At 48.4% G+C, this 140,911-nt stretch overlaps 6 protein-coding genes and 1 pseudogene across 7 annotated transcripts in view; 4 read left to right on the top strand and 3 right to left on the bottom strand.

Moving 5' to 3' along the window:
• Positions 1–3,839, bottom strand: part of LOC146354644 (ADP-ribosylation factor-like protein 3) — a 4,823-nt pseudogene extending 984 nt beyond the window's left edge.
• Positions 3,840–8,285: 4,446 nt separating this feature from the next.
• Positions 8,286–29,053, bottom strand: LOC146354643 (uncharacterized). Its single transcript, XM_084839445.1, has 18 exons — positions 28,953–29,053; positions 26,376–26,754; positions 24,787–24,965; positions 23,734–23,939; positions 22,803–22,940; positions 21,437–21,620; positions 18,788–18,881; positions 17,344–17,442; positions 17,026–17,116; positions 15,628–15,834; positions 14,756–14,864; positions 13,877–13,973; positions 12,847–12,941; positions 12,153–12,277; positions 11,514–11,697; positions 10,916–11,028; positions 10,730–10,823; positions 8,286–9,049 (listed from the first exon to the last, which is right to left on the bottom strand). Exons 2-18 carry the CDS (start codon positions 26,476–26,478, stop codon positions 8,996–8,998), a joined length of 2,172 nt encoding a protein of 723 aa, XP_084695571.1. The 5' UTR covers positions 26,479–26,754; positions 28,953–29,053; the 3' UTR covers positions 8,286–8,995.
• Positions 29,054–34,578: 5,525 nt separating this feature from the next.
• RGS14 (regulator of G protein signaling 14) lies at positions 34,579–54,077 on the top strand. 2 transcript variants are annotated; one of them, XM_084839443.1, is made up of 15 exons: positions 34,579–35,109; positions 37,686–37,707; positions 38,407–38,561; positions 38,992–39,084; positions 41,543–41,686; positions 42,141–42,290; positions 42,441–42,561; positions 42,704–42,825; positions 44,775–44,978; positions 46,856–46,932; positions 48,107–48,233; positions 48,732–48,813; positions 49,647–49,765; positions 50,488–50,599; positions 53,276–54,077. In XM_084839443.1, exons 1-15 carry the CDS (start codon positions 35,065–35,067, stop codon positions 53,602–53,604), a joined length of 1,902 nt encoding a protein of 633 aa, XP_084695569.1. In that variant the 5' UTR covers positions 34,579–35,064; the 3' UTR covers positions 53,605–54,077. The 2 variants fall into 2 exon arrangements, with proteins under 2 accessions (XP_084695569.1, XP_084695570.1); XM_084839444.1 differs by having other exon boundaries at positions 34,738–35,109; positions 49,647–49,705; positions 53,276–54,073.
• A 598-nt stretch (positions 54,078–54,675) lies between these two features.
• Positions 54,676–64,679, top strand: LOC146354641 (uncharacterized). The gene is made up of 6 exons (XM_084829815.1): positions 54,676–54,789; positions 55,217–55,457; positions 60,291–60,361; positions 61,794–61,933; positions 63,544–63,600; positions 64,427–64,679. Exons 1-6 carry the CDS (start codon positions 54,676–54,678, stop codon positions 64,578–64,580), a joined length of 777 nt encoding a protein of 258 aa, XP_084685941.1. The 3' UTR covers positions 64,581–64,679.
• Positions 64,680–76,651: 11,972 nt separating this feature from the next.
• On the top strand, positions 76,652–103,839 carry SLC34A1 (solute carrier family 34 member 1). The gene is made up of 13 exons (XM_084829814.1): positions 76,652–76,779; positions 77,712–77,746; positions 80,896–81,090; positions 90,221–90,349; positions 92,711–92,854; positions 93,780–93,891; positions 94,636–94,831; positions 97,502–97,597; positions 99,291–99,393; positions 99,579–99,746; positions 99,931–100,047; positions 101,056–101,180; positions 101,630–103,839. The coding sequence occupies exons 1-13, from the start codon at positions 76,652–76,654 to the stop codon at positions 102,182–102,184; spliced, it is 2,103 nt and encodes a 700-aa protein (XP_084685940.1). The 3' UTR covers positions 102,185–103,839.
• A 7,547-nt stretch (positions 103,840–111,386) lies between these two features.
• Positions 111,387–116,436, top strand: LOC146354639 (alpha-2Da adrenergic receptor-like). The gene has a single exon (XM_084839442.1). It carries the CDS (start codon positions 111,948–111,950, stop codon positions 113,157–113,159), a length of 1,212 nt encoding a protein of 403 aa, XP_084695568.1. The 5' UTR covers positions 111,387–111,947; the 3' UTR covers positions 113,160–116,436.
• Positions 116,437–129,303: 12,867 nt separating this feature from the next.
• F12 (coagulation factor XII) overlaps positions 129,304–140,911 on the bottom strand; it is a 19,242-nt gene continuing 7,634 nt past the window's right edge. The window contains exons 7-14 of the mRNA XM_084839441.1: positions 137,926–138,030; positions 134,596–134,767; positions 134,262–134,362; positions 133,857–134,178; positions 133,582–133,718; positions 133,033–133,179; positions 131,968–132,116; positions 129,304–129,695 (exon numbers count right to left, since the gene is read on the bottom strand). Coding sequence (XP_084695567.1) covers positions 129,540–129,695; positions 131,968–132,116; positions 133,033–133,179; positions 133,582–133,718; positions 133,857–134,178; positions 134,262–134,362; positions 134,596–134,767; positions 137,926–138,030 — 1,289 coding nt within the window. The 3' untranslated portion in view covers positions 129,304–129,539. The remainder of the gene's footprint in view (positions 129,696–131,967; positions 132,117–133,032; positions 133,180–133,581; positions 133,719–133,856; positions 134,179–134,261; positions 134,363–134,595; positions 134,768–137,925; positions 138,031–140,911) is intronic.

Genomic DNA, 140,911 nt, shown 5'->3' with positions numbered 1-140,911 from the left:
GGCAGTGGTATTTCAATTGGATGTCTGAGAAAAAATGCTGGGGTGTTAAAATCTTTTTCACCCACCCACCCACTCACTCAAACACAAACATTTCAGGTTTTCAAAATAGGATACTCTATGGTAGCTTCACCCTCTCAACTCAGCCCTCATGGAACAGATCCCTTCTAATTTAAACAGCCCCCCTGTACACTCCCTTAGCGCCCAACATTACCCATTAGCCTTCCCTAAGCTCCTTCATTCTTTCTCCCCCTCCCACTCCAGCAGAAACATCCACACACCCAGCTGGATTGAACTACACACACACACACACACACACACACACACACACAGTGGTGTAGTGGTAAATTTGGAAATGCAGGAGCTTATTGTGACAATCTCCAAGGGCAGTCCAAAAAATTTCAGGCAGCTCTGTCGATCCATATCAACAAACTAGTTATAGGAGTTTTCATCTCCACCAGGAGCACATCTTTGGTAAAGTGAATAGGTCTTAATTGCCCATTCCAGACCAAGTCATCCCAAATACTTTGCATTCCAACATGGAACAATATATTGCTGCTTGGAAAATTCATTCCCCCCACAGTTACAGTGAGGATCGCAGCTAAGCTCAGAGGGAACAGGGAATTCTGCGGGGCGGGGTGGCAGATGACATCAGAGTCCCTGCTAGTGAAAAGTGCTGGGGCTACATCCCTGCGAGCCCTGCCTACACTACACCACTGCCCACCACTATCCCTTTGGATCTCAACTCCTCTTACCAGCTCGTGTTGATAGGCAACCAATATTACTGAAGGCTAAAGCTCTTTGGTCTCCGTAAGATATGGTTCCTTTAAGGCAGTCCAAGACAATTTAGTTTCTGAAACAGAAAATCTAAATCCCGCCCCAACACACACACACACAGGGCTGTAGAAATATAATAAAATAAATATCATAATTTGCTGTCCTTCAATGGTACCCTCTTATCTACCATCTGAGACAGATCAGCGTAAACTGCCTAATATTAGGGCTGTCCTTACACTAAATTTTCCTTGTAGCCCACTTATTCCTGCAGGCATAGTACTGCAAAGACAGTTTGGGGGGCTGGGCCCTCTACTCACCAGCATGTCCGAGCTGCCCAGATACCTTTTCCAGTAGGCCCTGATGGCTTGCTGTCCTCCTATGTCCCATACATTAACCTTGAAGCCATAAGAACGGACACTCTTGATGTTGAATCTCTTGAAAGAGAAGCAGAATAGTTTGGTAGGGGAGAGACAGAAGAGCTACCTCATGATCATATCAGGTTGTTTGTAATGTGGAGATCTGCCGAAGGGGAGAGGTGAAACCACAAACAACCTACAGGGAAGCTCAAGATCTTATCAGTTTTGTGGAAGCTACCACTTGTGACAAACATTCTCGGTTCAGGTAACAGTGAGAAACTCTCCACCTTTTTGCCAGTGAGTAGGGGTTACAGGTTCTTGGCTTCTTTGTGTCTGTGGCATGGATGTGTTCCACAGGCCTGGAGTCTCCCTCCTAGGCTGAGATTCCAAATACCTTTCTGAAGGTTTTCAAACGGAAATCTCTTACAGCTAGGGTCACATGGCAACAAGCAATATAGGAGGAGGATTTGCAGTGCAATCCAATGCATATTTACTCAGACATATATGCCACTAATTTCATTGGGCTTACAGTGCAATCCTATGCATGTCCGCTCAGGAGAAAGTCTTATTGAGTTCTATGCAGCCTAAATGGCTTAGGCCCACATTGTATGTTGTATGGAAACTAATAGTTGCTTCCCATGGGGGCAAATGAGAGCAGAGAAGTGGCAGGGGAGAGGCCTTCTTGATATATACACATGTGCAAACACTACTTTTCTGTCCCCGGCCACCCCAATCAGCAGCAGCTTTTCCTGAGTTAAACAGACCATCAAGATACTGTTTACAGTTACATTTGTCTGTTACATGGCGTTTGACCTTAGTTTGAGCACTCAGGACTTGAACTATATGTTATGTGCAAATCTGTGTAATAAAGCCCCTGGCAGCTGCTGCTTCTCAGCAAACAATTTCAGGATGGGACAGTGATTTGCAGTGGCGAAGTGGCGGCGTGGTGCGTATACGCCCCACCCCCTGCACTGCAAATTATAGTGAGCTTGCATGTAATGTAGCTTGACCCTATTGTAGCTTCAGAGCTGGGCCTGCTATAAGGCAAAGTGAGGCAGTTGCCTCAGGCAGCACATTTTGGGTGTCATAAAAGGGCAGCAAATCATTAGTTACCTACTTTGTTATTATTGTATTTCTACTGCCAGGGATGGGGAGAGATGCTTATGGGATTTAATGCCTCATGTACCAAAATAACTTGGCTGGGTTTGGGTACTACGCACCTTGATTTGTGTAGGTGGACAATAAAATGTCTTGGGCTTGATGCTGAGAACTCAGAGGAGCAACAGTTTAATCAAAAAGGTCAGGTTACTAGGTAACTATATTCTCCACCTCTCCCATACCAATGTTCTAGCTACAAGCCTGCCACATTTGCTGCTGACACAAGTGAATGATACTGCTGGCATATTCTGAAGGGTTGTCTCTGTTCTGCATAGTAGGGATGTGAGGAGCAGCTGCAGAAAGCTGCAGGTTTGGATCCAGCTTGCCCATCTGCTTCTTTAAGACTGTATGTATCTAGTTATCCAGTTCAACCTCGTTGCATGCCCCATCCCTGTCCCTCCACACTGACTTTCTTTGCTGCAGTGCTTACCTGTGTGGGGGAGATGGTGCTGACCTCTTCTGACACCAGATGCTTGAGCAAAGTGGTCTTTCCAGCGTTGTCCAGGCCTAGAGGACAATCCGCAACTCCTGCTCTTCAGAGCCTTTAAGCTTTTGGATGACTGAGAGGAGCCCCTGTGGTGCACAAAGGGAGGCATAATGGCTGGGAGCCTTATTCTCGAAAACACAAAAAAGAAGTGGCATGGCTAGGCTTAGTGTCCTGTGGAAGCACTGTGGGATGCTTCTGTGTTTTCTGTAGGGATGGGGTCCTAGTCGCTGTCTCCTAGAGAGGGCCCAACCTGTTCTTTGAGCCTTCTCCTTACACTGTTGTTTGGTTCCTCCTCCCAGTCTTCAGAGTTGACCTTGGTGCCAGGCCCAAGCCTTTACCATCTCCAAGGCTGGACTGAAATGTCTCACATTTTATCCCTCTGAATTATTGTGGGTACACCAATTTTGACCATCTGTCTTTCCCTCTCAGGGAAATTACTCTACCAGCCTGCATCACTGGCACCATAGTTCTTTTTTGCGGCTTTCGTTTATAATTCCCTCTATTTCTGATGTTCAGGTGTGAGTGCCGTTGCTTATGTAGCTAAAATAGCACCACCCATGCACAAGAGGGAGGTACCAACTGGCTTGGGGGAACCCCAATATTTGGGGTACATCTATCAATAACATAGATGTACGTTGAACCTTTGGTGGGAGAGAAACCAATGGGGGAACTCCAAAAACAGCCCAATGTGGACTCTGCATGTTTAGCCAGCACAAAATGGGGGAGGGGAAATGGCGGGGGAGGGGAAACCAGGTGGGAGGGAGAATGGAATGGAGTATTGTGGAGGAGGGTATGGCTGACAGAAGAGCAAACAGGAATATTCCTTTCTGCGACATTTTGTTACAAATACTAAGTGCGACCCTGTCATGCTGTCAAGTCTTGTCTCTGAAACAATGTTTGGGGAGTAGTTTGGCAGCAGATCTTGCCACAGAGTGCCCACAAAGCATCACTCTGTGAACGAAGCCCCTTCTCATCCCAAGCTGTTTGCTACAGGGTCAGCATTTACTCACCTTCTGCACTTCACCCACGGTCAGGCTCTCTGCATCTTCTGCAGAGCCAGGCATGAAAGCTGCTCTTGCTGGTGGCTAGGTCCCCGCTGCATGACTGACACGCCTGGCTCCAGCAGGCAGGAGGAAGATTATGGCTCCAGAATTAGCTTGTGTTTCTCCATTCACCCAGGGTGTTCAGTAATGCCCTAGGTAAATCCTGCCTCCCTTGCCAGCTGTCACCCTGGCCTGACCCAGTCTAGTCCTCCCTGCTGAAGCTACAGGCGAAAGATGCCATGGGCATCTCTACACCAGCCTAAAATCCTTCATTTAAAACGGGGCCTTCTGCTGCCAAATGCAGGATCACAAGGACTCCCTTTTTCACGTGCTTCCTTTCCCCCCTCCCCTTTCCCCCGTAACTTCAGCATTGTGGACAGCACAATGAAAACACTGACTTAATAGGTAGCAACAGTGAAAAAAGGCAAATTCTATGCTGGGGATGATTAGGAAAGGGACTGAAAATAAGATGTCCAGTCTCATAATGTCTTCCGTGATCTTTCATTGATCTCGCTCCTCTTCTTGCCGCTTTCCCTCTTTTCACAGAGAGAACTCAAGCGGAACACAACAGGGTTATTTCATGGCTCATTATCTTCCATCTATTTAAAAATGGAGCAAAGGGCATTTAGTGCAGGAGACGCCTTGGAGGTTCGTGGTGTCCTATAAAGAGCCTGCAAACTTTTGTGAAAGAGCAAGCTCAATCGCAGGATAAAAGCTCTGTGTGAATAAAACACCTATCTGCTTAACCCAAGTTAAACACATCCCTGGGTTAGCTTCTCCCATCTTGCGCAGTTCAGGGGAAAATTGTGTCCATCCAGGTGACTCAATGGGATAGTCTGACCAGGTTGGTTGTGGTTCCTACAAAGAAGGGATGGAAAGTCCAGCCGCAGAAGGAAACAGTTTGGGTGGAATCTAGGTTCAGTAACCATGCAGGATTTTTTGCCAGTGGGTTCAGTCCCAGCAATTTTGTAGGTGTTTTTCTAATACTAATTAAGGCCATTTTAAGGCTTTATGGGGCTCCCTTGTTTGGAAGGAGCACCCCTCATATCTTGTTTTACTAATCTATTGAGGGGTTCCTTGGCAGAGTGAAAAACCAAGGTGTGAGTGTAGTGTAGGTCTAATTGTAGAAAATGAATGGTGTTTCATATTTTCTCAAAACATGTTTTCCAGGGCACACATATTGCATGTCCAGCCTCTCACATCCAGCCTCTCTCCATGCATGTCTGAATTCATATAACTTTAGGAAATGCAGCTTGATTCAAAATATATTTTAACAAATGTACTGGGTGCCCTGAGGTTGCAGGCCCATTCTCTATTCTGAGCAAGTCTGGAACACTGCAGCTCAAGAGGATGCAGTGGCTAGAAAGGCAGAGGGAACCTAGTTTGCAAATGAAACCAAATTATTCAGAATAGCACTTAAGCGGATTGTGAAGAATGCCGAAAGGATCTCTCCACACACTGGCTGAATGGGGAACAAAATGGCAAATTACTTTCAGTATAAATGTAAAGTGATGCACACTGGGGTAATTAAAAAGAAATCCTAATTTCACACATCCACAGACAGGATCTGTACTGCCTGTGACTGTCCAGGAAAGATACCTTATTTCTAATTATCATCTGGGGTCATCACATATTAACGTGCATTGCACAAAAATAAGAGTTTTGCTTGGGGAGAATTATTGTTTACATAAAAGGGGCAGTCCCCTAATCATGGAGATATATATGTTATGGGGTAATCCAAAGCTTGCTTTGGTCTGCAAGAAGATAGACATTTTAGGTCCTGATTCAGTTTACTGACTGAGCTCTGTTTTGAATTTCTGCGCAAATAAGGAACTGGGAACTAGTAAGCAACTTCAGCATTGTGGACAGCACAATGAAAACACTGACTTAATAGGTAGCAACAGTGAAAAAAGGCAAATTCTATGCTGGGGATGATTAGGAAAGGGACTGAAAATAAGATGTCCAGTCTCATAATGTCTTTATATAACTCTGTGGTACAGCCTTATTTGGAATACTGTTCTGGTTTCTCCTTCTCAAAAAGGATATTGCGGAGCTGGGAAAGGTGCAAAAAAAGCATCCCAGAAGATTAAGGGCCTGCAGTACTTTTTGTACAAGGAAAGTCTAAAGGGTTTGATGTGCTTTAGTTTAAAACAGCAACAACTACTGAGGGAAAACATGACAGAAGTTTATAAAAGTGTGCATGGCTTGGAAAAGTCATGTTTCTCCCTCATAATACCAAGGGTGGAATAGATTTCCCCTTCTCCCCTACAGCCCCCCAAACCTGCTCTGGAGAGCTGGGAAACCCTTTGGAGCAGATCTGAGGCATGCTTGGGGGGGGGGGGCTGCAAGGGGGAGGAGATGATGGGGAAGTCCCAGCATGTGAGTGGACGTCCTGTTGCGCAAGTGTACTTCCACTCATGCAAGGTCTGGATCCAACCCATTGACTATGTGACTGAGCTGTGGAGATGAGGATGGGGATGTAAATATAACCTTATGATTGGTGGGACCAACATTTGATGACCACTATGAATGTGATTAGAACAAGAGGACCAAAACGTGATGCACATGTTACCCTAAGGGACAAATGAGCCATTGTGCTGAATCCCAGAAGGGACATGGCAAAGCAATTCTCTACAGTAGTTTTGTTTTATCAGATCGTCAACTAGGGGGGAAGTGAGGAAGGGTGCACAACTAGGGATGTACAGCAGAGCAATCTGGAAAGTACACAACATGAAACAAGGCTATCCCAAGGCCGTCAGCTACTGGCTACCTAAGAGGAACGTTTGTCTTTAAAAACATTGTAAGGAAAGTCCTGATGCCAGCTGGATCCATTTCTATCTGGCTTTAGGCCTGCTGTTTGCACAGGAACTGCCTTGGCCGCCCTGATGGATGACAGATGCCCCAAGAGAAACTGGGGAGTGTAACCTTACTGATTCTCCTGGACCTCTCAGTAGCTTTCTGTGCTATATTTGACATGGTATCCATCTGGATTGTGGTTGATTCCAGGAAGCAGTGTTGAAGGGGATCACTATTCCACTCCTTGAGCATTTATGCAATTAGGTCTCATGGGGTCAGTCTGGTCCCCTATGCTTTTTAATAGCTACATGAAACCACTGAGTGAGGTGCCATTCAGAGATTCGGGGTGAGGCGCCATCAGTATGTAGACACGCCTGCGCCATTTCTTTGTTTCATCTAATTCAGATGAAGCAGGTAGTCTAATTCATCTCTTTCACCTAATTCAGGAAATGCTAAACCAGTCTTCGAGCACAGTTTTGGACTGGGTGACAGCTAACAACCTGAGGCTCAATACAGATAACACGGAGGAGCTGTTGGCGGGTGGTTCGGCTTTCCCTGACCAGTTGGTTACATAGGCTTGTAATGTTTCTCAAAACATTGTGTTACTCCACAATCAGCTCTGTTCTCAAAATAATAATGGAAACTCCCTGATAAGGCCATGGCCCTGAAAGCCAGAACATAGCCCTGAAGAGTAATAAATGGTTCCCAAAACAGGAATGTAAAGATCTTGATGGAGAGCAGGGCTGATGTCGGGGGAAAAACACTTGCTTCTTTGGCTTGTCAGGCCCATGTGCCTGCAAATGCCAGCTTGACATACCCAGGCTCACATGGGTCACACCATTCCAGCACAAGAGGCTGTTTCCTCCTTCTTATACCACTGCCTGGCAACCAGGAGAGAGCTAAAATAGGCTTCGCAGAGAGAGCTGCACTCCATTGCCTTACAGCTTTTTCTGCTGCAGCACAGTTTTAGCTGTGGTCATAAAGCTTTCCATGCTGTCTAACTGAAGACGGTGCATTCAGTTCTCCATACCAGGCATTCATGGCAGCACCTTTGTTGCTGCCAGTGTGCAGAGTTGATCCATGTGCTGAGTGGATGTTTGCAAATAGGTATGTCATGAAATAGAATAAACTGAAAAGCCACAAAATGGGTCAGAAATCGAAGTGGTAGAGGAGTTACGTCACTCATCCCCATCCCAGGTAGGTGCCAGTGACGCTTGAATAATCACATTCACTAATATAATTTAGTATAGTTATTCACTTGCCTAACAACTAGTAATTACAATAGGAATGGATGTGCTATCTGGAGGAAGAATTTGATTTTCTTAATGTACCCAGCATGCACAGCACATCCAGAACGGGGCATGTGATATCACTGCCACCAAAGCACATTATACTGGAGGGATAATTGCCTGGATTCTGTGTAGCAAATGGGTCATCGTGTTGTGTCCAGACCAAACTCCGCTCCGCCAAAATGTAGCCACTGCCACATCACTGAGCTGCGGTTCGATCAGGTGGTAGAAGGATTAGCCGGTGCAATGCACCATTACCAGGGTACGCCCACCCGACTGTACAACAATCTTTGAGGAGGCTCCTTCCGTGGACCCCAGCAAATGGGTAACAACTGTACACTTACTGCACTAAAAACTCTGATCATACATCTGGAAAGACATTCAGCTCAAATGCATAGCCATTTAATAGTGGGTGTTTTTTTTAACCCTCTCCCAGCTGAGCCCCACTATTTCTGAGGGCATGAATATGCATAGCTTATCCAGAGATGACTCAGCAATGTGAATACATTTGGCAAAGCTCCAGGCTAGCTGAGGAAACCTGATCACTGGCTGTGCTTGGGCATCTGAAGTTCTTGCATTCCCCACCCCCACCCCGGATGTGCGAATTGTTCATCTCCTTGAAGCTAGAATCTAATTTAGTGCAGCAGGACATGGCCCCGGGCAGGGCTCACAATTAATTATCCCCAATATTCATGTTGGCTTTTAAGTACTTAGCTGGCACAGTTTATTCTCCTGGCACATGTTAGATTTTCACAGACCATCAATTCTTATTTTGTGCATGGACCGTGAAGGCAGGGTGGGGAAACAGGAAGGAGATGCGTAGGGGACAGAGAGTAGGGCGCAGAAGGGGAGGAACAGGAATCATCACATCACAGCGGCCTCATCCTTGACCACTGAAAGCCCCATCCAGATGTTTTCTATTTTCTGAGCATCTCACAGTCACGGCTTGGGTGTTTTCACACTTTCCTTTGTGATCACAGCAAGTGGAAATGCAGTCTTCGTTAAAACGGAAGTAGACGTTCCCCTCCAGTTCTGGGGAGCATGCGGCACAAAAACAAAGTCACTGACTGACCGGGGCCTCAGGCTGTTCCCCTAGCGACAGGCCTTCCACATGCACACTGTGCCATCCAGCGAGACTGACACATACTGCAGGGAAGCAAAGAGGGGAGCAACAAATCAGGGGCCCAGCAGCACCAACACCCACCCTGCACTGGGCTTTCATCACAGATTGGATGTCTTCATGTTGCACAGTGTTTACCCACAATCCTCTCCCCCTCCAGTCTTTGGCCTTTGTGGGTCTCCCATCCAGCTGCATGGCAGGGTGGAAGGAGGGACATCAGCACAAGCCAAGTGCAGCCTTCTTGGTAAGTGGCTGGACGTCTCCAGAACATGCAAATTTGCATTAAAGCAGTGAACTAGGAAGCTGCCTTGCAGGATGCTCTCTAGGCTGCTCAGTCACCCGGGCAGGAAATCAGCCTGACCAAAAGAGTCTGGTCAGACACCTGGAGGCAGCATGGCACAAGGGACTGGGACCATGCTAGAGACAGTGCATGTCTCTGTGTGCGTCCTGGCTCTTGCACTACGCTTCTGGTGTGGCTGAATGCCTGTGCAACTTGAGGGTGTGCCCCAGAATCCTTAGCAACATCTCCAGGACTCTGACCCCCTTGGTGTAAGCAGTGAGCCAACCCTCCCAACATGCACCCTTGCATTCTCATGGTCACTTCTCACGTGAACTGAGCAGGCACCCCAGAATCCTTTGTGATACTGCAGAACAGCCTCCCTCAAGCTGGGGTCCTCCCGATGTGTTGAACTACAACTCCCATGGATTAAACATCTGGGGGGCATCAAGGGGAAGGCTGCTACAGAAGCTTCTGAGGCATATTCCTAGACTGGAGGGGCAACTCTTGCCTGCCCCATGAAGAAGGAAGAAAAGCCTCGGACCAGCCATTGCCAGCTTAGATACAGGCTGCGATGGGAAGTGGCACATCTCTCCTCTCAGCAGGATCCGACTTGCTCCCAGCTGTTGTTAGTGGAACCAGACAGATTTTTAAAAGACCAGGAAATCGTCTGTTCAGTCTGCCCTTGCTCTACTGCACTGTCCTAGGTGATCACATTTATGTGTTTATCTCCGTTTATGCTGCTGTGTATGTCTGGGTCATTTTTTACGTTATGGTTTGATGTTTCTTGTTTTAGGGCACAATCCTGTACTGAAGATATGCTAGTTAGGGGGCTATACAGGATATGGTGGAAGCCCCGCTAAACCAGCACAATGCAAGATACACCACGGAAGAATCGCTGGCACCATTGCTGGGATACACCAGTGGAACGCTCCTGTGGGTATCTGCTATGCTGGTGAAGATGCACCAGTACAATGGCAGCGCGTCTCTCTCCCCACCATGTTTTGTGTTATAGGTTTGCTCAGCTAATGACCGTGTTGTGAGTGGCTTTGAATTACTTGTAAGATAAAGCAGGCATATTTTGTTAAAGTTCACATATACATACATACACACCAGTTTGGTTGTGGGGGGAGTGCCAACTCAGCACAATGTACTTATTCATACAGGAAAGAACAATCCTTTGCCAGTGCCACTCTGCTCAGTAAAGTGAACATGACCCCACCAAAGAGTAACACTCCATCAAAATGCACCTGGCCCTCTGAACAGGATGTTGATAGATACATATTGGGCACGGGGCCACATGGCTTGGAAATGCATCATTGGCGCATATCCATTGCCTTGTGCTGTTTCAACCATTAGAGTTAAGAGAGGGGAAAGCTCCCAGCTCCCCATACCTGTTCACTGACAGGGTGGCCCCAGTCCCTCATACCTGCTCCATTTCTGGGACATGGATGAGACCCCTGATGGTATCTTGATGCCCTGTGTAACTTTGCACCTGCACGCCAGAGTTTGGGTCATAAACCCTGCAAGGGAAAAGAGGCAGAGCCACAAACACATTCAAAACTGGCCTGTCATCTCATCCCTCCCTCCAGCATCTGCATCACCCCATGGCTACCTGATGGTATCATGGACCCCTGCAATGATGCAGCCATTGACCTGGTCGATGCAAAGGCAAGTGATCCCCCCGGGGGCTCTCAGGTCCTGTACACAGCATCCACCATCTTCCTTCTGTGTGAACCATATAAACAGCTTGTACCATTCATGCCACTACCAACGAAGACTCGCCAGCGGAGGAACAGAGGAAGCGGCTTTATACAGAGTCAGTCCATCTAGCCCAATATTGTCAACACTGACTGGCACCAGCTCTCCAGGGTCTCAGGCAAGATCTAGGGGATTGAACCTGGGACCTTCTCATGCAACGCATGTGCTCTCCCACTGAGCTAAGGGCCATCCCAGCACCACATTCTGCCTGAGCATTAGAACCCACTCTGCAAAGGTACCTTGTAAAATATCTGCTCTGGCCATTGGTTTTCTAATAATTCTAAGACATGACTGTTTATTGTATCCCAGACAATGAATGACTCCTCGGAACATTTATTGGTCATATATTCACCCCAGCTCTCCAGCAGCTCAATGATTTTCCTTCCTCCTTGCCATCAATATACTCAACCTATGAAAGATGGGCTGAAGTCACCATCTGATGAAGTGCTTACCCAGAGCCGAATGGAGCCATCTTCAGCACCACTGACCCACACGTCTTCTAGTGGGTGCCAGACCAAGGCAATGACAGCAGCTTTGTGTCCACAAAGCTCAGCCAGGAGCACCAGGTCAGCACAGTGAGGATTAAAAGCACAGATGAAAACTCCGCCAGTGCTAGAAGAGAAGGCAAATTTCCTCCTGCCAGGACCAGGAGGGTGTGGGCTGTGGATGCAGGGATGACACAAGCCTGAGCAAAATCAAATGATCAGCCATGAGCCCAAACCCAGTGATGGAGTCCCTGCAGGAGGGAGTGCATCTGCCCCTGCTGCCAAGAGGGAGACATGTCAGGGCTATATTCTTCCTCCCAACTGGGGCTCTCAAGGGATAAAACTGCTGTTTGAAAGCATTCCATGGCTGCCCCGTTTTCTCAGAGACACAGGAAGCTGCCTTATACTGAGCCAGACCATGGGTCCATCTAGCCCACTATTGCTGACACTGACTGGCAACAGCTCTCTGGGGCTGCAGGCAGGATTCATTCCTAACCCTACCTAGAGAATACTGAGGATTGAACCCGGGACCTTCTGGGTGCAAATCAGGTGCTCTCCCACTGAGCCACAGTTCCTCCCTAAGGAAAGACAAACAGACTCACCCACCTCTGCTGGCAGTAGGCCACATCCAGGATGGCCCCACTGTTCCCCAGCAGGCAGGAAAAGGCGTTTTGCAAGGAGTGGTTCTGCAGGTTCCAAAGACACAGCCGTCCATCCCATCCCCCACTGAGCTGCAATGAAATGATGCCGCGAGAGGCCCTGCTCCACAGTTCTGCTCCGTCCCCTCCAGTGCACTCTCCCTCCCCCACTCCCCGCTCTGTGGCACTCTCACCCACCCACCGCCCCTCTATGCACAGTAAGTACCATGAGAGCTCTTCCTGCACCCAGGCCTGTTCCCGCTCTAGCCCTTTCGGCCACCGACAGAGAAGGGGCTGTCTATATAATCTCAGGGTGGCCATGTCTCCTACTTTACAGGGAGCATTCTATTTGAAGGGCTGTCCAGTTCAAGGCCAGTTTAAAGACCCACAAAAAAAGAGAGAGAGAGAGAGAGAGAGTGCCCCTGGAATGAGCACCTAGACAGCAAACAGGCACACAGGTCACCGGGCCACAGTCTTCCTACTATGGTGGGTGGAATTGAATTTCAGTCAAAATTATCACAATGATTTCTACATTTGCATCTATGCCCATAAGTAATCATATGCCAATTTAATGCAAATCAGTGTCCTTTTTGGTCTCCTTTTTGGGTGATTTGTAAGATCCCTATATGATCTCTCCCAAGCCCATTCTCTTGTTCACTTACCAGGTAGGGGAAGAAGGTGCTGGTGTCGTTGCCTGCCAAGGTAAGTGCTGTCACCATGCCTGTATGCCCGCACAGCACTGTTCTGCAGGTGAAGCCTATTTAAGGTAATACTAGCATGAGAGGCAGTAGCAGGACAGAAAAATGAAAAGGGGGGCTGGGATCTCTCTAAACACCCAGGAGGCTCCACCAGGATGTATCTGGAATTATTTTTTTTTATCACAGTAGAGCATGCTTGACTACACCAGCCTGCTTGGTACTAAACAGGGAGGGAAGGCACCAATACCAGAGCAGGGGGAGGAAAGATGGAGTCTCAAAGGTGCACATGAAGAAACATTTAATGGCCCAAGACATTTTGAAGGTATTTTTCAGAGGCACTTGGATGGACAAAACACTGTGGCCTACAGCACACTCTGGTTCATTTGGTCACAGGGCATGGTGGCATAGGAGAGCTACCCAGATCTGTGCTCAACTGCCCCATGTGGTGAGCCACTGAACTGCAGGTGGAATCTTCTCAGTAGGGTATGTTCAGGCCCTAGACTGACTGCCCACCCAGCTTGGCCACCACATCCTTTTGGACAGGAGTATTGTGGCTGCTTTTATTTTTGTTTTTAAGTGATGTCATTGGTTTTATTATGGATGTCACCCTGAGAGCTTCAAGAATAGGGCAGTTCATCAATCAATCAATCAATCAGAAAGAGGGCTTCCTGTTCCAGCTGAGCCATGCTAGAACAAAATTGGTCTTCTTGAGCTCTGGCACATTCAAATATGTTTGGTTGTTCTTTGGTTCTTTGGCCGGGTTTGCCCTTTGGTTCTGCTTTCCTCTTTGGCCCTGACTACTGGCTTGTCCCATGGCTCCTAGGTCACCTCAGTCAGCTGTCCTCAGTCCTGACAAGGACACAAGGTGTCCACCTAAGTGCCTCTGAGGAAGGATATCTTTGAAAAGTGTCAGACCATTAATTTCTGTGCACCTCTGAGACGCCATCTCTACTGCCCTCCCTCATCAAATCGTACTCCAACCCCCTTTCTTCACCTGGTACAGAACAGTCCAAGGGGTCCGGGGCCTTCTCATTTTGGACACAGGTGGGCGCTAGTGTTCTAGAGTCTTGGTCCAATGGAGGCGGGCGTTGCTACAGCATGGGAGAAGAACTGTTATCAACAGTTAAGGGAGCCTCCTGAGCCTCCTGCAATAAGCCTGGTATCTGTAGAAATTGTTCATTATGCACCACCCTTCCCCAACCTGGTGCCCTCCAGGCTATAACTCCCATCATGTGTGCCTTCCTGTAAGATAAATATCAGCCACTGCATTTCTCTTGTAATACAAAGTAATCGGCGGTGGAATGGAGATATTATCTGAAGTGGCAGCTGGTGGCTCCAATGTCAGTGGGGCAGTGAACCTGATCTAGGTTTCATCAGTACTCTACAGGAGCTATCTAAGGCACTGAACCCTATCCCCAAACTAGGTTCAGCACCTTGGATAGCTCCTGGAAAGTTCTGGCTGGGTCAGATTGAAACACAACGCGGATTCATTACCCCAGTAACATTGGAGCCACCAGGTCCCACTGATTCTGTGCCCAAACCTGAACCCTGGGCCGAAAATGGGCCAGGCAATCATGCTGTTCTGCTCACTAAACCATAGTTCGGAGTGGGCTACTGCTTTCTTAGTTGCTTCAGTTAAAGATATGTGCTTGGCTGATGTAGCTTTCCTGCCTTGGCGGGCAGAGGCCATTGCTCCCTGCAGATTACCTACAACAAGCATGTGATTTCTGCCTTCCTTCTTCCAACCATGGCAGTTAAACTAGTTTCACTGTAGTGTACTATTTAGTTCACTTGTGCCTCGCACAGAGCTGACAGTCTACCTGTCCTAGGTGACTGGGATGGGAAGGAGGCTGGGGTAGGGGCTTGCTCTCACCTGGGCAGGGGCTTCAGTGCCTGAAGCCAAGTTCTCGAACTCCCAGAGATAAATGTTCCCGTCAGTTGCAGACAGCACCAAAATATCCAGCTGTTCAGCAAAAAGGGCCCTGCCAAAGGCCCGGGGTTCTGTTACCAAGGCAGTCACCCTCCTTGCAGCTTCACAACAAACACAATACAGCAAAAGCTGAGTCTTCCCTGCTCTGTTCTGGCCAGCTTAGAGAGCGCTGGCACTGGACTCCGTGCCATGTCAGCCCTCTTGGCAAATGCCACCTGGCAGTCCTGAGTTCCAAGCCCAGGGTGGAGTCTGCATGCACGGCCTGGTGCAGAACCTCAGCCCTCTGGGCCCAATCCAGCCCTCTGGGATTCCCCAGATGGCTGTCTTCCTTCCCCTAGGCCCCCCCATTTCCCCTGACCATTGGTCATTTGGTGCTCTCCTGGCTTTTGCACCTTTTCCCCCATTCTAAAAGGTTGAAGTGCCTCTCCTAAGGCTGAGTTACTGGCAGGAAAAGCATTACACTAAAACATGCTGGTACGTTTGGTATTCTAGTCCCACCCTCTTTGGCCTTTAGCTCCACCCACCCCTGGAATGCGGCCCCTGAGAGCTTCTCCAAAATGGAATTTAGCCCTCAGACTGCAAGAGCTCAAAGCCCCCGGTCTAGTGCACATGCCTGCATTGCACACGAATTGCTGTCCCTTTGAGGATCCATGTGGCACGCGGAATGGAAAAATGGCCCCAAGGAGTACCAACCTGTGAAGCAATCGGACCCCGGAGGAAGAAACAGAAGTGACTTGTTCCCTTCAAGGTTACTTACGCAGCAGCCTGTCTGCTACAGTAGCACATACTGCTGGAGAGCGCACTTTGGCCGTTACCTTGTGAAGCCTATGCTTTTCTTCGGTGTGACTTTGGCTGTGCGCTGCAGCCTTGCGTAGCCACTTGGGTGCCCACTAGAGGCCTTTCCCCATTTCCGGGGGGAATCTGGGCGAGGTTGTAGCTCCTCCCCGCAGCCCTTCTCCACCGGCTGTGCCAAGGGGCCTCGCCGCTCCAGATGGCCTTCGCTCATGTGGAAGGACTCCCTGCTAAATGAAACAGAGGCACAGGGGAGAGGGTGTGGAGCCATTGCTGTGGGCAGGGTGAGGCGGGGGGTTGGTCGGCCATGGAGGTTAGGGCGGATGGCCGCATGACCAGAAGAAGCAGAGGACTGTGGGAGGATAGCAAAGGCCACCAGGACAGGCAGAGAGCGCTGCTTGTCTGCAAGCACCCAGTGTTTTTCTAGAACAACAGGGCGGGCAGGGCCAGCCATACCATATGGTGGTATGTTTGGTGTAAAACCCAAGCATGCCGTCATATTTTGCTGCCTGAGACGAAAGACAAGATGGCACCCTCTCCCAGTCCATGTTCAAAGCCACCTGGACTGGCAGATGGATCTGTCTTCAGCACTCATGATGAAGCAGCATCCTCCACTGCCCCTGAAGGCAGCAGGCTAACTTAGGGGGCACAGAGCAGGCCACATGGCCCACAGGTCTCTCCTTCAACCCCTTGCTGCCACCTCCCAGCATGTGCTGCCTGAAGCGACTGCTTCATTCTGCCTAATGATAGGGCCGGCCCCTGGGGGCAGGTGCTGGAGGAGTGACACTTCAGAAACTCAGTCACTGGAGTCCTAGTCACAAGTCCTCCAGATGGCGCCTCAGTCAGGCAGCCAGCTTTGCTCTGCCCTCACCTTCTCCAACCAGGAAAGGCAAAGGTAGAGAGATGCAGACTGAAGCACCAGCGCAAGGAGCGCTCCTCAGGCCACCAGCTGAGTCCCCTCTCCTGTCCTGTCTCCCTTCTCAGAGGGGGCAGGGCTTTGTAGAAAGTGCCATGGGCTGGATGGGAAGGCCTGGCAGGCCAGATTCAGTTTGCAGGCCAGAGGTTCCCCATCCTTGTGAGAAATGGAAGGGAGACTCCTCCTAGATGATAGCTCTTCTACAGCCTTGCACCTCTGCCAAGGGCCAGCGACCCAGGCTAAAGGCACGGTCATCCGAAGGACCAGAGAACGGCAGCATGCTTAATACTTATGCTCCTCCATAGTGCTGGAAACTACCCAGGGCCTTTTATCTGGGTGCCTGCCTGCTGCAATGTCTCATGTGCCAAAGGCTGTGTTTCCTCTGCTTCTAGGCTCTCAGGGCAGCCTCTGCCCATGACTTTTCCTTGTACAAGGCACTTCCATGAACCCATGTCATACACCTGGGCCTGGCAGCTTTTCCTGGACTGTGGAGAGGAAACCTTACCCATAGATGAAGGGAGAGATGTAGCTCCTTTCCCATTTCTGCAAAATCCCACTGCTGTCTCCGGTGAAGAGCAAAATGGGCTCCTTCTTGGCTAGTGGTGGAGAAACATTGAGAAGGTCAACGAGGGAAGACTTGGATTTGGGAAAACCAGAAAAGAGATTATCGCTGGACACAAAGTTCAACCTGACCAGTAGCTGGCTTGGCCCGGCCAGATAAGGTGCTCTTGGCTTTGAATGCCTACATGCTGTGTCTGCCTCCTGATCCATCCGGAGCTGGACTGGAGCTGCTGCACAGCTGCAGACCTGCTTGGCCGCTTACCATAGGCGAGACATTCCAGGGGGTGTTTGCAAGGCAGCACTGTCAGGCAGCCCAACTCGCTGTAGCGCCAGACCAGCACTTGCTGTGGCTTTGCTGTGCCTGAAAGCAGAAGGAAACGTCCGGCTTTTTTCGGCCTGAAAGAAACCTTTTGGGTTACTTGAGATGACTTGGATTATTCTCAGAGCTCTTGCCATCCACCGAGCTTTATAAGATTTCTGAGGAGGATGAATGGAAATCCCAGTGTTTACTGAGAACAGAGAGAGCATCAGCTCTTCCTGTTTGTGCAAACAGGAATCTCTACCCATCCGGATATAAATGTGAGACAGTGGTGGGAGTTAGTAAATGTGCCAATATGAAACATGAGAGAGCTCTAGTACCTCCCAAGTGTGAGACTTTGCACCCAGGCTGCGTCTGAATGCAAGAGGCATCTTGGCTCAACTAGATCACCCCTGGTTCTGAGACTATCCCCCCTTCTCAGGCTTCTGTATCAATTGATTAATTAACTACATTAATTACACTTATATCATTTCATCCAGGGAGCTCTGGGCTGCATACATAGGGCTGCCTCCCCATATTATCCTCACAACAACCCTGTGACGTAGGCCAAGCTGAGGGATTGTAAATGGCCCAAGGTCACTCAGAGAGCTTCATGGCCAAAACCAGGCCTCCCCAGATCCTAATCCAACACTCTGAGGGTCAGCAACCTGGTGTCCTCCAGGTGTTTTGGGTGACATTTCCCATAATCCCCGATCACTTGCCTTGCTGGGTGGGGCTGATGGGAGTTGTAGTCCAAAATACCTGGAGGGCAGCCAGTTGCCTTCCCCTACATCAGGTTGCCCTAGTCTCTTCCATTGAGCTGATTTTCTTCTAGCTACATGAAAGAACATGATCTACAGCAGGGGTGGGGAACAATATTCCCCCTAGGGGGCAGAGTGCCCCCCTCCCAGGCCCCTCCAGGCTGGACAATGTCAGGGGCAGAGCCTAGCTGGTGACATCAGGGGCTGGGCCCTGAACCCCTTGACATCATTGTGTCCCTGGTCAAAGCACAGTCTGGAGCTCTTCCAGTTGGTGCTTTGCTCATCCTTTGTCATCCCCAAGAGGCTCCTGCAAGCACCGGGAGGGAGAGTGGCACACTAAGTAAGGGGAACCCCCTTGTTATAGTACAGGGATTCCTCTCCTTGCCTCCTCCTGAAGCCCCTGGTAACTTCCGGGCCAGGAGGTGGGTTGTGCAGAGGGAGAAGATCTTGGGGAGAGGGGCCTGTGGAGGACGTCCAAGCCTGCCTAGGATGGGGAACTTCTGCAGCCCAGAATAGACCCCCTGCTTCCATCCCTGATAAGAAAGGACCATGAATCCAGAATCCATGCATAGGTGATTGGGAGACCAGGTGTGGTCTTGTACTGCAGATGCCGAGGGAGACACCAGTACACTACTGGGGATACTCACCAATCACATGCCTTGAGTCTGGCAGGCTGAAGAGTTGCTGGAGAACAGGCCCATCCTTCTGACTGCTCTGGAAAGTGGATATGAATGGTGAAACCTGGAAACAGATCAGCACAGGCGGCCATTTAAATACCTGTTTCTCTATATTCCTTCCCTATCATGTAGAATTGTACATAATAGCTATCTTTACTGGGGAGCCAGACAAAGATCAAATGAAAAGATGAACTTGTGAGGGAACTGTGAAATGCTGGTGTCACCATGTGGTTCACAGCAATAGACAAGGCCACAGATTGTTCAGCAGTGCTTTTGGTTCTGGAATTACTAACAGCTACAAAGAAATGCTGTCTTTGAATATGTTTTGGCAGGGTCTGGAAATCCAGGAATACACAGTTAGTGGCACTAGCAGCCTTTGAAGCATCCACCACATGAAAATAGCAAATGAAAAACATGTTGTTGCGGAGGCCCCCTGAATGGGAGGATTCAACAGCTAAGGAAACAACCTCCAAAGAGACAGAATTTAATCTCAATTATATCTGCCGCCTGACATTTGAGAGAGGATTAGAGTAATTTTTCAATATAAAATGGTTGTGTATACTCTTTATGTCATCTGTACCATGCCATCAATCAGGCAAATGGGTCTGAGCTGTCAAGGAGAAGCAGTTTGTTACAAGAAACATAGTTCATCAAAGAGCTATCTCTGTAGCAAAGGCAATTTTCCAGATGGTATTAAGTAATGCATTTCAGGATTTTTTTCTAGCAATCAAGATCGACCAACAAAGGACAGGCAATTACTCAAGGGAAAAAAATCATCCCAGAACAGCCCTCCCCAACCTGATGCCCTCCAGATGTGAAATGCCCATCAGCCCAAGCCAACCTGGCCATTGGCTGATGATGATGGGAGTTGTAGTCCAGGGCATCGGGAGGGCACCAGGTTGGGGAAGGCTGTCCTAGAGAATAATTCCCCTTCATAGGAACAAAGGAAGCTGACTTGCACCAGGACAGCCCAGTATTGTCTACTCCAGGGGTCAGCAACCTGCCCTCCAGATGTTTGGGACTATAACCTCCATAAACCCTGCCCAATGGCCATGCTGGTTGGGGCTGATGGGAGTCATAGTCACAAATATCTTGAGGGTGCCACTTTGCCTAACCTAGGTCTACTCTGAGTGGAAGGGTCTTGGGGCAGAGGTCTTGTCCATCATCTGCTACCTGAGATCCTTTTAACTGGAGATACCAGGGAGTGAACATGGGACCTCCTGCATGCAAAACATGTACTTTGTCATTGAGCTTCGGTCCCTCCCCTCACAAGACACGGATTCACAAGCATCCTTAGTTGGCAGCGCCCACCAATACACTGGAGAATGCCATGCATGGATCACTAGGCTGCCAGGTTGGAGCCAGTGCAGCACGACAGGCTGAAAGGCTTCGGGTCCCAGGTCTGTAAATGTGTTCCAGACAAACTGGCAGTTTACACATTCTGCCCAATCAAGTAATGAAGCTTTCCTGGACTGTCCTGCTTCAGGCTGCTGTAGGCGGGAGATTGCATGCTTGGATGCGGCCCATGCAAGTCTCCCACCTGCAACCTGCAGTGGTGCAGCTCCATGAAGAGAGCCACCACTTGATTCTGCTTGACGAATAAACTGGGTGAGCAACAGAATTCCGCTTGCGAGTCTCCTTAGCGAAACACCTGTGTACCATTCACATGACATGACCAGCCCTTTGGCATCTATTGTTCTCCACTGTGGTGGTGACTTTGCTGAAACCAAACTGGCCAGTGTTCGTTTATATGGTCTCCATGTGTGACTGTGCGTGTGTGTGTGTGTGTGTATATATATATAAAGATATACACACACTCATGTATATATGTGTACGTGTATATATGTACACACATATTATACGGAGATAGAGATGATATAGAGACAGGAGATGCAAACTAATGTGGAAGTTGATTATCTTGGCCACAACTCGCAAAGACAGGAATGGAAGGAAAATCCAGCATATCCTTCTGCAAAATAAATAAATATTTATTTATATATACATATTTAAAAACTAAGGCCCTTTCCTGAGTCCAAAATTGTTCTGTGAAGTTGTCCATCTTCACGTTTCCCTGCGTTAGTTGAAGGGCTTGCAATGCCCAAACATTGCCAGTAGAGGGCTCCTTATAACAGCAAGTCCATTGATTCAGGGCAGGGGCAGGGCAGAAGCAAAAGAGGTGAGCTGCTGCAGATACAGGGAAATGCCACATTGTGGGCTCCTTCAGACGGAGCTTTTATCCTGGGATTGAGGTTGCTCCTTCATGGAAGTTTGCAGACTCTTTCCATGACGCCTTGATCATTCAAGGCGTCTCCTGCACTAAATGCCCTTTGTGTTTTGTTCCGTTTCTAAATAGATCGCAGATAATGAGCTATCAAATAATCTCCGTTGTGTTCTGCTTCAGTTTCCTCCATGAAAAGAGTAAAAGCGGCAAGAAGAGGAGTGAGATCAGTGAAAAATAATGAAAGACTCAGATACAGGGCGAAGGAGGGAGAAGGGGGTGGGGGAAAAGGAAGCACGTGAAAAAGGGAGTCGTTGCGATCCTGCATTTAAACAGAAGCAGAAAGCCCCGTTTTACATGCAGGATTTTAGGCTGCTGTAGAGATGCCCTGTGTCACTCACTATTTCTCCAGACTGGGGCTCATAAAGGGTGGGTTGGGATGTGCCACTAGTGATCCAGATGACGCCAACAGATGCCACATAGCACAGTCCAGTAATGTTTCCAGTGAAGGGGCCAAGTCTCTGGATCAGCTGTCCATCCTGGGACCAGATGCCAACTGTCTGGTCAAAAGAACCTGTGAGCACCCTGTAGAGGAGATCACAGGGAAGCAGTAAACGGCAGCGAGGTGGAGGGCCAAGGCTGCATTTGGGTTTCCCAAACTATGCCCCATATCCCCCCAATTCAGTGGGTGCTTCCTGTGCAATCACACTGTCTCATTCATGGAATATTACAGGAGGTCCAGACAACGTCTTCATCTTCCATTTGTAGCCCTCCCATGTTTTTTCTGTCTTTTTTCTTACCAGAAAAAATCAGCTAAGGGGGAAGAAAGGCGGAACAACTGCACAATGCCTTAGCGCTAAGAGCCCTCCTTCTGGAAGCACCCTGTATTTTCAGTGTATCGCTGAAAAAGGAGAGAGCCTCTCATCCTTTTCTGCATCAAAGGTTCCCATTTTATTCCCACCAACCCACCCACCACAGCCTGTTACACTCAAAGCTGCTCCCTCCCTGGCTACAGTTCCATTTAAACCCCACAGCTTCCACTTCCTCTTTGTGGTAAACAACACCGTCCTTCCAAAACCCTCTTGCTCTATATTTGTTACAGTCCAACCCCTACAACAAAATCCATTAAGAGAAAGAGGCATTTCCTTCTGCCTGTCCCTTCCCCATCCTTGTGCCAGCTTTTCAGGAACTTTACACCATGTAATATGCAAAGCCAGAACATAAAGGGGAAAAAAGGAGGAGGAGCAAAAGACAAATCCACCTCCCCAGTGCAAACAGGGGTAGCTTCCCACAGGACTTGCTTCTAGGTCTGTAGTTAATCGGAAGGAATCAAGGACTGTAAGGGAAGGGGGTATCTGCAGAGTTGTTTTGAAGGGCCTACATGTGTGTTAAGCACACACCTGATCCTCACAGTCTGCATGTGGACAAGTGACCTCAGCTCACACTTGTCCTTCAATCGTCCCCCATCCATCCACATCACGGTGGAACATGCAGGACCATTACAGGCCATGCCATATGGGCTGCAGAATTCACCCTTTTCATGTGAACAAAGGGGAAACTAGGACAGGCTTTGCCCACTTCCCCTGCTCCTACCATTGCAGTCATGAGAGCAGTGTGGGAAGCTGCAAGGCAAATGCAACACCAGTCTGTCCTTCAGCATAGGAGATTCCCTTGTAGTGCATAATCGGCTATTCTATCCCAGCACCACCTTCCGGATCCCATCTGGGACGTGGTCGATCAGTCCCCTGTCCCAACTTGAGCTTGTACCTTGTGGTTTCCTGCTGGCGCACCAGCAACAGATGGGTGATGGCTGCACTGTGGGCACGGGAGATGCAATGCTTAGTCATCAAGCCCTTCCTCCCCAGAGTTTGGTAGGTGTCAAAGATCAGCAGCCTCTTGTCATACCTGGAAAGGGGCACAGAGTTGATCTACTGAAGGTGGGAGCTGGCCTCAGTCGATGGGGAAGAAACCTCCCAATGTGGCAGGCCCAGGGTTTATGAGACAGCTTGCATTGCACAGGGGACCTGTGGCTCCCCTGCCACTCTCGGGGAAATTCTATGACTCACTGCACTGCCCTTCACAGTCATCCAGGAACCACACTACTGTCACATTGTCACACACCATCCCCTTCCCTAGCAGGACTGTCCAGGGTCTGTGTGATCAGGCTCTGCATGATATGAGTGGGGTCAGATAGCAGAATTTCACATCAGGAAGGGTCTAGCCAATGGCAATCACTCCTGCTGGCTTCTCAGAGGGTCTGTGTTCTGAACTTCTGAGCCGTCTACCTGCACGTGGCATCTGTTCTTCAGACACACCTCCAGTGCCAGCTCCAGATGCTGGAGGGCCTTGGGCAAGACACCCTCCATGGGCCCCCCCCCCTCAGCATGCCTGTCTTCTCACCACCATGGTCACCAGCTGCTCTCGCTCCTCCTCCTCTTTCTCAGCACTGCAACCAGCTGCTTCCTCGACAGACAGAGAGCCAGTGAGCAAGGAGGCTGCTATATCTCCTGCTCCTCCTTCCCACCACCACCGTTGTCCAGGCCAGAGCGCGAGGCAGGTGAACAAGCAGGGTGCAATGATGAAGAGGGGGACTAAGTCCAGGGGTTCTTGCCAGTTGGCCCTGTGGGGGTGAGGGCCCTAGGCAGGTGCCCAAACGCGCCTACCATGGATGCCCGGCCTGGCCCACGCCCTAACTTACCCCGCAGTGTATATTTGGTTGTCTAGGCAGGCGATGCAGGACACGATGTCCGTGTGGGTCTGCTCAGAAAAGCCCTGGCTCATGTTGACCATGTGCCCAGATTCTCTCCTTTCATCCAGGGGGAAAGCCATCAGGCGCCCCCTGCTGCCACAAAGCAGGAGGTGCCGAGCCAGGCTGATTGCCATGGTGAAGATAGGGTAGCCCAGCTGGAGTGAGAAAAAGGGCCAGGTGGGACACAGGAAGAATGTACACAAAAGACGGGGCTGAGGGACTGGAGGGAAGACACAATTGCCACAGCATGATCTGATCCAGCCTTGCCTTCCCCGATGCCCCCCCACCATGTTTTGGACTATAATTCCCAGAATTTCTGACTGTTGGCCGCACTGCTGGGGCTGATACGAGTTGAGGTCTAAAACATCTGAAGGGCACCCAATTGGGGAAGGCTGATTTAGCAGTTGCCCTGCAAGACTCTCTGGAAGAGCTTGGTAGTTGTCAAAGATTGACCAGCAGGGCACTTGAACTCCTAAGGACAGCTAAATCTAGTCCTGTCTTACAGAATGAATATCTCACCACACACTTCAGGGGCACAAATTATATTTATATGGAATACTGACAGGGAATGCTCCTCATTATCCTGGCAACCGTGTGTCACTGAGATAGCAGAGGCATCAAGATCCTTGGCAGGGCAGATCTCTACCTAAGGTAGAATTGTAGTGCCGCAGAAATCCGGAGCGTGTTCCTTGGTGGCTTGAGAAGTCCTTGAAAAGTGAGGGCATGGCATGATCTGTCCACAGCACCCTTCCCCAACCTGGTGCCCTTTAAAGGTGTTGAACTGCAACTCCCAGCATCCCCAGCCAGCCATGCTAGCTCAGATGCTCAGAGTTGTAGTCCAACACATCTGGGGGCCACTGGGTTGGAAATGGCGGCTCTGCCATGTGTGATCAATTCTATGCAATGACATACAATTTTAGAAAAATGTTATGAGTTGTTGTTATTGTTGTTGTTATTATTATTATTCCCTGACCCCAGGATGTAATGAGGGGGGATTCTTACCAGGAGACGGTCAAGCACAGTGCCACCTGCAGCCCACACAAGCACAGAGCTGTCATTGGAAGCAGAGAAGAGGAGCCGTGCTTGTGCCCACGACAGGAAGTGGGTGACCCAGCCAGCATGCTCTTTGGTGCGCAGGGACACGCGCCCACTCTCCATGTCCCACCACTGGATCACTCCATCTATCAGAGCAAGAGGAATGGCAGGCTGCTCATTTGGCTCAGGGCTCATTTCAGGAAGAACCTGAAATCTGTTATTTTCCCTCAGTATTTAGAAAGAGATTCTCAAGAAATGGACTGTCAGGTTTTGACTGAAGGCATCCCCTGATGAGCTGAAGCACGCATTCAGAGGTAATATTTGGACATGGGACCACCTGCTGAAAATGTATGGATGGAACAGAAAGCAGGCTCTGGATAAATGCTGAAGTGTGTGTTTTAGACTGTGCTCTGCTTTGGGGATGGAAATGGTGACTAATATGGTGGAGATATAGTTGTCCCAAGATTTTGAGAAGTGCATGAAGGAGGCATTGAAGTGGAGTAGAATTTAATGCTGTAATGAGCAGAGAGAACTAAAAAAAAGTCCCACTTACCTTTCCTGACAGTTCACCCCCTCCAACCAATTAAATAAAACTACCCAATTTGGCTTCCAGTGACTTTTCTTTTTTTAAATAGTACACCACCTGAATGGCACCATTTTCTTGGTGGAAAGGCAGCATATAAATCAAATGAATGAATGAATGATCTCCAGCTTTGTCAATTAAAAAAAACTGTCTAGTTCGGCCTTCCTCAACCTGATGCCCTCCAGAGGTGTTGCACTACAACTCCCAGCATCACCCAGCCAGTGTGGCCGGCTGGGGGATGCTGGGAGTTGTAGTGCAACACCTCTGGAGGGCACCAGGCTGGGGAAGGCTGAAGTAGTTTCTCTCAACTTCTTTTTCCACCTGTGATGGAATTTGTGTGGGTCACCTCAGGATGGAACAATTTTGAGGAAACAGCTAAATTTTACATTTTCAAAAATGGGGGACCTGCCACTGTGTGTTTGTTTCTTCTTCCTAGCAAATCCTGGCAGGCTCCCAGGTGAAACTATCTCCGTACATGGTAGAGTGCAGTGTGAATGTTCGCAGCCCCCTCCCACTTCCCACCTGAAGACTGTAACCAATTGCAGACCCCACGGCTTAAGCATAAACCACTTTTTTCCCTCTCCACCCCCCCTTTTTGCTTCAGTTACCATCTTGCCTAGGGAACAGTTCTGAAGAACTCAAAAGCTTGCACAGTATTTTGGGACTACTCAATGGCTACTAGTCGTGATGGCTCTATGCTACCTCCAGTATCCCAGGCAATATACCCATGTACACCAGTTGCTGGGGCACATGGGCAGGAGGGTGCTGTTGCACTCCTCTCCTGCTTGTGGGTTTCCTGCAGGGAGCTGGTTGGCCACTGTGTGAACAGAATGCTGGACTAGATGGACCCTTGGTCTGATCCAGCAGGGCTCTTCTTACGTTCTTAGGGGAACTTTGCGTTGGCCTAATAAAGGGATCCTACTAATATGGATTTCACCATCTTTCTTTGGGAATCTTTCCAGCTAGGACTCACCTTCAAATCCAGTGAGGCACTCCCGTCGAGCTGTATGGTACCCAAGAGCTGTTATGGGACGGCGGTGACGTTCCTTCACTCGTAGGTGCTCTTGCATAGCCATGGCTGTTGTCAAAGCCAGATGAAGAGACTATGGGGGAATGGAGGGTCACCTCTCTAGGCAGTTTCTAGGTTTGTCAGCCTCAGATCCTTGAAACCAAAAGTCATGTTCTCTCCACGTGTGGAGAGTAGTTTAAGATCATGTGAAGATGCTGCAAACAATTGTATTTTTAAACTTCATCTAGCCATCTGCAGTCTGAGGGTTGATATGTGCAGTCACATAGCGGTAATGTTTCCATAGTGCTCCTCCACAAACGGTCGGGTATGTCATTTATTTAACCTACAAAACAAAATCATCCTGGAAACCATGGAAGTATTATGTAATGCCCATATTCAGTAGATGAAGAACCTAGAACTCAATCCTGATCCAAAGGGAGGGGAGGTATAGCAAAGACAGAAGCAGAGGCAGCTCTATATTTGGGGTGAAGGGGCGGCGACCCTCTGCCTCTCCCCCATCCACTTGTGGCAGAGAAATCCCCCCACAACCACTTACCTTTACTCCAGTGCACAGCACGCAGCTGCCGGTTGCCCCGCGTGACCTTCTCCGGCCCTCCTCTGGCAGTCTCAATAGAAGACTGGGCATCTGCCCTGCCCTCCACCCCACCAGCCCCAGTGAGCGCCAGCTGCCACGAGGTAGAAGGCAGCAGAGGGGGCTTCCCTAGCTCTGCGGCAGCAGCCCTGAACAACAGAATGACTGCATCCAATGCAGTGCATTCCAGTGACTGCTTGGATGAGGAATGCTTTGGGGTTTGTGGCCAGTCCTCAAATCTGCTTTGTAAGCAGCCATTTCAAAAGGGTGGCTGTGTTAGCCTGTGGCAGCAAAAGCAACGCTTGTGGCACCTTAAAGTCCAGCAAAGGGTTCCACGGGCTAGACCAGGGGTGGGGACCCTCAGGTCCAGGGGCCAAATTCAGCCCTCCTGGGGTCCCAGTTCAGCCTCTAGGTTCCCCAGAAGACCATGGTTCCTTTCCCCCAACCACCCATCATTTGGTGGTCTCCCAGCTTTTGTGCAGTTTTCTCCCCCATTCTAAGATGCCGAAATGCCTCTCAGGCTTAGTTACTGGCAGGAAGAGCTTTGAGCCCCAAAATGTGGTATTGCTTGTATTTTTGGAACCGTCCCTTAGGCCTTCAGCCCTGTCCCCTTTGCTTTCAACCCCACCTACCACTGGAATGCGGCTCCCACAAGCTTTGCTAAAATGGAATTAGGCCCTCAGCTGAAAGAGCTTCCCCATCCCTCTGTACTCCACCATGGATGGAGATAGTTTCACCTGGGACTCTCCCAAGATCTGCTGGGAAGAAGAAACAAACAAACAATAGCAGGTCCCCCATTTTTTAAAATATAAAATTCAGCTGTTCACTCAAAAGTGTTCCATCCTGAGGTGAACCACACGGATTACATCATAGGTGGGAAAAGATACAAGTGGGAAAAAATACAAAAGATTCCATCATAGGTGGAAAAAGATACTCCATCAGATACAAGTGATCCAGTGGGCTGTTATCTGGATCAAGAAAGCCCTCCCATCAATTCATGTTCCCCCCAGTTTCTCCTCTATTCAATATTACCTCAGTATAACGACTAACCAGTCCTCATGCTAATAGCTTCTCCAGGCAATTTTCTCTGGACACATCTAAAAATAATACTTGTCTTGTATTCCTTACATCAGGAAGGAGTTAGAGAAGTCGGTGAGAAGGGTGACCAGAGCATGCCCTGGGGCAGGGCTAGGGAACTTGTTTCAGCCGGAGGGCCAAATGCAATTTTGAAGAAACTATTGGGGGCCACACTCCAGTGGTGGGCAGCAAACGGGGCAAAGCCAAAGGCAAAAGGTGTGGGGCCCCAAATACAAAATAAATAAATAAATTACAGCTTAAAGCTTTTACTGCCAGTAATTACGCCTTAGAATAAGAATTTCAACCTTTCAAAACGATTGGTGGATGGGGGAAAGGGAAGGGGCCCAGTGGAAGGGTGTGTGGCCTTCTGATGGGACCACAGGAGGGCCAGATTTGGCCCCGGGGGCCTTAGGTTCCCAACACCTGTCCTAGGGCGATCAGACATAGAGGAGGACAGGGATCCTGCACCTTTAATAAATGCGCAGAGAAGGGAGAGTCAGCAGAAGAAGTTTGTCTCTCTTGCCTCGGTGAGAAAAGATGCATCATCTGAAATGTTCCCCTCTCTCCCCAATTGTTAAAAGCTTCAGAAGAAGCCCTGTCCCCCTTGGCATCTGGCCAACCTATCTGAGGGACTAGCGGCTTTGTAACCCCAAAGAGCTCATCTGCAGACATCCAACTCCTCTGCCTCCTCCTCTTACATATGCCTCCCTTCCTGTGCTTATGCGGAGGGGTGGGTACAGCACAACTCCCCACGCTTTTTCCAAGGGGTTCCCGGGACCTTAACAAGCACAGGCGGTCGTGGCTGGGTCCGCCGCCCATGCAAGGTTCCCCAGCCCAGCCCAGCCCAGCCGCGCCTGTCTCTTGAGACTTGCCCACATATGCAGCGCGCACAGCAAGCCGACTTGGGGCGCAGCGAGAGATTCTCCAGAGTCTCAGGCGGCGCCGCCTGGGGAGATGAAGCCAGATTTCTCTCGTTTACTTCCTGCCCCTGTCGCCATGGAAATGAGAGCGAGAGGAGGCGGGAGGGAGCTAATCCCAGGGCTCTCCCGCCGCGCCGCCGCACTTTCGTGTAGTCGTGGGAATCCAGAGCACCGCGGCAGCTGCGCCTCAAGAGACAACGGGCGATAGCCAATGTTACGTCCCATTCATTTCAGTGGGTCTACTTTAAATAGGGCTGACATTAGATACGACTCAATATCTGGCTTTTGTGCTCTGCCTTGAGTGCAAATCAGTACCACCCTTTTTACTCAGGAGCTTCGTAATGCTGGGTGGGCGCGGTTCACGTTTTCACCACTCCGGCTATGCGGAGTAGTTACAGCATGTTCAGGAGAGTAACTATTCATTAACTGATTATATTTATATCCCACCTTTCCTCCACGGAGCTCAAGCTGGTGGACATGGTCCCTGCCATCACCCATTTTATCCTTACAGAACACAACCCTGTGAGGTAGGCTAGACTGGGAGGCAACGGCTGTCCCGAAGTCACCCATTAAGCTTCATGCCTGTGTGGGGATTTGAACGCAGATCTCCCCAGGCCTAGTCTGGCACTGTAACCACTACACTGTACTGGCTGTTCTTAACTAATCTGTGTTAACGATCTTCACTTGGTGCACCTTGAGCATGTTTCTCTCTGCTTTGCTCTGGAAACGGCAACTCTCCTTAAAGCCTGGTTAATGGGGTCTTTCCATTGGACGGCAGGGGTGGCTCTAAGTAAACAAAAGCCATTTTAGTCTAATACAGGGCTGGGCAACTTGTGGCCCTCCAGATCTCTTGGCCTACAACTCCCATCATCCCTCACCATTGGCTATGCTGGCTAGGGCTGATGGGAGTTGTACATCAAAACATCTGGGGGCCACACATTCCTAACTCCAGTAATACCTCAAAGGTCACAAAAACATGCAAGCTTCTGAGATCTCCAGATCTCTTCATCAGGATAAGAAATTGCAAAAAGCAGATTGGTGGGTGGGGAATAGCAGGGCAGGGGGGGAGGGGAGGAGTGAGGATTGAAAGCTTGCTCATTTTTTTGTGACCTTTGGGTTGACCTAATAAAGGCATTATACTAACACAGGTTTGGGGTGTTTTCTTATTGCCAGCATAGCTGCCTTTGCTTTTAGTAAACAAAGCAATGCATAGCTGGAGAACAAATTGGTTTGCTCAGCCAGGTACTTGAGTTAGCCATAGAGAGACTTGGCAGACAGATCCAGAGGCCACAGGGGACTCTTGAATAGAGGTTGGAGGGCCAAATTATGCCACCCAAGCCTTCTAAAACAATAGCAATGGAGACAACACAAAAGTGGCCCTATGTGGCCCTGTGTAAAGGGAGCACTGCAGCAATTTCACACTCCCCCACAAACAGGATGTTCTTGGGCAGCATTTTACACTAGCACTTTGCCAGTGAAGAGAAAGCACTGAACATGTATAGGTTTTTTTAAAACCAGAATCTGTATATTTACACACATGCATGTGGTGGTGGTGGGTAGTTCGTAGACAGGCAATGCTCACCTTTCACACTGGACCAGCCCCCCAAACCAACAACAATCCACCCCAGCTTTTCTTTTCTTGCCAGCTGGGTGCAAAACAGAAAAGCAAAAAGCAAACAAAACCAACCAGCCCCTCCCTTCACATAGTCTTTCTGCTGAAATGCAAACAGTCTCTTTTCCCCTGACTTGGCATATGCTCTCATGGAGTACATTGGCCTCAGATGCCATGCTGGCAAGTAGGGTGTGACTTGCATTCCAAGCCGTCAGTACATCAAACCCATCAGTGCTCATAGTTATCAAGGGTACAGTCCTATGCCTGTTTAGACAGAGAAAAGTCCTACAACTCCCAGCATTCCCCAGCCAGTATGGGTGGGTGGGGAATGCTGGGAGTTGTAGGACTGTTTTTCTGCCTAAACATGCATAGGATTACACTCCAAGTGAGCATCTTTAGCTTTCAAGCTATATACATAGAGGTGGGGATGTGGGGAAAGGAAGACTACCTGACAATGACAGGACACATTCCACCCTTCCATCCTCACATTTCAAGCACCCAACTTCTTTTGTACAAAAGAATGTGTCAAGTGTGTTAAGAAATAGCTGAAGACAGGGACAGCCTTGCACTGAAGATGAGGAAGCCATCCTGCAAGTGGGATAGACTCTCCTCCTCCTCCTCTTCCTCTTCTTCGGAAATGCACTTCAGCACTAGAGAAAGGAGGAACACGTTGCCTCTGTTATTTTTTCAAAGAAAAAAAAACAGAGGGAGGAAGTTGGTGCTCACAAAACGGCTATGAAGTCATAAGCACCATATAGTAGGTGCCCTGATGTTGTCACTAACATGATGTCCTGTTCCTTTTCAAGCAGTGGCTGTATTGGCTAGTTTGAGAAGTTGTATTTTCTTGCCACCTCAGATTGAGATGCTGTGGAAATGCCTTTTCCAAACAACAGGTGTGCTAGTCAGAGTCAATCCTCTAGAACAGGGGGTGATCAGAAGGTAGCTGTGCAGATGTTTTGAACTTCAACTCCCAGTTGTCCCTGCCAGCATGACCAATGATCAGGAATGCTGGGAGCTGAAGTACAAAATATCTGAAGATCTATTTCCTGCCCACCCCTGATCTAGATCTCCTTGTAACATGTGGGTAATCACTGCACAGTCCTTACAACAAAGGGTTTTGGTTGCTGCAGCAGATTAATGCAGCTACAGGCCAGGTCCTACCATTACATAGACTGAAGCAGCTGCTTCAGGCAGCAGCTACTGAGGGGCAGGAAATGGACCAAACTGTGTGGGCCATGCAGGCTGCCCTGAACCTGCTACAGTAGTCTGCTGCCCTCAGCTTCAATGGAGGATGCTGTCCCACTGTCAGTGTTGAAGGTAGATTCAACTGCCACTCTGGTCAGCTTTTGTGGGGAGAGGTGCCATTTTGTCCTTCACCTCAGGCAGCAGAATATTACCTCTATGGAAATTGAACAGTCATGGGACAACCGGTGCCATTGTGCATAACAATCACTGTACATATCTCCCATCATGTGTGAAGAGCCTAACTGACCTACCTTGTGCTTTGAAGGCAACAACGTATTTAATTAGATGCATGCAGTACACTGAGAAGGTGGTAGAGAGAGATACACACACACACATAGACTGATGTTCTGTGGAAAATAGCCTCCAAGATAACAATATGGGCTGGATCCAGATTTAAGCTGGATCAACTGAGTGGGCAGAAGTGGATTTCTCTACCCCCTCCTTCCCACAGCAGCCGCTACAACACCCTGCAAAGGCTGCTCAGAGAAGCAAGAGACCCTGTTGAACGGGGTGAGCTGTGGTGTGTGTGTGGGACAGAGATCTCCAAAAACAAGGCAGAGGGACCTTACACGAGTAGAACCCTTCCTCAGTGGAAGGTCCCTTACTCTTGCAGAAGGCAGATCCTGGATCCAACTCATGGAGAACTAAAGATAATGGACATAAAATATGAAAAATATGCCTTGATTGCTGCTGTACTAAAAATGAATGCAGTCTGTAACCTAAACATTTGCTGGAATGTCAGGCATGAATACTAAGTGCTTGCTGAAGTACTATATATAGATGCAACACACAGCCAAGTGGGAAAGAACCACCCACAATCATTGTCCAAACCTTGAAAAATGCAGATAAATGTGTTAGTGAATCCATTCCTACTGCTTCTTGCTCCACTTGCGTTAAGTGATGTAGAAGACTGGGCACCTTTAGTGACAAGTTAAAGGCACATTGATTGCATAGCAGATGTGACAAGAAAACAAGGGATATGTGGGCTAAGAGCATCAGCCCCACCATCACAGAGTCCATCTTAGGCTGTAGTCATGCCATGTTTATGAAGGCACCCCTACAACCGATGTGGTCACACAGTCTTTCTTAAGGAGCCTAGGCACTGGTTCTCGTGCTGTTGTAATGGATGGATGAAGCCAGTTGGTGTTTTTGCTCTGTCCATTGATTATCCTCCTGCCTTTGTCCCCTCAGTCTCCCTTATTCACCATCCTTGGTTCAAAAGTGCATACACCCCAGTAAGATGAATAGCAGCAGTGATATCTTGAGTCTGTCCCTGTTGGTAGAGACACAAGCAGCAGCTTTTTGCTGTTATAAATGACTACCAGAAGCAAATATGCCATAAATGTAGTGCATTTTTCATGACTGCCTCTTGCAGTTCATAGAACCTGGGATCCTTCACCTGACTGACAGAACTGACAGAAAACAAGGATGATATTCTGTACATAAACCATGGCTACATGTGGTTAATTTGGTCTTAGATTTTTAACAATTAAAAACACACACCCATCCCCCCACCGAAAGCACTAATTACATGTCTTCGCAGGCAATCCTGAGACAGTTTGCAACACAATAACCTCCCTTGTGAATTCCTTCCTCCAATGTTACCTGTAATGCCACCTGTATTATCCCCCAACAGGGAGGAACATTGTGTTTGTATGGTATGCTAGGATCTGCAGCTTATTCAGGTGTCCTCATTCTTAATACTCACAGCCTTGTATTGGATCGGGGATGTCCAACTCTTATATTCTTGGGGGTCACTATATTCTCCAGAAACTAGGCTGATGAGCACTGGAACAGTCTGTCCAGGTTTTGTAATGCTGTTTGCATCACTTAGCAAAAACAGTTTCACAGTTATAGAGCGCATGTGCTTGGCCCTAAGGAACTAATGGGCTTCCTGAAAGGTATCCTCAAGAGACAGACTGACAGTATCTTTCCAGAATGAGCATGAGATAGTAGTAACACATATATGAAGTATACCCAGAGGCTCATCACGAGTAAAACAGTGTGCACCATTTTTAAAAAGCACACCTTGATTTAAATTTGGCAGAATCACAGAAGCCAGGTAAAGATGCACCAGGTGTCAAATCTGACTCAAAGGCTGCCATGTTTCCCAATGACAATATAGTGTAGTGGTTAGAGCAGTCTTCCCCAACCCGGCGCCCTCCAGATGTGGTGGACTACAAGTCCCACAAGCCCCAGCCAGCAAGTTCAATGGCCAGGGATTATGGGAACTGTAGTCCAAAACATCTGGAGGGCACGAGGTTGCCTGTCCCTGGAATAGGACCAAGGAGGGCCAGTTGCAAAGGCCCATTCCGCCACGAACTTTATTGGGTGACCTTGGGCCTATCACTCTCTCACAGCCTAACCCACCTCACAGGGTTGTTGTGAGGATCAATGGGGGTGGGGGAGGAAACCATGTATGCCACCTTGAGCCCCTTATGGAAGGGGGGAATAAAAATATAACAAATAAAGCCCAGCATTACATCAAACAATATCCCACTGGGCATTACATCTGTTATCTAGCTGGACTAGAGACACAAGGGCCCTTCACTTTGTTCCAGCAGGTTTTCTTTGTTAATCAGTATCCCTTTATCCTCATTGCTACAGCGGTGATAATGATTCACTTTTCCAGTGTTCCTGAGCTCTTGCGCGATCTCCTAGGACAGTTTCGCTTTCCTGTGCTGACAGGCTGTGTCCCCATCAGCCTGTTGTTTTTCGGGCTCTTTCTCTTCCTGCAGCATTTCTGCTTGAGCATGCCTGCTACCTTGCTTGTGTCTTGTTAAGTTCCTTCCCCTGAGGGCTCCTTGTGGTGGGTGCCAACACATTTCTTTGGTTTCAGCTCCTGATGCTCCGGGTTTCTTCTCAGGATGATACTGTGACAGAATCCTTTAGGGAAAGGTTTGCTCCAGCTTTGGACAGCTTACAGAGCCCTGGGCTGTAGGTGTCTGTGGGGCTGTGCTCTCTCAGAAGGAGGGAGTCTCTCTCCAAACCCCATTTTAAGCTGTGGTTTTGGTTTCCATAGTGACACTTCCTGCGGTAGAGAAAAGAGGTAGTGAGTGCAGCACTGTGAGCGTGGCAGGCAGCTGCTCTCCTTCTTTCTCTCCCTGCCGGGGATGCTCTGAGGGCTGTGCTGCAGACTCAGGGAGGGGCTTCTCCTAGGCTGATGGTCCTGGGTTTCAGGGACTACCTGTGACAGCAGCACGAGGCATGCTGGGAAAACCCAAACACCTGGGCGTCCAAAATGGCCGAATGGTGAGTGAGTACACTTCCAGCTGCTACCAGGGGGGTGGCAAGGCCAGGGGCTCCTGAGGGAAAGGTTCTTTTTGCTTGTTCTGTCCCTGGATAAAGGATGCTCCAAGAAAGCAGCCTTTCCGAGACCTGATCTTGGCATTTGGAGGCTGGGATGGTTGCTTGTCCGAGAAGATCAGCATTCACTGGCTTTCTCCTTACAGGACCTCTAGGCCGGCTGCAACTTTTAGGGTGCCTTTCCCCTTTCTTCTTTGGGAAGATTAGTACAAAGCACTGTAATATTGCTATAATGGGGAGGATGAGATACTATCATGTTCTTTACGCCTGGTTACAGTTTACCTCACTGTCCCACCCCATTCTTTGTAACTTGGGAAAGAGGACACCGAGAACTCTGTGTGTGTAGCTGGTCTGTGTAGGATCCTGAAGTGACTCCCCCCAGGGATTGTTTTTGTCACGTTGAACGTGAGGGTTTCTGTGGCCTGTGAAATCACAGTGCCTTTCAGAGACTCCAGCTTGCACCGAGTGGTCTGCTGTGAACACAGAAGAACAGGGCTAGCGTGAGAGCCTCTGATATCGTGTTGCACAACTCAGCATGACTGGCAGCCATCAAAGGCAAGGAAGGGCTGTAATCACTTCAGATGCAGGCTGACAAAAATGGTGTGCAGGAGCCTCACGTCGTGAGCAAAAAACAAAAAAGCACAGAGCCGCAGGACAGATTTGGGGGGAGATGGCAGATGGTTGTGTGGGGAGCCCTGTTGTGGAATAGCAGGACTCTGTTTAGCCTGATCAGTTGCTTGGAAAGTGGGTGTCGCCTTTGGTTGCACTGGGTGGGAAGACAGTGAGACCCAAATAATTCCTATGTGGGATCAGCTTGTAGGACCCTTTGGAGATCTAATCTCTGCAGTATGGTTCATGGACAGAATCCCTTTCACTGTGGTCACAACATGAAGCCCTACCTTGTAGTGCTGATCATAATAGAAATTTCAGATAGATACTCTGGAGGCTGTGTGTCTGGATGTTTTCCCCTACGATGTAACATTAGGCCAGATTCCGCTTTGTTGCAGCAAAGCCAACTGTGGGTTTTCAGCAAGGAGTAGTTGCTCCTGTTATTTCTTGAGTTATTTCTCTGTTGATGTTAGAACAGGGGTGGGGAACCTCAGGCCCATGGGCCAAATCTGAACCACCTGGAGTCCCAACCCAGCCCTCTGGTGTTCCACAGATGGCCACACCACCTCCCTCTGGCCCCATCCCATTTCAACTACCAATTGTTGGGTGGAGTTCCCAGCTTTTACGCCATTGCCCTCTCCATTTTGAAAGGTTGACATGCCTCCCCTACGGCTTAGTTACAGGCAGCAAGAATTTTAAACTACAATATGCTGGCATTTTTGGCCCCGCCCCTTTTGGCTTTGGCTCCACTCACCATTGGAATGGGGTCCCTGAGTGCTGCTCCAAGATTGAATTTGGCTCTCAGACTGAAAGAGGTTCAATGCCCCTGCGTTAGAAGGACCAAAGTGTCAGCCATGTCCCGTTGCGTGGCTTCTGTTAGTCTTTTGTGGTGATGTGTGACCTGAAACACCTAGACCAAGGTTCTAGTATTAGGAATCTTGTACATGCCAGCATGGTGACTTGGGCAAATGACGTTCGCCAACACTGCCACAGCAACCAATATGGGATTTGTTTGACTAAGTTGTACAGCACTCTAGCAAGGTTGATCTCTGTGCCATATCTGAACTGTCCTTGTGATTGTAAGAGACTCTATTTCTTGTCTATGACCTTTTGATACCATCCTTGTACAGGAGTGTAATTTTGAGCTATAGATGCCACTGAACCCGAGTAATTCAGCCTGAGGTGGACCTGGACTAAACAAAGTCTCTGGCTTACTTTCTTCAAAGGCAGCTGAGATGAGGTGGGGACCCTGTTCAGTACCCTGTTCAGGCTCCAGGTTTTTGAGGGCCCTTGGGCAAGACACCCTCAATGAGCCCCCTCCCTCAGTGAATCCACCTTGTTCCCAGCTGCCATTGCTCCTCATCCAATTCCTAATGATTGCCACCACTTGCTTGGTTGACTGGCAGAGAGTCAATGAGCAAGCAGGCAGTGTGTCTGCTGCGCCTCCTTCTCACCACCACTGTTGTCTGGGCCAGAGCGAGAGGCAGGTGAACAAGCAGGTTGCAATGGTGAAGAGGAGGAGCAAGTCAGTGGGCCTGTACTGGGGTTTGGACCCTCAGCAGGTGTCCCACCGTGCCTACCCTTGACTCTGGCCCTGACCCTCTTCTTGCCTACCAATGACGTCGTTGCGTTCCCATCCATCTTACACTGCTTGTAGGCGGAGGTTCTGACTACAGCAGGCTTTCATAGGAGCACAGGAGATGGGAGAAGGCACAGCTTGGCACTTTTCCTAAGGTTGAGACCTTTGTGACCGCAGATGGTGGCTGTCCTGTACTTTCATCAGTGTGTAGCCAAATGCCCTGTGAAGGTGTCTGACACTAGAGCAGAGACTACATCCATACTGGCTACTGCTCCTGCTGAGTTTTGTCCATATCCCAAAGAATGCTCTGACCACTCTCATCCTTCTTTTGCAGGGCCTGGCTGTGTCAGATGGGGGTAAGTAGGGCCTGTGTCTTGGGGAGTGGTGTTGGAGTTATGAGGTCAAAGGCCTGGTTAAGGCAGCAGGATTTGTTGGCTAACAGGACGGGTGGAATGTGTGGAGGTTGCTCAACTCAGTAAGGAACAGAAATGCCTGATCACAGGTCACAGTAACTCCGTTTGGCACTTTGAACTGTGCAAAACAGTGTTCTGCTTCTAGATGGTAAAGCAAATTTTGCTCAAAATACCCCAGGATGTTTGATTGGGGTGGAATTCAGGGCACAGACTGGCCACTTCTAGCCCCAACACTTATTGGCATGATGTGGTGCAGGACATGGGCAGGGCCAGCTCTAACATTAGGCAGAGGGAGGCAGCTGTCTCAGGTGGCAGATACTGGGGACAGAGGATGGGGGTGACAATTTGGGAAGCTGTGAATGCCAGCGTTGCAGCCCCTACGCTAACCTGCTTCCCTCAGGTGCGGTGCAGGATGCTGTCCCATTGCCATTGTCGAAGGAAGATTTAGCTGCCAGTCCAGTTGGCTCCTGTACATGGATTTGGGCAGGGCGGAGCGGGGGCATCTTGTCCATTGCTTCAGGCAGCAAAATGCTTGGGGCCAGCCCTGGCCTTGGGCCTTGCCAAGCTGGGCAAGCCCTGACTCACAGCATCATGACAGCAATTGAACCTGGGAAGGATCTGAAATCTCTCTCTGTTTCACAGAGTTAAACAGCTCTGGACCCCGGGGCAGTAATAACAGTGTGAACAGTCTGCCGAGCACCCAGAGTATCACCCATTCCCTGGGGCAGTCTGTAGCCCACTGGGCTGAGTCCTTTGAGACGCTGCTGCAGGACCGACTTGGTGTGGCCTACTTCACGGTGAGTTCCGTACCTTACTTGTGTTTGTCCTGATCTCCCCCTGCACGTTCTTTGTCTTGTGCTGTATCGCTTTCTTTGACTCCGCTTTCTGCTCTGTCATGTACGTGGAGCCTATGTGGCCCTGTATCCCTTCTGACAGATTGGAATGGTGCTGTGTGCCCTGTCCTTTCTGTCCTAGCCTTGGCTAGATGGCAGCCAGCTCTGCTCCCCTCTCTCTGGCTCCTCCAGCTGTCTGCTGTATCCGAGGTTTTATCTCCAGCTACTTCTGGCTATATTGCCTGGTTATCATGCACTGTTGGCAACGATAATAATTTGACCTGACTCAGTGCTGCCTGAACACATGGACTCCCTCTCGGCTGTCCCAGAGCACTAAATGGTGAGAGTCCCAGGACAGAGGGGAGCATCTTCATCCCTATCCCCCTCTTTCCAGGAGTTCCTGAAGAAGGAGTTTAGTGCCGAGAATGTATATTTCTGGCAAGCCTGTGAGCGGTTCCAGCAGATCCCAGCTAGCAGCACCCAGCAGGTAAGAGGATTTCCAGGGGCAGACTAAGCAGGAAAAAGTGAACTCTGATTCTGCACTGGGGGTAGGGGGGAGCATTATGCATCTTGGAGAAGTGTGGGTCAGGTTGGTGCCAATTTGTCCCAAATGGAATATTCACTCACTCTTTTTTCACCATGGGGTTTAGGAAGGGGTTTATAAAATGAAGGTTGAGATTCTCAGAAAGCCAGATCCTGTGCATGTTGCAAGATTATAGGCAGTGCATTTTTCGATTATCAGGTACGCATTGCCTGAGTTTTGAGGATGGGTGTGTGTGGGTGGGAGGGAGGGAGGGACGTGCCAAGAAGTGTTTCCCAGTCACACAGAGCAGGACTCCGTATAGCATGGCCCAGGGGCTGAATTCAGTTTTGAAGAAGGGGCCTCATTCCAACAGTGGGCGCGGCCAAAGGCAAAGGGGGCAGGCCAAAATGCCACTGTATCTCTTGGCTCAAAGCCTTTACTGCCAGTAACTACACCTTAGGAGAGGCATTTCAACCTTTTGCAATGAGGGGAAACTGCAAAAGCTGGGAAACAATGAAACTATTGGTGGTTGGGTGAAGTGGAAGGGCCAGTGGGAGTGGTCATCCGGGAAGTACTGAAGGGCTGGATTGGGATCTTAGGAGGGCCAGATTTGGCCTCTAGGCCTAGGGTTAAACACCCTTGCTGCATGCACTGAAATAAAAAGAAAAAGAAGAACATTCTGTACTCAGGGAAGCTAATTTCTTCACCAAGAAAAGATGGATTCTGAAATCTATATACATTATGGAAATGTGTCTATTTTTGCCTTTTACGTATTTTCCCTGCTTTTGCAAGTCACAGGGTAGGTCAGGAGCGATGCAGGGTACTGAAATTTGGATTTGTCAAAAACAAGTCCTGCCAGATGAATCTGATCTCATTTTTTGATCAAGTAACCTCCCTTGTAGACCGTGGGAATGTTGTAGACGTCATATACCTCGACTTCAGCAAAGCTTTCGACAAAGTGCCCCATGATCTCCTGATGAGCAAACTAGCTCAAAGTGGGCTAGATGAAACAACGATCCGGTGGATCCACAGTTGGCTACAGAATCGGACTCAAAGAGTGCTTATCAATGGGACCTTCTCAAACTAGGGAGAAGTAACGAGTGGGGTACCACAGGGCTCAGTCCTGGGCCCAGTGCTCTTCAACATTTTTATTAATGACTTGGAGGAGGAGGTGCAGGGAATGCTGATCAAATTTGCAGATGACACAAAATTGGGGGGGATAGCTAATACTTTGGAAGACAGAAACAAAATTCAAAGTGATCTGGATAGACTGGAGCGCTGGGCAGAAAACAACAGAATGACATTTAATAGGGATTAATGCCAAGTTCTGCACCTAGGAAAAAGAAACCAAATGCACAGTTACAAGATGGAGGATACGTGGCTCAACAATACTACAAGCGAGAAGGATCTTGGAATTGTTGTCGATCACAAGCTGAATATGAGCCAGCAATGTGAGGTGGCTGCAAAAAAGGCAAATGCTATTTTGGGCTGCATTAATAGAAGCATAGCTTCCAAATCCCGGGAAGTACTAGTTCCCCTCTACTCAGCACTGGTTAGGCCTCATCTGGAGTACTGCATCCAGTTCTGGGCACCGCACTTTAAGAAGGATACAGACATCAGGGGACTGGAAACAAAGCCCTATGAAGAGAGACTGAAAGAACTGGGCATGTTTAGCCTTGAGAAGAGAAGACTGGGGGGAGATATGATAGCGCTGTTCAAGGACTTGAACAGTTGTCACAGAGAGGAAGGCCAGCATCTCTTCTCAATCATCCCATGCAGGTCACGGAATAATGGGCTCAGGTTACAGGAAGCCAGATTCCGGCTGAACATCAGGAAACACTTCCTGACTGTTAGAGCAATACGACAATGGAACCAATGACCTAGGGAGGTGGTGGACTCTCCCACACTGGAGGCCTTCAAGACAAGGCTTGACAGCCATCTGTCAGGGATGCTCTGACTTGGATTCCTGCATTGAGCAGGGGGTTGGACTCGATGGCCTTGTAGGCCCCTCCCAACCCTACTATTCCATGATTCTATGAAACCTCTCCATTTCATGACTGGAAATCCTACTGAGCGTGTCGCTGGCTTTGCAGATTTTACTGGGCATTGCCCACAGACTTTCAAACCTACCTGCACAGCCTAGGGAATAGAAACTTGATTTTTTTTAAAGGCAAAGTTTTCAGAATATGGAATTCTGTACCCAAATGAATAGCAATTTCATATTTTTCTGTTACGTGGTTAAAAGCACTGAATACACACAACCCTATAAGATGAATAGAGGGACCTAGCTTGCTCTCCTCCTCTGTCGTACACTTAGGGAGCTGATGGGGGTGGGGGCAGCATAGACAGCAGCAGCACTATGTACTTTTGCTTCTGGCCTACGGTGATATCAGGACTCTCATCTCACATGCTTTCTCCGTAGCTGGCCCAGGAGGCTCGGTGCATCTATGACGAGTTCCTGTCAAGCCATTCAGTGAACCCAGTCAACATTGACAGGCAGGCCTGGATTGGTGAGGAAATGTTGGCTACTCCCACTCCTGATATGTTCAATGTCCAGCAACTCCAGGTGAGAACAGTCCACCTCAGCTAAGCCATGGTGTGTGTGTGTGTGTGTGTGTGTGTGTGTGTAAGTTAGAGAAAGGACATAGCAGGAATGGGAAGCTAGAGACACAGTCTGCTCCTCCAGTTGCTAGGAACATAGGAAGCTGCCTTATACTGAGTCAGACCATGGCTCCATTTAGCCCAGTGTTGTTGACACTGACTGGCAGCGATGGCTCTCCAGGGTTTCAGGCAGAATTTTTTTCCAACCCTACCAGAAGATGCTGGAGATAAACCCAGAACCTTCTGCGTGCAAAGCAGGTGCTCTACCACTGACCCTTTAACGGATTTGGAGCATTTTTACTATCTCCACTGAGTACTGTTGGGTGCAACCACCACAAGTGCTGAGATCCAGATCCTGGAGGGATGTCTGCTGCAGGGACAGTGATGGCACTTGATTAACCTGATGCTTCTTGCTTCAGATCTTCAACCTGATGAAATTTGACAGCTATGCCCGCTTTGTCAAGTCTCCACTGTATCAGGCATGTGCAAGGGCCGAGAGCCAAGGGCAGCCTTTGCCAGAGCTGAGGTCCCTCTCTCAAAGTGGCAGCCCCCCAACTGAGCATGGCAAGGTACAAGGCCTTTCTTTCCAGCCTGGGGTGTAGGGTGGCATTTGGGGAACTTAAAGGGTGCCCATTTCCCTCTTCCCCCCTGCCCAACCAGGTCCAGCATGCCTTGAGATGTTCCCCCCACCTCTCTCTCTCTTTCTGGCTTTCCTCTAGAAAACAAAACTAAAGGCAGGGAAATCGCTTCCCCTCGGTGTGGAGGTAGCAGGCAACTTGGCCAGTCGGAGTCCTCGGAGATCCTTCCGGAAAGGAGATCGGAGGGATCGTCCCTGGGGAGGTGAGTCCAAAGCTGAAAGTGGGGGTACAACTATTGTGCAATTGATTTGGGGAAGGCAACAGGGGTGAATAATAATTGGTCTATTGCCGAAGGTCATATATCCTCCAAAAATTTGACGTAGCCTGCTGACTCTCTGTCCTAGAGGAGAGAAATGGCAGCGAGGGGCCACCCCAGTGGCGTGAGTCCCAAGGCTCTTTGAATTCCTCAGCTAGCCTGGACCTGGGCTTCCTGTCATCGTGCGCAACCAACATCCCCCAGACAGAGGTGAGTGCTTGTGGAACTTGTTTCACCTGGAGATTTGGGGCTGTGTCAGTGAAAATATACCCCCCGCCCCATATTTGTATGGCCATGCTCCCTTCACTGCAATGTGGGCACTGGGCTCTTGCTTGATGCTGTACCATGACTGTCACATCAGGGGCCCTATCTGGCCCTCACACAATATATAATGGGCTGTGACAGTGCAGTGTGGAGGAGTTCTCTTCAGTGTGGAATTCTCCGTGACTTGCTACTGATAGCACACTGGTATTTTAGCTGCTGCTGTCTCGGCCCCTTCCAATGGACGCCCACCCCTGAAACTGTTGAAAAGATGTTGATCACACAGCCATAGAGAGACCCAGCTGGTGGGGAGGCAGTTCTCCCTCCTGAATACAGGGGCCAATCAAAGGAGAGCAGAGAGTGAAATTATCCAGGGGAGAGGATTGGTAGTGGGAGAGTATTGCTAGCAAGAGCTCAGGAAGTGCGTGTGCGTGCGTGTGTCTTTGGCGGCTGTGGCAGGGCTTTGGATAATGCCATAAGGCCACCAGATCTGTATAACTGGGATTACGTAACTTTCAAGGCCTTTTCCAATGAAAGCTACTTCTTCCAAGCAAAAGGTCTGCTCTTTTGTGGTTCCTTCTGAATCTGAAAGGAGTGTGTGTGCTTGTGCGTGTGCATACACACCTTAAGTCTGTTAAAATAGCATGTATGCAAAGAACGAAGCACTGTTGTTACCTCACCAACAGCAGGCGTAGGGAAGAACGTATTAATAGGCCACCCACAGAAAGGGAGAGCTCTTGGAGATGAAAGCAAGCAACATCGACTCTCCCTGCTGCCTAGCTAGCTAATAGACAAGCCTTAGAACAATTCTACACATTTCACAGAATGAGAAGAGGGAGCTTGGGGTGGTAGAATTCTGGACTCTACTATTTCAGACTGCAGGTGGAAGGGAATATATACCCATATATATCTAATATATATCCACATATTGGATAAAGATATGAATTTTAAAAAATCAAAAGGTCCCTACATGTAATAAAACCATCATATCATCAGGGAGATACTGGAATGGGTTCACTCAATGAAACAGAGTGGCAGTAGAATCAGGTTAGTCAGAAGGAAGTACTTCTTCACACAATACATATTTGCCTTGAAAATCACTGCCGGAAGATAGGGTGATGTACCTTTAAAAGAGGATTAGACAAATTACAGTGCAATCCTATACATGTCTACTCAGAAGTAGGACCCAGTGCATCCAATGGGGCTTACTCTCAGGTAAATGGGTATAGGATTGTATCTTTAATGGTCTTTCAGGTGCTATCAGGCAAAACTTCCATTTACCGTGGCAGTATATGTGTCGGTACCGTTTGCTGGGGAGCGCCAGTGGGGGACGGCTGTTGTCCTCATGTTCTCCTTATGGGCTTCCCCAAGCAATCTGGTTGGCTCCTGTCTGTGGGAACAGGATGCTGAGCTAGGTGGGCCTTTGGTTGGATCCAGTACGCTTCCTCTTATGTTGAACCTTTTCCCCTGATGTGCTAGTTTCCTATGTGGAGGAAGGTTAAAAATAAAAGAAACACCACTCCCCAAATCATGGGGGAACATTTAAAAAATGTCCCCCACTTGTGGCCTGCAGTGGTACATTCTAGAATGCTACCACCTCATTCTCCATAGTGTGTAGAATAGCCGAGACCTGTGCTTTTCACACATGCCATTTTCCCTAAATAGGCACAGGGAAAAAACCATATGCACCATTATATGTGAAATTCATGTGAATATCTTCTTTTGTCACATTTCAGGCATGTAAGTTTGGGACCTCAAAACACATTTATTAATGGCCCTCAACCTTAGGAAGTCACCTGGTGTGAGCTTTCAGCCTAGGAGGGCAGCCAGCCTGCCAAAAGTTGAGGGCATAGGTGTTCACAAGCAGTGCTGAATGTTTTAAGTTCTCTTCCTGCCAGAACCACAGGAAGAGCCTGACTGGCCCAGAATCTGACAATCAGAACCAGCCCATCAAGTACTGTTGTATTTATCTGCCTGATGGGACTGCCTCTCTGGCCCCAGTACGCTCCGGCCTCTCCATCCAGGACATGCTGGCCGGAATTTGCCAGCGCCGTGGCCTCCACCTGCCTGACGTCAAAATCTATCTTGCGGGGAATGAAAAGGTAGGCCTAGTTTATTGCAGAGAAAAGGGAAGAATCCCTGGAAGGATACCACTGTGGGAATTTAAGAGGAAGGGTGCTGTGCGGGCCCTCTTTCTATGTAAAATTTAGACTGGGACATCTGTAAACTCTCAGTGGGCAAAGTTGTCCAGTTGGGGTAGCACGGTGGCTTCAGGTGTGAGCTACGAGTTCAGAAGTCCTCCCCTGACATTTTACTGCAGTTCCAAACTCACTTTCGGCAAGCCATTATTCTCTCAGCCTCAACCCGTGTGTGATATTTGCCTACCTTATAGGGCTGTTGTAAGGATTACTGAGATAATGAATGTGCAGTATTTTGAACACTATTAAATTATTATATAAATGCTTATTCAAACTGAAACAGAAGTAGGATATAAGTTCTTTTAATAAACAAACATACAAACAAATACAATTAGTCCATAAAGCAAAAAGCAAAAGAGCTATCAGGGAGTGATAGGATATTTGAGAGAGAGTGTTCTCCATTACCAGTCTGCCTAGTCACTGAGGTCCTGGTGGTTCCGCATGGACCTGTGGTCCATTTGGAGTCCATTCAGAATAGCACTTTTTAGTGCTAAACCCCGAAATCCATGGCAGAAAGTCCTCCCACCCCCCGCCCCCCCACAGAATCCCCCCAGAACGAAACTTACCTGGGGCTCCGCCGGCGGCGGCAGCGGTGGCTGGTCTTTCGGCCGGCTGCTGCGGCCACCATTTGCATCCAGCCAAGCTGCCATGATAGGCTACATAAGTATTTATGTAGCCTATCACATAGCCTATATTACGTAGCCTATAAATACTTATGTAGCCTATCACGGCAGCCTGGCTGGACGCAAATGGCGGCCACTATGGCGGCTGCCATTTGTGTCCACAGCAGCCCGGCCACACCCGGAACTTCGGCTGCGGACGGCCCTGGCTGATGGCTCTGTGGAGCTGCCGCGGAGCGAAGCCAGCCAGGGAGGATTCCGGGGGGAGGGTGGGAGCGCCTCCCCCCCACCGCAGAAGCCCCACAACGGAACAAGGTAAGGAATTTGTACATCCCTACAAGTAGGCAGCTCTCTTAAGTTTCCCTCATTAGGCTCATGCAATTAGCATCTGTAAGCGTCATTAGGTTGAATGGAAATAAAGCCTTGGAAAAGAGCCCTATCGTCTGTGTGTTGATTCTGGCTACTTGAGGATTTCAGAAGGCAGCAAGTGCGCTCCTGACAGCGAGGAATGCTGGAAGAGACAGATGTCGCAATGATACATGTGTTGTGACATATGGAAAATGACATGGTTATACATTACATAGACTCAGGCTGGGAGGTGATTCACACCCAGCCATAAGAATGTAACAAACACAGTAAAATATAGGGAAAGCCCTTAGTCACTAAGATTATTTTCTCTCATAACATGATGCTTTTAATGCAGTATTTTTATTTTTGTTTTTTATTTATAATTTATGTGTTACATTTATATCCCCCTTTTGCTCCAAGGAGCCCAAGGCAGCATATGTGATCCTCTTCCTCTCTCTTTTATTCTTACAACAACCCTGTAAGGTAGGTTAGGCTGAGCATCAGTGACTGGCCCAAAGTCACCCAGTGAGCTTCATGACTGAGTGCGGACTAGAACCTGGGTCTCCCCAGTTCAGCACTGTAACCATTATACCAGATGCGCTATTTTTAAAGCTATCTTCCCGGAGTTGTATCCTTGGTCTCCTTTGCTTTCAGATGTCAGCACTCCTGTATAGATGTGGATATACAATCCCTTCTGTAGATTTACAATCCCTTCGTATATCACCATGCAAACATGTACAGATGTGCATGCAATAGTGCATCAGTGTTCTTTCTGCTGCATTAATATGTCTGCCTTTCCTTGACTTCTCACAGAAGCCACTGGCACTGAACCAGGAGAGCTTAGTTCTGATGGACCAGGAGGTGAAGCTGGAGACCAGGGTCAGCTTTGAGTGAGTGTGATCTCCTGCTGTCTATTTACCCATGTAGCCCTGTAACCAGCAGGCAGAAACTTTACTTCATCCTTCTCAGCATGGGGCCAGGGTTTCTGCCCCAAGAGGGCAGCCCATCTGCATTTGCAAAACAGAAACACACAAAACCCCTCTCTGTCTTCTTGGCTGTCTTGGGAGCATGCACAGTCCAACAGGGCTCATTGCTGATCATGCTACTGGTTGCTCTAAGGCTGGTTTTAGACACCCAGACTCCAGTTTGGTACTGGTGGCTGAGTAGATCTGGGGGTTGCAAGCAGACAGTACATGAGAATTATGCTCCTGTTGGAAATTTGCACACACAACCCGCCGCCACTGTCTTGTGGACATTGAAGTGTCATTACCTAAGACAGGAGTGGGCAAAATGTGCTCTGCAGGCTAAATGCAGCCCCCCTGCCCCCCTCAGCCCTGCTGTGCCACTAACATGCCACCAGATGTTGGCAGTATGTGGCAGAAATAAAAAACGCCACATTTTTGCTTTAAAACAAGGCACGGGGGGCATTCTGGGAGTGCAATTTTACATTTGCGCCTACGCACATTGTTTTAAAGTAAAAACGTTTCTTCCTCACCACCAAAATTCGGTGGCAATTCAGCAGCGGTGTGTGTGTGCAGCCCCCATTGGGTTCTTGGGGGGGGGCGAAATTGGCCCCCAGACCCTCCAAAGTTGCCCACCCCTGATCTAAGCCAATATGAACATAGGGCAAGGCTCACAGTCCCACAGCAAACTCTGCCTCTCAGACCCCAAGCCACAAGAAAAGGTAAAGAACCCCTTCTCTTATTTTTACCACATGAGGCGAAGCATTAGGATTTCATTACAGGAAACCTGAACGAACTTTCTCCTTGTTGCCTCACTTTGCCCATTTTGTGGTAATCCACATGTAGGCCCTGTACTGGAGACTGTCACCTTGGCCCCTTCCTGCGCTGCTTTTCTGTGCTCTCAGTTTCTGTGATCTTGCCTGCAGGGGCCCAGAAATAGCATCACTGGTTTTCTACAGAAGGCACTAGGAAGAGATAGGGCACTCTTTTATCCTTCATCTGGGCTGGGGTGGATTAATGGGCTGCAAAACTTCTGCAAGCTGCCATATGCAGTGTACTGTGCCCACATGGGGTATATTTATGCTGTTCCTTCTCCTTACAGGCTGGAAATCACACCTATCAACAAGACAGTACGTATTCTGGCAAAATCTACGAAGCACCTGCGGGAGGCATTGCAGCCCATCTTGGAGAAGTACGGCCTGGATGTTACACGGGTGCTACTCCGACGGGTGAGAGTGGATTGGGAAGAAGGGAAATGAAATGTTTAAATGAAGACTGGGTGATCCTAGCCCCCTGCTGAGTGCTGCGATCCGTAGAGATGCAGTTGCTGGTGGCATCTGAATCGTAGATTCGGTTGCTCTCGGCATCTCTTGCTCAGCATTGGAGACAATGTTTTTCCTCCTAGTTAACCAGGACAGTGTTAAGGGACAAGTAAGGAGAGACCAGCACCCAGATCAGAGTCCACAGTAGTGCTCTTTCCCAATTGAATGTAGGCCATTCAGAGGTCCAGAATTTCCTCAGGCTAGAGGGGGATCCCCAGGATCTCAGCGCCCATGAATTATTGTAGGGGGACTACAGCATGTGTTCCTGTTCACCCACTTCTTGAGAAGCTGCCTGCTCTAGCAGCATGGACACAACGTTGTCCTCTCAGCCTATCCACCCTGATGGGTCAGAGGCCTCTCCGTCCTGGCCTTTCTCCTGCTCTTAACTCCGCTCTTTTTCTGCAGTCTGGTGAACCCCATGCGCTGAATATGGAAGAGAAGGTGAGCACTGTGGCGGCTCAGAAGCTTGTGCTGGAGTCAGATGCAGGTATGTGGAGTTCAAAGGTGCACATGGCAGCAACTGCTCATGGTGAACATTAGATGAAGAGCCATTTGCCATAAGCAGGGCAGCTGCCACAGGGACACAAAGGGAGAGTCCTCCACATGCAGGGCATTCGTGCGCTCCATGCTCTGATTGTTGTATCAACAGACCAAGCTCCTATGGAGGGAAATCCCACCAGATGCTGTGCAGTGCTGTGCCCTGCCCCACATTTGCCCTGCTCGACAGTGCCCCCATTTCACAGTCTTAGGGGCACTGGCCACCAAGGCTGCTTGCTGCCTGTTTTCTGGCAGGGTTCCTGTGCCTTTCAAAGCTGTGTGATAAGCAGATGTTCATCAGGTGAAGTTTTCCTCCAGCAGGAAGCAGCAGTGATGGGAAAATATTTGCCTGTTGAGTGCGCTCCTGTCATGCAGCTGTTAAAAGCATGGGAACCTTGTTAAAAAAAAGTGGCAACTCTACTTCTCCACCGCCACCCCGGCCACATCTCCTAATGCACAATTTTCCTCCTTCCAGACACATTGGCAAACACGGTATTTCCTTCTCTTTGGAGCATTATCTGTTGAGACATAGATCAGCACTTTCTCATCCAACCACTTCAAGAAGGGTCAGTCTATGTTCCCTGGGCTCCGGTTTGAGAGTTTCCAGCTTCTTCCAGGCTGGTTCCTCTAGGAAATCTGGATCCATTCTCTACCAAGTCTTACTGTTGCATCCATAGCCTGAGTCCTTAGTCTGAACCACCCTCCCACTGCTGTCAGGGCCTCAGGTCAGTTTCTTGGCTCCCCTGATCTTTCAGGATCTAACATCCATGTGTTTCATTGCAGAGGTGAAACCTGTTGGTGCCAGAAATGCCACAGCAAACCCTTCCTGTGATCAGAGCGAGGTGAGACTTGGCCATGGAGGTGTACAGCTGTTCCTAGACAGTACTACTTCCCAGCTGAGGGTATCACATGACTTGATGCTTCTACATTTAAACGCACGCACATATCCCTGCATGTAGAAAACTAGATCTCAGTGAGGAGAGTTCTGGCCTAGCATCCTTCCTAATAATACTAGTTTTGTCTGTGCAGATAATCTTTTTTTTACAGCCATGCAATCCTCCTACATTCACTGTAAATTGGTACAGCCCAGGAAAAGTTTTATTGCCTCATTTGTGGTTTGTATGCATTAGGCCTTAATTAGATCTTAATGATATAGGGAGGGATACAAATGTTTTAAAATAATTAATAAATAGGCCTATGCCAGGGGTGGGGAACATGAGGTGTAGGGGCAAAATCTAGCCCTTTGAGGTTCCCCAGATGGCCATGCCCCTTCCCCTGGTCCCACACCATTTCCCCCAACCACCAATTGTTTGGTGATTTCTGGGCTTTTGTATGATTTTTTCCCCACTTTAAAAGGTGGAACTGCCTCTCCCAAGGCTTAGTTATTGGCAGTAAAAGATTTAAGCTACAATGTGCTGCCATTTTAAATATTTTTTTTTGCCAACCCTTTTGCCTTTGGCCACACCCACCACTGGAATGCTGCCCCCACGAGCTGCTCTGAAATTGAATTCAGCTCTCAGGCTGAAAGAGGTTTCCCACCCCTAGCCTGTGCTGTGGTGCTTAGCTAGGTACAGCGTTCACCCTTTTCTGGCTCTAATCATGCCCTCTCCCACTGTGGTTCCAGGATGACAGCTCTGCAGAGACAGAGTCTGAGGCTGAGCCACTCCCAGAGATGTCCTGTTCCTTTACCAGGCCTTCCAGGAATAACCAGAACCGGCGCACATGTGACTTGGAAGGTAAGTCATCTCTGACATTATCTGGCGCCTCACCCAGCTAGGGATGGTCAAGGGGATGCTGAGGACTAGAAAGTAAGGAAAGTGGCCTCAGAGAACTAAACAGAATCATGTTGGTCTGCATATATTTCTACATGTTACATCCTGTGAATGTATTCAGTGTTGAATGCTGTTCTGATGCTTAGAACTATTGGGCATGAACCAGCCAATGCGAATTGTATTGAAGTCCCTTGATTTCAAAACGCGTTCTCCCACTCTCCAGCACTAGAGAGACCGTCTCTCTGCTGGGGAAGGAAGTAGTTTCGTTTTTTTAAGGAGCAGACTGTAGAACTCTGCATCACAAAAGTTTGTGTTACCCATGCCCTCACTCCTATCCATTTTATGGGGATGCTGCTGTTTTGCATTCAGCTCGGAAACTAACCAAAAAACTTAGTTTGGATAAGGCAAACATTTTAGCAGACTCTAGGTACATAATATATATCAGAGAATCTACTACACATTCCCACTGAGTTTTGTCAAACTAGAGCTTTAGTCATAGGTGCATTCAGGAGTCTGCGCTGATACTTCTGGCTCTCCATCTGAATCCCTCAGACCCTTCGGAAATTAATAATTCTGAGGCGGCTATACTAAAATACAAATGCATTTATTGTAAAAGAAAGAAAATGTCTAATCAGAGACACAGTCAGGGCACATTTAGTACTTCTCTACCCGAAGTATTCACTGTCCTTATTAGCTGGCTAAGATAAGGATGTAGGGAATGGCCAGGTACTCACATATGGGATGGGATAGGGGTGTCCTAAGATGAAAGTACCGGCGTTCAAAGTTCTTCTGAAGCAGTGGGTCTTCAACAGTGCTGGGTGTTTTCCCCATTCACACCATCCAACTGTGAAGTTTGGAACTCGTGACATAATTAGGTATCCTGAGAATCTCCACTTCCCTTTAAAAAAGTGTCTAGTCATTGTAACTACAAAGAGAGCTTGAGAATACGTGAGCAATACTCAGTGACATCTCCGGAGCCAAAGGGGAAGCTATGCAAAATGTCTAGTGGCAAGAAGGCAGAAATGGAATGCCCCACGTAACTCCTTGCCTCTCCCCATATTGCTGTAGTGGGGTAGGGAGGCTAAGACTAAAAAATGAATAGTTGCTTAGAGCAAGCAAATTTTTGGCTGAGGTGGAGCTTGATCTGGAACACTTTCTAGCTCACATCTTAGCCACTGCACATCAGTTCTCTGGTTTTGAAGAAAGATTTAAAGATGAAGAAGAGGATGGGCTGATGAATAGAAAGGAGAAGGCTGGTCTAGGTTTATTATGATTTTTAATTATATCTATATCCCGCCTTTTCTCCAAGAAGTTCAGAATGGCATACAGAATTCTTTCCCCCTTTTATCCCAGTTACCCTCACAACAACCTTGTGAGGTAGATTAGGCTGAGAGACAGTAACTGGACCAAGACCACCCAGTGAGCTTCATGGCTGAGTGGACATTTGAACCTAGGGCTCCCCAGTCCCAGTCCCATGCTCTAACCAATATACCACATCGGCTCTTGGGAAGCGGGATGGTAGAAAACATAGAGCAGGGGTGGTGAACTTATTTGGGGAGGGGAACAGATGACCCCACCACCACTAGCCTCTCCACAGACCTAACATCCCTTGACATCATTTGGTCCACACCTTCGCTGCATGTGGACATTCCGCAGTCGGGGAAAGCCAGCGCACAATAAAGCTGCCCCTGGCCAAGCCTCTGTGCCTCAGCCAGGGCGGCTTTGCCTGCCCCATGCCTTCCCCCGTTAGAACAGCAAGTGGCACACTGAGGGGAATCCCAGAATCCACACATCACTTGCCAAATGGGCAGGGGAATGCTGTGCAGGGGAATCCCTGCTGTTGTCCACTGATCATCCCTGCTAGTCTCCAGTGGGTGGGGGCTTGGGGAGGCAGATGGATGGGGCCATGGGCTGTATGGGTAACCTCTCTGGGCTGGAAGTTCCCGTAGGCTACTAGTGGCTACTAGTCCTGATGGCTATGTGCTACCTCCAGTACCAGAGGCAGTGAGCCTATGTGTACCAGTTGCTGGGGAACATGGGTGGGAGGGTGCTGTTGCACCTGTGTCCTGCTTGTGGGTTTCCCATCACCAGCGGTTTGGCCACTGTGTGAACAGAATGCTGGACGAGATGGATCCTTGGTCTGATCCAGCATGGCTCTTCTTATGTTCATTCCTGGCAGAAAGATAAGAACAAAAATAGAAGAAAAAATAGAGGAAGCAGACAGATAAACTCTGTGGAGCAAAACGTGATGGGGAAACGCAAGGAAGGAGAATGATGGGGCATAGCTACATAATTCTTACAGCATAATCCTGTGCATATCTACTTAGAAGCAAGTCCCACTGAGTTCAAAAAGACTTATTCACAAGTGCAGCCTTAAGCTAGTTTTAATAGTAATTCTCTTCCCAAGGAAGTCTGGGATTTGTGGTTCCTTCTGTGAGGAAGCGAAGGGCTCTCCAAGAGAGAATTATTAGCACCCTTACCAGGATTCCTTGGGAGAGGCCATGACAATTAAAGTGGTATAAAATCGATACATATTTTGTTGTGTGGATATATATATGTTGATATTTGTTTGGAGAGTGACGACGTCAAGCTTTGCCAGATCTAGAGTGAATTTCTTCCCCCCCCCCCCCCATTCCCCAGGGCTAGTGGAGCTGCTGAACCGGGTCCAGAGCTGTAGAGTCAATGACCAGCGTGGGCTACTGTCCAAAGAAGATTTAGTGTTGCCTGAGTTCCTCCAGGTACCTGAACAAGATGGTGTCTCCTGCGAGATCCACTCCTCCTCCAGCTCTGCCCCAGAGAAGATGTGCACACCTGAAGCCCCTGATGCGAAGTCAGTCTCCATCTCTCTGTGTCAGTCACAGCAGCCCCCCCTATCCCAGGCTCCTCCTCCTTCAAAGCTGCAAACACGATGTCCATCTTCATCATCGTCATCACCACCTGCTGCTGCTGGGAAGCCTTCAGCCGTGTGATCTACTCCATGAGCCCCCCCCCATGTCCTAGCCCCCCTCCAAGAGGTCATGTTCCGTGCAGTAAGGCCAGGCCCTTCCTGTTCAGTAGCTGTTGTGGTATTATGGTCTGACTTACACAGGCCCCTCCCCTGGTCTAGGAATAGAGTTGAGGCCCAGCTAGGACCCATACCCAGCTCGAGAGACCCCCCAGCCTGTCTTCCAGGAATGGATGGACATCCGTACTCTTGATGTTCTGCCTGACTCTTACACCTTGGAACTGCCCATGCTGGCTGGGCAGGGAAACGCCAGGGCTGCTCACTTGCTGTACCAGACTGTTGTATGGTGTTGCTCAGTGTTGTAAAACATCTGCCCATGGCTGCTCCAGCGGCAGCTGCACCTCTGTGGCTAGTGGTGATGATGCCTGTATATAGTTTGTAATTTTCAGTCTTTGTAAAATGTAAGATACACTGCAGATAAAGTCCTGAGTCTCTGTGTGTTTGTGCACATGCGTTTCCAGCAGCTGGTGGAGGGTGTGTGTAAATGAACACACCAAGCCTTAAGACAGACATGCTTTTGTCTGCACACACAGTGAATTTCAGGAATTGTGGGGATAGAACTGTTTGGGGATGGACATTTCCTCTTGATGCAAGGTCCCTCATGATCCTTCCACAGCCATTCCTTCATGTACAGCATGGCTACCTTTGAGACAACAGGTGCTTCCAGGCAAAGCTTTTATGGTACCATCGCCCTGCCTTATTCATGGAACTTTATAGTGTCATCTTCCTCTCACTACCCTCCCGTGTTTTCTCATAGCTTCTTCCATCTTTTTCCATACTGTGGAAAACCTGTTAAGGAGGAAAAGAAAGAATAGCTGCATGATACCCTTCTGATTCTAAGTGCTAAGAGCCCTCTGTCTGGAAACAGCCAGGAAAAGGCTGCTGGACTGAGGAGAGGGGACTACTGGGAGGGGCTGGGAGAGAAGAGAGGGGAAGGGAGCCATTTATGGCTTAATTGCCAGAGCCCCAATCCATTTCTTTCCAATGAGCCTGGATGGGGATGGGGATTCCTATGCACATCAATAGGTAGGTAACCATGCGATCATGGAAACCCACAAACCAGCGGGACACCAGGAACTCCTTTGCTGCTGGATCTGGTCCCCAGGGGTCCAGATCCCCTCTTCAAAAGGTGGTGGTGCGTGCCCTGTGGGTAGGCCAGTTCTGTAACAGTAATAATAAATTATTAAATGAATTATTAAATAATAATTAATAATTATTAGTATTACTATTACTGTTACAGAACTTGCCTACCCTCAGGGGATGCACCTCCACCTTTGGAAGAGGGTTTGGGGACCCCTGGGGACCAGATCCAGCAGCAAAGGAGTCCCTGGCATGGTGTGCCCAGGCCAGCTCTCAGCCCTCCACCATCTCTCCTAATGATAATGATAAATAGTATTTTTATTATTATTATTTTTAGGAGAGATGTTGGAGAACTGAGGACGTGGCTGGGAGCGCTACACTCGTGGGGTGGCCGCGCCCACACACCCGGGGCAGGCTGCTAGCCCTCTTGAAGCACGCGATCCCGACAAGCCTTCGCCCGGCGCACCAGCTCTGCCCTGCGGGTGTGACTTTGCTAGGAACGGGCGGGGCGGGGCAGCCCCCAGCGGCGCGCCACCGCCTTGCCCGGCTCAGACAGAGGCCCGCGGAGCCGCCGCCTCGCATGCCCAACACGGGGGAGGAGGAGGCTGCTTCCCCATTGGCTGGCCCTGGCCGCATGTCTGAATGAGAGCGGGGAGGGGAGAAGCCAGTGCAAGCTGCGATCCTGGACGGCAGGAGCCGCCGGTAGAGTCAGCGGCAGACGGACCGCCAGACAGACAGGTAAGCAGGGGCGAGCCGGCTGTTGCAGGGAGACACCGCAGCTGGCCCGCCGCCTGGCCGCTTTAAAGGGGGAGGGCCCTTCATTCACGGATTGCGGGGTCTCTGTCTGCCCGGAGCTACTGCTCGCATTGCTAGGGGGCGCTGTGCTTGTAAGGAGCAACGCAGAGGGCGCTTCGTCGCCGGGTCGGCCTCCGTTTCCCGGGGCAGCGCTAGGGGACGCTGTGGGACAGGGCTCGCGGGGCGGGGGTCGCACGCCTCTCCCTTTGGGGCGCTTGGCGGCGGGAGTCGGCCGCGCTGGTTGCAACGCCGGCGCTTCGCGGCCCCCGCCTTGCCGTGGCGGCGGGTTGGATCCCGGTCCCGCACCACGAGGCTGGCAAGGTGGTGCGGGATCCGAGGTGCGAATTCCTGGCACGTTTGGCAAGACTTAGGGTCAGGCGTTAGGGACAAGAGCCCCCGGTGTCACTGGGCGCAATTCCACCTTCCAGTTTCGTCCTGTCTGGGGCGAGTGGCCGCATTCCCCTGGCGAGCTCTTGAAGGCGATTCCTGCGCTCTGCACAGAAGAGAGCCGGCTCCCAGAGCAGGGAGAGCGACTTGGCCTCCTGTAGACGCGCGCAGTGGAGGCTGGTGGTTCCCATGTCAGTGGAGCTGTGAATCCGCTCTGGGTTTCATTCGGAACTCTAAAGGAGCTATCCAGGGCGCGGAACCTATTTTTGGGATTGGGTTCAGCACCTTGGATAGGTCCTTTAGAGTTCTGAGTGAAACCCAGAGTGGATTCATAGCCCCACTGACGTCGGAGCCACCAGCCTCCCCTGGACACTCTCCGCCCCATAGGAAGGAAGACCAGGAAGGAAAGGAGACAGTGGCGCTCACCTGGGTCCACTTGAGCAACCCACCCAGGCTGGGGCAGCACCTGTGGAGGAGGAGGAGCGGATGTGTGTGAGCAGATGTGCCCGTCGTGTGGGTGCCACGGAGAAGGCCCTCCAGGGGACCATGCTTTCGAACTGCAGAGTGCTGGGTTTCAAAGCAGATTCCCAGCCTCCAAGGAGCGAGGGACCCCTCAGCAGGGGAGCAGTGCCTGGCTGTGGCTTAGGATGGTTGAGCAGGCTAAGAAAGCTGCTCCGCTCCCTCCTCACCCTTGAACACTTCGAAAAGAGGGCCGGGGCAGGTCACGTTTTTTCCTGTCGTTTTTTTGAACGTGGGAAAGGCGTTCCCATCTCTGTTGGTGGCTGGTTAGACTCAGCATTCCAGTGACTTTTCCACCGAGGGCGTGGGGTGCTTTCAGCTGAACGGCTCCTAACTCTGCCAATTAAAAGATGCTGTGCAGCTACTCCATCTTTTCCTCCTGAGCAGGCTATTTTTGAGGAAACAAAACAGATGGAAGAAGCAGTGGGAAAACACGGGTTACGCATTGAAGATGACATTCTCTGGAGCCCCCGTAAAATCCCATGAGTGTGACAGGGCCATCGTGACTGTACGATAAAAGCCTCATCTAGAAGCACCCTGGGTATCGGTAGTTTCCTTCCCATCTTCTTCATCAATCTGAGCTGAAAAGAGCCTCCGTGATAGGGGGGAAGGGTTGGGAAGGCCGCAGCTATGGCCAAGGGAGGGAGGGGCAGATGGACAGAAGTTAGAGTGGAAGGGCATTAAACAGCGGAGTGTACTGCTTTGTCCTTGCATGCAAGGAGGGTTCAGTAACACCAATATGCTCAGCATGCTGTGGGGAGGGAAAGAAAGGAAGCAAACTTTTTGCAGTGCCTTGCATATGTTCATGAGTGGTGCTCAGGGCCATCTCTACCATTAGGCAGAGCGACACAGTCATCTCAGGTGGCAGATGCTCAGTAGTGTGGAGAGGGCAGCAGCCCCTGGCCATCCCCCTCCACTGGAGGACAGAGGTATGTGTTTCAGGTAGCCTGCACTGCATCACCTAAGTTAGCCTATTGCCCTCAGGTGAGGTGGAGGATGCTGCCCCATCGCCAGAGCTGAAGTCAGATTTTGTTGCCAGGCCAGTCAGCTTGTGTAGGCAGAAAGACTGATGGGTGTGTGTGTCTTGTCCTTCACCTCAGGTAGCAAACTGTCTCAGGACAGCCATGGTAGCATTCTACAAAGCAGTGAAGAATCACATGACCTCCACCCCACCCCACACACACCCAAGTACCTGCTTTAGGATTTGCACCTGCCATGCTTTTTACTTGCTGTGCAGCCTACTGGGCACAGTCTAGCCAAAGTTAAACACTCCCCCCATTGGTTTCACAGGGAGAGATTTATGTGCTTTAAATCATGGGATTTGAATTATGTGATTAAAATCAAGGGGACATGTAGACTTGTATATAGTATTTAATAAAGTTTGTTTTTTTTTAAAGAAAGAAGTGGGACATATATGGGCTTAGTTTTGGCTGGGTCATGCACCACATTTGGATTTTTAATACTCAGCACTGATGCTAGGCAAGGGGTAGGTTCAAATGTCTATTTATTTAAATGAAATAGTATGTGCAGATAAATAATACTATTCCCTTACCCACCCACCCAATCTGGAAGAGATCTTGGAGGAACAGGGAGTATGTGGAGTGTCGAATTTGGGTCAGAGGCCTTTAGCTGCTTTCCCTTAGGGTTAGGGATTGGTGCTCCAGGTAACAAAGGGTCACCAATGTAACAAGGTTTTACAGAATAATATGAGAAACAAGAATACACTAAGTGCAAAATGAAAATTCAAAGCCTATAGCAATAGGTTCTGAAGGAACAAAAGGGATATAAATACAGTAATCATAGCCAACATTGATACGGATGTATGTCATAATAATAAACATGCAAAAGAAACATTTAGCATAAATAAAATACACATAAAATTATATTTTTCAATTAATAGAGTAATTCAACTTGCCAAAGTGAAATGAAAGCATGGGCAGATTCACATGGATCAGGGGAAAGCAACTTGATACCCTCCAGATAATTTGGATTACAACTCTTATAATTCTGATGAGCCATGATGGCTCAGGCTGATGGGAGTTATGGTCCGAAATATCTGGAGGGCACCAGGTTACCTACCCCTGACATGGATGCTTCCTCCTTCATGCAAGCAGTCACAAATAGTGAACTCATTCTCCAAGTGTGGATACTTATGCAGCCAAAATGGCTCCATGCACAAAGGAGAGGTATTAGCAGACCTGAGGGACCTCCCTATGGCTTGCAGATGTACAATTTTAAAAAGAAAAAACCCTAAGTGGGGGTGGGGGTGTCCACAGGGAGAACTCCAAATGGCTCAATGAGGACTGAGCATGTTCAGTGGCCATAGAATGCTGGCTGACTGTTTGGGGGGCAAGGGATGAAAAACCAATGGGTAGAGGAACTGGAATGGAAAAGGGCTTGGCTGGAACACTGAACAAGAACACTGCACGGTGCAACATTTTGTTGCAGATCCTTCTTGGAGTAAATGGGGGAAAGGGGGATTTACTCAAGGGGAGGGCTCCAGCAGCAGGGCTGCAAAAGAGCTCTGCCAGACATCTTGGAAAACCATTGTCAGCTGGACAAGAGAATATTGGTCTAGATAGACCTGTGGGTTGGCTCAGTGTAAAGCAGCTGCCTACGACAGAAACACTGTGAAGGCAATCAGACCAGTTAAGCGGGATAGTGGCAGCTGGGGGCTCCGACGTCAGTGGTGTGGTGAATCCGCTCCGGGTCTCAGTTGGAACTCTAAAGGAGCTCTCCACAGTGCTGCACCTATTTGGGGGCTGGGGTTCGGCATTTTGGATAGCTCCTTTAGAGTTCTGACTGGTTCTGACTGAAACCCGGAGTGGATATATCACCCCATTGACAATGGAGCCACCAGCCTCCACTGAAGGGGGAAATGGAACAGCTGCACATTGACGTGGAATAGAAATTTTGTTTTCTAGCCTGCCCAAATTCCTTGTCTAAAGATGAGGTGGTTACTTTCAGTCCAGAGGGCTGCAGTCCCCTTCAGGCTAGAAACACTGACCAAAACAACTACCCCAGTGAGCAAACCTTTACCTTCTGTCTAGCTCTTTCTTTTTCTAGTCCTTTTTTGGGATTGCCTTCCCAAAAATGTAAGAAGAGCCCTGTCTAGTTCAGCATCCCGTTTCCACAGTGGTCAAGCAGATGCCTCTGGGAAGCCCACAAGCAGGACATGAGGGCAATAGCCTACTCCTGCAAAGGGAGCCTAATATGCAATAATGCAAGAGTGCCGAACTTCTTTCAGCCCGATGGCCAAATCCCATTTCAGAGAAGCTATTGGGGGTTGCATTCCAGTGGTGGGTGGGGCTAAGGCAAAAGGGGTGGGGCAAAAGGGGCAGGGCCAGAAATACCGGCATATTTTAGCTGCAAGTTCTTACTGCCAGTAAGTCAGCCCTAGGAGAGGCATTTCAACCTTTTAGAAGGGGGGGGGGGTAAAAAAGCCAGGAAACCACCAATCAGGGGGTAGGGCCAGGAGAAGGGACATGGCCATCTGGGGAACCCAGGAGAGCCATATTTGCCCCCCAGACCTGAGGTTCTACGCATCCGCAGTAAGGGATATCACCACCACATCATTCTCTAGCTCAGGAGAAGCCTCAGTCTCCAGGAGATGAGAAAAAACGTGCCTTGGTGAAACCCCCACTGTGTTTAGCACAAAAATGAGGTACTATTTGTCCATTGTTGCAGGTGTTCCAGGCAAGGCACCCTTCCTAATTTAGCACTTCTGTTGAAAGGAAATTGCATTAATCAACACCCAAACTGCAATACATGATTGCTCAGAAAATAGGGAATTTGATCAAAGAGTGTGTGTGTGGAGGTAGAGGCAGGGGAGACTGGTGGTTTTTCAGATGATGTACATCTTCCTTGCAGAATCTTCTGTCTGGCCAGAGAAAGATCTCAAAATTACGCACCAGGAAGAAGCCATGGAGCTGAACACAAAGGTACGGCAGGAAAGATCCCACAGTGAGGAGGCCCCAAAAGTCATGTTTCAGGGAAAACCTCCCATGTCTGTTCATCGCTCCTGCGTTACAGCTGACACAATATAGATGCTCAGCAGCACCAGGAAGAGGTGCAAGCTATCACCTAGAAACAGCAATGGCACCCCAAACCCCAACTTTTTTTGCCAAGGGGAAAGGCACTTTAGTGCCACCAGGTGTGTAGCAGGGTCCTGCCCAGGGTAATCTGGCAGAGAGCCACAGTGCTGTACAGAGCATCACAGTTGTGTTATGCCAAGCCTACTCCTCTTGTGAAGGGGCCATAGCTCTGTGAAAGAGCATACAATCTGCAGGCAAAAGGTCCCAGGTTAATTCTCCAGTGTGTTTCCAGTCTTTGCAGATTGGATCTGCCGTTGGGTGTCATGGGAGAGCCCACACGTCGGAAAATCTTGCTCAGCCTGGTATAGGAGTATGGGCATTGGCTGTAGGGACCAATGAGGGGCTTAGCTCCCCCTCCTAGATTTCCTGTCAAGGCGTCTACATTGCTGCACCTCTCAGTTCCTGGTTGCCAGATGGTCCTATCCTTTCCGTGGACAGCCAGCCTCAAAGGGCTGCAAACTGTGCCCCAGACCGTGCGCCCTGGCTTCCTTGATCTTATCACTGGGGTTCCTGGGAGTCAGCTCTTGGCTTGTGCTTTGCCGCCACCAGTGAAAGAGCATGCAAGGCGGCAGCTGCACCCCAGCATGCTCTGAGATGTCGCATGTACTCATGCAGTTCACCTTGCAGATGACCTGCTTGTATTTACTTCCCTCGTTCACATTGTGCTGAAGGGGGAGTGCCAGGAGCCACTTCATGGCAAGTGGGCCATATATAGTGGCACAAGGGGTACACAGAGGGTGCAGAACTCCCAACCGCAGGCCCAATCTGGCCCGCTGGGATCCCCAGTGTGGCCCACAGAGGCTTCTTGGGTTCCTTCCTCGGTGTATCTGCTACCCCGGGCTACTGCTAGGAATGCCTGAGCAGCTGGGCCCGCCCTGCCAGTCCCATTCATGCATGCTGATGGCATGGAAGATGCTTCCCTATAGTGAGATCTCAAGCCCCTGTTGTATGCCTCCGAACCCTGGAACCACATGGGCATGGCCAGCCACATGGGTCCTTCCCTCCCAATTTCCAGCCCAAGTGAGAAAGAGAATGTACCCATGAAATTCGCCCCACCGCATATGATTCAGATTTCGGCTGCAGTGGCATGGGATCTCGCCATATGGAAGGGGCTCCCATGTCGCTGGGAGTATACGCAAATGGGGCGCCTAGGACGATCCCATCATCTCTCTCTGGGGTGGCTGCACTGAGCTGCCGGTTGAGAAAGATTCTGAGGGCAGAGCATGGCTTTACGAGGGGCGCATCCCCCCCCCTTTGATGTATCCTTCCTGTGCCACAGGAGCAACCCAGCTCCCCCCAGAAGCAGGGAGTGAAAGCTCGGTCCAAATCCACCGAGGAGATCCAGCCTGCCAAGAAGGTAACTGTTCCAGCCCGGCTCCACTTGAGCGAAGAGCCCTCAGTGCATGGCGAGAGTCACAGGTGGAGCACCCAGGCTTCGGCGAGGGGATCTCAAAGGCCAGGGGCAAAGCGGAGCTTCAGGGAGCAGGGCGCTGCCAGGGCACGTGCCGAGTCTAAGGGTTCCGTGGTGGGGGCGAAGTCCATGAACAAGCCCAGCGCTTGGGCTGACGGGGGGCGTTGCAGAGGCAGCTGCTGCTTCCTCCAGGCTGGCTGTGCAGCGGCTCTGCCATGAGGCCAGCCCCGATCCTCTTGTCCTGCAGCCCAGCCTTCCCCAACCTGGTGCCTTCCAGATACTTTGGACATCAGCTCCCATCAGCCCCAGCCAGCATGGCCGGTGGTCAGGAATGCTGGGAGTTGTAGTCCAAGCCATCTGGAGGGCACCGGCTTGGGGATGGCAGCTGCAGTCCATCCTTGCTATGTTGCAAGCTGAGCCTTCCGCCTGTCTGTTTGGGCCACCCATTCACTTTCACAGCGCTGCCTTGCGGGGCGCTTGAGCCAGGAGACGGAGATTCCAGGGCTAGCAGGGGGACACTCGGAGTCCCCTGTGGCTTCCGCCATCCCAGGCCCAGGAGAGGAACCCCATGGGGAGCCCTTGTTGCCTGAATGTCCATTGCTCTGGGACTCCGAGACAGGGAAGGGAGCGGGGCCATCGTTTCTTGGTAGAGCACTTGATTTGCATGTAAAGCAAGGGTGGGGAACATTTGGCCCCGCAGAAGTTGTTGGACTGCAGCTCCCACCAGCCCTAGCCAGCATGGCCAGTGGTGAGGAATGATGGGAGCTGCAGTCCACCAACATCTGAAGGGCCCCACATGCCCCACCCCTGATGTAGAAGGTCCCACTTTCAATTCCCAGCATCTCCCATGAAAAGGAGCAGGTAGCAGGTGATGAGAGAGACCCTGGGAAGCCATTGCCATTCAGAGTAGACAGTGCTGGGCTGGATGGACCAACGGTCTGACCCGGTATAATGCAGCTTCCTATGATCTGATGCCTCTGTCTTGCAATTATTGGTCCTCTAATAGACTGGTGCTCTCCTGGGAAGTGCCCTGGAGTCCAGCTGACCTTCTTGTGGGAAATTCTCTGTTTCTGAAGGGTGCGTCAGAGGGCCCATCTAAGGTCTGGGTTGCCTCATTATGATAATCCAGTATGGTGTAGTGGCTAGAGTGTTGGACTGGGAGTCGGGAGATCTGGGTTCTAGTCCCCACTCGGCCATGGAAGCTCACTGGGTGACTTTGGGGCAGTCACAGACTCTAAGCCCAACTTCACAGGGTTGTTGTTATGAGGATAAAATGGAGAGGAGGAGGATTATGTACACCGCCTTGAGTTCCTTGAGGAGGAAAAAAAGGCAGGATATAAATGTAATAAATATCTGGGTGGGCCGTGCGCACAATATGATCAAGTTGCCATTGAGGGCAAAGGCCCTGCAACCGTGGTCTCGGACCATGTTCCCAGCCAAGTTTCCAGAGTACAACTGTGTAGAGGGATCCCATGCCCAAGGCAGATGTCTGCTCTCCTATGAATTTGCTGGGAAGGAGTTGCCCCCGCTTCATGTTGTATCAGTAGATTGCAAGCTGCGCTCCGCGTTGGAACAGTCTGCCCCCCTTGAAGAAACTCAGTCCTGCCTCTCATTGCAGGCCTTCCACACACCCCAGAAGTCCTGGCCCAACCAGATGGATGGAGATGAGTCCAAGGTATGCTTCCAGCCAGACACGGGTCCATGAACAAAGGACAATTTATTTGCCTCTTCCCAAGGTCCCAATGATAGCGTCCTCCTCCGCTGCCATTTGGGAAGTGAGCCTGACAAAGAGAAGGATGTGGATTTCAGCTTGGCTTCCAACAGGGGTTTTGCTAACCCCGCACTGAGGATCTTATAAGCACTCAGGGAGTTCCTGAAGAGGAAGGCGTGGGGGGTCCAGGACGTATCACCGGGAGAGTGGGGGGTGGGGAGGGAGTCTAGGCCAACAGTGATGAATCTCGTTTAGCCTGAGGGCTGAATTCAGCTTTGGAGAAGTTCTTGGGGGCCGTGTTTCAGTAGTGGATGGGGCTAAAGGCAAAAAGGGCCAGGGCCAAAATAGCGAATACACCAGCATGTTTTAGCATAAAGCTCTCATTGCCAGTAATTCAGCCTTCGGAGAGGTATTTCAGCCTTTTAGAATGGGAAGAAACTGCGCAAAAGCTGGGAAACCACCAAATGTTGGGCAGTTGGGGGAAGGGGCGGGGCCAAGGGAAGGGGCGGGGCCATCTGTGAAACACTGGAGGGCCTGCTTAGGAGCCCAGGCAGGCCAGATTTGCCTACAGACCTGAGGCTCAACACCCCTGGCCTAGCAAGTTGTGGAGAAAATGGTGTTGCCAGCTTCCTTGCTAGCTGGGGTTCCCTGGAGCCAGGGCGCCATGCAGGAGTTCTCACACCAAGAAAGCATATGTTTGTCTGGCGGAGCATCGTGGAAGGTGTGATAGTGAAGATTCCTGGCTTTCTCCCCCTGCCTCTGAATATGTCCCATTCTGCTGTGCCCCCAGGGTTCCTGTCCCGTCCCGCCACTTAGTGCCACGCAGCAGCAGCAAACCTGAGAGGAGCAGGAGCTGCTCGAGAGCCGCTTGCATGGAGTGGAGTCATGCGGATTCCGTGTGCTGCTCCTTGGCCTGGCCGTGTTGCTCAGTCCTCCTGCCCTAGTGGATGTCGCTGTGGTTCTGTCTGTCCAGCTGTTGCTTTCCAACTGTCTGTCCTCTCTGTGGAGTGAGATCTGGGTAAATAAAGTTAGTTGGAACATCTTTTACTCTCATCTGTTGCATTTATGCAGGCACAGTTTGTACCAGCGCGGCCCTGAAAGGTGAGGATATGAAAGCGGAACTGGAGGCCAACGTGCTGAAGGACCTTGCGTCCCACAGAGTGGGCCATTTTGCATGATCACAACAAACAGTTGTGGCGGCATGTGCCAGGTGCAGTTTGCTGAACCTGGGCAGCATGGCTTGTTGGAGGGCTAAGCAACCTTAAAATAACCCTAGAACATCCCGTGGAGTATTGGAGGGTTGTTTACCCCTCCAACAAGCCATGCTGCCCAGGTTCGGGCAACACAATAAGCTGTAGCTAGGCTATGATGATGCAAATTGTGCCTGGCACACATCATGGCTCACAACAAGCCACGGTGGCTTGTTTTGATTGTGTGAACTGGGTCATTATGGGCAGGTGGATATTGTCTCTGCAAAGGAACCTACAAGACTTATCTTACAAAGACTAATAGTGCAGTTGGGGTGTGCCTGCACAGAAATACCCTTAGATTCCTAGGGTTGGATCCAGGATCTGCCTTCCATGAGAGGAAGGGCTCCCCACTTATGGAAGATCCCTCCACCTGATTTTTGGGGATCCCCCTCCCAGCCACACGTCGCAGCTCACCCCATTCTGCAAGGTCTCCTGACTTTCTTTGTAGCATTTTCAAAGGGCTGGAGGGGTGCCATGGGAAGGATGGGGCGGGGAAACCTACTTCCGCCGAAACAGCTTAAACCTGGATCCAACCCCTAATAGTTAATGTCTCACCAGTGTACAAGATGTCTGCCTTGAGGACTTTCTTACATGGCTGCAGTTCTTGTCAAAGAACCTGCCACGCCCTTGAACAGAAACCCTGATTTATCCTTTCGATGATTTACTTGCTGGCAATCCTATCTCGGAGTCAAGGGTCCCTCATTTCATGTCTTTGTTGTCTGCTAAAACAGATAGTAAACTCAGCAGGCTACCTGCTCTCTTGTTCCATCCCCTTCCAGGGCCAAGGAGGGCTGTGAACAGTCATGTGATGTGAGGCACCTCCACCTCAAAGCCTCTCTGTGTCTGGAAAGGGATTTTTCCATGTAAAGGGAGACTTTAGCTCAGGGATGCTTCAGTCAAGGGAACCTCCCACCTGCATTTCAAGGCAATACTTGCCTTGAAAGGGCTGTACCACATGCCCTCCCTGTACATATGAATCTGGGGGGGGGGTCTCCATGGGGGATTTGCTGTGAGTTGGCTGCATTTGGAGGTCGTTTGGGGCACGTGATGTCGTGGTCATCCCACAGCCATCCCAGAGATTTTCATGGAAAAACCAGTTTTTCTGAGACTACTTTTAGTCCGATTTTTCCCCCTTATCGGCTTGTCTGCGCTTCTGTTGCAGTGTGTACCAACCCTCCGCATTTACTTTGGCATGATAGCCCTGCCCAGGGGTGTGTCGTTTACCTGGCCATGATCTCACTGACCCTGGTCAAGGGGTATTCCCCCAGTGTTTCCCCTACCTGCGTCTCCCCAGTGTTTTCGCCATTTTGCAGCTGGCCATTCACGAGTTCTGAGCTACCTCATGGTATTTACTTCACCTTTCCTGACGCTAACCTCTGGTGGCAATCCCCCCAAAAGTATAGGTGTGCTCTGCTTAGCAGCCTCTACCTTAAAAAATCCTCTTAAATCGATTCTGTGTAAAAGCTCAACATTGAAATAGCACATTGCCACTACATCATGAACTCTAAGTAAGTGCTCCAGTTTCACCAACCACCGCCACCTGCGGGGGAGTGGAGTTATTTACAAGTGGGGTATGGTGGTGGGTGGACATAAAGTAAAGATGGGGAGACCAATGAGTGAGATTTATTTCCCACCCCGTTTTTCCCCAAGTATGCACTTTTGCCTGTTGCTTTTCCCTCTCCCTTTCTCCTTCCCCCTGCTCGCAATGAGAAGTTACCATGATAAAGCAATAAAGCGGAGAAGGGATTTTACATAACAGAGAAACTACAGAACATCAAAGAAGCACAACATCACAATAGCGATTTAAGAGAGCATTGGAGAAGCAAAGGAGTGCTTTAGGACGAGTTACTACCATTAGCCTTTAACCCTTTCACTGCAGGGGAGCGAGATGTATTTCTTGTTTCTGAGTAAACATGCACAGAACGGGGAAAGGTATGTTAAAGATTGAAAGCAAGCTACCTAAAGTGATTGAGTGTCCCCACTATTGTGGTAAGGTGAGTGGTCACTACTCCCTTTCTCCTTCCCCCTGCTCTCAGGCTCCCCGCTGCTACTACATTATGAAGGGTGAGCAACTAATTTTCCCCATGTGTGCAGATTTCCCTGAAGAAACTATAGTCTCCAGTCCTTCAGTGCAGCATCTGAAGGCTCCTGAGAGCTCCCCTCCAACTTAATTTCGCAGCATCCCAGCAATCTGCTGCAGAGTTATTGCTCCCCACCTCATTTTTCCCCATGTGTGCACTTTTGCCTACTGCTTCCACACACCCCTTTCTCCTCCCCCTGCTCACAATGAGAAGGAAAGATCATTACAGCGATAAAGTGGAGAAGGGACTTTTCATAACAACAGAGAAACTACAGAAATCAAAGAAGCACAACATCACAATAGTGATTTAAGACAGCACTGGAGAAGTGAAAGAGCGCTTTAGGGCAAGTTACTACAGTTAGCCTTTAACCCTTTCACTGCAGGGGTGTGAGATATATTTCTTACTTCTGAGTAAAGATGCACAGAAGGGGGGGATATGTTAAAGATTGAAAGCAGGCTACCTAAAGTGACTGAGTGTCCCCACTACTGCGGTAATGTGAGGGGTCGCTGCTGCACTCCTGGGGATTTTCTCTTTTTTTTGGAATATATTTTTATTTATTTTATATTTATAAATGAAATATACAATACCAAACATACCAACAACCTGATCAATACTAGAATTTCCCAACAATACAATATTCTGATGAGGACACCATCTTAACAAAAAGAGAAGGAAAAAGAAAGAAAAGGGGGGGGGGAGGAAAAAAGCCAAAGGGAGGAGGAAAGGAGGTAAAGAAAAAGGAAGAAGATTCTTTCCCCTTCCCTCCTCCCTTTCCCTCCTCCTTAAATAATTAAATTTAAACTCCCAATACCCCCCAGCCTCTGATGCCATTCTATTTTACAAACTATATCTATAACCTTAACAACCTTACAGTTTAATGAACAACCTTACATTTCAATATCATATCATCAATCTTATATCCAAGAAACAGGTCTACAGTTCATTCCCAGTAGCCTAGATTACTACTACTACTACTATTACTACTACTACTAATAATAATAATTTAAAAAAGGAATATAGTGTTATATATTAATAAAACTTAAAATAAACCTTCAACAGTCAGTAATATATTTTATATTTCATACTAGATATATAAGTACACATTGTACCCTCAAACAATTAATTTAAATACAGCATACCATATCTCTTTTGAAATAAAGAATATAAAGAAAAGCAAGAAAAAACAAAAGATGAAAGAGAATAAACAAATATATATATAATAATTTATCCTCTGACCTAGCCTGGATCATGTTGACTAAACACAAACAGTTAACAAAGCTTGTTTAAAGATTCCAGTTCATGGGGTTGTATCAGGAATCTCACACATTTTTACGTTCAGCCATACCTCCACCATTTCATGATTTATAAACTTCTTCATCTGACCTTCAGACACGATGCAAAGTGTAGCAGGATATTTTAAGTAATATTGTAAGTTCATTTGTTTTGCCATATTTTTTGCTTTGATAAATTGCCTTCTTTTATTCACCACCTCTTTGATGTAATCTGGAAATAACATAACTTTGTTTCCAGGAAAGGCTTCCACGCTCTCTTGCCAAATGCAGGATATAATGCTTTGTGGAGACTTCTGCAAATTGGACTATGATGGTATAGTCAGTCACTTTCACATCTGGCACACGAAATGCCTGCTCAATATCAAGTAAATAATCAGATGGGATAGGGAGTATCACATGCAAAAGTTTATCTACAAAAATAGGCAATTTTACATCATTAGACAGATTTTTAATCCCAATAATACGTACATTGGATCTTCTTGTGAAGGCCTCCAGCTAAGAAATTCTGTCAGAGGTATTTTTAGAACAAATTTGTGTCGAAGTTTCATTCGCTGCTACTCAGTCTTCTAGCTCATTAATTCTTGTCTCCATTTTTTGCCATGACGCATTAATTAAATCAATGCCTCCTTGCAAGGCGGTGATGGAATTTTGGATTAAATCCAACCTTCTGGCTTGCTCCGTAAATTGCGAAGATAAAGTCTTTATCAGAGTAACTAATTCCCCTATATCTTCTGTTTTCGAAACTTTTGTCACAGGAAGTACGGGGGAGTTGGCGGTGAAGCCATCCCCTTTCTTCTCCTCGGTGCATTCATGTTTCTCTGAAACAGATCTTACAGGTCCTCAGATGTTCTCAGATGTTGTTAATATTTCTTAAATCATCCCACAGGAGTTGTTGATATTTCTTGAAGCATATATTATTATGGAACACGTCAGCCCTGTTTTCTCCTATGAAATAGGAGTCTCATCATAGCTTTTTGTGTTGGTAAAGCTCTGGGGAGATAATCCTGGAATCCAGCCCCCCACTATCTCGAGGGGGGGTACTTTTCTCCAAGATGTTGTCCAGATTCTGCCTTGCCCCCTCTTTAATTCCAGCGGGGAGATGAAAAGGTTTTTCAACCTTTTAAAAAGCTGTTTGAGAAAGCTCCCACGGGAGAACCCGTGGGAAGCTGCCAGAGTGACATCGGTTCCAACCGGAAGTCCCGCTCCTGGGGATTTTCTCAATGGGAATGGGAAAAACTACTTCCATTGGGGAAATGCGGGCAAAGTCCCCCAGGAAAGAACTACTCCACCCGATGGTTCCAGCACCCCAAGTAAAATGAAATGAATGTGTCCGCACATTTAGTCCTGTCGCTATTGCACTATTGTGGTTTTAGACAGAAAATAAGTTTTTAAAAATTGGGTGGAGAGGGTGGGATGTAGGATGAGGAGGGTGGGGGTGCTAACACATACACTGGCCAGAAAGAGCAGAAGGGGCAGAACAAAGTGAGAGCAGGAGGGAGGGAACAGGCTCTCTAAATGATGATGTGGACAAGACTCCCCCCAGTAGCCACCCAAACAATTTGCAGTAAATTGCTGTGTAACCCACCGAGAGTCCTGGGTTAGCTTTGGGATAATCCAGGCTTACAAGTCCCATGTGTCCCCAGACAGAGCAGACTTGACTCCAGTAAAAGCCATAGCAAAGTGGAGTGTGCACTGCTCTCGAACGTCCTCACCCCATGCCAAAGACAACAGAAATGGAGAAGCTTTCTCTGGAGTTGGTGGCTGATGTCTCTGGGACAAAAGGCTCTTTGGGGAAAAAAACCACCATAATATTATGTGCTAGTTGCAAGCCACATACCACAAAAGGGGGATGATTCACTGTGTTCCCACAGGAGTCTGTGTGTGTGCATGATCTGTGTGTGTGTCTCTTTCTTTATGCAGCAAGTACTGGTACAGTTGCCCCTTGCCCTCTCAGAACCCCTTGATTCAGCAAGCTAGAGGGGGCGGCAGGAGGCAGCGTCTGGAGAGACGCAGCCTCAATGGAATGTTCCATTACATTCCGGGCCAGGACTTTGGCCTGGCACAGTCAATGAGTGATAGGCCAGGGCAGTGTAGATTAATGATTGTGAGTGATTCGGAAGAGGGGATCGTTGCTTCAGTTGAGCCCACTGCTAGTATGTCATAACAGACACAAGTGAATATTACACACATGCGCACGCATACACACAGCTACCTGTCTCTTTTGCCCAGCCTCTTTCCACTATTCTATAAAGTGCTCCAAGTGCCATCACATGCCTCAACAACTGTGCACAAATAAATCACTATTATTAATTATTATGATGCTCTGACTTGGATTCCTACATTGAGCAGGGGGTTGGACTCGATGGCCTTGTAGGCCCCTTCAAACCCTACTATTCTATGATATTGTTGTTGTTGTTGTTGTAATGATGGCTGCAGTTGGTAGAATCTCTGGACCTTTGGGGAATATCTCATTGATGTCAGACACAGAATACAAGGGTTTTGATTTGCAATGATTCCACAGTTGGTGCTTTTTTACACTGACTGTTGAAAACCCATAACATAAGGTGGGATGGGCTTCAAGGAACATCACAATCTGAATATTCCTAACCAGTACTTGCCTGAAAATCTATTCCTTCCCATTGGCCACAGTTCCCTGTTGGGGATGCCCAGAGTAACATCTGTAGGAAAAGGACAATCTGAGAGGGACAGTGGATCATGGATGTGGACCATATCCATTTGCTTACACAGGAGGCTTTTCTACACAAGGCACTTATCATGTGCTCATCACTCCCTACTCACGGTTGTTTATGGGTTCTTTAGATGATGTTGTGACCCTCCAGGTTCACTTCTGTGTCTAACTAGCACTTTCGGGGATTTTTTTTAGAGCAGGGAAGATGTGGCATTTAATTGTGAAAGCAAAAGAAAGCACAGGTTTTACTTGTTTTTTTTGTAATATTCCGCTATACCACAGTGCCACATAGAGGTTTTGTGGTGGAAAAGCAGGAAAGGAAATGCGCTTCATGTAGCTCTTAGATCTCAATTCTGCAACGAAACCGAAAGTAGATACAGCAGATTAACAGCCGAACAGCCTCGTGTAAAAGCATCAGAGTTTTAATTTTTCTTTCTTTTTAATGTATTCTGGCTGTATGGAACTCCACCTATTCACCAGTTTTCACCAGAGACCTCTTTCCAAAACTGCTCCCTTGTGGTTTTGATTGTGCACACAGCTACTTATTTTACAGTACCTGACAACAATAGTTTTTCAAGCTCCTTTCTCCGCTCTTTTTCAGATGCTGCCTATCCCAGCAAAGAAAGCAACAAACAGTGAAGAAACAGGCACTTATCCGGCTAAGCAAACACTTAATTGTGTTTCAAAACAGAAAAAAACCCTGCTTTCCATATGCAACCCCCCCACACACACAGACACCATTATCATGGAAGAAGGAAACACCTATGGTGTAAAACGCGTACAAAATATGAAGCCAACAAAAACTGTTGCATATGAATTACAGGAACCATGGAATAATACGTATTCTAAAACAGCAAAAGGATTTTAATAGACATGTGCAAGTGTGCTTTTGCTATCTCTCTATATTGAGTGGCATTTTATTCATTGATTTCTATTTAGATTTTTAGGCCGCTTTTCAGCTAATGGGCCCTCAAAGTGGTTTACAATAAAATCATCATAACACACAATAAAATATTTGTCCAAGGTTTGCAAATGAGTTGGATATTGCATGGTCGTGTGATCAATTTCCTTTTCCTAGTTTGCCTTGAAAAATAGACAATTGATTACACGCAGACACATAAATGCAATTCAGCCTCTGTGCCAGCTGAAAGATTAGCAGAATTGCACCCAAAGCTGGATGAAAAAATGCTTACGTTTACACAGAGGTGGGACTTCATTTTTATACATAGATATATGTTTGAAACATGCATATACACACAAAATAGGTATATACACTGGGAACAGTCAAGTCTGGACTTTGGCAGAATTTTAAACTTGAGTCTGCTGAGACTTCCCCTCCCAGCTATACCCATTGGCTGCTCTGGAGCTTGTCAGGTGGATGGAAAATTGGCTGCCAGACGAGGTTCAGCAAGTAATGATAAATCTCAGGGAGGGAGGGTTTGGGGCACAGAGATAGGGCCAAGGTTACTTGGGTTTAACACCTTCAGGGGCTACACTGAGGACACATCCTAGGCAGGAGAGACAAGGGTTGCCAACTAACCAGGGTGGGGTGGGGTGATATACACACAACAGCCTGGCTAGTTTTCCATGTGTATTTTTTGTTCTGCTCCCAGGCCAGTTGCCAGAAAAGCAAGGGGCAAGGTTGTTTTCTTCCTCCTTCAGCAGTTTATTTTTTTAGGTGACACTGTAGATGAATACTCAGGATTTGCACTGGCCTCTGCCCTTGGATCTGCCAAAGCCACTGGGCTCAGTTCCCAGATGTGGCAAAAAAAAAAACCCGACTGTGCTCCACCCGCAGACCTCCACAAATGATGGGTTCCATCCTGGAAAACATAACGAGTTACCATAATTGGGTAGAGAGAATGATGGGAAAGAGACTGGGGGATACAAGAAGAGTTCTGCTGAATCAGATCAACTGTCTATCTTAGATTCCCCAACCTGGTGCTCTCAAGGTGTGCAACTCCCATAATTCCCAGCCAGCATCGCCAATGGCTGTCTATCTAGTCCAGTACCCCGTGTCACATATTGGCCAGCGAATGCCTCCAGGAAGACCACCAGCAACACTTGAAGGCAACTGCCCTCCCCCGTTGCCTGTCTCAGTGTGTAGTTTTAAGAGGTATGCTGCCTCTGAATATGGAGGCTCTATAATGACTTAATGCTTCAATAAGCCAGTCCTCCATGACTTTGCCTAATGCCCTTCAAATTAAAACCAGCTAAGCCAGTAGTGGCTATCACCACATATTGGGGCAGTGGATTTCCATAGTAAATTATGGATTTGCATGAAGACAGCCTTTCTTTCTTCTATCCTAAACTGACTTAAGGAAGGAAAGGAAGCAAGAGCACCAATGCAGAAAAAACAGCCTGCTGCCAATCAATGTCACTGAGTAACCCCATGTTCTAGTATCTAACTCTAGTATGCAGGAAGGCAGGGGGGAGAAAGTTTTCTCTGTCCACTTTCTCTACATCATGCATAATTTTATAAACCTCTAGAATGTGCCCCATCTTTTTCCCATACTAAAAAGCCCCAGACACTTTAGGCTTTCCTGGTAAGGAAGATGCTCCAACTCCTTGCATGTTATAGTTGTCCTTGTCTACATCTTTTCTAGCCTTGTGATATCCATGTTGACATGGAGTGGCCAGAATGGCACACAATATTCCAAGTGTGATCATGCCATGGTAGTTTTATTTTCCATCCCTTTTCTAATATTTGCTTTATGTAAATATTTATATTCCGCTTTTTGATCCCAGCTGGGAATCTGCATTTTTTCCACTGCTGCTTTAAGTTGATGTTTTCAGTGAGCTATCCACCACAACCTCAAGATCTCTTTCCTGCTTAGTCATTCATTGCCAGTTCAGACCCCATAAGGTACGTAAGGGTATCCCATAGCAGAGCTCAAACATGCTGACTATACTGTTCCATTCATATGACAATGGCAGAACCCTTAGCAGGGGTGGGCAACCTGCAGCCCCAGGGCCAGATGCGGCCTGCAACCTGGCACCTAATTTCATGCACCCCTCTGCAAGTAAACAGTTCAGACCTCTGGTAAGAGCAATTTGATCCTCTCCCGGTAGCCTGCTGGGCAGGGAGGAAGATGGGGAGAGAGAGAAGGAGTGAGAGACCAAAAAAGGAGGTGGGAACAGAGAGAAAAGGGGGAGGATTCATACACTTCTGGCTCTGGCCCCACCCACTGTCAAGTTGTGGCCACCAACAGATTACCCCCAAGTTCTCAGTGACCTACAGCCCATCCTGGACAGGACACTTCCCTCTAACAAGCCTTGGGTGATAGACCTGTACTTGCTTACAGACAGCTGCCCATCACAACAGCTACTCACCAGCAACAATAAACCACATCACAGAGACATGGTCACAGAAACCAGACCCTGTGGCAGATCCGGATGCCAACTCTGTCCCTGTGTCTACTCTGGCAATACTATTCCAGGAGCTAATAATGCCATTTGCAGCTCATCTGCCAATGTGATATATGCCATCGTGTGCCAGCAAGGTCCTACTGCATTCTGCAATAGGACAAACTGTATCTATGCAAAATAATACATGGACATGGCTTCTAGTCATGATGGCTGTATATTACCTCCAGTACCAGAGGCAATATGTCTCTGTGTACCTGTTGCTGGGGAACACAAGTGGGTGGGTGCTGTTGCTCTCATGTCCCACTTGTGTACTTCCCACAGGCAGCTGGTTGGCCACCATGTGAAGAGGATGCTGGATGAGATAAGCCTTTGGTCTGATCCAGACTGGCTCTTCTTATGTTCTCATGGGGATGAATCTGATATCAGAAATGGCAATATTAAAAAAACAGTGAGGGAACACTCCAGCTCCCCAGGACACTCTATCACTGATCTTAAGGTGGCCATTCTTGAACAAAGGAACTGCAAAGACACAAAACAGCTAAACAAGAATTCATCAAGAGGTTAAACTCTATCTCCAGGATTGAATAAGGACAAGTTATTGTTATTATTTTAAAAGCACACTACCTGTGTTAATCAGCTCACCTGTCTGGCCACTGTTAAAAAGGTCATTATCACTGTCTGTACTATCTGCATTTCAGTTCCCTCTGATCTCACTGATTGCAGTCCTGCCCCTCCCCAAGCACGTGTGTGTCTATATACATTTGGAACTCAGGGTAACACTTCTGATGCATTTGATGAAGTGGGCTGTAGTCCATGAATGCTTAGCCATAATAAATACATGTGTTCCACAAGACTTTGTTGTTTTTCCTGAGGGAATGTAGCCCTTGACATCCTTGCCTTCTAGGGTGCCCTAAAATATGCCTGAAAATCCTCACAGATATGGGTAGCCAGGAAACTCCTACTCCGGAAGGTCAGGGAATGGATCCCAGTTGCCTTTGCCTTGTGGATAGCCAATGTCTTTCCTCTACTTAGCCACTGAAGTGGAACTGATGCTGCAGCCCTTGAACCTGTTGTTCATGAAAGCCTGTCCTATGTAAGCAGGGCAGGTGTTATCCTTATCAGCACAAACTCATTTTGTGTGTGGCCCTGAGATTAAAAGATAATATCCTTGCCCTCCCTATATTGGTTTAGCTTTCAAGAGCCTCAGGCAGGCAGGTGTTACCCGTCACCTTGATGCAGTGGTGACCTGGTAGTTTCCCAGCCAAGATTAGTCTGGAATGTGCTGCTTTATTCTCCCCACTGCCATAGGCAAGGGGTTACTATAAATATGATTCTAGAGTCCATCTATTCTTGTCCCCCAACTTTCAGCTCTTTTGTAAACAAGAAGAATTTACTGTGGCTTGGGAATTTGGTAGCAGTTCCCATGTACAAGAGCTTCAGCTATACAGCAAATAATAATAATACATGCAATGCCTCATGAAATATATAAGCACTGTAGTAACGCCCTCTTACATTTATATATATGTAAATATATGTGTGTACACACACACACACTTATTCCACCTTCTTCCTCTGACAACATTGCTTTAAGCTATAAACAAACCTTTCACATCCACCTGGCTATTTACATCATATTCTTAGGATTAGCCAGTCATTGGCTAGAAGGAACATTTGCGGCTGGCTGGGGCCTATGTTAAATGGTTACCCAGAAAGCTGCTGGGCTGCACCACAATTGCCAGCTTTCCTGTCCTAGAGCCAATCTACACGGCCGATTTAATGTGGAGGGAGAGCACATCAGGGTCGTTAGTGACAGATGACACTGTTATCAATCTGCAGTCACTCCGCAGCTTCCCTCTGGAAAAGGCACATTTTTGGAAAGTTGTTTAAGTGCTTTGTTTTTCTTAAATGCAGCTCCGGAGTGGTTCTGCCACAGTGTACCACGTCCCCCGCATTAAATCCTGGGTGTGCCTATTTCTGTGAGCTAGCTGTGACCTGACAGTGACCTGGTCAAGGGGTGGGGCCACTCCCCTTTTTCCCCAATTCCCTCTTTTTGGACACAGGCTTCTTCCCACTTACAACTACTTCCCATTCACAAGCATTTACCCATTGAGAATCTGTAGTATCTTTTTCCCATTGAGAAAATCAGAGCTGCACTGTTTCAAGCCTTTAGAATAGTGTACTTCCTGCTTTTACCCCCATTGAGAATCTGTAGCATCTTTTTCCCATTGAGAAAATTGGAGCTGTGCTGTTTCAAGCCTTCACAGCAGCACACTAGCTATCTAGCCTCTTTTTCCTATTCACAATAGGGCAGTTTCATTCACAGAGGGTAAGGAAATGGGGCAGCCAGTAGCGGGAGCCAGCAGCAGCAGTATTTCGCAGTATTGTTACTGCGATACACTGAAAGCTAAAGAATATACAGAGGGGAAGGAGAGGGGGCAGCCAGCAGCAGGAGCATGGACAAGGTATGGAACAATTCTTTTTCATTCGCAGAGCAGCATCTCTGCCGTTGATGATGTTCACTTCAACTGGCGGGACTCTGCCCAACCCTAAAGTAAGGTGCCGTAAAGTGCTCTTGTATGACTTGTGAAAGTGGGTTTTCAGGTGGTGTATACTCTGCTTTTCTTGCTTCGCGTGCCGCTGATGGACCAAAGCTGATTTTATGATAATCTGGATAAAGGCTGAAAACACTTCTGCATGCATTTCCATGTAGATATGGCCCTAGCCTGGCCTACCATTTTTTCATAGTCCAGTAGATGGCCCAAAGCAGTTGTAGTCACTAGGCAGCCTCCTCCTCTGAGTCAAAAAGACATGGCTGCAGAGTGCTGCATGTGACTGACAAGCAAATGAGCTTTTCCCTATCCCCTTGACACAACAAAAATAATCAGTTTGGCCAATAGAAGACCTGAAGCACCACTGTTTAATGGGGGAGACAGCAGTAACAGCATGTTAGGAAAGAGGGAGGGGTTGTTTCAGGGGACCTCAGGGGTGCATAGCCGCATGGGAACACAGGACCCGAGAGACAGAGATGGTGAACAGAGAGGCAGGCCTCCTACAAAGCCCAGATATGTACAGCCACCCCTGTATGATCTTTGCTGCTTGTACTTTGGAAGCATATTTGGTCTGCTTAAGTTTATTACACACATTCATTCCCTGAATGGAAAGCTGTCAAAATGAAACTATTTATATTTAACATGGCCCATTTTTCCTACGTCTGAGAGCAAGGCCTGGGTGTTTTAGCGCAACAATATCTGGAGAACTGCAGGTTCCTCATCTCTGGGGTAGGCCATTGCTCTCTAATGGGATTGGGATGTGGGGTAATAGATTTGCCAACTCCTGATCTAAATGGGATTCTTGTGACTATAATAGCTACGATATCCTTTCTTGTCTTCTCTAGGCTGGGGTGTGGCAAAGATGAGTCCAGCAGGTGTGGTAACCCTAACCACTGTACTGCCAGGATGAAAAGAACTACAGATCCCTGATGCATAACTTAAGATAAAGAAGCCCTCATTCGGATCAGAAACTGGAAACCCCAGGCCCAAAGTAAATATAGAAATAAAGACACTATATTAGATGAAAGAGAGAAATGTGCCTAATTTGTGTTGTCTTAGCCAACACTATTCTATCTTGGCTGGAAATTTCCATACCCTGTATCTGCTTAATTTGCCATTGGATAAGGCTTTATGAAATGCCATACTAGCTGTCATGTTATCTGTTATAACTAACAATCAATAAAGATAACTGTGCTGGTCCATGAGGGAAAAAAAAATCCGAAATCCACAGTTGGGCAATACCTTTAATTGATTGATTGATTGCATTTATACCCCGCCTTTTTTCCTCTTGCAAGAAACCCAAGGCGGCTTACATTATCCTCCTCTTCTCCATTTTATCCTCACAACAACAACCCTGTGAGGTGGGTTGGGCTGAGAGTCTGTGACTGGCCCAAAGTCACCCAGTGAGCTTCCATGGCCGAGTGGGGACTAGAACCCGGATCTCCCAGCTCCTAGTCCAACACTCTTGCCACTACACCACACTGGTCTTTAATAAGACCAACCAAAATTCCACCAAAATGTGAAAGCTTTAGAGTTCCCTAGAACTCTTCTTCATCATAGGTGGAACAAAAAGCAGGGCATGGGGGAAGAAACAGAAAACTCTAAACATTTGGTCAGATGTGGTGGCCATGAGGTCTGCAGTTTAGCCCCAATCTCAGAATGGAGATTTGCAGTCTGAATGAATCAGTCAGTTTTGCAAGTATCACATCGCATGTAGCGATGCATTTGGGGTAAAGAAGCAAGGGCTGGCCTCCATTTATAGGAACACAAAGGCCAGCTATAATTCTGATCTGCCTCTTGTCTTGGGTGAAACACACAGATTCCTGAGTCAGCATTACTTTGTTTCCTGCTGCTATGCCAGACAACCCCAAGTGTCCCCCTGCCCCATATCTTAAATCAACTGCTCTTCCTGTTCATGATGATAGATCTTTAAAATCCCAATATTGCATCTGAAATGCTTCGATTGGTTTCCAAACCCCACCAGACAGTAAGGCCTCCTACTGCTGCCTGAACAGAGAGATTTCTCCTGTCAATGGATGGTGTGAAGCAGAAATGGGATGTCCACCTTGGAGACTGCAGCTTGCCTATACTCAGGGATGTGTGTGGGGCCAGGATCAGATTAGTATTCTGGGCAGCCTAGGCACAGCTTGTATTAGTGTCTTGCCAATATGGTGCAGGATATCTGACTTCACAGCCCAGGGTGACACAGACGTTAGCCATTAACTGAAGGAATGTCTGAGGAGGGAAGGAGGGTGGAATGGATGCGAGGGGCAGCCCAAGACGTTAGACTTTGCTCCTATTCTGCGTATAAAGGACCCATTGTGTTTCTCCAGCCAGTTTGCCTGCAAGAGAAGTGTGGATGTAGCGTGCAACCTTGAGATGTTGGCCTGAGTGTCTCACCTGCAGCAGGTAAGGGGACAAGAGCTTAAGGTAGCACTAGAGGACCAAGCTTCAGGCCTGGGACAACAACAACAAGAACAAAAGCCACCACAATGGGCAGCCTCAGCAGGGCTGGATTTGGCAGCTGACTCCAGGTCATTCTAAGACAGGTTCGTGGCCTTCAGATGCACTTAAGCCCAGAGTATCTCATAGGATGAAGGATGCCCCGCACAATGCTAGGCAGGGCTTCACCAGTTATATCTGTACCAGGCCGAACCCACTTGAACTGCTGGGTTGTGGGACACCAGAAGAGACCCGCCCTGGCTTCACTCTTAAAAACTCAATTGGAGAGTCCCCTCTGCTATTCCTGTATAGCCTAGAAGGCAATAAGGAGCGAGCCTGAAGCGATAGCTGTGAAACTGACTACAGTAGTAATCTGTGAGCCTGAGGTGTTGGTGCAGAATCTTTGATTGAGATCCATGGCTTCTTGCTATATGTGGCACTCACTCATGGCCAAGAGGTTAGTCCGGGCACCGAAACTCCCTGCTGAGGGAGGGTAGCTTGGCTCTCTTTCTGCTGATCTTCTGCCAGCAGGCCAGGATGATTTTAATCAAGCAGGTCTTTGGCACATAAGCCGGTTGGTTGGGTTGGCTGCTGTTTTTCCTCTGTTATTATGTTTTTAATGTATTTGTTTTATTATTGTTTTAACCAAGTTTTTATTAAATTTTGTTTGTTTAATTCCTATGATTGTTAGCTGCCTTGAGCACCATTTTCTTGGTGGAAAGATGGAGTACAAATCAATCAATCAATCAAATAAGTAATAGTGTAAGTCCCCTGTTTATGACCCGTGTCTGTTCAGATTGGCAGGCAATGATGCTACCATATGGGAGAGAGAGCCCAGTCCAATGCCGTCGACCTGTAGGAGGAGGAGGAGGAGGAAGGGTCTTACAGGCACCACCTTATTCCTTCTGCGCTAGCCCCCAAGGTACTGTGGGAACAGAATGCTGGACTAGGTAGGCCTTTGGTCTGATCCAGCCTGGCTCTCCTTATGTCCCTATGTCCTTGGCACAGGCATCTCCTCCTGCACCTGAGCATTGCACCAGCCAGTACACTTGCTGAGCCTGAGCCTGACCGATGTTCTGTCCCTTCTCTTCTTCACTCTGCCTTCTTCATGTTTTTCCTCTCACTCTGGGGGAAGCTGGGCATTTCTTTATTTTCTGGCCAATTAGGACTCCTAGATTTGTTTCCCCTGAAGAGTGGGTATGCGGAGCTTTTGCTCTAGAGTTTCTAGTCCATATGCTGACAGTGCTTCTGATGCCTACTGCACAGCTGTCCCTTCAGTCTACAGCAGCACCAGGGCAGGAAGGGATCAATAGGGAACAGTTGCTTCTTTGGGCATCCTATTTTCCTAGGATAGTCTGTCCTTTATTTTCTCTTACGATGGTGTTTGGAGATGGTCTGCTTTTGGGGATATGGGCCTTACATGGGATGGTACAGTAGGAATTCTTTCTACTGGGGCCTCATCCTTTGATTAGGGCCAAAGATAATCTCACAGGTTGCTACTAGTCTGTCTCCCAAGGGCTCTACCCACAGTAGGGTGTCCTGAAGCTCAGGGACATGGGTGAGTAATCAGCAACTCTTTTTCTGCAGCTCTACAGAGGATCCCTGACCCTAGAGCGTATCTGTTCCCCGCTGTCTGTGTTGTGAGTCATCCAGACCATGACTATCTCTGCCCAGGTTCCCCTGGGAGATTGGCTGAAAGCACAGAGAAGTATGAACTGGACACTCATTCTTCCAAGCCATGGCAGAACCCACACTCAGGCTTGGATGAAGTGCAGAAACCAGGTAAGGGAAACGTTGTGCTCCCATACACATGCAATTGTACAAGAGCTCTCTTCATTATCTAGTTTATTTTAGTATTTTATACCTGCTTTTAGAAACAATTTTTCTGAACTGGCTTATAAGGAAAACAACAACCAATAAGCCACAAATGAAACATAAAAAAAATACAGAACAAAGCAGCATTAAAACCAAAGGAGGCAGCATATAAACAGTAGAGATCAAGAGGGAGCATGCCAGACCTCCCTGGAGAATGGATTCCACAACTATGGTGCTACCACCAAGAAGACCTTGTCCCTGGTACCTGCCAATCAGAGTTTTAGTAAAGACAGGTCAGAGAGCAGAGTCTCTGATGCTGATGATGGGGAAGTTCATATGGGTGGAAACAGTCCATAACATAACCTGCCCACATTCCACAATTCTACTAGAGGGCCCATTCCAGCACCAAGCACACTGCTTCCAGCTCTTCCCACAAGAGTTGTGAAATGGTTAGGCTGGCTAACCTAGAGTGATAACTACTGCAGAATGGTGGCACCATGGGGCTTGAGGATACTGTGGTGGGAAATGAGGGCTGTGCTATTCACAGGTTTCACCCACTTCCTCAAGGAAAGGGCAACTAGACCAAAAGTTACCAACTTTTTTTATTTTTTACATTTATATCCCAACTTTCTTCCATTATGGAACTCAAGGTGGCTACATGTGGTTCCCAGTTGGTCTCCCCTCCAAGCACTGGCCAGACCCAAACCTTCTTAGCTTCAGCAAGGTGCTGCCTCATGTGCCTTCAGACTATGCCCTGGGACCATGCAGATACTTCCTAAACCCAGAAGGTGGTGGTGTGTGTGGAAGGGGAAGGGATTTCTTTGATCGTCTAGAGATAAATTAAGGGCCTTTCCAAACAGGTTTTTGTTGTTCAATAAATGTACTCTACTTGTGTTGTTACTCATTTGTTGGATAGGATCCAGATTTCGTCCCTCAAGCTAGCATTTTTGCAATGTGGTATTACATTATCCCAGGAAGCACTTAAGCAGAATTTCTTTGGCACTGGGGGACACCCCCCTCCCTGGCAACAGCTAGAGTGTCTGCTGGCTATTGAGACCGCTGTGTGGAATATGGTTGTGGTTGTTACACAAATATCACGGGTTCCTGATGAATACTGCCTATGACATCATTAGCGATAATAAGCAACAATTCCTCCCCACCCTGCCATGCCTCTGCCATTTTGGCTTTAACAAATGCTTTAGAAGCTCTGCACTCCTCCACTATACAAATCCAGCATGAGATGAGTACTCATGTAGACGAACACCAGGAGGCTTTTCCTACACCAAAGCCTGGCCATCTTGTCAATGATTTGCTTTTAATTAGTCCTTTGTAACAAGCATTCAGAGGCATTCGTTAAGCTGTATAGATGCAGTGCTACTAAACCCGGCCTGCAAACCAGAATAATTGCCTAGTCACCCTTACAAAGACCCCTGTTGCCCAACCCGTGGCTGTTAGGAGGACTGTGAAAAGGGAACTTGGGATATCGTGAGCATTCAAGTGAGGGGGATGGGGCTGGCAAAAGTCAAATGCCCCTGTGCGAGCAGGACTGAGGCAAGCAGGCCCTTGCTGTCTTCGATCCCCGCCCTGCCTCCCTCCCCCTTTCCCTTCCCAAGGGCCCAGAAATTTATCTTGGGGCAAGTAAGACAGAAGCAATGAGTGCTCCCCATAGCAGGGCATCTTTTCCCACCAGGGATGGGGACTACCAGTTCGAGAAGCCCTGGTGTGGGAAACTGGTGGGATGTGCAGTGCCGGTTCCAGGTTTTGGAGGGCCCTTGGGCAAGGCACCCTCGATAGGGTCCTCCCTCAGTGAGTCTGCCTTGTCACCCACCGCTCTGGCTCCACGTCCTCTCCCTCGTCATTGCTACCACTTGCTTGCTTGACAGGCAGAGAGCCAGTGGGTGAGTAGCAAGTGGCATCTCCTGCTCCTCCTTCCCAGTGCCACTGTTGTCTGGGCCAGAGCGAGCGGCAGGTGAGCGAGCAGGTTGCCATGGTGAAGAGGACGAGCAGTGCCGAGGGGGCTCTTATCAGTGGGCCCCTGCTGGGGTGTGGGCCCTTGGCAGGTGCCCAAACATGCCTACTCTTGACCCCAGCCCTGGGTGTGTGCAACATTCCTTCTGGGGAGAAGGCTCTCCAAGCTTTTTGCATGCATTCACATTGAACGCTCCACAACAAAAACCAACCCTCAACCCTGAAAGCGTTTGCTTTCAGGGCAAGCAGCAGGATGCTTGTGCATCCATGGAGGGCACTCCCACACCCCTCCAAATGAACCGCAGCCACGTTCACACTTGCATCTCTATGACCTTTCAGTTGTGGTCCACTTCCTGCAAGATAGTAGGAACATAATAGGAAGCTGCCTTATTCCGGTCAGACTCTTTGTCCGCCTAGCCCAGTAATGTCTGCTCCAGCCTTCCCCAACCTAGTGTCCTCCAGATGTGTCAGACTACAAGTCCAAGCATTCCCAACCATTGGCCATGCTGGCTGGGGCTGATGGGAGCTGAAGTCCAAAACATCTGGAGGGCACCAGGTTGGGGAAGGCTGGGCTACTCTAACTGGCAGCAGTCCTCTGGCTTCTCAGGCAGATGTCGCACCCATCACCTGCTCCTTGATCTTTTTAAGGTGACAGGCACCCCTTCTACTAACAACAGCATCACTCCTATATAGGAAGTTGTCAGTCTTGGTTGCTTCCACATGAGCTCTTTTGTCTGGAATGGCCATCCTTTATTCACTCTCTTTTTACCCAGACAATGATGTTATCAGCCTGTTGAATTCCAGTGTTTACTATGTTGTGTTCCTGTGCTTTTTCAGACCTGATCTGTGGGGATTTTTCTTATAACGAAACTGCAACACTGTCTAAGGTGGGCACAGAAACAGTGCTATTGATCTTGCAGTCATGGTTGCCTTTTATTAAACCCTTCCTCTTCGCAGGCTCAGCATGTTCGATTGCTTCCTGATGAGCGTACTGAGGCTAATAGATTACCTGAATAACTTCTCTTCAGTGGCCTGATAGCAGTTTCCATTCCTGAGGTGGGGAGTAGGTGGGAGGCTTAAATTAACAGTTTCCTTTGTTTACTTTTCAATTTTTAATGGCAAGATAGTGCTCTCTAAAATGTGAAAAGAAAATATGAGAAATCAGTAATTAAAGCCTCCCACCGCTGGAACAGAAATTGATGGCAATGATAAGAAGCCCTTCAAGGGGCAATTGACAAGCTATCCATCCCTAATCCACATCAGTAAGCAATAAAACAGCCTGAATCTATGCAAACTTTAATTCATAGCAGTGGGAATCTTTGCTAAAATGGGACTTACTTGTGACTAAACATTGCAAGAGGATCTTGGCCTTAAGAAACAGCATTGTGGAGTAATACAGACCTGTATGAAGTGCTTGTAGGGAACTTCCATGTTAATTCCACTTCCAGCGAATTGCAGAAAAGCAATCCCTCAACAGCATGAAAGAGCTCTAGCATGGAAGCAACCTTTATGGACAGAGTTTCAGCCAATAGACAACAAATACAAAAATAAAGTCAGTTACAGACTTTTCTAGTCAATTGATTGCATCCTGTACAATATGTGTACTAAAAATTCAGCCAAACAGTTGTGATACTGCCGCTTAGTAATAGTAAAGAATTTTTGTGAACTACCCAGAAAGCTTTGGCTATTGGTGTGTGTATCTGTGTGTGTGTGTGTGTGTGTGTGTGTATGTGTATATATATAATATAATATAACCTGCCAATTAAGTCCCACTCTCCATAGGGTTGCCACTGGACAGCTTTTACTAGTCCCCGGTCCCCGGTCCTCTGCCTTTAACTTGATCTGCAAACAGTAGCAAATTATAATGTTCATCTCCATGCTGTTAAAAGCTTTACCTGCTGATTTCTTCACATTAGGCTGCTGTTAAAATCACAGGAGCAGGCCAGGCCAGTTTTTTTCTGGTCATTTGGCAATCCTAGCAGCGGTAATGCATTCTCCCCTGTAGCGCACGCAGTTTCCCCTTCATCCAAGGCTATGACAGGGGAGTGGACCAGAGCACCATTAGGATGTGTACTGTACACATTCAGAAGCTAGAGGTGGTTCCCTTCCCCAAAGGAATGCACAATTAAAATGTAAAAGCAGTGCCATGTGAACAGAAAAGTCAAAGCAGTAAAGTGTGAGGCTATATGTGTAGGAATCCATCCCAGCCACAAGCCCCTGCTGCCTGCAGCAGATGAGGCTGCAGAGGAAGCCATCCAACGCAAGAGCAGAACTGGCTGCAGCCATGGCCTCAGCAATGCTGACACAGGATGGAAGAGACGGGTGGAGAAGCATGGCATGTTGCCAAGGTGAATGTAACGTATCTGTCTGACAGGAAGGGCCCGGATGTCTCTCGAAGGGGAGGTAGAACTTCCCGCTATACTTGCAAGGAGGCATCTAAATGCTGGCAGGAGACCACCAAAGAGGACTCCCTGGTGGCTCCTAAGGCAGCAACTAGCAAGAGGAGCAGCCAGGAGAAGGAGGAGGGTGTTGTAAACTTCCTATGCTCTGGAGCTGATGTTTGGGCAGGGCGAGAGCATAGTGAGTACCTCTAGGGAGGTTGAAGTGGCTGACACATGCACACTCTATGCAAGTCAGCAAAATGGTCAAGAAAGTCCTCGCATCAACAACCAGCTAACCTTGGCCAGGTTTTATGCAAGAATTAGTCAGAGGCATACGATACTCTGTCCAAAAGAAAGCCACACACAGATTTAGCCCAGAATGATACTGACCTAAGTACTCTAGAACAGGGTGGGCAGAACGTAGATCTCCAGATGTTTTGGACTTCAACTCCCAGCATTCCTGACCATTGGCCATGCTGGCAGAGGCTTCTGGGAGTTAAAATCCCAAACATCTGGAGAGCTATCTTCTGCCCAGCCCTGTCTTAGAAGACAATGCCTGCTTTCTAGGCTCAACGCAACGTTCACTGCACCTTTTTATGTGGTTATGTGGTCAGCTTGAGAGCAGAATAAGGGAGTCATGCTTCCTCTTGCCATGCTTCTGTCTCTCATACAAAGCCTAGAGATGTGCCTGCCTCTCCAGGGTGGATGTGCCTGTCCACACTGCAGGTGCTGGAGAAATCCTTGACGGACCTGAATGATGTCGGCTTCTGAAGACTCTGACCTGCAGACTGGCTCTCCCTGCTGGCGTGGCTTGTAGATTTCGGTGTAATTTTTTCCTGTAAAAATGGCAAGATACACAAGTCACAGCCATATTTATTTATTTATTTATTCATTTCATTTCTATCCCGCCTTTTTTCCTCTTGCAAGGAACCCAGGGTGGTGTAATTACCATATTTTATGCAATTTGTGGTGGTAAAGTGCTTAGTTATGCATACATTGCAGCCACTTGCTGTTTTTAACAGAGCAAAAATTATGCTGAAATCCGCAAGCTGCCAGGGAAATCCACCGAACCCCAAGAGGGCCAGATTTCCCCGCCATGGACATCCCTCAGACCAGATGTTGACAGATTTGCACATCCCTACTCCACACATGATCCTGCTTCATGGGAAGAATGTACGTTGGTGTGGACCAACCTGGAACACTGACTTGATGAGGCCTCTTCTGGAAAGAAGGACTAGTAACTTACTGTCTCCGCAACTCAGCTGGGGGCACAGGGAGTTAACAGCCCATAAGGAACAGTCTGAGGGCTCCCCTGCCCCCAAATGACAGGGGTGGCAGAAGGTAGATCTCCAGATGTTTGGGACTTCAACTCCCAGAAGCCCCTCCCAGCATGGCCAATGGTCAGGAGTGCTGGTTGTAGAAGTCCAAACATTTAGAGTGCTACTTTCTGCCCATCCCTGGGCCACAGGCAATGGTCTGGAGAGCGCCAGGAACTGAGAACCAGGACTGAAGAGCCGTCAGGACCAAAGGGCAAGCCAGAAAGCAAGAGTGGACCAAGGGCAAGAGCAGAAACACAAGACACACTAGAGCTCAAGTAGCCTTGGTTGCTCAGGCAAGACTCAGCCAGGAAAGGGGCCTTTATGCTCCTTGCTGCACAGGACCTGCAGTCACAAGCTTCACCACATGGGGCAGCTGTCAGCAGGTCCTGATCCCAGATGGGACCCCGAACTCTGCCCTGGATCCTCTGCCATCACTCCGTTATGACACAAACGGAGGCAATGATGGGCCCATGAATCTAGCAGCCCAAGGTCTCCCCTCGCTCAACTTTGCTTGTGGGGATGAGGCAGGCAAACTCTAGTGCCTGCTCCACATCAGGACCTTGCAGAGGTCCAAGAAGAGGAGGGGCAACTGGGGTCACTATAAAAATCCTCCATCTCTGCCTGTTAATTGGCAGAAGTGGCCAGTATCTTCCCAGTGGCTTCAGCGTGCCTCCAAAGCCATCTGGACCGTTTGGAGTGAAGACAAAGGAATTGCCCCTGTCCTTCCATTGGGCATCTTGCTCAGCCATTTTGTACCTTGGTATGATGTCCTGATCCTGACTAATAGGCGCACCTAGTATACGCTGTACTGTATGCTTCCCTTTCTGGCAGCTGCAAATGAAATGACACTAGGCGTCAGGACCCCTTCCATGGCCAGTTTAGAGCATGATTCTAGAAGCTAGTCCAGTTCACTATTTTTGTCTTAAGACTTCAGCTTTCCTTCCAACAGAGCAGCATGCCCCAGCCAGGTGCCCCCCAGATGTGTTGGACTGCAACTCCCATACTGCTAGGATACTGGCTGTGGGATTGTGGGAGTTGTAGTCCAACACATCTGGATGGCACCAGGTTGGGAAAGCCTGTTCTATTGGAAGGGAAGCTGAAGAGTCATCAGTATACACAATTCTGCCTCTTGTTTTCACATGCTAGTCCCAGGGAAGCTGGGAGTCAGTTTTGGGATTGATGATGGTAAACAAGCTGAAACTTAATCCAGGTTAAGTCAGGTACTGTGCGTTGGGAATTCTGCTGATCTGGACAGAGGGTGCAATGGTTCTGGATGGGATTGCGCACATACACACACACCCAGACCAGGTTTGCCGTTTGGGGGTTCTCCAGGACATGGTACTGTCTATGGAGGTGCAGGTGGCGAAGAGGGCCTTTTATCAGCTTCGGCTGATCCGTCAACTAGAGAAAGTGGCCCTTGCCTCGGTTACACATGCCCAGGTTAGTTCCAGACTAGTCTATTGTAATGTGCTCTATGTAGGGCTACCTTTAAAGATTGTTCAGAAACATCAGCTAGTATAGAATAATGCAACTGCTCAGATGCTTGTGGGGGCCCAGCAGTTGGAGCATATAACACCTATACTGTACCAGCTGCTTTGGTTACCTATTTGTTTCTGTGCCCCACTTAAAGTGCTGGCACTGACCTTTAAAGCTGTAAGTGGTTTGGGAACAAGTTACTTGAAGAACTGCCTGTACTACCCTTATGAACCTGTCCAGACCTTGAGATTGACTTCACCCATTGGCCCTATTCATTGGCTCACAATCAAAACCTATTAAATTGGTGGGCACAAGAGATACGGCCTTTTCAGTGGTGACCCTATATTTGTGGATCGCCCTTCCTAGGGAGATATGTGGCGTCTGTACTTTACTGGCTTTTAAATAGATCCCATTTTTATTTCAAACTGCTTTTTAATATGTAGGCTGACTTGTAAGAAACCACTGCTGTTTAGTGTCATCAAACATGGACACTTCTTGGTTGAAGATTTGCCCTCTGGTGGTATCAAGATAAGTAAGGTTGACCTGTATTTGTGCAAAATCAAAAATAACACAAAAGACAGAAACCTCCCTGATGCAAACATTAGAGAGGAGTTGTTCGCATGCAGCTCTTGCATATACATTAAGTCTGGATTCAAGTTGGGATTTTTTTTTGACCCCAGACAGTATGACCATAGTGCCAATTCCTAGCGTGTAGGAACTTTTGTGATAGATTACAAGATCCGTGGGTCATGTTGACCTGCCTTGCAACTCGGTGTATGCAATGACTCAACATTTTAATGGTGACTATTTCTTATTTTAAGGCAGCAATCTTATGCACACTTACTTGGGAGTGGGTCCCTTGAATTTAATGAGACACTTTTGAGTAAACAGGCATTGGATTGGGCCACATAACATGGGATGTAGCAGGAAAAAAATAACTTCAACCAGTCGCTATTACATTGATCATCAAGAAATGAATATGTCTGTTAGGATTTCCACTATCATCCTAAACTCCAGCCTAGCATGCATCCTAATATTCAGTATCAAGCCCCAAATAAACAGAGAATATAAGCATTTGAAACAGTAAAACAACACCAGAATGCCTAAACAGTATGCCCAAGCAGTGTGCAAAAAAACCCTAAGATGAAACTTTGTCATGAATCAGTAATGATTCCCTGCTTGTTAGAATGAAAACATCAAGGCTGTGTAACAGCAACAAGTATACACCATCTGTTTCCAGCTGATAAATATTGAGAGAGAACACTTCCCACAGCAAAGTCTCCCTTAAGGGAATTTGCTGAGGCCTAGGATTGTGCAAACTGGCTCAAACCTATTCTGACCCTCTCTCTTCTACTGCCCTTAGGGCACAGTTAAAGTGCTCGTGTTGTGCCAGAATGCATTTCCTTCGCTTTATTCTCCATCACCCATGCTGACTGTGTGGGTGCTGAAGGATTGCTGATCCCACTTCTGCCCATTTCCCTGCTGCGAAGCACTAGGCATTTATAGAAAGATGACTGGCAGGGCCTTTACTGTTACTAAGCAACCCAAGCTGGAGATGAAATGAAGTGGGTTTGTTTTTAGAACTGGAATGCCAGTCTGATGGAAAGATGCCTTTTACCCACCCCTCTCCTACTGCAGAAGCGTCTCTTCCTATACCGGGGCACAAGCTGACCCAGCGGTCATTTTATGCCTTTGCTTTTAACTTGCTTTCTTCCTTGACTCTGTAAATTATATTTCTGTCACAGGGACAGCTCCTCCCCAGGCTTCTGTGGGAGCATAAACATTCCCTGCAGCCAGAGATACAGTGGAAAGCTCAAAGTGGGGAAAGAAAAGGGAACAGCAGTGCACAAGGTGCGGTGGGGGGAGCACTTGCATGAACTGGGAGCAGTAGGCTTGAACTGGCCAAGATTGTCTAATGCACAGCTGTGCTTAATGCCTGTTGTTCCCTTGCAGCACTTGGCAGATGTGCAAGGACCAGATCCATCCTCACCTCTCTTCTCAAGGTGCCCCTGATGTTTGGCTTTTTGTACCTTTTTGTGTGCTCCCTTGATGTGCTGAGTTCTGCCTTCCAACTGGCAGGAGGTGAGGGTCATAATGTATTCTTCCTTCCTTCCTTCCGTCCGTCAGTCCTTCCTTCTTGAATATGAGTACAATAGCACCCTCCCGCTCATGTTCCTAGAAACTCACATACATAGGCATACTGCCTCTGATGCTGGCGGTAGCATAAAGCCATCATGACTAGTAGCCATCGATGGCTTTATCTTCCATGAATTTGTCTAATCCCTCTTTTCTTATTTTGTGCACTTGTATGTAAAACATAAAGATGGCTATAAGAAGTTGTAAGAGACAGCAAGAGGTTGAAGCTGGAAGACAGTATGGGGACAACCCCAGGAGCCAGCAGACAGCAGCAATAGGGGTGGGTAGGGAGGGAATAGCTTGAAATCACTGAATATGAAGGTGCCTTAGATTAGGATCTTTTCTACACGAGGCATTTATTGTGCACTCGTCATTCCCTACTCACAGTTATTTACAGGTTCTTTAGATGATAATGTGATCCTCCAGTTTCGCTTCTGTTTTTAAACGGCTTCCAGAGAGTTTTTTTAGAGCAGGGAAAATGAGGTATTATTTATGAAAGCGAAAGAAACCTCTTTTTCCATGTGGATTCGCACTGTTCCACTCTACCACAGTGTCACCTAGAGCTTATGTAGCAGAAAAGCTGGGAAGGAAACGCTCTTCATGTAGTTCTCAGAGCTCAATCCCATGACGAAACAAAAAGCAGATACAGTGAATTAACACCCTCGTGTAGAAAAGCTCTAAATCTAAGGGCCAAACTAAATCACACATAGTAGATGCATGGCAGAGTTTTCCATTGACGGACTGGCTGACTGGCAAGCAGCATTAGAAGCTGCAGTTGGGAGTGGAAGAGTGGTAGGGCAAGTTGCTGCCTAGCTCCTCTACTTCCTGCTTTTTGTTGTTTAAAAACCCTCCCCCAAGCTGCTTTCCCACCCACAGGGGAAACGATATGGGGTCCCCCTTAAACAGTTTGGGGGGGTTAGTGGGAGGAAAGGGGAAAGGTTACACCAACATTCCTTCATTGAAACTGGCCGCCTCTTGAGCCTGCCTTTCGGACCCCGCCGCACCGCACACCGCCCAAATGTTGGGAGACTATTCATGTATTTCCCATGCGTTGTCACATTTGGCCCTGACTGTCATGTCTCAGCGAGCCTGAGCCCACAGAAGGTTTGGGGGTTATCCAATCCAAGGGGAAAGGGTGATTATCCAATCCAAGAGCAGGAACCATGGAGCAGAGAGTAAGGGCACATGTAGTTGGATCCTTCAGAATCCATGAGAGGTCATTGGGAGCAGACAACTTGTTCTGTCAGGTTCCTAGGCCCAACTGAGCCCTTACATCCCTTGGGCCTGACTGCCCCTCCCTGGCTCCTCTCCCTGCCTGAGTCATGATGCTTGCTCAGTATATCTAGCTCAGCATTGCCTACTCTAAGCAGGTCCGGCCCTCTCATTAGGAAGGGTGAAGCAGCTGCTTCAGATGGCAGATATGGAGGGCAATGGCAGCAGCTCCCCAGCTGTTCTTCCTGAGCTCCCAACCATTCCCTTCTTAGAGGACAGGGCTATGTGTGCCACATGCCTATCCTGCACCCTCTAAACTAGCCTGCTGACCTCAATTATGGTGGAGGGCGCTATGCTATCGCCAGTGTCGAAGTGACACTCGAAATGATCACATTAACTGTGATCGCAGTTGGCTTCTGTACATAGAATTGAGGGGGCTGCCATCTTGTCCTTTGCCTCGGGTGGCAAAATGTCTTGGGCTGGTCCTGACCGTAGGGGTGGGCAGACTTCTGGCTTCCAGGATCTACTTTGTTGTTTACTAGAACCTCAAGGTCCACCAACTGGACTTGGGCGCGGAATAGTGGGTCAGTGCACTAAGGAACAAGTAAGTAAGGAACAAGGTGCCTCTGAACCCATGGCTCGGAGCAAGGATGGGTTTTCAGTGTCGCAACTGAGCTTGCAGTCCTCTCCCACAAAAATCCACACCTGGCTTCTCCCCTCCCCCAACCTTTCATCCCTTTAGCAGCTTCATATAGAGAGGAGGGGCTGAGGAGGGAAGAAGCCTTTTTGTTGTTGCTATTGTTAAACATTTGAGAGTCTAAAGGCTTTCAGATCTACTGCCAATCACCCCAAACATCTACCAGAAGATTCTGATCTACCTTCTGCCTGTCCCTGAATTGGCAGCAACTTGCCAGGGAGAGGCTTTTCGAAGCCTTGATACATGAACCATTTACCTGGAGAGGCAAGGAAATGTGTATGCAAACTACATGTTCAACCGCTGAGCCCTGAAACTTGCTTTGTGAACAAGCTTGGATCCATCCAGGCCTCATTAGATGCTTCGTGCACAGACGTCTCTAAATTCTGCTTCTTTTCCAGGGAAAGTAGCAGGGGATATTTTCAAGGACAACGCTATTCTCTCCAACCCAGTGGCGGGGCTTGTGGTGGGAATCCTCGTCACTGTCCTGGTTCAGAGCTCCAGCACCTCCACTTCCATCATCGTCAGCATGGTCTCCTCAGGGCGTGAGTAATGCTGGTGGACAAAAATGGGAGCCGAAGGAATGGGATGGCAAGGCTGGCCCTCTCATCGGGCAAAGTGAGGCAGTTGCTTCTGGTGGCACACGCTGGGAGACGGCAGCAAGGTGTTGAAGGAGAGGCATTGCTTCCTCTGTGCTTACAAAGCTAGCCTGTTGTCTTCAGATGCAGTAAAAGATGGTATCCCATCTTCTGTGTTGAGGAAAGATTCAGTTGCCAGTCCTCTCAGCTTTTGTACATGGAATGGGCATGGCGGGGAGGTGTGGGGTGCGTGGGGGAAGCATCTTGTTCTTCACCTCAGGCAGCAAAATGTCTTGGGCCGGCCCTGAGGGATGGGATGTGATGGTCTGGCTGGATGTAGGTGCAGGGGAAATTAGGCTGTAGGCTACATACACACTCCCCCCTTTCCCCCCATTGACTCTGACATGTTTACAGCTATTGCTGTATACTTTAGAGGAGGGGCCATAGCTCAGTTGGTACAGCACCTGCTTTGCATGCAGAAAGTCTTGGGTTCCATCCCAGGCACCGCCAGGCAGGGCTAGGAAGGAATCCTGCCTGAAACCCTGGAGAGCTGCTGCCAGATCACTGTGGACAATGTTGGGCTAAATGGAGCTGTGGTCTGGCTCAGTATAAGGCAGCTTCCTATGTTCCTATGTCCTAGTACATCTGCCCTCTTCATATATCTTGGCAACATTTGCTTACCTTAACATGATCATGAAATACATTTGCATTTCACTGGAAACGGGGGACTGATGAAATCTGAGTGTCTTCTGGGGATGTACGCAGGGTTGGGAAGGACGGGAGATGACCGCAGAGCTTGGGGTTCCCACAGTAAGGACTTTTGCCTGGACCCTCGGTGCCCCAAGCCCGGCACAGAGCACTCAGCAAGCTCTCCTTGCTTTTTCCTTCCTAGTGCTGGAGGTAGGTTCTGCCATCCCCATCATCATGGGCTCCAACATCGGTACCTCAGTCACCAACACCATTGTGGCACTCATGCAGGCTGGAGACAGAAATGAATTTAAGAGGCGAGTGTTATGGTGGGCATGCAGCAGGCACAGTCAGTGCGGGCTGAGAACGAGATATCCAGGGGTGAGCCTGCTCTGGGCTGTGTTAGAGACAACGCCAGGAGAAAGGGTGGGAGGCATGGGATACTATAGGAAAAGGGTAGGGAACCTCTTTCAGCTGGACAGCCAAGTTCAATTTCAGGGAAGCTCTTGGGGGCTGCACTCCAGTGGTGGGCAGGGCTAAAGGCAAAAGGGGCAGGGCCAAAAATGCCAGCCTGTTGTAGCGTAAAGCTCTTACTGCCACTAAGTCAGCCACAGGAAAGGCATTTCAACCTTTTAGAATGAGGGAAAAACTGCACAAAAGCTGGGGAACCACCAAATGATTGGTGGTTGGGGGAAAGGGGGTGTGGCCATCTGGAGGGCCAGGTTTGGTCACCAGGCCTGAGGTTCCCCAACCCTGATATAGGGTGATGGCAGCAGGTGGCTGAGGCTGCTGAGGCCCAAAGGAATTAGTTGGGGTAGTGAGGAATAACGTCATCTCAACAAGGGAGTAATTGGTACTTTGGAGTGATGGGATAGGCAAAGTAGATGGGCAGAAGTGGAGGTGGGAGAGAGATTTGGCAATGCAGAGGGAAATTATGTAAAATACTGGTGGGATGGCTGATATTTGAAAGGTTGCCCAGCTAGGACCCATCCCCCACCCTCTCATCCCATGCTACCACTCCAAAACGTCACACCAACAATGGCTTCTCTACTGTCTGGCAGGGCCTTTGCTGGGGCCACCGTACATGACTGCTTCAACTGGTTGTCAGTGCTGGTTTTGCTGCCTCTTGAGGTGGCCAGTGGCTATCTGCACCGTATCACCGAGGTTGCTGTGGCAGCCCTCAACTTCCGCAGTGGACAGGATGCTCCAGAGCTCCTGAAAGTGATCACAGAGCCCTTCACTACTCTTATTATCCAGGTGTGTGTTACTGGGGAATCAAGTGTGGACTCTTTAGTCTTTGTGGGGGTGGGAAATCTAAGCATGGCCTCCCCATGCTTGTCATCCTGGCCATGTGTCCATCTTTTGGGGGTAAATGGAGTCCATACTTTCAATAAATTCGGGGCTGAGGCCAATTCTTTGGCTGCTGGCGAAGAGTTAATACCTAGGATGCAGTAAAGCAAACCATCTCTTCAAGAAAATCGGAGATATCAAGGGAACATTTTGTGCAAAGACAGGCACGATAAAGGACAAAAAAGGCAGGGACCTAACAGAAGCAGATGAGATTAGGAAGAGGTGGAAAGAATACATAGAAGAACTATACAGGAAAGATCTTAATGTCCCTGATAGCCATGATAGTGTGGTCACTGAACTTGAGCCGGACATCCTAGAGAGCGAAGTCAAGTGGGCCTTAGGAAGCATTACTAACAACAAAGCTAGCGGAGATGACAGTATTCCAGCTGAGCTATTTAAAATCCTAAAAACTGATGCTGTTAAAGTGCTGCACTCAATATGCCAACAAATTTGGAACACTCAACAGTGGCCACAAGACTGGAAAAAGTCAGTTTACATTCCAATTCCAAAAAAGGGCAACGCCAAAGAGTGTTCAAACTACCGTACAATTGCGCTCATTTCACATGCCAGCAAGGTTATGCTCAAAATCCTACAAGCTAGGCTTCAGCAGCATGTGTACCGAGAACTACTGGAAGTACAAGCTGGGTTTCGAAGAGGCAGAGGAACTAGAGATCAAATCACCAACATTCGCTGGATCATGGAGAAAGCAAGAGAATTCCAGAAAAACGTCTATTTCTGCTTAATTGACTACGCTAAAGCCTTTGATTGTGTGGATCACAACAAACTGTGGCAAATTCTTAAAGAGCTGGGAGTACCAGACCACCTTACCTGTCTCCTGAGAAACCTGTATGAGGGACAAGAAGCAACAGTAAGAACCAGACAAGGAACAACCAATTGGTTCAAAATTGGGAAAGGAGTACGACAAGGCTGTATATTGTCGCCCTGCTAATTTAACTTATATGCAGAGTACATCATGAGAAACATCGGGTTGGATGAATCACAGGTCGGAATTAAGATTGCCGGGAGAATTATCAACAACCTCAGATACGCAGACAATACCACCCTAATGGCAGAAAGCGAAGAGGATCTAAAGAGCCTCTTGTTGAGGGTGAAAGTGAGAGTGCAAAAGCTGGTTTAAAACTCAACATTAAAAAAACGAAGATCATGGTATCTGGCCCCATCACTTCCTGGCATATAGAAGGGGATGAAATGGAAGCAGTGACAGATTTTACTTTCTTGGGCTCCAAGATCACTGCAGATGGTGACTGTAGCCATGAAATTAAAAGACGCTTGCTCCTTGGGAGGAAAGCTATGGCACACCTAGACAGCATAGTAAGAAGCAGAGACATCACCTTGCCGACAAAGGTCCGTCTAATCAAAGCTATGGTTTTCCCAGTAGTAACGTATGGCTGTGAGAGCTGGACTATAAGGAAGGCTGAGCGCTGAAGAATTGATGCTTTTGAACTGTGGTGCTGGAGAAGACTCTTACGAGTCCCCTGGACTGCAAGGAGGTCAAATCAGTCCATCCTAAAGGAAATCAACCCTGAGTGCTCATTGGAAGGACAGATACAGAAGCTGAAGCTCAAATATTTTGGCCACCTAATGCGAAGAGAAAACTCCCTGGAAAAGACCCTGATGCTGGGAAAGACTGAAGGCAAAAGGAGAAGGGGACAGCAGAGGATGAGATGGCTAGATAGCATCACTGATGCAATGAATATGAACTTGAGCATGCTCCGGGAGAGAGCGCAGGACAGGAAGGCCTGGCGTGCTATGGTCCATGGGGTCACGGAGAGTCGGACACGACTTAACGACTGAACAACAACAACAAAAGCAAACCAGGGAAAGGAATTTGGAAGGCAAGGACTGTGCGTGGGGAATGATGAGAGAAGCAAGTCCTGCTGTGCTTTCTTCTGGTCATTAATGGAATGTTACAGGCTGGGCTGAGGACTCAGAAAAGTTTGCAAAGAGCTCCCAACCAATCAGAAGGCCAGGGTAGGAGCCAATCAGGGCCTGGAACAGGGTTGGGGAAAGGGTGTGTGATCTGGGGAACACAGGTGGGCCAGATTTTGCCTGCGGGCCTGAGGTTCCCCCCTCCTAGCCTAGAATATCCTGCAATAGCCATGAAAGGGTAGTTCTTGGAGTTCCCAGCCTTTAACATTAGCTACATTTTCAAATCCTTTGACTTTAGATTCAAAGTTTAGTCCCAGGAGGGCAAACACCCAGTTAAGGTTTGCATATCGAGCTGCTTTCTGGATACTACAATATGCGAACAACTCCTTGCCTTCAGAGGGAAAGTAACCCTCGCAACACTCCCATATAATGGGAGACATGTTACATGCTCATGTGTGAGAGGTCATGATGTGGGCAGGGGCTACAGCAGGTCTCTTAGAATCCAGCCTGCTTCCCTAGCTCCAGGACAACATCTAAATTGCTGGTTTGCTTGTCTAAATCATATGACCTCCCTGAGATTCTAGGGCCAAGGGTCTGCTCCTTCTTCTTTCTTCTGTGAAAGTCTTTGGGGTTTCTTTCTCGCATCCCTGGCAGAGTTTCCATGGCCTTTTCCCTTGTTTCCTGTAGCTGGATAAGTCTGTGATCACTGGCATTGCCGCAGGTGACGAGAGCTTGCACAACAAGAGTCTGATCCGGCTGTGGTGTGATGCACCAGCCCCACAGGTGAGAGTTCTAGCAGGGGAGAGAGCTCGGGCCAAGGAGGAAAGGAACAGTGGCTGCCAAGTCTCAATGGCTCAGCACCAAACTGCACAGGCCAATAATTGATTCATGCAGTGGTGGCCCAAGACATTTTGCTGCCTGCGGCAAATGACAAGATGGCATCCCCTGCCATTCCATGTACAAAAGCCAGCTGGACTGGCAGATGGATCTCTCTTCAACACTGATAATGGGACAGCATCCTCCACTGCCCCTGAAGGCAGCAGGCTAACTTAGGGGCCACAGAACAGGCCACATGGTCCACAGGTCTCTCCTCCAGCACCTTGCTGTCACCCCCCAGCATCTGCTGCCTGAAGCGACTGCTTAATTCTGGCTAATTATAGGGACGTCTTTGTTTTGGCATTTTGGAGAATGTAAAGTGAACAGTTTCCGTGTGTACATAAAGCTGGGAAGGCAAGGTTTCAGGGACAGCCCAGTGTACGTCCAGCTTTTCAGAGACAACTAAGCAGAGTCACCATGATGTCAGAGATGTCAGAGGGCTAGGATACTGAGAGCTCCTTCATTTGGCGTAGCGGAGCTGGGTACCAAGCTTTTTCAAGCCCTTGTTCTGATATTAGTGATTATAGATTGCCTCCAATATTTTGTGCACAAGGCTCTGGCAGCACTAACCAAATATACAGCTAGCTCTCTTATCTAAAATGAATTAATTAGTATAATCAACAAAACAATAGTGGATCTAAACAAATCAGATAGCCCAAGATTCCCTTTAATAAAATCCTTATTTTTCCTAGAAACGTTTTGCTAAAAAGCAAGTCCATCACATATGAAAGGAATTACCACTCTTTTTTTTACATTTCCAACAAATTGGGTTATACATATTATTCATTTTATTTATAATAACAGGTGTAACATACCACCTTGAAATCATCTTAAAACAGTTCTCTTCAATATTGATATTAAGTGAAAATGTTTGTCCTTTGAACCAGATATTTTCACAATCACACACAGGAATATCATCTCCCAAATCTTGAGCCCAGCATATCATATATTCTTTCATGAGTCATTGTGACCACTTCTAATGTAACGTGATATCTCAGGACTTGAGCAGTTTCTCAGCCCATGTGATGTTGGGTCAGTCTTATCATCTTTTCCATGAAGGTCACATAGGCCCTCAAACTTAAATTAAGTGCTGAAATTAAGACAGTAAGACAAGACATTAAACTGAGCATTACACATTGTTCTTGGAAGGAGTTGTCTGTTGGAAACCATGAATCAATAATGATCCAACCCTATGCATGTTTACTCAGAAGTAAGGGCCATTGAGTTCAATGGGGCTTCCTACCACAGAAGTGAGTCTAGGATTGCAGTACAAATGACACCCAAGTGTAAGGGAAAGAACATTTTGCCAACATCTTGCTATAGGGTCTTTGAAATAAGGAGACTACTATTGTGGGAAACCTTACACAGGAAGAATAATTGGTGTTGCAGTTAGCATCTTGTTTTGCCTGCAAGAAATATGTCTGAATGAACAAAGGAAGTATCTTATGAGATGGAAGCACTAAAATGGCTAAACACCAAGTATTAATACTATGATGGTAAGGCTGCTTTCTCCTCAGCATGGGTGACTTGACTTCTCACCCATGTCCCCTAAGCTCCTGCACGTGTCCTCACACCCTGATGCCCCCCTGGTTCTCTCTAGATTTCTTCCACAAGCACCAGAGGGAGACTTCTGAACTGCACTTCCCTTGCTCCATGCCACCTGGAAAATGCTGGGAATCTCAGCAGGGCCTTGAAGCAGAAATGTAAGACCCGCCACCACCCTTCAGGCAGCAGGGCTCTGTTAGAACCAGCAGCCACACATGTGCCCCCACCCCTCCTGTGGGGGCAATATGGGCGATCCAAACATGGGGGCAGGAACGTCAAGAGGAACTGGGCAGGGCCCACTCCACTCCCTGGGCTTTGCATTGACCCCTGCTCCTTCACCCAGGCAATCACCTGTTTGTGGACTCCTCTTTGCCAGACTTGGCTGTGGGCCTCATGCTGCTGGCGGGCTCGCTGATCGTGCTCTGCACCTGCCTTATCATGCTGGTCAAGCTGCTCAACTCTGTGCTCAAAGGCCAGGTGGCCAGAGCTATCCAGAACGTCATCAACACAGGTGAGTGGTCTGAAACCAGAGCCGGCGAGGATTCCCGGTTCCTGGTGATCTCTTGGGCCAAAGGGCTTGGATCACTCTAGTGGGACCTCTCTGGATTCCAGGCCTAGGTTCTTCTGACCGAATCCATGTATGGAAAACAGCCTGACCTCCTTGTTCTTTCTGACACTGGCACTGGTTTGGGCAGATCTGCCATCCCCTTTCGGCTGGGCCACTGGTTACTTCGCCATGCTGGTCGGTGCTGGAATGACCTTCGTTGTGCAGAGCAGCTCGGTCTTCACTTCAGCAATCACCCCACTCATCGGTGAGTCAACAATTACTTCCCTTCCTTAGGGACACAAATACCCAGGGCCAAGGTCACGGCAAGAGGGTGTGTGCGTGTACACGCGCGTGCGCGCATATAAAAAGAAACTAAAATGACCAGACCCATATTCTTTACCCACAAGCCAAGTCAATAATGCCTATTGGTCCCACCAATCCCACTCACCCTTGTAGGGGGAAGTGGATCTTGGGATTCCTGGGTGTAGCTAACCCAGGATATATAAAAGCTAAGCATTTGGAATGAAAGACCAAAGCATTGCAAAAGTGTTGTCAGAGTGCTGGCATTAACATTCAAAGCCCTAAATGGCTTGGGGCCAGGTTATTTGAAGCTTCACCTCCTCCCATACGTACCTGTCCAGACCCTAATATCATCTTCAGGGGTCCTTCTCCAGGAGCCCCCGCCAAAGGAAGTGAGGCGGGTGGCTACCAGGAAGAGGGCCTTTCATGCTGTGGCCCTCCGGCTGTGAAATGAGCTTCCTAGAGTTTCACCTGGCGCCTACATTGTACTCCTTTTGGCTCCAGGTGAAGACCCTTTTATTTCCCCAGCATTTTAGCATTCTAGTCTTTTAGCTCTGCTGTTTTAAATCTGTATTTTAAACTTCTGCATTGCTGCTAGGTTTTATTCTGGTTGTACTTTTATATTATCGTTTTAAGCTTTTATATTTTGTATTGTTTTATGTTGTTCTTTCGTGATTTTAATTGTTGTGAACCACCCAGAGAGCTTCGGCTATCGGGCAGTATAGAAATGAAATAAAGCAATAAATTAAATAACTTTGGGTTAAGTAGTCAGTGTTGATAACGGTGAGGTGAAGCATAAGCTATCCTGGAACCCCTGAGATGGGTCATGAGTAAGAACAGCACATGTCCCAAGAGGCTCTAGATGGGTGGAATACGCTCCAGGGCTTGAAGAAGGAACACTTCCCATTCCATGTACTTTGGGTGTGATGGAGGTGCCGCTTTCCTGACTACTGTCTCTTTCTTGGTGGGACAGGCCTCGGGGTGATTAGCTTAGAACGTGCTTATCCGCTCACCCTTGGTTCCAACATCGGGACGACAACCACCGCTATCCTGGCTGCCCTGGCCAGTCCAGGAGACAAACTCGCCAGTGCTTTCCAGGTGAGCAGATGCCCTCTCCCTACCCTGCTCAGCTGGGGTTAGCTTATGAGGGTAAGGCTTCCAAGCCACAGATCTGTCTGTCTACCATCTATCTAAAATTAATCTTGTAAAATGTAATGTTATAAACATTACTAAAATTTGTATTGTACACCACCCAGAGAACTTCTTTTATTGGTGGTTGAAATAAATAAATGTAAATGCAGTAAATAAATAAATTAAATAAATACTGCCACCAAACACAGTTTGTCAGAACTGCATCGATATTGGAAGGCCAAGACTATTACAGCAAGCACAAGAACAGGCCGGAGTCGAGGGCCTTCCTAAAGAAGCAAGGGGAAAGGGAGAACCGTAGTCTTCCACAGGCACTGCCACCCCCTTCAGCCTGGAGTGCCATCACTTCCCAATGTTGCCTCCAAGATGGATGCCATGTTTCTGGTTTCCCTCCTCAGATTGCCCTCTGCCATTTCTTCTTCAACATCTCCGGAATCTTGCTGTGGTACCCCCTGCCTTGCACCCGCCTCCCCATCCGGATGGCCAAAGCACTCGGTGAGCGGACAGCCAAATATCGCTGGTTTGCTGTCTTCTACCTGATCATCTGTTTCCTGCTGCTGCCGTTGCTGGTCTTCGGACTCTCCATGGCAGGATGGCGGGTCCTGGTGGGTGTGGGGGTCCCTTTCCTGAGCCTTTTGGCTTGCGTGGCCTTTGTCAACATCATGCAGTCGTGTAGGCCCAGCCAACTGCCCACGTGGCTTCGGAGCTGGGATTTCCTGCCGTACTGGCTGCACTCCTTGCAACCCATGGATGGGCTGATCACCAGGGCCACACTATGTTGTGCTGGCCATTGCTCAGGCGGTCAAGATGAACATGGTGATATGTCTCCTCGGATTAAAGCCCGGGCAGGCCTGCACAACCCTTCCCTCAGCTTCTTAGAGGAATTGTATCTACCACCGAAGCCCTCGCCCCGGCTGAATTCACTGCCAGCGCAGAGTGCTACCCGCCTGTAACTCATGCTGGAACACAACTCCCATTGGTGCCTGCAGAGAGTGATGCTCAGCAGAAAAGCAGCAATACCGCTGACCTCTGAGGGCAAGAAGGTGCATCTGCCACTGTGCAGCGTGTGTATGTGTGTTTTTTGAGTCTGAGTGCTGGTGGCTGCACGTATGACTGCAACAGCATCACTTCCATGTGTGCATCTCTGTGTTCCCGCCACTGCAGCATCGTCTGCCATATGCATGGGATGTGTGCAAGTCCTTAACTGTGCATGTGGTTGCCTCTGTGTATATCAGCCTTCCGCAACCTGGCCTTCCACAACATTTCCATCCAGGAACTGCAACTCCCAACATGCCCAGCTAGCATGGTCATTGTCCAGAGATGACAGGAGTTGTAGTCCACACCTCTGGAGGTCATCAGGGTGGAGAAGGCTGGTATATATCCTTGTGTGTGTGCTCAATAAATAAGTGTAAACTCATCTCTCAATGCAAGGGTGTGTGTTTGCAGTGCACTGGATACCTTGCCCTGAGTTGGACTTGGAATCTGGGTAGTACCTGAGCTCAAGATGTTCTGCATGAAGGCAGCAGGGAAGTTACTCCTGTCACAGTAACGGCGATTGTTCTGTGTGGCACTTTACAGGATGTGCAACACATTTGCCATATTCAATGTAACTAAGTAGTGGTGCTTGGACAGCTTTCTCCACCATTCTATCCTGACAGTATGGCGGGGTGGGGATCCTGTGTGTGTGTGTGTGCTGATGTTGCTGAACTGCAACTCCCATCATCCCAAACCATTGGCTATGCTGGCTGCGGTGATGGGAGTTGAGGTCCAACAATATCTGGGAGGGACACAGGTTCCCCACACCTGCAATAATGTGTCAACAGTCTTTTGTCTCTTAGATTTAAAGTGTTTTAGGAGCAGGCATGTCACAGCAGCTGGTGCTATAGTCCCTTGTCCATGACTGGGTCTTCTAGAAGCTGCCCCTCAGGACATATAATATTTAATAAAAATAATCTTAGATTTACTAGGTAATCACTTGCTACCCCTACATTCACACTGCTTTTATTTCTGCAGGATAGTTGTAGAGCATTTTCAAAATGGACTGTAAGGATTCAGTAGGATGGGAAAGGGATTGGAGAAGCGGCTCAGAAGCATTTGTTTCTGCATATCTTTTGTTAAGCGACTTCTGTCTTTCAGACAAGCTGTAATCCAAAGTGTTAATGTTCAAATAAAAATCCAGATTGTAAAGAACTTGATGTTTATTATTTATAAAAATTTGGCACTGTACTGTCTTTGTTACCACCCCACGTCAGCCAGAGAACAGCAGCATATGTAGATCAATTGCTAGCGGCAAGTGTTGGCTAATTAAAACTTCTGTCCATAAAACAGAAGCCATTTCCTATGAAATTGTTTGGAACATAGAAAGTCCTATATTATTTAGAGGGAATTTGAACATGTATGAAAATGCTCTTTGGGGAGAAGAACCTGCCATGTTGGCTGAAGGATTTAGTTTAAGAACAATATCAAAATGTTTCTTTTGAGCTCTGAAGTCTGGCCCGTACTGTCTTAGGATAATGTACAATTATGGCAATATTAGGAATGCTTATTAATTGTTTTTGAAAATGCTTCTGATTATTCTGTATTTCACATAATAAATATATCTTCACTGAAGATTCAGAACTGGTTATGAGGCTGAAAAGCACCAGCTTTAGACCAGCCTTCCACAACCTGGTGCCCTCCAGATGTGTTAGACTGCAGTCCCAACATCTCCAGCCGGCAAGGTCTGGGAAAATAAAAAAAGGTCTTTTGTGTGTGTGTGTGATGCCTATAAAGGCACCAAAGTAGGTGCCAGGTAAGCCTCTCTGGGTAGAGTATTCTACTGCTGGGGTGCCACCACTGAAAAGACATGTCTCCCATAGCACCACCCTTCACTTGGTGGTGCTGGGGTACTCAGAGAAGGTCCTCTGAAGAAGATCTCGAGGTTTGGGTAGGTACATATGGGGAGAGAATAACCCTTGAATAAACCATGCCGGCGGGGTTCGCACAGCATGGCCCAACTCCTGATTGCCCCAATCAGGAGTTGAATATTTAAAATGGCTGCGGAAAGCACTCCGCACACACCAAGGCAAATCATGGTTAATTAACCCACAATTTGCCATCATTGCCGGGGAACACACTCCTGACAATTTGTTCCCATTAATGAGGCATCAACTAACCATTTTCAACTATTCACCAGTAATCTTCATATCAAAGGAATGGTTAGCTAGCAGTCCTAACAGTATTCTAATACATCAGTTCATCGATGCTTTACGGAACTGGCATATTCTGAAATGAGGAACAGGGAGACTGACAACATGACCTCAAGGTAATCTTCTAAATAGGGCTGAGAAAATGAATCTGATTAATATATTATTCAGCAGTTTAAAAGGTGGATTTTAAATGGGTTTTGCTCACAGCTGTTTCCCTTGAAAGGTCACTCAGTGGTAAATATATGCATCCTGATTGAGATAATTGATTTTCCAAAGAATAAGGGCGCTTGATTTAGGTGACTGCAAAATGCTTTTTAAATTGTAGATTAATTGATTAAGAGCAAGGGAGTTAATTAACCAAGGCTGCAATTCTATACCCACTTATGTCTGAGAAGACATATACAGGATTGCACTGTTGGCCTATAATCTTAAGGGTAGCTACAGCCATAATGTTGAATTTATGTACTATAGAGCAGAAACAAGTGGTTTATGGATCACCTATGGCAGGCATTCCCAAATTTGTACTCCTGGGGCCCTCTTGAGAGACATTAAAATGGACTTGAGGCTCACCAGTCACAAAATGGTAGTGCAGGGGCAGAGTCAGTTACAAAATGGTGGCAGATGGAGGCGGAGTCTGGCACAGTCAGCTGGGAATTACTCATATCTCTATATCGATATCTAATCCTTCTTTGGAATGGCTAAATTCTTTGCCACGGCTATTTCCTTGTAGCAGGGCATTCCACAGTTCAGTTTTCCTCACGTGAAGTACAAACAATGGCTCTGTAGGTATCTTGTCTCAGCTTCCCCATTCCAGGCAGAATTTGCTGATCCAGAAGCTCTAAGTAGATAACACTTTATTTTGTTTTTCCCCTTCTCCTTTCACACTTAAATTGTAACCTATCCCCCTATACTGCCAGTTTCTTTCATCCTGCTGCTTTTACACGAACTTCGTCCTATAACAGATTCCCTCTCTTAGCCCTTTCCTCTTTATTCCTAGTTTTTTGTTTTGTTTTTTAATGATTATTATTAAAACTATTAACCTTGTTCTCTAACCAGCCCCTGCTGCCATACCTTCCTATAGCCGTGGCTCAGAGCAGTCAAGCAAGAGGCACTGAGCAGTCTGCAGCACTGATACCCTCTTAATAGTAGGCTGAGACCCATTGGTGGGTCCTGACCAGTAGTTTGAGAAACACGGTCCTACAGGATTTCAACAGAAAGATCCTTCCATTGACAAGTCCATGCACAAGCAGGCAGTACTGAACCTGATGCTGCCCTGGGGTTGTTCTGCTAATGTCAATACATATGTATTGACATTACATATGTATATATGTAATATATTACATATGTTGACATTACATATGAATTGACAATACATATGTATTGACATGAGAAAGGGAGGTGGGGTTGCACTGTATGTGAAAAATACATATCTCTGCACAGAAATACAGGAGGATGAGCTTGGTAGCCCCATCGAGAGCATCTGGATCAAAATAAATGGAGCAAAGAATAAAAGGAACCTGGTGGTCAGAGTCTACTACCAGCCACCCAATCAAGGACAAGACAAGGATGAAACTTTTGAAAAGCAAATAGCCAATGTGTCAAGGAAGCATGATGTAGTAGTAATGGGGGACTTCAATTTCCCCGATATTTGTTGGGAGACAAATTCTGCAAAACATGGCCCCTCCAGGAAATTCCTGACTTGTATGTCGGATAACTTCCTCGTACAGAAAGTAGAGGAAGGAACTAGAGGATTGGCTATCCTTGACTTGATCCTAACCAACAGAGATGACTTAGTGGATCAAGTAGCAGTTACAGGAATTCTGCGGGACAGCGACCATGTTATACTTGAGTTCTTGGTTCTACGGGAAGCTAAAGCTGAGTGTAGTCAAACGTGTACCCTGGATTTTAGAAAAGCTGATTTTACTAAACTCAGAACAATGATCAGGAAGGTCCCATGGCAAGCGACTCTAATGAGAAAAGGAGTCCAAGATGGGTGGGAGCTTTTAAAAAAGGAAATTCTCAAGGCAAAATTACAAACAATTCCAACAAGAAGAAAAGGTAGAAGACAACAGAAGAAGCCAATGTGGCTTCACAAAAAGCTTAGAGATGACCTGAAAACAAAAAAGGACACATATAAGAAATGGAAAGAAGGCCAAGCAACAAAGGAGGAGTGCAGGCAGGTAGCACAGAATTGCAGGGATGGCGTCAGGAATGCTAAAGCTGAGAATGAGCTGAGGTTAGCGAGGGATGCTAAATGCAACAAAAAGGCTTTCTTCAGCTACGTGCGTAGTAAAAGACAGAGGAAAGAAATGGTGGTTCAGCTATTAAATAAGGATGGCAAAATGATAACAGATGACAAAGAAAAGGCAGAGGCGCTCAATTCCTACTTTGGCTCAGTCTTCTCCCAAAAGAGGGTCTATGACCCCCCTGGCAAAGGTGAAGTACAGGCTGAAGGGGCAGAACTGCAGCTTGAGATCGATAAGCATGTGGTCAAGGAACACCTAATTCCTTTGAATGAGTTCAAATCTCCAGGGCCAGATGAACTGCATCCTAGAGTAATAAAGGAACTGGCAGAAGAACTCTCAGAACCACTGTCTATTCTCTTTGAGAAATCATGGAGGACAGGTGAAGTGCCAGATGACTGGAGGAGGGCTAATGTTGTCCCTATCTTCAAAAAGGGCAAAAAGGAGGAACCTGGGAGCTACAGACCAGTCAGTCTGACATCAATCCCTGGGAAAATTCTGGAGCAGATGATAAAGCGATCCATCTGGAAGCACCTTGAAAACAATGCAGTGATTACTCGAAGCCAACATGGATTTGTCAAGAACAAATCCTGCCAGATGAATCTGATCTCATTTTTTGATCAAGTAACCTCCTTTGTGGACTGTGAGGAATGCTGTAGACATAATATACCTCGACTTCAGCAAAGCTTTCAACAAAGTGCCCCATGATATCGGGATGAGCAAACTAGCTCAATGTGGGCTAAATGAAACAACGATCTGGTGGATCCACAGTTGGCTACAGAATCGGACTCAAAGAGCGCTTATCAATGGGATCTTCTCAAACTGGGGAGAGGTAACGAGCAGGGTACCGCAGGGCTCAGTCCTGGGCCCAGTGCTCTTCAACATTTGTATGAATGACTTGGAGGAGGAGGTGCAGGGAATGCTGATCAAATTTGCAGATGACACAAAATTGGGCAGGATAGCTAATACTTTGGAAGACAGAAACAAAATTCAAAGTGATCTTGATAGACTGGAGCGCTGGGCGGAAAACAACAGAATTACATTTAATAGGGATAAATGCCAAGTTCTGCACCTAGGAAAAAGAAACCAAATGCACAGTTACAAGATGGGGGATACGTGGCTCAACAACACTACAAGCGAGAAGGATCTTGGAATTGTTGTCGATCGCAAGCTGAATATGACCCACCAATGTGACGTGGCTACAAAAAAGGCAAATGCTATTTTGGGCTGCATTAATAGAAGCCTAGCTTCCAAATCCCGGGAAGTACTAGTTCCCCTCTACTCAGCACTGGTTAGGCCTCATCTGGAGTACTGCATCCAGTTCTGGGCACCACATTTTAAGAAGGATGAAAACAAACTGGAGAGGGCTCAGAGGAGAGCAACAAAGATGATCAGGGGACTGAAAACAAAGCCCTGTGAAGAGAGACTGAAAGAGCTGGGCATGTTTAGCCTTGAGAAGAGAAGACTGAGGGGAGATATGATAGCACACTTCAAGTACTTGAAAGGTTGTCACAGAGAGGAAGGCCAGGATCTCTTCTCGGTCATCCTAGAGTGCAGGACACGGAATAATGGGCTCAAGTTACAGGAAGCCAGATTCTGGCTGAACATCAGGAAACACTTTCTGACTGTTAGAGCAATACAACAATGGAACCAACTACCTAGGGAGGTGGTGGGCTCTCCCACACTGGAGGCCTTCAAGACGAGGCTGGACAGCCATCTGTCAGGGATGCTCTGACTTGGATTCATGCATTGAGCAGGGGATTGGACTCAATGGCCTTGTAGGCCCCTTCCAACCCTACTATTCTATGATTCTATTATTCTATGTGCTGTATGGCAGTCTTGAGTGATCATCTACTAAAGTCTCACATGACCTCAGATTCATTCACAACACAGGACAGATGTCAGAATATTATCATTACTGCTGCCACATTTTTATCCTGTCTTTCCTTCCAAGACCTCAGGGTGGCTATCCCATTTCTCCCCAGAACAACTCCATGGAGGTAAGTTAGGCTGTGATGGTGACTGGCCTGGGACCCCAGGGAGCATCATAGCTGTAGGGCGGGATTTAGGGGCCTGGGATGCTGGGCTTGGGGAGGGGGGTGACTGCTGTGGGCTATCCACACAACAGATGAAACAAATGGTACAAATAATTCATATAGCATGAACAGGTCTGCACTGGGGCAATCTGGTGCAGATCTGCACAAAGCAAGAAGCCTCCTGCCTCAGCTGCTATGCATACTGCTGTCCCTGTCACCAGAGCTCCCCATATGCATGGGCCCTTGTAGGGAGAAGCAGCAAAGCTCCCAACATCACACCTGCCCCAGGCCCCCTAAGCTGTCTGGGCGGCCCTGGGCTTGAATACATACACAGATTTACACAGATCTTGGCATGCAGGTTTATCACCTTATATGACAGGAATAAATCATGGATTGCAAAGTGTACATGAAAGTTGTGAAATGGACTACAAATACAGGAAAAGAATAAGGTAGTCAAAAGCTGAATAAATGGGAAAGGTGTGTGCCAACGACATAATTGTAACTGCTTCCAAAAATTTCACATCTATCCATTAAAATAGATACAGATTTTGAAGTGAGGAAGTAAGCGAGCACAACTATGTTTGTGGTATGATATAGCAAGGCCAGACCTAACAATCCCAAACCAACTAGTCCATATCCATCATCAGGATTACAATGGCCCAGAATAGGCTCTGCGCATGAAGGGGCTTGCACACAAAAAAAGAACCGCTTCAGAGTGCAATCCTATGCATGTTTAGACAGAAAAAAAGTCCTACAACTTCCAGCTTTCCCCATGCTGGTTGGGGAAAGCTGGGAGTTGTAGGACTTTTTTCTGTCTGAGAATTCTAGGACTTTTTTCTGGCTAAACACACATAGGATTGCTCCTTTAGTCAAGCGGCCCAGATGAGGCTAACTTCTCCAAAGGATAACAGATAATGCAGCTGTTCATGTGCCCTTTGTGTTCTCTTCTCCAATTGCTTGTGGACTTGTGCATTATAAGATGGCATCCAAACTCACATGAAACACAGTATTATTAATTGCTTGTGGAGCTGTTCTGGGCAAATCAATATTTAATGTGGAATATGAATAATTCTGTGAGATCTACCTTTGTATTGCTAATCCACACTCTAGATGTGAATATGGAACGGTTGCTGTAAACCAGCCTTCCCCAACCGGGTCCCCTCCAAATGTGTTAGACCATAAACTCCCATCACGGGAGTTGCGGCCCAACACATCTGGACAGGACCCGGTTGGGAAAGGCTGCTACACACTGTGCTCACGCAGGCCCTGGGCAAACAACAATTCGATCCTCCCTTCTCCACGATTCAACCACTCACTCTCGCAAAATTGCTGCCAGTAGGTGTGTTGCATTTTAATTTTTTTCTTTTTAACTCAGTCCTCCTTTGGAGATGGGTACGAACAGATCATAACACCTCATCTCTGGGGAAGCCAGAACCGAGATCGGCTGCCGTGGACGTGGCTGGCCCCTGGGTGGCAATGCTGAGCTGAAAGGAGCTTGGGTTTCTCTTTTCAGGCAGCTCGGCGGGACCGAGCGACATCGCTAGAGCGCCTTGCGCTCTGAGGCGTGGCTCCCCGGAGAGTCCCGATGGGCTTCTGAGCCGGCCAAAGCGGAAGGCAGCGGTTCTCGAGTTAATGCGCCGCTCCAGGCCCTTGGGATCGGAGGGCCTGGAGAAACGAGCGGGCGAGAAACATTTCCATCCCAGACATTCAGCTTAATTTGAGTTAGGGATCACCCCGGGAGCCGTTAAGGAAAACATCCAGGCTTCAGCGCAGGAAAATATGACGGACTAATGAGATAGTGCTTCTCTGAGCACGTGCGGAGTTTTTTTCTTTTATTATTATTATTATAATCACGGAACCACCACAGCAACGCGTCTGAGGGGCAGGACAAGAAAAATTCTAAGCCCTAGCAAACTGCATCCGAGGCATCTCTTTCTTTACCTTTCCCCACTTGGTGATGTGGTAGACTACGATTCCCAGCGCCCCCAGTCAGCACGGCCATTTTTGCTTGTTTGCATTCTAGGTGGGCCCCTAAAGAAGGGACCCAGATGGAGAGGCGACGCTGTGGGAAGAGGCCCGGGTGACTGCTGGGCTCTTTCTCCAGCCAATGGGGTATCCACCCTTCCCCAGCCTGGTGCCCTCCAGAGGTGTTAAGCTGCAGCTCCCATGGGAGTTGTAGTCCGACACATCTGGAGGGCACCAGGTGGGCGAAGGCTGCATCGGGGCAATAGAAGGGCAATGAAAACACCTTCCGCCCCACAGCAGGGAGTTTTGCCCGACGGGTGTCCACCGCTGGTGGGACAACGATAAGGAATTAAGATCGCCGCCTCTTCTCCCTCCTAGTTGGCTGGACAAAGGTGGCGACCCTCCCTCGGTATACTTACTTGGAAGTAAGTCCCGCTGAGACAATGGGATCATACTCCTGAGTAAAAGAGCTTAGCATCGAAGCCATCCGCAGCTGGGCACAGCCCTTCCCCGCCTTCCCTCTGGGGGTGTGTGGCTGCCTGCCCCTGCCAGGTGCCCTGGGCAAGGCGAGCAGTACAAGATCTCTCTCCTGGGCTCATTAAGGTCGGCAGCAAACGGCCTCTCCCACCAGCCGGAGCTGGCTGGGCGCCTGTAGGCCGGCCAGCCGGTGCTGTCAGCCCTTCCCTCCTCTTCCCTCCCCTCAGGGATCTGCGCGAAGACCGCGGAGAGGCTCAGAGCTGGAGCAGCTCTGATCGGCTTCACACCATTTCAGGGGAAAGGGAAGCAGCATCCGCCAAGGAGGACCGGTCTTCTTTTTACCCCCCACCAACCTTGCCTTGGGCCCTCCCATTACACCGAGGTGGGGCAGCAGCAGGCAAAACGGGGGGCCGTGCTCCGAGGGAATTACCGTCTTCCAGATCCGCTGCCTGGGACTCGAGACTGATCTTGGACTGAGCCATTTCAGGGTCTGTCCTGAACGACTCTGGGAGCCGGCATGGCACTCCGGGGCCCAGCACGCTGTTTGGGATCCATCAGGCCTCGCTGGAGTCTGCGGTCTTGCTTTGAGCACTGACGTGCCGCACCAGCATCTGTTGCCCATGCCGCCACCCCCCATCTAAGATGGCCCCTGGGGAGAGGAGAACCAGGCTGTTGGCAGCACCATCCCTTTCTGGGCCTGTCAGGACAGTGCGACCGGCCTGGTGGTGTTGGTGGGCCTGAGCAAGACTTGGCAGCCTGTGAGCCACACACAGGCAGTTCCGGGCACCCCCATGGCCAGGCCTGGGGATGAATGGGATGGAGCCACAGCACAATGGATCCGGCAATCAGAGTGAGCAGGCGCCCACCAGCCTCCCTTACTCGCCTCTCACCACAGCGCTGATCCTGCTGGCAGTGCTGACCGTGGCCCTCGTGACGCTGACGGGGAACGTGCTGGTCGTGCTGGCCGTGTACACCAGCCGGGCCCTCCGGGCCCCGCAGAACCTCTTCCTGGTGTCTCTGGCTGCAGCCGACATCTTGGTCGCCACCCTCATCATCCCCTTCTCCTTGGCCAATGAGGTCATGGGCTACTGGTGCTTTGGCAGCCTTTGGTGCAGCCTCTACCTATCGCTGGATGTGCTGTTCTGCACCGCTTCCATCATGCACCTCTGCGCTATCAGCCTGGATCGCTACTGGGCTGTCACCCGTGCTGCCCGCTACAACCTCAAGCGGAGCCCCCGGAGAGTCAAATGCATGATCGGGGCCGTGTGGGCCATCGCCGCCCTCGTCTCCCTGCCGCCGCTTTTTAAGTCGAGGCACCAGGACCAGGTGTGCCTGCTGCACGACGACACCTGGTATGTGCTGGCCTCCTGCACGGCCTCCTTCTATGCACCCTGCCTCATCATGGTGGCGGTGTACTGCCGGATCTACCACGTGGCCAAGCACAGGAACTCGATTGTCATTGCCGCGAGGCGGGTGTCCTATCCCAGCCTTGTCACGGCGGTCAAATGGGACACCCGCAGAGCGAGTGCCCAGCAGCCCCCGGGTGAAGTGCAGAACATCAGCTTGGAGCATGGCCAGCTACCCCACCCGCAGCCTGGATTGCCCCGACTCTCTCGGCAATGGCGAGTAGAAGAGGTTGGCAACAGCAGTGCTCGGCTTCAAAGGGCCCCCCGGCTGTCCTGGTCGATCCCCGCTAGCCGGCAGCAGCGCAGGAGCAGGGACATGTCTGTCTCCACCAACCGGCTGGTGCAGGCCCGAGAACGCAGGTTCACCTTTGTCCTGGCGTTCATCATCGGTGCTTTTGTGCTCTGCTGGTTCCCGTTCTTCTTCTCGTACAGCCTCGAATCTGTGCTAGGAGATGGCTGCTGCATCTCCAAGCCCCTCTTCAAATTCTTCTTCTGGATTGGCTACTGCAACAGCAGCTTCAACCCCATCATCTACACCGTCTTCAACCGGGACTTCCGCCGGGCCTTCCAGCACCTTCTGTCCCAGGCCTACCCGCTCACCTGTCGAAAATGAGGATCCAGCCCAGAGGGCTGGCGGAGCCTGAGAGGGACGTGGTGGTGCACAGGGGGCATTTGGGGCCTGGGCACAACAACAGGTCATGAAGAAGGTAATTGGTGGAGCCCAGTGAACTGAATAGTTTTGCTGCCCGTTCTACTGAAGAACGTCCAAGGAAGTATATGTGACCAGTCTGTGGTGTAAGTGCCACAGGCAGCAGGACTTTTGTGACATGCCTGGACAGGAGCTGGAGGGCTGGTTGGCCTGGTAATGCCACAGAGTCAGGCTTACACTCCTGCTTGCCTCTCCAACACTGTGTGGCTGCCTGCTCACAGAGGCAAAACACTGGGGAGGAGGGGGGAGATTACATACATACTATGGTATATACCAGCTTTCCCCAACCTGGTGCCCTTCAGATGTTTTGGACTTCAACTCCCATTGACTCCAGCCAGCATGGCCTATGGTCAGGAATGCTGGGAGTTGTAGTCCTAAACATCTTGAGGACACCAGGTTGGGGAAGGCCAGTGTATACCATAGTGGCACTAATCCCTACTTTTGACTTGTGGCAGACTTGCCAAAATGTTTGGCCCTGACTGCGATCAAGAAAGCAGGTGTGTGCTCTGGTCTCTGCTACCTTGGCTCAGGGGTCCAAGTTAACACTGATCAACCACAGAGATCATCAGTGTGCAGCCATATTCCTGTGGTGGGTGGTTTGCTCCAAAGGGAATTCTGGCCGATGGGAGCTTTGAAACGTTCCATTCTCGCTGCTGCCCTGTGGGAAGGGGAATAGGGTGAGGGTCATGAGATGCAGCAGGCCTATGTTGGAGGGAATACAGTGGGGTGACCTGTTCCTGTGTTGGGGCTGAAGACATACAGCTGACCCCGCCTGAATGGCATCTGAAGGACTGGTGGGCATATTAAGAACAGAAGAACTGCCTGTCTGGATCAGACTGAAAAGCTGTCTAGTGGTCCAGCAGTACTGCTGTGTCTGCAACAGCAGCTAGCCCGATGGCCCTGGGAAACTCACAAACAGGGTGTGATGGAGATATAGCCATACCTGTTTGTTTAGCCTCAGCCTCTAGTAGCCAGAGGCATCCTGCTTTTGAACATCACTTCCTCCACACCTGAGAAGCTGCATGTTTGGTCCACGCCCTCCCCAGGGAGAGCAGCAATAAGGGGGGCTAGGCAAAGTCAACAATGTCCTCAGGGCACTGTGTGCTGGAGCTGAAAAGTAACACTTTGGGCAAGGGGCTGTCAGTTCCAGTGAGCCCACCCTACCCCATGACTTTGTGGAAAAGGCGACTGGTGGAGAGTTACCATTTTCCCCAGCCTCCACTGTGTGCACAAGGAGGAAAGGATCCTTCCTGCATCATCAAGGGTGCTACTGATGGTGGTGGAGATGGACCCCCGTGTCATACAAAGCTGCTGTTTCTCCTGCCTGTCTCTAGTTGTAGCAATGAAACTCTTTGGTTTGGGGGGTATCCGCCTCATGTGTATGTGTATGTGTGTCTGCCTTGTCTGCCTGTTTGCTGATCAGAGGGGAGCTGGGCAAAGTGAGAAGGAGACCAGATGCTGACTGGTGAGTCACTTGGCCATCTGGCTCTGGAAGCATTGCCCCAGATCCTGCCGCTGGGCAGATGCCAGCAGTGGGCATTGAAAAATGGCTTTCTCTGTCAGAGTGTGTGCTGGACTTGTGGACTGCTTTGGCTAAGGCAAAGGTTCAGCCGTGAGCAAGGCCTCTCTGGGATGTTTGGCTCTGAAGAAAACAACTGTTTCCTGCTCAAAGGCCCTTGGGGCTGGCAGCTGGCATCGCTGCCCCAGCAATGTTTGCTCGGCTGTTTATGGTTGCAGTGCTTCAGGTGTTGGGGGCAGCGGTGGTAGGCAGTGCCTAAGTCGAGCTGTTCAAGAATGTCTGGCCGTACCTGTTGCTCTAGTTTGTGGCGGTTCATTATTCCACAGGTTGGAGCTGGTGCCACAACACAGTGGCCTGCTTTCTCTGGTGCACACCTCCCAAACATCAGTTGCAAGGGCCTTCTTCTCCCCCAAGTACACAGCTTGGTTCCACACACACAGCCCCCTTTGAACGCCGGCAGGAAACAGGAGGCCTCAGCTACCATGCGACACCTGCATATGCAGGCTAGTCCCTTTCTCCTGACCTTTTATAGCTGTGTGTCAGGCAGACATTCAACAGCTCCAGCTTCTCCTGGCATGGTGAGAGGGGAAACTGTGCCTATTCAATTGCTGCTCCTTGTGCAGCTATTATTTGGTGGCGGGAGGTGGAAAGCTTGATACCAAAGGCTGATTCACACATTGCACTTTCCAGTCACAAGATCGCTCTTGTATATGATTCCCCTTAGCTACGCGCCTCAATAATGTGTGAAAGTATGACTTGTGTAAATTGCTTTCCTACCTATTTGTTTTGCCATAGGAGTGACCCTGCGGCTGGATAATGTAATGCGTAACCTTGGCCTTAACTTCCCAATAGGGCCGAATTAACCATTAAGAATGCTGCTCCCTTGCCACACATGCATACTACTCAGCAGAAGGTGACTGCATTTTAAGTACCTCTGGCATTGCCTATTATGTGCCTGTAGAGAACAAAGAAACAAAAATGGCAAATAAAGGCAGACATTTTTACTAGCTCACACAAAAACAACCAGGGGCTTTCCCTTCCCTGAAAACAGAGCAATCCAAGTGTGGTATAAGTTGGGCAGGTATCCAGGAAGACAGGCCCTATTTGTCCCATTATTGATCTACCCCTGTTCTTGAAGGGGGCAGCTGGTCCCTGGCTATTGTCAGCTCAATACACGCCATTCCCTGATGGAGGGTTTTGGTGGGTTCTCTCCTCATGTTTGGAATACCCGCTTGAGTATCTGTGGAAAAAGGCCTGAGAATAAAAGGCCTGTCTCTAAAATGCCACTATTCCAGGCACAATGACCTAGCGTCCCTATTACCTGTCATGTTTCAAACATCCTGCACCATACAGGCCAGAATTTCCCTCCAGATGGGTCTTGTCTCCTTGGAGTAGAGTGGAACTCTCTCCTAGTTCTCACCTTTGACTTCCACCTTCCTGGGTTGTTTGAAAGGTGTCAATGGCCCATCTCCCTCTCTATAAACATCGGAGATGCCCTGTACCAAGGGCCAATGCTCTGCCCTAGAGGTGTGCTCAAGATCACATAGCTCTGTTTGATTGGAGGATCTTCCTCCCACATCATCCCCCTCACCGGATTCCACAGGGTTAAACATTCGCACAATCTTTTGTGATGTTTTGGTTGGTCCTAATAAAGGTGTTGCCCAACTGTGGGTTTTGGATTTTTTCACCTTCATGGATCAATGCAGCTATCATTGCTTTTTATTAACATCATGGGGTGATGGGGGTGGTCTTTTCAAAGTAGCTTGAGCATCTCCACAAGGACATCCTAGGAGGCAGGCTGCATGGCAATGCGCTAAAGCAGACAAGGAGGTGCAATTGTGGTGGGGCTGGCACCCAGAGATTTACTCTGACCCTGTACACCAGGGTTGGGGAACTCACAGCCCTCCCGGTGTTGGACTCCAATTCCCATCAGCCACAGGCAGTTGGGGGGTGATGGGAGCTGTAGTGCAACAGCATCCAGAGGACTGCAGGTTTCCCCACCCTTTCTTTACACTGATTGGAGGCTAGCCACCAACTAAGCAGGAAAGCTAGCAGCCCTAGCTTTCCCTGATGGTTCATCTCCCATTTTATTGTCCTCCCCCACCTGCATAGCAAGCAGCATTCCAGGTGCTCTGCACAGCAGGTGGTTGGGGTGTGTGTGTGTGTGTGCACTTGCGCGTGCACGCCTGCATGTGCGAGGAGAAGAGAGAAGCCACGTGCTGCATCTCTTGATTAATTGGTAGTTTTAACCAGGGCAAAGCAAACTTCTAGGTTATATCCTGGCAACCCAACGGGAGGAAATGTTTGTGTGACCCTTGGCTGAGCAGTAAGGAGCGGCTTTTGCACCATAGGGAGATCCTGACATTTGTGCCATCAAATGATAACATTTACATTTGTGAGAGCCATATGGGCTTGGCGAAGGGAAGGAGATGACAAATAGAGGCTCTCGTGTGCAATTAGGAGGTCTGGGTACAAAAGGGCAGGGTTCCTACACCTTTAACGGTTATGCAGAAGCATGAATTTCAGCGACAGTAATATATCCTGCAAAACTGCATGTGCTGAAATTCCCTCTTCTACACAGCTATCAAAGGTACAGGAGGTGGTGGGCTCTCCCACACTGGAGGCGTTCAAGACGAGGCTGGACAGCCACCTGTCAGGGATGCTCTGACTTGGATTCCTGCATTGAGCAGGGGGTGGGACTCGATGGCCTGGTAGGCCCCTTCCAACCCTGCTATTCTATGATTCTAGGAGCCTGGCCCTCGTTGGTGTCTGTGCCCCCTCCCCCCTACATGCACTAGAGGCAAACTTTGGAACGTGATCTCTGAAGAATGGCTCTCGCAACATTTTCCCAGGGGGCTTCAGGGCAGGCAACACTCCAGTCCAGATCCGCTCCACCTGTGCTTCCCCTTCTGGCTGCACCCGCGATGGGTGCTCTTGCTGCCATGCCACTGGGGCTACTGGTTTTAGGGCCGGCTCAGCCATTGGGCGGAGTGAAGCAACTGCTTCGGGCAGCAGATGCTGGATGGCAGCGGTGGCCCCCCAGCAGCTGTTTCTCCTGAGCCCCCAGCTGTTTCCGTCTGTTTGCAGACAGAGCGCTCTGTGCCATGCCGCTTGTCCTGCTCGCCTTAAACTAGCCTACTGCCCCCAGGTGTGGTGGAGGATGCTATCCCATAGCCAGTACTGAAGTCAGATGGAACTGCCAGTCCAGTCTGCTGCTGTATGTGGAATGGGGTTGGGGCACCATCTTGTCTTTTGCCTCTGGCAGCAAAATGTCTCAGGCTGACCCTGCTGGGCTGTCAGCAGTGGGCTGTTTCTCATTCTTCAAAATGATGTTTCCTACCCTGCTTCTCCTGTTGCAAGAAGCTCTGCCACTGAAGAGCGTGGGCGGAGACAGAACACAGCTCTCCTCCTCTGGTTTCTGTGTGCCCCTCTGCAGTGAGGAGTGTTCAGCCAAGATCTGCTTGTTGTTTGAAGCCTGGGTCTGCCGCTGCAGCCGAGGCAATGGAGGAGGGTCAGCTGGGGCTCCGTTTGAATGTTTGTGTCAATAACCCTCCTCCCGCCCCACATCACTGCGCTGCAGCCAGCTGGCAGGGCGGGCGGACAATAGGGACAGAAATGGGCTTTGATGTCTGAATGGAGGGATGGGCCTCAAGGGAGCTGCATAGTTAATGATTGTGCAAAGAGGTAGGAAGAGCAATATGTTCTCAGGATGTTTCTCGGCTACCCCTTGACCCTCTTGCTATTCTCACAGCCCCTTCCTACTCTCTGCAATTTCCCTGTTGAGGTGTCAGTTTGGAGAAGAGGCGCCCTGAGCTTGCCTGCTGGCCCAAGGCTGAAGACAGCTGCCCTGTGCAAAGGGTTAAATTAAAGTGCTGGGGAAGCAGGAGCACTGTAGATGGGGAAAGCGGATCTACATCTCCATCCTTCTTTGCGCCCCTCCCCATCTGCCCATGAAGTTTCCATTAAATTGGGTGTTGAACTTCAGGCCCACGGGCCACATCTAGCCTGCCTGGGGTTCCACTCTGGCCCTCTGGGGTTCCCCAGTGGACCACACCGCCTTCCCATGACCCACTCCCTTTCCCCCAACCACTGATTGTTTGGTGGTTTCCCAGCTTTTGCACAGTCCCTCCCCATCCCCCAATTCTAGAAGGTTGAAATGCCTCTCCTAATGGCTTAGTTGCTGGCAGGAAGACCTTTAAAATGAAATTTGTTGGCATTTTTGGCATTTTGACCCTGCCCTTCCCTTTGGCCCCACCCACCACCGGAAGCCTCCCTGAAGTGGCATTTGGCCCTGGGGCTGAAAGAGGAGCGACACCCCTACATTAAGTGGAGTAGATGAGTGGAACAGGTGAGGTGCTGCAGGTTGGGTCCAGAGCCAAGCCCCATCCCAGGACCACGCGGGTGAGCTCTTGCCGAGGCAGCTGCTTGGAGGTCAAAGGGCCATGCTCCAGCTTTGCCACAGATGGGGGTGGCATGTGTCCATTGCACAGGGGCAGTGAGCGGCAGCTGAGGACTGAGGGAGCTGGAGGGCACCTGCCGTAGGGGCTGAGCTGAGGTGGAAGCTGGTCACACTGAATCTCCATCCAGGCCTTGAAGATGAGATTGGGGAGCTGAACCAAATGTGCAAGTGGGGAGATGGAGGAAGGGTGAAGGGGCCCGAGAGGAGTTGGGGGTGAGTGGGTCTCCTCAAGAGCTAGGGTGGGAATCTCAGGCCTTGCCGTTTGGATCTGAGAGAGCCAGGCTGGCCCGGCTTCTTGGCTCAGACACGCAGAGGCCAGAGGCTGACTAATTTCCCCAGCTTTGTGGCTCAAAATAGACAAACTTGAAACATTGACCCTTCACCCATCTAAAAACAGCAGTTGGCGCCATGGGAGCTGGATTCCACAACCCAGAGGGCCTCGCTCCAAGCTCCTGCGCTCACTTTAGCTTCCAAGCCCAGTGATGCGGTAAGATAAGGAGCTGGGCCTGGAACCACTGGGCTTCTCAGGGAGATTCGGCGGAACATCCATCATAGTTGTGGTCTGGCACAGGCTCAGCCTGGGGTGGTTGGTCTCCCTGTGATAACAAATACAAGCTGTAGCCAGCAGCCCTTAGCAACATTTCCTGCCCTCCGGAATACTCAGCTACTAAAAGTACTCGCACACACTCACACTGAGATGCCCTGCTGAAAGCTGAGACAGTGGAGGCTGGTGGCTCTGATTTTGGTGGGGTTGCGATTCCATTCTGGGTTTCAGTCAGAACCAACCGGAACTCTAAAAGAGGTACCCAAAGGGCTAGGGTTCAGCACCTTAGATAGCTCCTTTAGAGTTCTGGCTGGTTCTGACTAAAACCCAGAATGGAATCACAGCCTGACCAAAATTGGAGCCACCAGCCTCCACTTGCTTGAGACAGACAATTGTCCTGTTCCCCACCCCCACCCCCACCCCCCAAAAAAGATGGAGGTGCTTCAAAAAAGGGATCACTGCTGTAACTAGTCACCCTTGGTAAATAGGTTCTGCAGGTTTTTGTATGGTTTCAAAAGCCTGCTTGATTAGAGGCAATAGAGGGAGGCAAGAAATATGTCTGCGTGCATGGAAAGTGATGCCTCTTTCAGACTACTTCCAGCTCTTGAGGGAGGGACCAGAGCTCAGTGAGAGAGCATGCGCTTTGCATGCAAAAGCCCCACGTTTAACCCCTGGCATTTCCACTGCAGGGGGTGGGGAACCTGTGTCCCTCCAGTTGTCATTGGACTCCAACACCCATCAGCCTAGGCTGATAGTCAGGGATGATGGGAGTTGTCATCCAGCCACATCAGGAGGGCCATGGCTTTCCCACCCCCAAGTTAAAGGGATCAGATAACAGGGGATGTGGGGGGATGTTTCTCCCTGAGAACCTAGAGAGCTGTTGCCAAAGTATGCCAGGGGTGGGGAACCTCTTTCAGCTCAAGGGCCAAATTCAATTTTGGAGAAGCTCTCAGGGGCCGCATTCCAGTGATGGGTGGGGCCAGATACAAAAGCACTGGCAAAAAGTGTAAAAAATACCAGCATATTTTAGCTTAAAGCTCTTGCTTCCAGTAGCTTCAGGGGATGTATTTCACCCTTTAGAATGGGGGTGGGTGGATACACAATATCCAGGAAACCACCAGATGATCAGTATGGTTGGAGGAAAGGGGTGGGGCCAGGGAAGGGGGCATGGCCTTCTGGTGAACCCCAGAGGGCCAGATTGGGCTTCCAGGAGGGCCAGGCTTGGCCCCGGGCCTGAGGTTCTGCACCCCTGGTGCAGACAGTACTGAACTAGATGGACTAATAGCTTGACCTGGTATGAAGGAGCTTCCTATGCAACTCTCATAAACTGTCTCCAGCTTTCCTAGTCTTTAGCCCTGTTGTTCATTATCACTGATGTTCTTTTCTAACTAGTCCCCAATTAGCCTTGGAAATCTTTGGCCACAGGATAATACTGGTACCAGGAGGTACTGGGTAGACAGTCAGAGGAGGTATGGTCAAATAGGTAAGTTCATGTTAATGCCAGACAAATCTTTGGATGGTGTGCAACATGTCCTCTCATTGCGTCTGTAAAGAGAATTTGGGCCTCCTCCATCTGTATAGACAGGAGGCACAGCTTATCTGCCATCGGAATAACCTGGAACTGCTGATCACAGACCACTCCCAGAACATATGGGACTGAGTAGCCCAAACATGCATGGTGCACATGGTACATTCAAGCTAGTCACCGAGCTGCGTAGCCTCACAACAAATATCACAGAATAACTGTGACAGCAGCACTCCCAAACCCAGTAACCTCAGCTAGAGTTTGGAGATAGGTGGAGGGACTTAGAGCTGTCCTACGTTAGGTATGTGGCCCCTTGAAGCAGATGTCCTTGACTCTTCTGTATCTTCTCCTGTTCTATATTTTGGGGCATCTGGCAGTAGGTCCCTCCTATAAGTAATCCCTGTAAGAGCCATCTTTCTGTTTTTTTAGTTCATGAAGCATAGGTAACATATAAAATCAATACATTTATGGAGAGTTTTTACCCTGCGCACAATGGATGAAAGAGGCTGAACAGGTGTTTGCTTTCACCACCTTTTGAGAAGAAACACTTCCACCACCACCACCACCCCCGGGACTTGGTTCTACTGGGGAACTTGGTATCCAGAACTCTATTTTTCAGAGCTGGCTTTAAAGATGTATCACTGCTCATACTAGAGATTCACTTATGACTGAAGTATATCAATGACAAAAGCTTTGTCAGCCCCAATAAAACATTGGTTTGACTTCAAAATCTTCAAAAGTTTCAAAGGTGGACTTTGAATTTAGGAGTTTTATTGAACGTTTGAATCTGTACAGAATTCTTTTTAGCATTGCATCATGCAGAAGAGTGTCTCCCTGAGACTAAACAGCAAGGTGCTCATTCTTGTAGCAAAAAAATTAAATTCTCTGTATCAAATTCTTCACTACCCTCTCCTTAAATTCTCTATCAGAGAAAACACAACTTCATTCAAAATAAATCATGAAAATTAATACCCCTTATGCAAGTGACCTTATTTTGTACAAATCTACTCAGGCATAATTGATTTTGTAAGCAATGTTTGAGTTTCTACTTTTGCTTAGATTAAGTTTTGCAAGGAATGATACAATGGCAGTAAAACAGGTATGGACACTAAAGGTGTATAGATAAGGAATATGACCGGAGGCCGTGAGGCAGAGCCAGAAAGCTATACAGGACACAGAATGACCTGGTTCGCATGTCACAGTGCCAATTCCTGGACTGCTTAACCCAGGAATTATGGGGATGAGCACAGCATGCAAGCCACACACGAGTTACTTCCTGTTTTAATTAACAACCCAGGAACACCCAATTCCTGGGTTGTTTCATGACATGCAAACCCAGAAACTCTGGGTTGTTTATGGATTAAATAACTCAGCCCATCAACAAACCATGGGTAATTGTTGGGTTAACTTTAGGTTGTTTAACCCAGAGTTTCTGGGTTCACACATCATAAAACAACCCAGGAAAAGAGTGTTCCTGGGTTATTAATTGAAAGCGGAAATGATGAGCACATAGTTTGCATACTCTACTCATCCCCACAATTCTTGGGTTAAATTATATGTGAATTGGTCTCTCTCCACATCCTCCCCACGACAGCTTTTCACAGACAACTGCCAGTTTTCCAAACATATCTCTACAACCAGAAGGGCCAAAAATCTGCTCTTTTTAAAAAAACCCAAGAGTTGGCTTTTTCAGGAATCCAAATTCTGGGCAAGATAGTAGACTCCATTCAAAATTCTGCATGGAGCACTGCAGAAGACAAGCAATCCTGCTTCTGATCACCCATGATACATTGCATTAAAATAGCAAATGTGGTTTAATCTAAGCAAGTGTAAGTGATGCACATCGTGGTAAAAAATCCCAGCTTCACATATACACTGATGGGATCCAAGTTGGTGGTGGTGACTAACCAAGAAAGAGATCTTGTGGTTGTGGTGGATAGCTGGATGAAAATATTGACCCCAGTGTGTGGCTGCTGTGAAAAAGGCAAATTCCAAGTTGGGGATCACTAGGAAAAGAACTGAAAATTAAACTGTCAATATCATAATGCCTTTATACAAATCTATGGTGTGACTACACTTGGAATATTGTATACAGTTCTGGTCATTACACCTCAAAAAAGTTATTGTAGAACTGAAAAAGGTGCAGAAAGGGGCAACCAAAATGATCAAGGGGCTGGAGCAAACTCTCCTCTGAGAAAAGATTATGTTTGGAGCTTAGAAAAAAGGCAAGTAATGGGCGACATGAATGATAGAAGCATATATGCAATGTCTGGAGAAAGTGGATAGGGATAGGTTTTTCTCCGTTTCTCATTACAAGAACCCGGGGTCCTCCAATGAAGCAAAACATAGGAGGTTTTGGACAGATAAAAGGAAGCACCTCATACAGTGGATAGTTACATTATGGCATTCGCTACCAGAAGATGAAGTGATAGCCAGAAACTTGGACAGCTTTAAAAGGAGATTACACAAATTTATGGAAGATAAGGCTATCAGTGCCTATTAGTCATTAGTCATGATGGCTCTATGTTACCTCCAGTATCAGAGGCAATATGCCTCTGTATGCCAGTTGCAAGGCAAGGCCATTTCAACAACTGAAACCAAGCCACTTCTCCACACAGTCAGGCAATATTCTTACTAGAACCAACCAAAATGTCACAAAATAATGAGCAAGGTTTCAAGTTTTCCAGAGTTCTTCATCAGGACTGGAGCAGAGGTGAGGTGGAGGAGCTGGCATGCTGTTGAAACCATGGTGTCTTAAGTTACAGCCTTAAGATAGAGTGTGGGAGGAGAGTAGGCTCTACTAGGTGTGTTGCAGGTTTCCCATTGCACCTAGGAATTCCCCTAGGACTGCTGGGACAAAACAACATGTACCCCAGAGAAGGCATTTAAAGGCTTTAAAAATCAACACCAACAATTTGAATTGAACTAAGAGTGGCCTGGAAGCCAGTACAGCTGACAAAACACTGGCATCACATGGTCATATCGATCAGTCCTAGTTAAAGAGCAGGGCTCCAAGGCCAATCTACACAGCTGATTTAATGCAGCGATAGAGGTCATTGGGGTTGTTTGCAATGGATGACGCTGTTGCCAATCTGCCACCATCCCACAGCATCCATCTCCAAAATGTGCATTTTTGGAAAGTCCTTTTACTCCGTTGTTTTTCTTAAATGCCGCTCTGTAGTGGTTCCATAGCAGTGTGCCCCATCCCCCTGCATTAAATCCTGGGCGTGCTTCTGTGACCTGGCTGTGACCTGCAAGTGATGTGTTCAAGAGGTGGGGCTTCTCCTCTCTCCCCCTCTTTTTCCCCATTTGCAGTAGGGCTGCTTTCACAATAAGTAGCCTCCTTTTCCTATTCATAATAGCAGTAGCACTGTTTCATTCACAATAGTGGAGTAGCCCATTTATATGTAGTGCACAATAAAGGATACATAGAGCTGAAGGAAAAAGGGCAGCCAGTAGCAAGAGTGCCATACACCTATAACTAAGGAAAACCCAGAAGGGATGGAGAGAGGGCAGCCAGCCTCAGTATTTCACAGTCGCAATACACCTGCAACTTCATAGTCTCGTGATATGCCTACAACTGAGGAATACCCAGAAGGGAAGGTGAAAGGGCAGCCAGTACAGCAAGGGAGCATGGACAGGGCTGGGAACAAACCTCCCCAATCACGGAATCGCTCTGGGTCACCCCTTCAGAGTAATGCAGAGGTTTGCTTTTTCCATTCACAGATAGCAGCCACTGATTCATTCATGTCTCCCCTTCAGAATAGTCCCCTGTGTGTGTGATTTTCCTGTGTGTTTGTGGGGAGGAGGAGGAACTTTAGTTTGGGTTGGGGAAGTAGAGGCAGCGGCAGTAGCTGCCGCTGCTGACTCCAAAGCACTAACAGAGGGAGGCGACTCCAACCCCCTGTCTGTCCACCCATCGGTCTGTCCCCAGGTTTCAATATTGCTGGTTCACAGTCACTGGATGCGAGGGGGAGAGGTGTAGGGTAAACTATCCGACATTACTCATCTCTTCCATTAAACTTCCCTGAGCAGTGGCGCATGGAGAGGGGTGGGAAGCAAGCCTCTCTCACTGGCTGAGCAGCGTCTATGGGCTTGATGACATTCACTTCTGCTAGCGGGACTCCGCCCATTCAACCGCAAAGTTTGAATGGATTAAAGTACAGTTTGACCTGTGAAAAGTGGGTTTTAAGGTAGTGTTTACACTGCATTTTTTGCTTCGTGTCCCTGGGATGGACCAAAAGCAATTTCATGAAAATCTGGATAATACCGGAAGCACTTCTCATTCCGTTATCATGTAGACTCCCCCCAGGACTCCACACATCCAACCGCAAAGTAAGGCAGATTAAAGTGCAGTTTGACCTGTGGAAAGCAGGTCTTAAGATAGTGTTTACTCCGCATTTTTTGCTTTGTGTGCCTGAGATGGGCCAAAAGCAATTTCATGAAAATCTGGATAATACCGGAAGCATTTCTCATTCCATTTCCATGCAGACTCCCCCTGCCGCCCAGTTCTCCAGCAGAGAGCTTTGATGGGATGGTCCCATCTGGCGTTTCCATTTTCATGCTGTTGATCTGATTTTGAGTTCACAAGTCCAACAAGTCTTGGCATATAGGAGTAGCACGGCTACATCTTTTTAGAAATTTATGATCCTCTGGATCACGTGCCTTGGCACAATCTGAAGACTTGGCAACACACAAATACCGTGGCAGAGAGACTGGCTTTCTGTTAAAATGCACAGACTGACAGATACAAGCCAAGAGAAATTCAGAGCTGGGTGCCAGAGCTTTGTCTTTGGCAAGTTTGAGTACCATGAAGATCATGCAGGTATGCTTGTATGCATGGATCAGGATTAATATCATTTTGCCATGATAATTATATACAAAGTCTGGCATAACTGAGTTAACCAAAAGCTATGAATTGCAGCAGGGGTGCTTGGCCCTCCTGGGGTCTCAACCCACCCTCCAGGGTTTGCCAGATGGCCACACCTCTTTTCCCTGCCCCCTCTCCCCCAACCACCAATTGTTCCCTCACTTCCCAGCTTTTGTGCAGTTTCCTGCCACATTCTAAGAGGTTAAAATGCCTCTCTGAAGGCTTCGTTACCGGCAGCAAGAACTTTCCGCTAAAATGTGCTGGTGTTTTTGTTTTGTTCTGGTATTTTGGCCCTGCCCGTTTTTTCCTTTGTCCCCTGCCCACCGCTGGAATGCACCCCCCAAACTTCTCCATAATGGAATTTGGCACTTGGGCTGAAAGAGGTTCTATACCTGTGGGCTACAGCCTGCTAGGCCCCAAGGAATGGCTCGGCAAAAGTGGCGGAAATGTCAAAGGAATATGCAAAAACTGCAGTTGATTTTGATTCGCACACAAGGTTCCACATAAAACATGGGCTTCTTGGCATAGCAGTTTCTAGCACACTACTCCTAGGATGGGGCATAGTTAGCTCCTTAAGCAGAAAGAGACACATGCCCCGTTGATGGACATGTGCTTTGCCATGTACTGCATAGTGTGCTGGTTCTCCGACAAAGTAGAAATATGGATGGTTTGGAACTGTATCTTTACATCCCAGTTTGCTGAGAAAGTCACCATACTTTGTACCTTCTTCTGAGACTGTTAAGTCTCTAATGAACTCTTTGGTCCTTCTGAACCATACACCTACACTTGGAGGCGTCTTGTCTTGTCTCTGTCACTAAGTGTCAGTTTCCATGAAGCTTGAACCCTGCTAGGTTTGGGGTACTCCTCCCACCAATGATGTGTCCTTCCTAGCATATAGAACAGTCTCCTCCGACCTAGTGCCCTCTAGATGCTGGCTGGGGATGATGGGAATTGGACTATATCTGGAGGGCACCAGGTTGATGGCGGCTGATACAAAATCATAGAATGTCAGAGTTGGAAGAGACCTTGGAGATCATCTAGTCAATGCAGGGACCTTCCAGCTACAACATCCCTGCGATGGGTGTCGAGCCTCTGCTTAAATGCTTCCACTGAAGGAGAGCCCACCACCTCCTGAGGCAGTCTGTTACACTGCTGAACAGGTCATACTAGTAAGAAATGTCTTCTAGTGTTTAGATGAGATCTGCCTCCTTGCCATTCTTTCCCATCCATTGGTTCTAGTCCTCCTGCTCTCTGGAGCAGTGCATGCTCCATCTTCTGTGTGACAGCCCTCCAGTTGTTTGAACACAGTTATCCTGACTCCCCTTAATCTTCTCTTTTCCAGGCTAAACATACTCTGCTCTTTTAACTATTCCTCATAGGGCTTGTCTTCTGGTCATAAAGTGGTAATAAGGACTGAAGATGGAAGCAGCACTGGGGAACCTCACGAGAATTACAATTGGATGACAGTGATATCTGGACCACCAGCACCACCCAGTAAAATTCCATTAACGAGGCAGGCAAAGCCTCGTCTGGAAGCACCCTGGGTTCAATGTTTCTCATCACAGCCAGTACAAATTTGCCCTCCATGCTTTGAGTCTTTTACCAGAGATAGTGTGGACATGCGCTGCCCTCTGGTGTTCAGAGTCTGCAAAAATTAATAAACCACCTATTTGTTGGAAGGAAAGGTTCCTCCTGTGCAAGCACGGAGTCATTGCTGACTCCTAGAGGGATGCTGCTTTCGCTGGCGTTTTCATGGCAGACTGTAGCAGGGTGGTTTGCCATTGCCTTCCCCAGTCGTGACTACCTTTCCCCCAGCAAGCTGGGTACTCATTATACCAACCTCAGAAGGATGGAAGGCTGAGTCGACCTGAGCTGGCTACCTGGGACCCAGCTTCCACTGGGATCTAACTCAGGTCGTGGGGAGAGTTTCAGTTGCAATACTGCCGCCTACCGCTCTGCGCCACACGAGGCTCTTATTTGTTGGAAAGAGGTATATAATTCCACCCTCCTCCAGAACATTTCTCTCAATTTGCCCCTCTTGGAGGGACATGCTTAAAATACAAATGTGCCTAAATCAGGCCCATTCATCTTGGCACTCCTGTGCTAAAAGCTCATTTGTTGAGAGGCAATTCTGAGCATTCATGGGCTTCACCATCTGGGCCCACAGCTTCCATGGGTTCTGTACATGCAAAATTCTGCAAATTACTTGGGAAGACAGACGGACTAATATCAGCATACTAGAAGAAGCAAAGGCCACCAACGTTGAAACAATGATTCTTCAACATCAACTTCGCTGGATCGGCCATATTGTTCGAATGCCTGATTATCGTCTTCCAAAGCAGCTACTCTGTTCCCAACTTATGAATGGAAAATGGAATATTGGTGGACAGCAAAAGAGATTTAAAGATGTTCATAGAATAGTAGGGTTGGAAGGGGCCTACAAGGCCATCTAAATAAATATTTTTTTTAGATTAGCTTTAAGGCCATGTTCTTAAAGCTAATCTAAAAAAATATAACATAAGCATTGAGAACTGGGAAGCTTTAACCCAGGAGCGTTCCAACTGGAGGTCAGGCTATATTAAAGGCACTATGGACTTCGAAGAAGCACGAGTACAGGGCGAAAGGGAGAGCGGAAGGCACGTCAAGCAAACCCTCGCCGTGACCGCCTTCCCCCTGGAAACCTATGTCCTCACTGTGGGAGGCTGTGTAGATCCAGAATTGGCCTTCACAGCCACCTGCAGACCCACTGCTAAGACTCTGTCTCTGGAAGACAATGTTACTCGGTCACGAGTGATCACCATGATGATGATGACATGCAAAAACACACCTGTTCAGGCTCTCTGTCCCCCTCAAGAATGACACACAGGATGTTGCCTGGAGCTTAAGAATATGGGATGTATGGAGACAGCGAGAGTGATAAATGTGCCAGTGCTCTATGAGGAGGACTAAGGCATGGAGAAGAAATGTGAGATGTTCAGGAGAGAGCAAGGCAGAGAGCTGGCTGACTTTCCAATGCATTAGAACAGTTGGTGGCCACCCTAGTGAGGATGTGAGGCAACCAATCAATCCCAGGTGGCACTAGTGCAGTACTCCCTTTTCCTCAGAAAAGACAGTGTCAACATGTAACGATGGCTTATATTGACTTAAATTGCTTGATGTCTGGTTTATTTTATGGTAGACAACACACACAACTCAGTTAGGATGGGGTTTTTTTTGTTTTGTTTACTCAATGTCTATCTAGTGGAATGGCATGCACACAAAACGAGAAGATCGATGACAGTTGTAGAACATGACACACACACACAAACAAAAAGACACCTGCACAGGTTTTGGGTTTGGTTGTAGAGGAACTGGACTTGTAGGCTTGCTAATAAATCTTGCTTTTGATCCAGTCAAGGTAGTAAGCAACATCGGTGTAGACCCCAGGCTTGTTCACCTGTGCGCACCCTGTGCCCCAGCTGACAATGCCACGTAGGATGGCCCCGTCTTGCTCCTCACACACCAGGGGCCCACCAGAATCTCCCTGCGACACAGAGGCGGGGGGTGGGGCACAGATCAGAAAAGGCCAGCATTAAATCTAGTTGTTACAAATCCCTCTACTACCTCAGCTTCCAAGAGCTGTAATGAGTGAGCTGTCATTTGGATGTCAGGATTCTGGTTCTGGTCACTTGGTGTTGCAAGTGACCAGAACTTTTGCCAGCCCTGTGGCCTCTATGCTCTCTGGGGAATTGCTGCTGTGCCTGTCCGGGGCCCAAAGCAGTTTGAGGTGCACAAGAATAATTTTTTAAAGGATGGCTGCCAGCTTAGTTCAGTGCTCCATCCAATGATCACTGAGCTCTTCCTGGCCTGTTATAGTAAACCAAAGAATATTATAAAGGATAGGGAAGTAAAAACTGGTAAGGTAGGAGGAGAAACAAAACAAAATATACATTTATATATATATAAATATATTTAGCCTCACACATAGTTGTCATCTAAGGATGCAGCACAACCACCTACTAACGTGATCAACCTGTGAAACTAGACAGGGCACCCGCAATAAATGTCTGCATCCAGGGGAGTATCTTCTCTTCATTAATTGATTGTCAGCTGCTATCACAACCTAATGCAGTCTGGCTCCCGCACCTGCCCACCTGAGGTGAGGGCATATTTTGGTCCATTGGAGAGATGGGGGCTAGGTATCAATGTCATTTTAACCTTTTCTTGTCCACCTGGCAAGAGGAGCTTAGCAGTTAAGGAGAAAGACTGTATTAACAACCACTGATGGTGAGCGGAGATGCATTTCTGGCTAATTTTGTTCGGCAAGGGGAGAAAGTGTATGTGCAGAGGCTGATCAAACTGTAAAGCAGTGGCAGACAGAAGATACTTTGGGATCTACTGGCGGATGATTCATAGTAGATCAGACTTACAGGTGTTAGGCAGTAGTAACCACATAAAAGGTCCTCCCTACTAAATTTGGCTGAATCGCTGATCTCAGATGTAGATTTGGACTTGTATATACAAGCCTCCTCATTATATGACTCATAGGGTACCATAGTTAATGGGCTGTGCGCCCCTGTCCCCAAGCCACTATCTTGCACCTGGCTCAGGTTGGTTGATCTCATAAAAAAACCAAACCAAACCCCAAACCCTGAAGTCTGACCATGTCTGCTGTAAAGGGTGGCCCAAATATCCATGCATGGGAAAGAAATTTGTGTACGAGGGGCTGAGAGGGGCAGGTAAGAGGAGAACAATGTGCATGTATTCTGTCAGACCCAGAAGGTCCTGCTAATGCCAATCTTTCATTCATTCAAGTATACCCTGCCTTTTTTCCGAGGAGCCCAAGGTGGCATGCATGATCTTCCTCTCCATTTTATCCTCACAACAGTCCTGTGAGGTGGATTAGACTGAGAGTCAGTGAGTGGCCCAACGTTGCCCAGTGAACTTCATGGCAGAGTGGGGACTAGAATCCGGGTCTCCCCAGTCCTAGTCCAACACTCTAACCGCTACACCTCTCCGGCGCTCACAGCTTTAACAAGGCAGTTTTGACCTTCTCTTTAATCTGTGGGTTTTGGTTGCAGCAGCTATTGAGGAGTTGAGCAGGCCAATCGTTTTCAAGGCACCTTCGTGTGAGTACAGAGAGAAGGGTGGACTGGCTGGGATTGTGGTGGGAGTAGTTGAGGGCCTCAAATACAGAAACAGTACTGCAGAGGAAGGTCTCTTGTCAAGGAGTAATCTAGCATGTCGGACCTGGGGTATGCTGCAGGGAAAACTCTAGGCTACAGTATGGAAGACTCACTGTTCTTCAAAGTGCATTTTGGGACACAGGATGAATCCAGGGCTTGATGCAGAGATTGACCAGGGGGCTCTGAATGTGTGGTTAGATGGGGGGTTGCAAGAAGATTGACTAGCAAACTTGGCTAGCCCTAGTGCTGGCTCCAGGTTTTAGAGGGCCCTTCGGCAAGACACCGTCAATGGGCCCCCTCCTTCACTGAGTCCACCTTCTCACTACCATTGTCACCAGCCGCTCTTGCTCCTCATCCTCTTTCTCATTACGGCTACCACTTCTTTGCTTGACAGGCAGAGAGCCAGTGAACAAGTAGGCAGTGGCCAGAGTGAGAGGAAGGTGAACAAGCAGGTTGCAATGGTGAAGAGGAAGGGCCCTCGTTAGTGGACCCCCTGCTGGAGTGTGGGCCCTAGGCAGGTGCCCAACTATGCCAACCCTTGGCGCCAGCCCTGCTGGGTCCACCAAAAGGCTGGGCTGCACTGTGTGTCAGAGGCCTCCCTGTGCTGCCATCACTTCACAATAAACTCACCTGACACGCATCAGACATCCCATGCATGTATCCAGCACAAAACATGCCTTCTGTAATGCGGTTCCCGTGCACCTTCTGGGCACGGCACTGCTCCTGAGGAAGGATAGGCGCATCTGCCTCCTGCAGATTCATAGAGAGTTTGTCAGCTCCTGCAGGGAAAGAACAGGGCTCCAGTGAACAAATGCATCAGAACATGCATGTGGCCTGTTACCCCAATTTATATTACAGAGTGCTGGGCATCTGGGTGGCTGGGAAGGAATGGTTCTCTTTAAGATGACCTGGACCTGTCTTCTGCATTGGCCTTATGACCGTAGAGGGAACTCTAGACATTTTAGCTCCACAATCTGCTGGCAGCCTAAAGCAATCTCTCTTGTACAGAAGACTTTAGCTGGGTTCTGTGGACTGCCTCTGCTGATATGACTGTTCATGAAATCTCCTTTACTCTATAGACCAGATATGGGCAACACGTGGTCCATGGAGGGGCACCCAAGGGTGTCCAAGGGAGTATGTGTGTGTATGTATGCGGGACAGTGGATGGGTGCATACTCGGCAGCAGTGATGGGGTGTACCCCCCGGGGGGGTTGAAACTGGCCCCTGGGAGGCCCCAAAGGTGCCTACCTCTGCTGTAGATCAAGATGGAAAAGACACGAAATAGTTGTAGGAGGTGTGGGGTACCTTGTTTTGCCTCCTACAAAATGATGGCTTATATTACCTCCAGGATCAGAGACAGTTGCTTGCTTGGGAACAAAAGGGGGTGGGTGCCAAATTGTACTCATGTCCTGCTTGTGGGGCATCTGGTTGGCTACTGTGCAAACAGAATGCTGGAATACGTAGGCCTTTGCTCTGATCCAGCAGGGCTCTTCTTATGTTCTTAGTGGGCATTTTGGAAATGGCTGAGAAGGGAGGGACGGGGAAGAATACGAGGCACCAGCCTCTCTGTCCCCTAACAAAACTCTGCAGGGCACATGATAGGGAATGGCAGCCAGCCAGCAGGCTTTGTTCTTTATGGAACAGGAACAAGGCCTGTCCTGTCTTCATGTCTGTTTTGGACCACTTCCTTCACACCTTCTTGTGTACGTCCCCATCCTGCGATCTGGCACTTCTTGCTAGTGGCAAGCGTTGTCTCCTTGGAGTCAGGCAGGCAAACAGGGGAAATGGTGCGCGAAAACTCAGCACAGCGCCCTTGTGCCTTCTCCTTCAACCGCACCAGTGCTGGAGAGGGTACAGGACAGCAGGTTAGCAGTGAATCAGGGCTCAGGGATGGGGATTGCAGGCAGGCAGAGAGAGGACTGAAGGAAGCTTTTATTGTTCTTGATGGAGCCTGGCTGGCCTGGGAACAGAGCCTCAGGCTGAAATGAAAGTCCCTGCTGCAAGGCATATTAAGCACACCTCTGGCCTGCCAAACTGCAGCCTGATCATTCCCGCTCCCTCCTCGGGCTGCAATGCATGGATTAGGGCTTTGCAGTTCTTCTAAGAAGGGGACCACCTTGCCCTTTAATACACCTGAAATACATATGTGGACCTTTTGGACTTGGGAAAGATTAGCCAGATGGCACAGGTTGGGCTGGCTGCACCATACGGGAAGATGGAGGAAACAAAGGAAGAGATGCTCACCAATGTCATGGTGCTTGGTGATATCAGAATAATTCTCATGCAGCAGATACTCCTGTACTTGGAGTTTCAGGGAGGCTTCAGGGTTGGACTTGTAGATGGTCTGGCCCAGCACCACTGAAACTGTGGACACATCTGGCCTACGGTACAAACCTTGCAGTCAGCAGAGCCTTTTATGGATCCCAGCTAGATTCTCTAGAGTCAGCAACAGACTCTCTTTCTAGCTGTCCCCAGCAGGCAGGCCCAGTCATGCTCTGGGAGAAGAGAACAAGACTTGCCTGTACTCCAAACAATGTGCAGCTGTCAGGATCCAGCAGGAGGTGATGAGGCTCCCTCCACAGAACCGCTCCCCGATGTACATGGCAGCCATGTAGGGATGGGAAGCAGGAAGCGCCACCATGCCTCCCACTATGCGGGCGCGTGAGGAGGTGATCTTTGAATAACGCTGCCTGCAAGTTGGAGCTGAGTCAGACTCAGGCAGGACACTGAAAATGGTCACGAAGACTGGGGACTGCACGCCCTGGGTGCTACTAACAGTCATGTCTGGGAACATCTGCTCCATTTCCGAATATGTTCCTATTTCCAGTCTTACTGTGTCACCTGTGGAGAAAGAAACCTGGCCTGTTCATTTCTGGGCTTCAGCCACACCCCAGTTCTTCCAAGGAGAATGATACGGGCCTTACCTTCAGTTCTGAGATGACAGCGGGTGACATTGCAGAATTCCCAAGTGAGTTGCCTCTCTCGCACCACATAACACCATGGCTGGCTGTCGTTATCTGGGTTTCTGCACAAAGGAAGCGACTGGTCCTCTCTCAAGCAAGACCAGCACTCAGCAGCCTCCCCACTCCCCTCATTTCTGTTACCCTTCATCTGCCCCACTCTCTGGGTGCAGCTCTTTGGCCCTTCCCATCCCTGGGCCCTTTGCCCCAGATGCACCTCTCGTGCCCCCTCCACTCTCTCCTGTTACTGTGTCCCTTGTTAACGGTGCCCACCCATGACAAGGGCCCTACAGCTCACCTGCAGAAGCTGTGTGACCCCAGACCCAGGCTGGCTGCATTGGTGGAGTTGCTGGAGTACTCGTCATGCAGGAAGGGGGAGTCCCAGGGCAGGCAGGGTGTCCCTGAGTGACTGCTCTGGGCCATGCCTCGGTACAGATGCCCATTCCCACTGTAGCAGGTCTGATTGTGGTCTAGGAAATAAAAAGACCAGGGATGGAGCCTCATGTGTCTAAGAAAAACATGAGGTCCCGAAGAAGGCTATCTTTTCAAGCCCCTGTTTCTGCTGTCCCAAGAAGACAGCCACTCCTCACCATACTTAGAGCATACACAGCCCACCACACCTTAAGAACATAACAGCCAAGATGAATCAGACGAAAGGCCTATCTGGTGCAGCATCCGGTTTCCCACAGTGGCCAACCAGATGCCTTTTGGACACCCACAAGCAGGACATGAGGGCAAGAACAGCACCCTCCTGTTCATGTTCCCCAGCAACTGGAGGTAACATATAGCCATCATAACTAGTAGCCATTGATACCCTTATCTTCCATAACCTTCCTTCAGGCTTCCTGAGCAGCACACAAGGCTGGCCTGAGACATTTTGCTGCCTGAGGTGAAGGACAGGATGGCATCTTCCCCTGATTTCACATACAAAAGCAGACTAGACTTGCTACTGAACCTGACTTCAATATTGGCAAAGAGACAGAGTCCTCTCTTGCTGCTTGGGGCAGCAGGCTAGCTTAGGGGGCACAGGTCTGGCCACGGGGCACCCACAGCTCTGTTCTCCAACACCTTGTTGCCACTCCTTGCCCCTCAGCATGAGGCAGCTGCCTCACTCTGCCAAAGGGCAGGACCAGGCCTGGATTTCTTCTTGCCTAATTCTTCTTGAAAGAGGGAGGCTAGCACTGGGAGAGGGGGCTCGAGTCAGGCATAGCGTAGGCTGAATTCCAGGAATCCTAACCAGTGCTTGCCCCTGTTCTCTGACAGATTATGAATATCCACATACTGCTGTGCCCCTCCCCCATAATCCCCGCCCCTTCAGAACAGAGCTTCCTTGACCACTTCATGCCAGGGGATCTGAGTAGTCCATTTTGCTACACATTTGGTTTTAAAGTGGGCCTGACTATTTTTCTTCACCATCTCACTATGGATTTGTTTAAGAATGTAAGAATAATATAATCTTACTGATCCAGAACAGCAGTTCCTTTCAACCAATATCCCATGCCACCCTCATCGTCTTAATTGTTGGGCCTTGGTTATTCTCTTTATTTGTGAATGTATCTAGTCCTTTAAAAACACACCCACCCAGTAATGCTGTTGTGATGAGCGCGCTCTGTGTGAACAACGTATTTCCTTTGGTTTGTCTGAAACACGTTGCACATTTAATTTCACCAGATGGTTTCTCACTTTAGCATAAAGAGTATAAAGCCTGTGTCGCAATAGTAGTCTGACAATGACTGGATGAAAATATGTTTGGCCACTTCCCTTGGGACTGGAACAATTTTCAGGGGCATTTCCTTCTTTCCCTCCCTCTTCCTCTCTCAATTTCCCAATTATGTCCCACAGCAGCTTCTCTTTAATGAGCACCCCAATAATATGACCTCTTCCCACTACGTTAAAGCAAGCCTCCCCTCGCCATAGCAAACAGGGTCTTCCAACCTCCCTCTCTCTCATTCACCCACACAATTAGCCTCCCTCCTTCCAATAAGAAACCCCTCCCATTACATGAAAGCATAGAGACCCACCTCTCCTTTGTTGCAGGGAAAGGGGGTGTTCCAAGCCCCCACTCAAGAAGCTCACCCCCACCCCCACATTCATCTGGGCCTGAAAAACGAAAGGTGAGATGGGGTTGAGGAGAGAAGAAAAAATCCTACCTTTCTCTCACCTGCCCTGAGCCAGAGCTATCCAATATGGTGCCAGTCTTGTGCCCTACCTACTCTAGTCATGTCACCTTGCCCACTACCCCTTCTCACTCTCTCTCTCTCTCTCTCACACACACACACACACGTACTCACACACAAATACACAAACCCCACCCATGCACAGGGCATCATGGGAGGAGCAGCAGCGGCCCCTCCCTCCTTGCTCTCTGATTCGTTCCGTTTGAAACATAGAATGGGGGGGTGAGTGTGGCCATTGCCCCTACCAACCACCCTGAGGCCTTGCAGTACCCCATGAAGCCTGCCTGTGAAGCAAAACTAATAAAAACAAACCCAAATAGAAACAGAAAAAAGGAAAGCGGGAGGATGCAGGTAAAGGAAGTTGAAAACATGTGCTGTCAGATAAGGTGCTGTTTGGTGCAGAGCAAATAAACCGGCACTGAACCATAGAGCAATAGGAGACTGTTTGCTGCAGAACAAATAAACTTACTGTTTTGCTATTAAAGCTCAATCTTTGAACTTTTTCGAAGTTTTGAAATTTACTGCATGTCTACACTGCTCAAGCTTCAGTTTTTAAAAAAGAATGAGCAAAATTGATCTGGTAGTTCTCTAGTAATAAGCGCTTCACTAACATATTGTTATATAGATGGAAATCTGTACCTTATTTTCCCTCAGTGGGTTCTGTTATGATGCTCGTTACTATTTCTAAGGTATTTAGTGTATTTAGAGGGCAAAGAATGTCTCAGTCTTTAGATTACTTATCTTAGAGCAACCTTGTGGGGTAGGGTCATTGCAAGTCCTGTTTTACAGATGGGAAATTGACACTGAGAGATGACTGGTTTAGGGCCAGCCAAGTGAATCTGTAGCTCAGGGCTGAGAAACGTGTGCCCACTCCAGATGCTGTTGGACTGCAACCCCCATCAGCCCTAGCAAGCATAGCCAATAGTGAGGGATGATAGGAGTTACAGTCCAAAAACCTCTGGAGGGCCACATGTTCCCCATACCTGCTGTAGCTTAGTGCTTTATCTGCATGTCCCCTGGGTCCATATCCATTGCACCACACACATTCTTTGTGTGCGTATATGTATATCCCTTTGGAGATGGGGAACCAAGACTGTACATAGTACTCAAAGTATTCCAGTGTTGATTTCTATATTGTCTTCTATCCCTTTCCTAACAATCCATAACATTATCTTTGCATTTCAACAGTGGCAGCACAGCCAGCTGATTCTTTTAGAAGCTATACAGTGCAGATTCCTTTATAGAGTAGTAGGATTCTGCTCAGAATTCAGGAATAAGACATTAATATACTTGGAATAACCTTTCCCAGTGTGTATCACTTTTTAATTTTTTTTTTTGCCAACACATACATTCCCACCTGGCCATTTCACCACCCACTCTTTAGCACAGCTTCAAACTTAGGTAGTTATAAATATGCATACATGTACATTAATTAATATCTACAAACATACCTATGTCACATAGTGGCCCAGAAAATCCTTCAGGACAGCCACAGACCCAGGTATGCTCCAGCTCAGTGCAGTGGCCTCCATTCAAACAAGGATTTGTTGCACATGCTGTCAGTCAGAGAAAGCAATTTAGATCATAGGAAGCTGCTTTATGCCAGGTCAGACAGACAATCTGTCCACCTATCCCAATATAGTCTACTCTGGCTGGCAGCCTCTCTCCATCCATGGCCTTTAAGTGGAGATCTCTTTTTTTTTTACTTTGTTTTATTTAATTACTAGTGTAAACCCCTTGTTGCCACAGGGGCTAGTTGTCTGGGAATGATTGGATGCAAATACGTTTGGCCGTTTCCCTTGTGACTGGAACAACTTTACACAGGATGCACTGATGTAATTTTTAAAAGAATAAACTGACTTATTAAACTTAAAATAAAAGTGTAAAATAAATGTACTGTAATCATTCTGGGAAAACAACATTAGGGGTAAATGTGAAGCCATTTTTATGTTGTCCTTGGCATTCAGTGTCAATAACTTGAACTTTGATGATGGAGAGGCAATGAACTTCTTTTTAAAAAGATCATTTAGCATTTCTTTAAGTTTCAGTTTGAAAACACATGATTTCAGATCAGGTGCTATTTGGTGTGGAGCAAATAAAGCGCCACTGAACTGTAGAGTAATAGGAGACTGTTACAGAGCCAATAAATACACTGTTTTGCTATTAAAATTCAATCTTTGAACTTTTTCAAAGTTTCAAAATTTTCTGCACATCTATACTGCTGAATCTTCAGTTTAAAACAAAAATGAGGAAAATCAGTCTGGTAGATCTCTAGTAATAAGTGTTACACTAACTTATTCTTCTATATATTGTGCATAGTACAATGAGCTTATAGTCAATAAATACAATAAAGGGCAACTATTCAAACAAAAAGAAACTGTGTTCTTGTCTGAATTGCATTAACAGTAGAGTGTTCTTAGACCACCCCTCATTTAATTAGATCCCTCCAAAATGAGGGGTATCGGGGCCTTATAGGCCACCATCCCTGTGTTGACAAATGCAATGAAGGGAAACCAGATTGCCATGAAGTGGTCATGTTTGGCCATACCTCTCAGAACTCTGCCATGGAGGGTTAGTTTCTCTGAAAGTGCAATTTTAGGCAGGGATCTTGTACATCCTTTTCTGATCATTTTAACTGGTGCCAGGGATTGAACCTGACACCTTTTGCACACAAAACATGCACACACAAAACTAAGCTATAGTTCCTCTGAGACAAAAGGAAGAGAGGTCTAGCTCAAGAACATAAAGTACAGTTGAGAAACCACCAGTCTAGTGACTTCTTAATAACACTCCCCTTTCCCTGCTTTGATGGTCGGTGACAGGGGTGGACAACATAGTGCCCTCCGGACCTTTTGGACTACAACTCCCATAATCTCCAACATTGGCCATACTGGCTAGGGCTTATGGGAGATGAAGTCAAAAACATTTAGAGGGCACCAGGTTGCCTACCTGTGATCTATGATAATCTTAATTTGCTGACCCATCAGCTAAAGAACAAACCTATTCCTTCTGCTCCATTCACTGTGTAACAACCCCATTCCTCTTGCCTCATCATCACACAGGGAGATGACAAAGTCTGCACTCCCTCTGTGCTTTATCTCCTTTGCCTTATGTTCTATGAGGCAACTCTAGTGACACAAGGATGGGCTTGCTCAGTCCCTGGAAACCACTCCTTCTGGCATGGAATCCCAGCCCTTAACTCCAGCTGTGTGGAAGGTGGCTTTGGTTAATACCACATGTATGCTCATTGTAGCAGTCTGCTTTAGTATGGCTTTTTAAGTTCAAGGAGTCAGGACTGAGTTGCCAACATTTTGTCAGGCCTCTGCTCCCATCTGTGTCTTTAACAGTTGCTTCATCTGCAGTCGACATTAGCAAGCTGAAAGGTTTATCTCCATGCTGTGAAAACCTTCAGATACTAATATCTGCAGATCAAGAGGCACAGAAGCAGAACAAGTCATCTTTTTTCCTAGTCAGCTGGCAACTCTAGACTGAATTCTGGCACTGGAAAGAGGCTCTGTGGCTAGTCTCTGTGAGCTCTGTCTCAAATGAAGCCATCATGTTATGATTAAACTACAGGATCATGATGGTGTTTATATTATAAACTGTATAGACTCTAGAATAGGGGTGGGCAACTTGTGGCCCTTCAGATGTTTTGGCCTACAACTCCCATCATCCCTCACAATTTGATATGCTGGCTAGGTCTGATGGGAGTTGTAGGCCAAAACATCTGGAGGACCACAAGTTGCCCGCCCCTGCTCTAAAATAAGAAAGAAAATGATAGTGATGTAATGGAACCAGAACATGAGGGAGTCCTGGTACTTTTTTTTGTGTACATCATCCACTGGCACAGTCTTTGCCAGTGTTGTAAGCTTGAGGGGTAGGAAGACAGGTCTGCCCTGGGCCATGATCCCTTTGTTAAGCAGGCTAGGCTCAAACAGAGACTGGCCCAAGGTCACATGGCTGATCAGGGATATGAGCCCTGTTCTCCTCAGCCAAAGTCCAACATGCTAACCAGTACACCAACCTTTGCCAGCTCACTGTTCTATGACTGTCAGCTGATCCTATGATCAAATGGCCATTATGTTATGTACTACTGCTCTTTGGGGTAAATACATTATAATAGATCAACCCAGCAGCCTACATTTTCAGACTTTCCTTGAGGGCACGGCTGTCACGATGGCCTCCTGCACTTCAAAATGTACCACTACACCATTGGATAATAGAACTTTCATTGCAATAAACCAGTGACAACTGCTTGCAAGAATTTACCTTTTGTTTTGAAGAATGCATGTGTTTAGGGGGGTTCAAAAGATCACAAGAGTTCTAACCATTTGGAAATACGGTGATGACAATCAAGGGAAGGCATGACACTGAGAACAGCAACAAGGCCGGTGTTGTCAAAAGTTCTTCTGTTACAGTTGATTCTAAAGCAATTGC

Source organism: Heloderma suspectum, chromosome 2 (genome assembly GCF_057233095.1).
Source record: "Heloderma suspectum isolate Gila_16-S chromosome 2, 16-S_ref, whole genome shotgun sequence".
Lineage (NCBI taxonomy): Eukaryota > Metazoa > Chordata > Lepidosauria > Squamata > Helodermatidae > Heloderma > Heloderma suspectum.
This window is presented reverse-complemented; position numbering and strand designations above follow the sequence as displayed.

What these genes read in the sequence shown, in the direction of transcription:
- LOC146354643 (XM_084839445.1), bottom strand. Translation starts at nt 26,478, where the DNA reads ATGGCTATGCAAGAGCACCTACGAGTGAAGGAACGTCACCGCCGTCCC. An exon ending in CTTGGACTGTTCTGTACCAG is followed by an intron (nt 12,942 to 13,876) that starts GTGAAGAAAGGG and finishes TACCTTAAATAG; the next exon opens with GCTTCACCTGCAGAACAGTG. An exon ending in GGGGTCCATGATACCATCAG is followed by an intron (nt 10,824 to 10,915) that starts GTAGCCATGGGG and finishes TTTCCCTTGCAG; the next exon opens with GGTTTATGACCCAAACTCTG.
- RGS14 (XM_084839443.1), top strand. Translation starts at nt 35,065, where the DNA reads ATGCTGGGAAAACCCAAACACCTGGGCGTCCAAAATGGCCGAATG. An exon ending in GCGTCCAAAATGGCCGAATG is followed by an intron (nt 35,110 to 37,685) that starts GTGAGTGAGTAC and finishes CTTCTTTTGCAG; the next exon opens with GGCCTGGCTGTGTCAGATGG. An exon ending in GTACTACTTCCCAGCTGAGG is followed by an intron (nt 49,766 to 50,487) that starts GTATCACATGAC and finishes CTGTGGTTCCAG; the next exon opens with GATGACAGCTCTGCAGAGAC.
- LOC146354641 (XM_084829815.1), top strand. Translation starts at nt 54,676, where the DNA reads ATGCGATCATGGAAACCCACAAACCAGCGGGACACCAGGAACTCCTTT. An exon ending in TGGTGGTGCGTGCCCTGTGG is followed by an intron (nt 54,790 to 55,216) that starts GTAGGCCAGTTC and finishes TGACTTTGCTAG; the next exon opens with GAACGGGCGGGGCGGGGCAG. An exon ending in ACGGACCGCCAGACAGACAG is followed by an intron (nt 55,458 to 60,290) that starts GTAAGCAGGGGC and finishes TCTTCCTTGCAG; the next exon opens with AATCTTCTGTCTGGCCAGAG.
- SLC34A1 (XM_084829814.1), top strand. Translation starts at nt 76,652, where the DNA reads ATGGGGCAGCCAGTAGCGGGAGCCAGCAGCAGCAGTATTTCGCAGTAT. An exon ending in TGCCTTCCAACTGGCAGGAG is followed by an intron (nt 90,350 to 92,710) that starts GTGAGGGTCATA and finishes CTTCTTTTCCAG; the next exon opens with GGAAAGTAGCAGGGGATATT. An exon ending in CAGCATGGTCTCCTCAGGGC is followed by an intron (nt 92,855 to 93,779) that starts GTGAGTAATGCT and finishes TTTCCTTCCTAG; the next exon opens with TGCTGGAGGTAGGTTCTGCC.
- LOC146354639 (XM_084839442.1), top strand. Translation starts at nt 111,948, where the DNA reads ATGAATGGGATGGAGCCACAGCACAATGGATCCGGCAATCAGAGTGAG.